The sequence below is a fragment of the Lissotriton helveticus genome, chromosome 3_2 (assembly GCF_964261635.1).
Source record: "Lissotriton helveticus chromosome 3_2, aLisHel1.1, whole genome shotgun sequence".
NCBI classification, from domain to species: domain Eukaryota; kingdom Metazoa; phylum Chordata; class Amphibia; order Caudata; family Salamandridae; genus Lissotriton; species Lissotriton helveticus.
Window position 1 is genome coordinate 202,557,698 of NC_136062.1, and position 144,179 is coordinate 202,701,876.

The window sequence follows — 144,179 nt, forward strand, 5'->3', positions numbered from 1 at the left end:
AGGTTATATCAAAAATAGCCTTTGTATTACTCATAAAACACATTAGAATCATATCACATATATACACTGTGCCACCTGGCACTTGTATGACTTTACAGGGATTATGTAGACTACAGGGCCAATTGGGCCACTATCATAACCATCATATCATAGCTAGTGAAACAACAGTAGCTACTGGTAACATTACACTTAGCATGAACATATTAGGCAAAAAGCAGTAGTGCACATGTGATGACGCCAACTCAGCTCCTCACCTTCGTTTTCCTTGCTTACGATCACGGGGGAGCCCCGCTTCCCCCGGTGGGGAGCAACAACAAGACTCCTGTTGTAATGTTGCAGCGCGTCTGGAATCCTTCAAGATCTCCCAGACCACCGTTATCAGACTCCCAGGCTGAAGACACGGGCACCTCTGCAGTTGCACGGGCCACGCGCTGAACACTACGCCCACAACCAGGCAATAGCCTGACTTCCGGTGACAGCACATCCTGCCCTCAGCATCTCCTTTTGCTGCACGGACCACGCTCACAGTCAGGCTGAGCCTCTGCCTGATGTCCGGCCAGCTGGCAATTATGGAGAGAGGTCTCCATTGGCTGTTGGGTAACGGCACAGCTTCTCGTTCTGCACCTGCCGGGGAATCAGCCCCATGAGCCCCCGTTAGGGCTTCAAACCTCCCAGGGCACAGTCATCCTGGGGTGCTCTCCACACCGCTTCTTCTTCACTGCAGGAGAAAGGGACTGCACTCACAAGTGCTCCCAACTACCCCACGGAGAGCGCTTCAGGCCCAGGTCCAGGGCAATGAGTAAAACATGCAGCGCTCCACATGTCTCCCACTTCCAGACACCAGCAGGGAGCAGGCAGCGCTTTTCTCCAGAAATGGGAAAGGCAGACCTGGCACAGGCAGGCCAGCACACTGGGTCTCCTAGACAGAACAGCAGTCCCTTCAGCTGCCAAGGTAGCAGGTCAGTCCCCAGCGGCGGTTCCTCCTGGCAGACCAGCCGCCAGCTTGCTACAAGTCCCAAGTAAGCACACATCAGCAATACTTTTACCAGTCAGTGTCTTTGTTCTTCCCCCTGGCACAGGTCTAAGCCCAGTCCAAACCAGTTCTGGGGAACACTTACACATCTCTTTTCAGGAGCTTACTCACCCAGCCCCTCTGTAGCCACTGCACCTCACCAGACCCTGTCATCCAGAGCCAGACATGCAATACCCAACAGGCAGGTACAAAGACACGTAGCACACCGAGAGGCCCACCTCTTAAAGTGGCATTTCCAAAATAGTGATAATAAATGTGCGAACACCATTAGGCAGCATTTATTACCACTATGCCAAACTTACCAAACTTGATCCAAACTTCTCTCATGTCAGGAATTACCAATGAAACACATATCAGGGAATCCCCAATGCAATCCTATGAGAGGGCAGCCTCACAGTAGTGAGAAACAAAAATGGTTATTTGTCACTACCAGGACATGCCACACAGTTAAGGCACATGTCCTACCTTTTACCTACAGTGCACCCTGCCCATAGGGCTAACTATGGCCTAACTTAGGGGTGACTGATATGCAGTAAAAGGGGAGTCACATACATGGCACTCACGCGCGCAGGCCCTGAGACAGGTTTGAAAGGCTTCTTTGGTTGGTGGCGCAAACAGCGCTGCAAGCCCACCAGTAGCATTTAATTTACCGTCCTGGGTATATGAGATGCCACTTTACATGGGACTGATAGGTAAATTCAATACGCCAAACAGGTGTAGACCAATCCTACCAAGTTTACCATAGAGAGCACATGCACTTTAACACTGGACAGCAGGGATAAAGTGCCCAGAGTCCTAAAACCACCAACACCGGGTCAGAAGAAATACCAGGAGGAAGACAAAAAGTTCAGGAATGACCCTGCAAAAAGGGCCTATTCCAACACTTGGGGGCACATTGGGATGGCCCCATCCCACCGCAAAAAGGGACCGCCCGCCATAAGAGTTGGGGTCCCGAGGGGACATTAGGATACGCCCGCCACAGTGGGGGGCACATCCAGCATTCCTGTCATTGTGGCCATGCTGTGAACTTCAATACACAACATGGCAGGCTCCGCGCAGTGCCTGCCATGTTGTGCATGAAACTGCTGGGAGGAATCATAGGTACCCTCCATGTGCACCCCCCACTCCCAAAATCCCTGGGAGCCCGCTACGGGCCCCCAATGTTAAAAACCGCATGCCTTTCCGTGGCGGCATTGCAGCCATAGAAAGGCATATCCCCGCCCTCATAGTAATATGGATGGCGGTGTCTACCAGACACCGCCACCATATGAACTGCTTTTCTGCCCGGTAGGCAATCGGGTGGATTGCCTACCCGCGGAAAACCGGCAGACGGTCTTCCCGTCCGCCGGGGTCCCCCTCGCCATGGTAATGTGGCGGGGGGAAATTAGAGGCGGCCGATGGTTTTTGGCGGGCGGATCGCCTCCGCCATACGGGCGGTGGAGATCCGCTCATTATCATAATGGGCCCCCTAATCTCTAACTCGCAGCAGTGTCAACAGCATTCATCATTCATTGCTGAACATTTTATCTGGACTACCTTTTTATTGTACTCAAGTGGGCTCAGCTTATAAAAGTTTGACCATCGTTTTACATGCTTAGGCCCCCATTAGGATGGCGGGCGGACTTTGCCTGCCGGCCGCCCTTGCAGAAAACGGGACCGCCCGCCTTAAAGGCGGGCGTCCCGAGGTTAGCATTAGGATGCGCCCGCCACAGTTGCGGGTGCATCCCTCATTTCTAACATTGTGGCGGGCGGTGCTCACTGCACCTTCGCCAACTGCCTTTTGTTCCGCGATCCTTTACCATCCAAGAAATCTGCCCCCTTGCTTACCTTGCTAGCTTGCACAGGGTTTAAAAACACACAGTCCCCCTTCCAGACCTTGATGGGTTTTTTCATAATTACCCAATCCCCAACGAATATTTCCTTGCCCCCCGGAGAGCCTTTCTTATCAAAATATTCTTTCCTTCACAACTGCTTTTCCTTATTCTTGTCCTTAACCCACCTGCACTAAAACTTTCCTCTTCTTGCTGAGACCTTTTTCCCCCTAGCCATGAAGGAAATAAGGTTGTGTGAGCCTTTCTGCCCCTTAGTAGTTCGAAAGGAGTAGCTTCAGTGGTACTGTGCGGTGATTCCATAATTTCTCTTCTAGGAACTTTTCTACATCTAAGCCAGATGCGATTGCTGACTGAATTTCTTCCTTCAGTACCTTATTTCCCCCCCCACAAGACCATTTGAAGTGGACGAATACAATGCCACCTGGATGTGCTTAATATCCTGCATGTCCAAAAACGTGAAAACAATTTCAGATATAAAATGTGTCCCATTGTCCGTAACAAAACTCTAGGAAACCCTTCCCACAAAAATACCTTTTTGCCAAAATCCTATAGTATTATCAGTATCTCGAGATTCCACAAATGTATAATACATCCAATTAGAATAATAGCTTATAGCCAAAATGAGATACCTCATTCCATTTGGCATCAAATGGAATGAGGTGAGAAGTACAGAAGAACTTGTTCCCAATCTGAGCCAGGAAATTGAGTTGGATGCAATGGTGTGCGCGCTGTTTTCCAGTGTTTGTCCAATAACAAACACTCCTCGCAACTATCCACCACGTTCCTGACTTGGGAGTCTATGTCGGGCCACCAATAGTGTTGCTTTACCCTCATGCTTGTTTTAGTAACTCCCATGTGCCCCTTGTGAGTTACCCTTATTATGGAATCCTGCAAGCCAGCTCGGGGAATTAACTTGTCCCCTCTCATCACTATGTTACCCTTCACTGATAGCTCATCCCCCACCTGAGAAAAAGTTTTCAAGTTCCAAGTCAAACTTCTCACCTCTGGCCGTTTTTGTGCATCCAGCACCTTGGATAAAATAGCACCATTCATGCTAGCATCCTTCCATTCACTTTCTGTAATGACTGAACCCCATTCTTCAATCACATCCACCACAGCCACACACTCCACATCCTCCTCAACCAGATCCTCCTCATGGTCCTTCTCCATCAACATTCTAGATAAACAGTCAGCATGGAAATTTCTTCTACCCGAAATGTGCTCAATTTCAAAATTATACTCCTGAAGTTTTGATACCAGCCTGGTCAATCTGGCAGACATGTTGTTGCCATTAACTTTGCTAAAGATAAAGATTATAGGCTTGTGATATGTGTAAATTTCGAATTTGCGACCCCAAATAATCATTTATTTTTGAGCCGCCCAGACACAGGCCAAAGCTTCTCGCTCGATAGTACTGTAGTGACGTTCAAACTGTTTAAGAGACCTAGAGGCAAATGCTACTGTCTGTTCTCTACCTTCCACCTGCTGGTTGTGCACCGTCCCCAAACCTCTCATACTTGCATCCACCGTTATAACTGAGGTACAATCATCACGAAAAGAATGGAGGGCTTGAGCCGAAACAATCAACTCCTTCACTCTTGCAAATGCCCCATCAATCTCCTCCGACCACATCAACTTTTGACCCTTCTTGAGCAATGCACAGAGAGGCTCTACTGTCGGAGCATATTTGACCATAAATCTGGCATAACACTCCACCAAACCCCAAAAAGAGTGGAGCGTATCTTTATTACAGGGAGCCCTTGCATCCTTTAGTGCTCTGATCCCCACGAACTTTGGTTTGCTTCCTGCTTCTGACAACGTATGCCCCAAGTATTCCAACTCACTCACCCCAAACTTGCATTTATCCTCTCTTACTGTCATGCCACCCTCCTCCAGAATGGACAACATATTTTTCAACAACTTAAAACTTTTCCAAAAATCAAAATATCGTCCAAGTAAGTTTGCACTCCCTTCATGCTCTGGAACAGTGTGTCCAGCCTCTGAAAAACGCTGGCTGCCGACGCCAAACCGATGGGAAGTCTCAGGAACTTGTACTCCCCAAAAGGGGTCACAAAAGTAGTCCGTTCCTGAGACTCCCTAGACAACGGTACCTGCTGATAGGCTGACTTCAGGTCAATCAAGGCCATTTGGCTCCTCCCAAATTCACCAAAAGCTCCTAGATCCTAGGGAGTGGGTGACAGTCCACCATAATATTCTTGTTGAGAGCTCTGAGGTCCGCACACAACCTAATCTCACCAGTTTTTTTCAGAGCTACGACAATGGGTGCGACCCATTGTGATGACTTCTTAGGTTGTATAAAGCCCTGTGTACATAACCCTTCAAGAATAGACCTCAACTCCTCTCTCAAACTCAGAGACACTGGCCGTACCTTATGGACCACCGGCTGAGCCCCAGGTACCAGCCCACTTCTATGTTCCACTCCTTTCACCAGACCCACCTGATCACTGAACACAGATTGGAATTAGGTTAATAACTCCTTATAATCAATCCTAGACTCATTCACATTACACACCAGCATCTCCCTCACCCTTAATGGATTGCCATCCCCAGGCACCAAGTACAGACCCATTCATGCTAGATCTTTCCATCCTACTATGTTCCTTCCCTTGATGGCCAGATATACTTTAGTGCAAGTTTGCTGGCCCATAACCTTCTGGATTTTTGGCCAATGTTTTGTTGTGTAGGTGAGTGTACAAGATGGTCTTTTATATTTTTCGCAAATGTTGGACAAACTTTACAACCCATCAAGACATGCATCAGCCTACATCGAAGCAGAATAAAATGCACAGCAGAAGAACTAAAATGGCAGATAATTGAAATGGCTACACACCTCGGAAGAATGGCTTGATTAAGGAAGTTAGAGCTCCACAAAGTACTGAGAAGGCGGTTGCGTAATCAATACTGGTGTCTGTCTGACAGCCAATCTCCTAGAGGTAAGAGGACATCATCTGATACCTGGATCTCTAACTGGAGAATCTGCACACCCACCATAGTGCTAGGAAGCAGGATTGTTTGCTCAGGAAAGAAATCTGCATGACCCTGCTGACCCTGCAGGAGGAGAGATTATACAGTGTATGTGGGAAGCCTAGCAGAAGCACACTAAACAAGAGAGATCTGGAAAAACGCTGGTGCCTGTGGGCCCCAAGACTCTCCCTTCATTTCCGAGTGGGAATTAGTACCCTGTGACTGCGTGAATGATGAAGGCCAGGCCAGGGATCTAATTATGTGAGCACTAGAGGTAAGTGTGTGGCTGCTTCTGGTAAATTGCCGAGGCACCGTGCTGGGATGCATCTGCTGAATTTCTGAAGGCCATGAGAGACTGCCTGCAGCCAATTGCTAAAGCTCTTAACAGGCTGCATCTGCCTGTGTGCTGGATGCCCATGCAGGGCTACATCTACCAAAGTGCTGAAGGCCTTGTCGGGGGCTACACCTGCTGTCCAGCTCGCCTGAACATCAGTTAAAACTGTTGATTATAGAGGGACCCCCTAGGACTGCACCTATCTATAGTCCAGCCAGGATCACATCTAGAGGACTGCTATACTGATCGTCAGATGACCAACTAAACTGATCCTGCTGCAGCCGCTCTACCCAGATTGCCATGACTGCAAAAGAAAGGCTAGACAGGCTGCCAAACTCAACCGATGCTGAAGAACTCAACCAAAGACTGATAGTGCATCGCAGCGCTCACACGGGCATGAGAACACTTTGATAGTGTAAGGCAGCCCTGAAAAGACCTGTAGAGAATTCATCCATTCCGCTTAGGGGTACGACTTGAGACTCAGCTCACTATAAATTGTGGGTTATTAAACTGCACCTGAGCCTGATTCACACTAATGGTGATAATCCATTGAGAAAGGGGTAGATGCAGAACAAAGAGACAGAGTTTACGAGGAGCACAGGTCCTGGAAATGAACAGAGAACGTGAGGGGAAGTATGGGTGACGCACCTACAAGAGATAGTACCCAGAGATACTGACTTGTATATGAGTATTGTAGTGTGTAGCATAAGTATTGAAGTGTGTAGTATATACTACAACTGAGTGATAAAGTTGCTTATCTTTCTTGCAGAGTTAATGACAGAGGAGGATATGCACTTTACTGGGTTTGTTGGTTGCTTGCTGTGCTCGGAGATCGAGCACCCCCACACTTCCTCCCTGAAACCATGTGATTGCTTATCCTCATTGCCCTAAGTGTCAAGGGTCAAAGGGGTGGTACTTGTCCTTGTTTGTAGAATCATAGTAGGACGCGCCCTAGGACATCAGTGGCAAATTACCCTTTTCCCCATGAAAGGGACCTCTAGCCTTTGCCTTCCCCATGGCCCCAAAACAGAGTCTGACAGCCTTTCATTTTAATGAGGCGGTGCCAACAACACCCATCATGGTTCATATATTTGTATGGATCAATACCAGTACTAGCAAGCAGGAGTGCAATAGCTTTAATGAAACAACACCAGCACTATCTAGCAGGGCGTCTACATGTTTGATGCAATAAAACCAACAGTACCCTGCTAGAGTACTACACTTTTAATGGGACAGTATCAGCACAATTTAGAAGCACCTTTTCCTGCTGCACAATTAAAAAAGAATTGTGAGGCCAATATTAATCTGCGGGAAATACAAAGATCATCTCCAGTAGCTCTCCCCAAACAATCAGTGGCATAACTTTAAGTGGGGAAGCTGGTGGAGTTGCACTGAGGCCCAGAGGCGCTTGGGGACTAGATTGTCTTGCACCAGTGACTGTCTGTAGGTCTTGTCTATCTGACTGCATTGTATGGTTGCGAAAAACCTATTGTGCACTTACAATATTCGTATATCCCGCCATTGGTTGACTTTTGTCACTTTCATTTGCTTACTTCTAATTTGATGGCTTGATTGTGTTGTCCCTTCCCTGGTGCGTTGCCTCTTTGCCATCCATTTGATTGGCTGGCATGTATCCTTCCACAGCTCACTTTTAGAGAACAACTTTTTCCTCTTAGGTTAAGCACTCGATGAGAGTGCAGGCATTTTACATCACAGTGCAGCGTGTGCCTCTCCTTGGCAAATACCCACCCACCAGGCTCTGTGTTGCTGTCTTCCTCATGTGCTCCTTGCCCTCTCTTCCCCAAGAGAGCTTCTCTTGTGCTTCTCCCCCAAACTCTGCTCTGTGTTGGTTTCCATCTTGTGCTCTTCTCCCTTGCCATGTGTTGCTTGCTGCCTCTCAGGTGCGCTTCTCCCTCACCAAACTCCCCACCATGCTCCATTTTGTTGTCTCCATTGTGTGCTTCTGTTTCCACTCCGTGTTGCTCTCTGTCATGTGCTGCTTTTCCCCACCCATTCCACTGTTACCCCTCCAACCCTGCGATCTTTTTAAAAATGGTATTTCACATGTGTTTGCTAAAAAAGCTGCACTGATACAAGTGGTGTCTGTAAACTTGCAACGGTAAATTTAAAACTACAGAATGATGCAACAGGCAGCAATGGTGGCATCATAGCGCCTTTTTTTATTCTTCTTTTGGCCGATGTTCTGCACCATTTTACTTTTTTGATCGCTGCTGCTGCACAGCAACAACAAGCTGCATTAGCAAAAGCCAATAGCTCAAAGGGTGAAACCTATCGGCTTTGACAATGCTCGCTTAATAGGCTGCTAGCCTGCATTTTATATTTATATGCCACCATGGGGCCCAGCGCTCTGCTTGCTCCCGGTAGGGGAGAGGAGATAGAGAGTGAGATAGGCCCAGACAATAGCTGTCTGTACTGATCCAAAGCAGCCATTCACAGGCATTACGATAGTGTGTTGCCATGAGCTCATGTGCTTTGTGATTGGATTACTGTAGTGTAGCAGCAACTAGCCAGTCACAAAGAACGTAAGCAGGCGCGTTGGGAGTCCCCAATTTAGCAGCTTAAGGAGGGGAATGAGTGCCACTGTTTATTACTTCACTTTGATTACACTGGTTTCCAAACTAAAGCTCACAAACACCACTGCAAGAGAACAGCACGGTAGAGGTGTGGAGCTGGGGAAAACAATGCAACAAGAAAGCAAGAAATGAAAGACAGAAAGGAAGGATGGATGGATGGGTGAATGGATGGATGAATGATTCATTAAAGGAGAAAAGCAAGACTGGATGGATGGGTGAATGGATGGATGAATGACTCATTAAAAGGAGAAAAGTAAGAATGGATGGAAAGAAGAATGAAAGGAGTGTAGGCAGGATGAATCAGAGAAGGATGGATTAAGAAAGGAAGGTTGGAGGGAATAATGGATAGATGGAGAAAGGATTGAGACGGGGGCTAGCTAGATTCTCTTCAGAATTCCCTTGCAGAAGCACCCAAATACACGCTGGAGTCACTTCCCTGATGTACTCACTCAGTGATGTTGGCATATGGTTCGAAGTGAGGGGTATAATATTTTTCTGGCTACTCCCTGGCACATAAGCAGGAGGAATCAAGGTAGTGCACTGCTGGTCCATGCCATGACTCCAATCCTGTGAGAGATGGCTCTTGAAAGCACCTCTCACTGACATTTGGCAGGTAGCCTCCTCCATGTGGGGAAGAGGCCTTCGATGTGCAGGATGCAGAGCTCTGGTGCAGTGACGTTGTAATCGGACCGAACCAGTAAATGTGTGTCCAGTGCACCAAGAGTAATTGGGCTCTGTGACCTAGTCCGCTCCTCTGCTTCTTTACTGACATTCTGCCAATCAGCTCTATAAAGTGCGTCTGATAGGCTCACGCTGTGTAAGTTTACGCGAAACCTGTATACGTGTTCCCTACAAGATGTTTTTAGGTTTCGCCCTGGCGATAGCACTGCGCAGCAGTGCTCGCGCAGGGCAAAATCTAATGTTATCTCAGTAGTGGGGACTTGAAACCGCCCCTTCTTCCATTGGCTAGCTCCATAAATGGAGGCTAGCCATTGGAAGACATCAGTGTCAATCACTTTTTCCCGGTCAGAACATGAATCGTGGTACGTTTCTGACTCTTTTTTTAAGTCCCGCCCCTTGTAGCCGTGTGTCCCGGGCCGCGCTGTGATTGGCTGCCGGCCCGGGACACCCCCGTGACGTCATTCCCCGGGCCGCGCTGTGATTGGCTGCCGGCCCGGGACACCCCCGTGACGTCATTTCCCGGGCCGCGCTGTGATTGGCTGCCGGCCCGGGACCTGACTTGTTTGTTTATTCTGCTGCCTGTCTTCTTGCCATCTTGTGGTTTATAGAGTTATTTTGTACACCCACTGTTTATTTTTACCACCGGTGTACTTATAGGTCTCCTGGGGGCCTGTTGTGTTCTGGGCCCTCTCCCACTCATCTCTGCACCGGAGTAGCTCCTCTAGCAGGCCTATCACTCGGTGCCGTCAGGTGTGGTCCGCTCGAGGGCAGCGAGTCTGCTTTCCGCCACGCACTTCTTCGCGTCTGCACCGGTGTTGTAACCAGATGGTGGGTTTGATGGCCCTCACGGTCTATTTCCTCCGGCGCCTGCTGGTGGACTGTTACGGATGAGCACCCTTAGACTTGTTAGCCCTTCGGTGTCTGTGCTCGAGTGGTGCACGTTTTCACCGGAGTTGGTAGTAAGTATCTTACGCCGGTCGCTTACATCCACTGCATCCCGGGTCAGTTCAGCTGACTCAATGGGCCCCAGCAGCACCGGAGCACTACGCACACTGGTGGTCCTTCTTATGTCCCCGACCTCGGGTGCACCGGCCGACTACGGTTTGTCGGTGCACGGTGGTGGCTGCTTAACTTTTCCCCGGTCAGTCGCGCCTACCTCAGTCCTGCATCGGCCCTTCAGAGCCCGGGAGCAGCCTCCACTCGATGTCCCGTTGCCGCGTTGCGTCAGGCCGCTTCACCCCTGATGACCGGTCACAATGTCCTTTTTGACGTGGGGGGCCAGCTTTGGAAGTTGCTGACTCCGGGAGCAGTGGGTGACTTGCGCAACTCTATCGTGCGATCTCCGGCGCCCGGCCGCGCCGGCAGAAAGCTGCAGTTGTGCGGGGCCTCCTCGGGCACCAGTGGTCTCCCCCGCGGCTATAATGCGCCGTCGCCTGTGTCACCTCCGCCGCGGGTGCAGCGATCTATCTCTGCATGGCGGGCCGCGGCCGATCCAGCGCGCCCTCAGTCTCCGGCCTCCACCCTCCCACAGCCTGCACAGCGATTCTAGAGCTAAAAATACCTGTCCTTAATCTGTAAGAGCCCATGTGCACTGCTCTCGCTAACATCTGACACGGAGCCCATATGTTAGCGAGCCCCCGGGGCGGCCCCTGTCACGAGCTCTCAGGATGTCTGCAGAGGCCGGCATTATCAGATCCCGGCGGCTCGTGACTCCGTCTCGTCACAAGTAGAGTATCTATGACTGCTTTATTTGTGCGGGAGCGTCAGATAAAGAGGAAGCCTCTGCACATGTTTACAACTCGGTAAATACACGTTTCGCGTCTCTATCTTTCCCTGCTTAAAAATGTATCCCTGCAATGTATCAAATACAGGCAGACTTTCTTTAACTCTTTTGTTTTTTGCACCTTATCATATTGGTTGAAATAAAATGGCAGAAATAATATAAAATGTTGACTTTAAGATGATAAGTACATTCTGAGCTGAGTAAGTTACGAACAAACAGAGATATGGTTTTTGTACTACGATTGTGTCTGAAATCATTTTTACCAAGCCTGAGCCGAATCTATCTTTCCAGATAGTCTGTTGCTGTGTTGTATTATTCCCAAGATGGTGGGTTAGCGAAAGTAACACCCCACACTCTATGACACCTTGTAACGGTGTCACAGTAAGTGACAGAGCATGATTTTTGGTCTACTTTGAGCTTCTTCCACCAGCTATTGTCATTTTTGAAACCTCTGTTAAAAAAATCCAGGTTGCAGTCAACAGGTAAAAACAACTAGATGATGTCACAATAGGTCACATATGGTGAATTATGTCACAATAGGTCACTTATGGTTTACAATGCCAATAGCTCAAACTTTTGCATAGGCGAAACCGTTGCATTGTAAATGCTTGTTTTAAATGAATCAGTATTCCCAAGTGTTCTTCCAATGGTTGTATCACAGAGGCACTCATGGCTAAACCGTGCATGCCTCTACCATGCAGCCCGTACCACGAATACGTCTTAACCACACATTCCTTTACCACGCATCTCTATACCCTGCAATTTCGTTGTAAAGGCATGAATGGTAAGGGGGTATGCATGGTTAGGATTGCCACTACCCCGACTCCCTTGGCCTAAGCCCCAAAATTCTATCCCCCTACCTCACCACCCATCATTATGCTTAAAACCAGCCCTTCCCTAAAAAAACAACCCATTTCCCCTTCCCCTGCTCTGAGGCCTTAAATCCTTCCCCCTACCAAAAATTACCACGTTCCCTGCCCCCGCCCTGAGCCCTAAAACTTACCCCCACACAATGGATCAAACTACCCCAACCCCTTCTACTACCCTGAGGCCTAAAATCTGCCCCCAACTAAAAGAATTACCCCTATCCCCCCCACCCTGAGCCCTAAAATTGCCCCACTCCTAAAAACTCCCCCAACCAAGCCCTTACAACTACCCCTCCCCTCCTCCCGCCCTAAGCCCTAATAACCTGCCCCTTCCCAAAAGTACCCCGACCCCTCCACCCCCTGCCCCGAGCACTAAAAGTGACCCCACCCCTATAAACTACCCCCTAACCTGACCCCAGCCCCACTTACCTGTCCACTTCCAGGGCTTCTTTTTTCCGATGCTTCCTCTTCTTCTCCCTACCCATACTGAACACTAGACCACTATCTGCCTTAACCACGCATGCGTTGTGTTATTACGGTATGCGTGGCTCTGTCTGCATTGCTCCAAGCATTCCCCTTTCCAGTGCCCTTAAGAGGTACATTGGGAGAGGGAGTTTCAGACAAGCTCCTTGCTCCTTAAGGGCACTGGTGAAGACAATGCTGAGATCCTGGCAGCTGGAATTACCATTCCAGCTGAAATCTGCACATGGAATTCCAGTGGATGATTGAGGGAGAGCCTTTCGTAGGACAGTGGCAGCAACAAAGCACAAGGATCTTTGATCCCCACGTGCTGGATCACTGACAGAATATCGACAGTCAAAATATCGACTGGCCAAAATATCGAGGTAAAAATATAGAATGCCAGAATATCGACTTCCTATCTACAAACAGGTAAGTACAAAAATATCGACTCCAAAATATCGATAGGAAAAAATATAGACAGTCAAAATATCGAATTTTTTAAATATCTTAAAAGTAATTTTAAAGTAATATAATAATAAATATAATTAATTTAAACATACTTAAAATACTTAAATAAACTTAAAATTAATAAATAATTATTGTAACTTTAAAAAAATATACTTTTAATATATATATATATATATATATATATATATATATATATATATATATATATATATATATATATATATATATATATACATATTATAAACAAAACATATACAATATTTTTTCCATAGGATAGCGAGAGGGTTGAATTTACTATTCACACTCCAGAGAGTGCAACAGTAGGGAAAGCGTTGGATAGCGTGGGGATAAAAATTACTATTCCCACACCAGAGAGCGCAACAGTAGGGAAAGCGTTGGATAGCGTAAGGTTAAAAATTACTATTCCCACTCCAGTGAGCGCAACAGTAGGGAAAGCGTTGGACAGCAAATGGGTAAAAATTACTATTCCCACTCCAGTGAGTGCAACAGTAGGGAAAGGGTTGGATAGCCATGGGCGGATTTTGCGGATTGGCAATCCGCGAACTTGCGTATTTACGGATTCGCAATCCGCGAAGATCCGCGAACTCTAGCGGATTTGCGGATTTTTCCGTTTTTTGTGTTGGCACGTGTTCGCGCCGATTTTGGGACAAGTTCGCAATTGCGAACTTACTTTTCGGCTTGCAACGGCCGCGACTATGTTGTTTCTACGTCTGGTTTATCATCACAGGTTCACAGCACCCTCTGTTTCACCACTGCCACCCTCTGGGACACCCATGCCACCCTCTAGTACATCCTCACTTCCTGTACATTTATGGTGCTATTCTATGAGCCTGCTGTTTGGGTCATAGCAGGGTCATAGAATTGTTGCAAACTCTGGAGGGGCCCATCAGGAAGCACTACCTTGAATGTTACTAATGTTAAGTTTGAACTTTTGCACCTGCTCATTGCTTTCATTTTAGCTAAAATCGTTTTTTTTGCAATTTCGCGCGTTATTTGGGGCGCGAATCCGTGCGAGATCGATTTCGGAAGCCGCGAATACGTGCGAATACAAAATTGTTTTTGTTGCGACGTGTATGTTCGCGTGATCTTGCGCGTGTTCGCGAGGCGCTTCTAGCTATTCGTTTGCCAAGTTACCCTATCGGTCGTACACGGGCGCGGCCATCTTGTTGGCGTGACGGAATTCCGTTTCCGCCCGCTATGTGTAATCTCGCAAAGTGTGCTGCTCGCTAGTACAATTTCGCGCGTACTCGCAAGGAAAATCTCGCGCGTTACCCACGCGGTCGTGAACGGGCGCGGCCATCTTGTTTCTCATTCATTGCTATGGTTCTGGGCATGCTTTCTGTATCCTCTCTCAATCTTTGCCATCCTTTGCTTGTTTGAAGTTTTTTTGATCTAATTTTACTTATTATCTAACCCTCTATTTTTCTAGCTCTATATTTTTGTGTTTTCTGCAGCTTTTATTTACTTTTAAACTACTTTTTTAAACTCTTTTCTTTTCTTCTTCACTATTCTATTTCTTCTTTATCATTTAAGTTTATTTCTGCCCAGACCATGGTAAAGGGAGCCGGGAAGCACCCTGAGAAGGGGAAGGGTCCCGCACCCCGTGCCCGGCTCCCGTGCGGGCGTTTAAGGGGGGAGCAAGTGGTCCCGAGGGAGATCTTCAGCGCGGAGGAAGTGGCGGCACTGATCTTCCATGTCCAGCGCCGCCTCCCCAAGACGATCCTGGGAGGCGGCAAGATCGCGACCGGCTATGGCATCCGGGAGCGCCGCCAGCGGTGGGAGAAGGTGTGCCGGGCCATGTACAAGATCTCTGGGGTCCGGCGCACATATAACCAGGCCACCCACCGCTGGACCGATGTCATGGACCGGGAGCGGGACTTGCTGGACGCGCTCGGCGTAGAGGTCCCCGGGCTTGGTGAGTAGTAGTAGTAGTACATTTACTACTCTGTTTTATCCTGCTCTGTTATTTGCAAATCTTTGTTCTTTACCAAGAGCAATAATGCTGCCGATTACATTGAGGTAAATTATATTTCAAAATCTTCCATGCATTTCATTTTCAGGTGCACTGCTCTCCTTCTCAGTAGCCTTGCTTGCTACTATGCTTCTTTGTTTTGTATGTTGTGTTCAGAAGCATTTCATTGGCCTGAGAAATTATGTATGAGTGTACTGTAAAGAAAAGAACTGCGTAATGCTAGACAGTAAGGGTCATATTTTCAATTACCGGCGCATCCCTGCAAAGTAGCAGGGATGCGGCAGTAATTGTGTGCCATGCCACCACCACCCATTGGCCCAAAACGTCACAGAAGCCTTACGCATCTGTGCCGTAAAGGCAGCGCATTGCTGGAGTTGCGTGCCAACGATGGCGCAGCTCCAGCAATGCTCTGGGGTACCCTATCTCCCCAATGCTGCATCAAGCCGTACGTCGGCTTCAAGCGCGCAGGGTTTGAGTCATGCATCATTGTCCTAAAAATGACTGATTGACATCTTGTAGATTTCCCTCAGCCACTTTTAGGATTCGTTCCTGCGCAGGTACGCCCTCCCTTGCGCCGGAACGCCCCCTGATGGCGCAGGGCTTTACAACGTGATGCATCGCCCATATGCCCATATGTGTTTTTTTTTTAATATATACGCCGCACCAACACCATGGCGAGTCTTTTGTTCTGCCGCTGCGTCAGAAAAGGCACGCAACAATGGAGGAAAATCAGCCGCAACTTCCGCAAGGGACTTATAAATCAGCCCCAACAGACTGAAGTCCAGTCCTTCCTTTAGACAGTCACATGGCTATCAGAAGAAATAGTGGCGGTGGTGGCGGGTGGATTGATAGTTTGAGTATTCACTGATCTGAAAGCAGGATGGACTTTGTCTGTCACGTGTTGCGCACTGCTGCCTGCAGTGCCAGGCCTAGGCAAACCTCTTTAGTAGTCTGTTTATTGAGTTACATAGGAACTTTCTAAGTCAACGTTCCGCAAATCAGGCAATACGAATAACGTAGTATACCACATGAGATAGATCCCGTGGAATAGTTGTCTATCTATTTGCTATTTTTCCAAAATATGTTGTTATTGTTCTTTTGAAATGTTTGATTTGGTTGAAAAATCTCATCCATGTTTTCTGGTTTTTCTTTCTTTCATGTTGTACATCAGCTCCCCCCAAGGGCAAGAGGACACAGGAGGAGGGTGCTGAGGATGCAGGCCAGGATCGGGCAGGCGAGGGCTCCTTTGCTGGCCCCAGTAAGTTTACATTTTAATAAACAGTACCTATTTTTTCCTAGCGTTCCTCATTCGATTTTTTCTAAATCGTCTTTGATCTTCTTGTAGACTGGATATAAATTCTTATCCTGCCTCGAATATGACTCCCTGTGGTATTACTAGACTATTCTTATTAGTCTGTCTGTGTAGCTAACTAAGATTGGACATTTGGCAATTCCATTGGACTCCCATTATATTCAGCAATACCTCTATGCACTGTCTCCTTACTGACTAGATAGTGTGGCAGAGTCATTCAGCTCCCGAAGTCACCGATTATAGATCCCCAATGATCTCTAGATTATCGTACGCAGGACAAGAGAGTAGTACGGAGTCACAGCACAGTCAAGAAGTGTCAGAGGCACTCATGCTTGCAAAAATTCCAAAACCTTTAGCTCATCCACTCTAGTCTAGAGGAACAAAAACCACAGAGTCTATTTAAGTGCAAAAGCTTTATTAAAAGTAAACACATTTATTAAAATCTACTTTGTCATAAAACTATTTAACTGTAAACGGAAAAGTGGTTAGTGCTGACGATTAATTGGACACATTTCTTGTGGTCGAGCCGAACTCTCACCTAGTTTGAACTTGATCCTGGTCGTGTTCTTAGGACTCAGGAGTCAAGCTTCTGTCTGTTAGGAGAAAAAATGGTGCGTGTTAAAAATCAAAAGCAAGCATTCATCAGTTGTGCATAAAAGTGCAGCAAGACAACAGCCTTCCCTGGAAAATGGGACATTTTTACTATGGAGTAGACAGTCACAAATTATTACATTGTATTCTGTTTTTTTAACATTTCTCCTAGACCAAATATTATATAGTAGTGAGTGGTGTATTCTAACATTCTTAAATGTACTTTGTAGGTGTAACATCTGCTGACGGGGCCAGCGCGGAGGTGGCTGTGTTGGACTTGGACTCGGAGGCCTCTGGGGAGGAGGCGGCGTTAGAAGAGCTGGTGGCCGTTCCTGTGGGGGATCAAACGGTGGTGGCGGAAACAGGTAAGCTATATATTCCTTACTTATTGAGATTGAAGACTGCATAGTGTGCTTTCTGCACGGGTGTATTACAATTACAAATCAACCAGGTAGTAGCCTCCTCGAAATGTACTTCGACTTAGCTGTGAAGTTTTTGGTGAGAAGAATCCCAATAAGTTCTTAGACGAACGTGATGGATGGGATGAACGAAAAGCAAAAGAAGGGTGTAAGTAAGTGGGACGCGAACTTGTATGATGGCTGGCAAAGAAGAACGATATGTGTTTGCTTGGACCCAGAGGTGGCTGGGAAGGAAAGAATATGGTATGGTGCATGGCTGGGTCAATGATGAAGCAAGGATGGGTGGAAGGACAGCAGCCTGGGTGGATGAAACAGAAACTGTATGTGTGCGTATACTTTGACTGAATGGATGCCTGGAGCATGGTATTCTCTGACTCTTACATAGCACATGTGTATCTAGAGAGAGTAGATGGTCGCCAGGTGAAGTAAGTTTTACCTTGAAGAGCATGTACCACCGCACCCGCACGTCCGTCCCAGTGCAGGGAAGGCAAGGAAAAGAAATTGTAAATGTGTCCAATACTACCATGAATAGTAGCAGTACTTTGTATTGCGTTTGCATTCACAGCATATATCTGGTTATTACGGTGGACACTCCGTACCTCTCTTAATAACTTTAGTTTACTGGTAGTACGTCATTCATGTGTGGGTGTATCACTGTTCACTCAATATTAAGCAAAGCACCTAAAGTCATCTCATCTGTCATTAAATACGTCCCATGTGAAGTGATAGATAATCAAATTAGTTAGCTTCTTCAGTTTCCTTTTCTAGTACTCATTTGCACTGTAGGGTGAAAGGTAAATTAATTAAGCAGTAGCCCTTGTAACAGAGTATTCTCAGTGCCACCCGTAATAGAAAAGTAATAGCTTCACCACCTGCATGTACTGGACCGGTACAGTAACGCAAGTCTGTCTCCATCATCATGGTGTGCAACTTTTTTTCTCGGGTGCAACTTCACTGTGCTGTGTCCATGTCATTCTGCCGGCTTGCATAAGATAACGTACCCATTTCCCTAAACAAGAGAGAAGAAGAAGAATAAGACTGGTGTACTGTCATAGTCGACTGTAATGGAAGTCCATAGTGGTCGTAGAATTAGTTCATTAAACTACCACTACTGTTAGAGCAAGGATGCAGAAGTGGGAGGTTACATAGATACTGTCCTCAATAGTTATGTACTGTGCTTTCAATTTGCTACTTGTACTCTGTGACCCAACTTTCGGCTCAATCACTTTGTGTTATTAATAAGGAGCATTGGTTACAGACTATGTCTTTCTTTCTTCATATAGTTGCTCCTTCCAAATCAACAACAAGGAGGGAGCAGGCTAGATTGGCCCGGCAACGGAGGCTGGAGGCCACAGTCGCCGAGTATCGGCGGCTGGTGGCCCTGGAGGAGGAGGAGGACACGCAGTCGAGCGGGGCAACATCTTCGACTGTGACCACTGCATCCTCCTCCGTGACTAAGCCAGCGGGACCGAGCCGGGCTAAGAAAGCCGACCGCCACCGCCAAGCAACCGAAATACCAGCTGCCCCCCACAGGAGCTGCAAGGAACGCCAACGCCGCCTACGAGTCCGCATGTCCAACCTGGAGCAGGAGGTCCTGAGGTATAAGACCTTGGTTAAGGGCCTCCGCTCCAAGCTTGCCACCCTCCGCAAGGAGTATGATGCCCATGCCGCATCATGCACCAGCACCAGCACCCTCCAGTAGTGGAGTGTCCCTTGCCCTTTTTTTATAGACTTTTGGGGGGTGGGATTTGGGAGTTGGGATCGTTTTGGGACGTTTCAGAGACAATCGTTGGGGTTAGGGTGGGTGAGGGAGATTATTTTGTTAGGGATAAATAAATATATTTTTCAACTTTATCTGACCATACCTGTTTTTTACTGCTTTTCAGTCTGGTGGGTGGGGGGCGGGGGTGTAACAGTAACTTTGTTTTCCTGAACAGTCGTAGGACTTTAGTAGTACAACCGTCAATCTCTTGTCTACTCCGAAATAATACTCCATTATACTACCTCCCACCAAACGCTTATCTTACCTGTAATTTGTGTTAGAAATTAGGGCTAGGCCCAGGGCTGGCTCCAGGTGAAATGGGGATTAACGTTGTCATTCCTGGGCGGGTGACATTTCCTCATTGCGGTGGTACTAGTGGTGTGACACAGTGGCAGTTGCATGCCTATGGAAAAAAAGAAAACGAAACCTTGTTTGTACTCCTTACTGTAGCATTACAACGGTTACGGTACGATCGAGAAAATAGCAGGTGACAGTACACTAGAACAGTGCCATAATGTAGCCTAACAAATGGTAAAGTATTGCAAGTATAACTAGTACTTGCGTTGAATTTATTTGACATTGGCTACTACTACTAGAAGATATAGTACTGAAGCTGAGTAAGTCTAGAAGATATCCTCGTATTCCTTCACCAGCCTGTTGCTGCTATCACCTTATCCTCCCCAGCAAGTGTGTGGAATTATTGATGTCATTTTAGTCAGACATCAAGCAAAACAACACAGCCCGGGGGAAGAGGGTTAGGGTTTGTAAAATGGATGGGAATGGGGGTTTCTTTTTGGGTAGGTTTTGTTGAGAGAAGAAAAAAAAAGCAGAGCATGGACAAACAATAATTGAAGATACAGAGTTTACAGACAATCTTTGGTTACAAACTAAAGGTAAGCACATGCAGTCACACTCATAGAATAAAAGACAACAATGGATACTGTATCTGTATTGCGTATGTTGTTGGAGTTGTCCTGTTGAAATTGGTAAGTAAGTTGCATGCAGCAAACAATTCCTCTTATTGGCGGCACTCCTCCATTCCAGCTGACGCTTCGTCCATCAATGTGGTGGTGACCACTGACAGAAGAGACACCCTGTCCACTGCCTGCCTGGCGGATGTTGACTGAAACCCGGCCTGTAATTATTGAACGGAAAACAGGAAGTGCTATTACAATACCACTGATAAATAAATAAAAGGTATGTACGCTGTGTGGTTCAAAAAGTGACACTTTGATTTCCCTAATAGACAGTACAATATTTTTGAAATTGCGTGCTCTGTCTGAGTCACCTTTTTAAGGATCAATAAGTATGGCCAAAATATTATAGCGGATCTTTCCCCTCAAGGTGGGTGTACTACTGTGTTTTAGAACAAAATTTGACCTTCCCAGCAATGCTCCCACCAAGACCCTTACTAAAGCCAGTCGCAAAAATGTAGAAGAACCCAATCATATCTCCAAAAACGATGCCTAGCAGAAAAATGGTTACAAAACGTACTTTGAAAGTAACAGTAGACCCAAATACAGACCGTGGATTGTATTCAAACCACTTGCCTGCAAGCAAAAGTATCCATAGCCAGCATCGCTCCAACAGTGCTCTACAACAACAGAACCGCGTTGCAATAGAACCCCCCTAAACACATGCAATCCTGCTGCTAGGGCTAACCCTAACGAACCCTAACTTACAAAAAGTGCCAAAACTGGTGTTTCCTTATGGATTTTGTCCAACAAACTTCTAGCCGGTATTAGACCTTCCCAGGAATGCCCCAGCCAAGACCCGCCAACCCACCCGCAAAAAAACACGCGGCAACACCCCCAAACAGCGAAAAAGCTAAATCTCATACTTACAATATCTCTCGGCCTTCGGTCCAAAGTAACGCGCTGTGCAGCTAGGTCATCATCAATCATCATAACTCCTGTTTTCCACCACGGATTTCCTGAAAAGCAAATGCAATCAAGATTAGACTGTCGCAGCAGTGCTTCGACAGAGACCCCGGCCGCAACCCACCCACGAACAGCAGGAAGCCCCCCAAAACGCTACATTGAGCAAGATGTCTGAAGAAATGGCAAAAAAAAGGCTTTTCCTTAAGGATTTTGTCCAAAACACTTCTATCCGGCATTAGACCTTCCCAGGAATGCCCCAGCCAAGACCCGCCAACCCACCCGCAAAAAAACACGCGGCAACACCCCCAAACAGCGAAAAAGCTAAATCTCATACTTACAATATCTCTCGGCCTTCGGTCCAAAGTAACGCGCTGTGCAGCTAGGTCATCATCAATCATCATAACTCCTGTTTTCCACCACGGATTTCCTGAAAAGCAAATGCAATCAAGATTAGACTGTCGCAGCAGTGCTTCGACAGAGACCCCGGCCGCAACCCACCCACGAACAGCAGGAAGCCCCCCAAAACGCTACATTGAGCAAGATGTCTGAAGAAATGGCAAAAAAAAGGCTGTTCCTTATGGATTTTGTCCAAAACACTTGTATCCGGTATTAGACCTTCCCAGGAATGCCCCAGGCAAGACCCGCCAACCCACCCGCAAAAAAAACCCCGACACAACACCCCCAAACAGCGGAAAAGCTAAATCTCATACTTACAATGTCTCTCGGCCTTCGGTCCAAACGCGGCGCTGTGCAGCTAGGTCGTCATCATCATCAATCATCATAACTCCTGTTTTCCACCACGGATTTCCTGAAAAGCAAATGCAATCAAGATTAGACTGTCGCAGCAGTGCTTCGACAGACACCAAAAATTACACACAAACCCCCGGAACCCCGCCAAAGAGCACCTCAAAGGCAAGCAAGTCAGCAAAAACGGCAAGAAATTTCCACCTCATATTTGGTCCAAAACACTTTTGTCCATTATTAGAGCTTCACAGCAATGGGCCCAAAACCGTCAACTCACCCGCAAAGAAGTACAACACCCCCACAAGTGCTGAGTCTTTCTTCATTGTGCGTAATCCAGCACTCTGCTTGGAGGGAAATCGCAGTCTGGAGGAGGAGGATAGAGGAGCATGTTCTTCAGAACTTGTGAACCTGAGGAATGTAGACTGCGGCACCTTCAAATCAATAAGCAAACAAGTGAAGACAGTTCTGATGATGGTCTTGTTTTTGGGATTAGGTGATTAAAGTTTGAATTAAATTAACTGTGCAAAACAAAGAAAGAGAGACACAAAGCACACAGGAATAAAAGTGAATAAGGACGAAAAAGAAAGTTCTTGATTGATTGTCTCATTTTCAGGGCTCGGTGTCAGGGAATAAGAACAAGATTTCGTCATCATACTCTGCGAATTCAGGCTGGATGAGGTCAGTGGCACCGAACAGAGAAAAAATCCCCTCATCTACGTTGCTGTCCTCCTCGTCTTCATGCGGCGTGCTTTCTCGTACTTTGTAATCTGGTGGTATGAGGTGCTGATTCATCTTGATCATTGTCAGCCGCTCCACATTTCTGGGCGAGAGGCGGCTCCGTTTGGGAGTTACAATGCCACCAGCAGCACTGAAAACACGTTCAGAAGACACACTTGCGAGTGGGCAAGACAAATAGTTTATAGCCAGGTTGTAGAGCTGTGGCCACAATTGTTTTTTGCCATGCCAATACTGCAATGGCTCCTCATTAAGAAAGACCACTGTTGAGTCATTCAGATAGTCCTGCACCATCGACTCAAGGTCATCAACTGTTCCTCCACTTTGCTTACTTTTTGCTGTGCTGGCTGTGACATTTTTTCGAGAACCATACCCCATCAAACTTAGCCAATCCTCCTCCCCAGCCACTGTTAGTGTTGTCATTGTGTGTGGTGCAGATGATCCAGTTGCCGGTGTCTTTAACGGCTGAGAGGTCACTTGTGCCCCAGCCACAGGTGCAGAAGTGGATTCTTGTGACTGCGGATGGCCTGCTGATGCTGATGCTGATGTACTGGCTTCTCCTTCAATAACCTGCCGTTCTTTTTCAAACCTCTTGGCTGACCAGGCTAACCAATGTTTGTACTTTTAAACATCTGCATCAGCGAAAGGAAAGAATGCGTTGTCTGCCAGCGCCTTTTTGTAGCGTGGATCCAGAATAGTAGCACAAATGTAATGCTGATCTGAGTTGATGTTTTTAAGACGTTCATCACCACGTAGGCGATGTAATAATTTCTCAGACAAAATGAAATGGGTTTTTTTTTTTTCATCTTTTTGAAACTCAGAAGAAACCGCCATCAGTTGGTGCTCCAGTATGCACAACAATGGGATAGCTTTTCCCAAATTACAGTCCTCCTGGCTGACTGCACGCGTGAAGAACTCAAAAGGACGAAGCATGTCTGTCAGGCTTTTAACTATGGCCCATTGCGCCTTACTCATCCGCAGGTCCTCCTTCTGAGATGTAGCCTCTGTCAAGAAATAGTGATCGAGTACCGTATACTGCTCATGCAGACGCTCAAGCATGTAGAAGGTTGAGTTCCAACGTGTTGCCACCTCCTGGATGAGTGCTTTCACTGGCATTCCACGTTGAAGTAGCAGTCTCCGCAGATGCTTTCGGACCTTAAAAGAATGGCTGAAATGGTTGCACATTTTGCGGCAGGTGGCCATTACCTCGAACGCTGGACTCTCTTTATCACTCAAGAATTTTTGAACTACCAGGTTGATACAGTGCGCCAAACACGGCACTCTAACATGGTCACCAAGGAACATGGCCTTAACTACATTGGCGCCATTATCCGTGGAAACATAACCAATCTTGCGTTTTAGGGGGGATAGCATTGTCAAGACCTTTTTGTCAAACTCTTCCAAAAGGTTTTCTGCTGTGTGACTTTTCTCCAAGCCAAACATGGCTAGTGTTGCATGTTTCCGAGCAGCTTTGAAAACTTGGTCCGGGTCAACACCTGCGTTTAGCTTTGCTATAACACCTGAAAAAGAGACCCAGTGTGCAGTGATGCACATGTAATCATCGCCTGGGCCACTGGTCCACATGTCTGTTGTCAGATGTATTGTGTGAACAGCACTCTTCTGCAAAGCTGCCCCAATCGCCTGCAGCACATCTTCATGTAGTGCTGGAACCGCAACTCTGGCAAAATAGAACCGGCTCGGAACCTTCCATTTAGGGCAGAGCGTTGCAACTAATTCAAGAAAACCTACCGCTTCTACAAAAGAAAAAGGTAGAAGGTCCACAGCTAGCATTTTAGCCAGCTTAGTGTTATACAGACGCGTCAGTGGGTGGTTGCGTTCATATGGCACGTCTGAAGTAAGCATTGTTCTAATGTTGGCCTGGACCAAGCATTTACGGGCTGATAATGACTTCGTTGACCCAATTTTGCTCGCTGGTGAACTTTTGTGCGTTGGTGTCTCACTCGCTCCAACACTCTTAGTGTGCCTCACATTGGGTGTGCTGCTGACAGGGGTACTGGGTGTAAGGGAAGTGTTTGACACGTCTTCTTCCTGCTCGTCAACATCAGATGAAACATCAACGTTTCCTTGATTTTGGCCTTTCTTGATCGCAGCTAGGTGCGCAAACCATTGGACAGCGTGCTTTCTCTCAAGATGACCACTCTGGCCGCCGGTACCATAGTTGGTACCTGACTTACCACGACTAACTGCAAGCTTACAAAGGGTACAAATGGCAAACTTTGGATTTTTGGGACAAACAGTAAAGAAGTCCCAAACTGGGGACTTGAAGTGTCTGTGGGACCTGGAGGAGGCGGCGATACTGGTGGTGGTGGTCATGAAGCTAATGCCAGATGAAGTGGAGGATCTGGATTGCCCAACTTTTGTACGTTTTCCACTTTCACCGCCACTAATTAAGGTCGAGGTTGACGCAGGTCTCTTCTTGCCAGAAAGAAATATGGAAGCGGGACGAGTTGGTGTACTACTTAACTCCAATGATTGTGGTGTTTCCACTGCCTCCTCATCGACAACATCATCATCATCATCATCACGCGCAGCAGCTCTTCGGGCTAGGGTCAAAATGTCTGTTTGCTGCATGCCCGCTGGGGCTGCAGTGACCTTTATGATGACTGGGTCGTCGTTGGCAGAGTCTTCATCAGCAGCAGTATCCGCCACTTCTTGTTGAGCCTCATCACACTCCATAAGTCTGAGACTTTGGACGAGCTTCCTTTTAAGCTTAAGTACCTTTGTTGGATCATGGTGTGCCTCACTCTCAGACGGCTGTGGTGCTGGTTCCCAAGTTTGATCCGTATCATCAGAAGGAGGTGTGCTTGAAGAGGATGTAGACACCACCCTTGATCTCTTCCTTGCTAGGGTTGTGGAAGACAATGAAGGATCAGCAGGAGGAGTGGCTTCCTCAAATGATACCTCGCCTTGATTGTCGATTTCCTGATGTGCCCCTACTTCGGGAGGAACAACTATTGTGGGCACTTGTGACCCTCCATGCACCTCTGCTTGCGCATCTCCTTGCGCTGCCTCTCCTTCCACATGTACTTGGGCTTGTACTTGCACATGTGATTGTTGTTGCGGCTGTGGTTGTTCAACACTCGTCAGATGAGCTACAACAACCTGTGTTGATTGAGGGACATTGCTGCTGCTTTCTTGCGATGAGCCAACATCACTGGTCGATGGTGATTGAACAACTATACTGGCTGCCTCTGCAGCACTCAAGGGCTTGGACTTAAGTTGGCGTGGTGGTGGTGGTGGCACTGAGCCCAATGGAGCGGGGGTGCTGCTGCCAGCTTGGTCCCCAGCAGATCCTGCTGCTGCAGGCATACTTTTTTTTTTACTCCCAAAAAAAGGGGCGGGCGGCACACCAGTCTCCTTGGTAACTTGCTTCTTCTGCTCCTTACTGGCACCTTTCTTGCTAGAGGAGCTACGGGTTACTTTTTTTGGGGCCATCCTCTTCAGAGCAGGTCAGCAGGCAGCAGTTGCACGAGTTGCAGAGGGTTCTGTGTCCAGACGTGACGTCGCGTGACGTTATGCTGCACACACCGCTGCAGGACTTCTTCCTGGCACTGGTGGTTCTCTTGAGTCTTCTTGTGCACCTAAAAGCAATGGAAGACAGAGGAACATCAGTTCAGTTATACACCCCAAAAATTCGACAAAACACAGAAAAATGAGCACAATCCCATGCCATCCTTGATGTTTACATTGAAGACACCCCACAGAAAGACTACGGACATGCAAGTATGCAACACTCACTACCCCTGGGCATAATGGATGAAAAGTAGGCAAAATAAGTGCAGGCCTCAGACACTGCCTCTCCTCAAAATGGCCCCTTACACCCCAGGCACATGTTGCCTGTACCAGGCAGCACTCAAGATGGCCACCACCACCACCACCCACATGGCCAGTCCACATCAACAGTACACCCCCAAAAAACAGAAAAACAGCCAGAAATCACCACAATCCAACGCCATCCATGATGTTTACATTAAAGAGAGTGAGACCACACCACAGGCACACTCAGTCCATGCACCACCCACCACCCCTGGGCAAAGGGCCCCACCAGCAGCCCCCCAAAAACGACAAAAAACAATAAAATAAGCCCAATCCCAGCCCATCCATGGCCTCAATTATGTTTAAATTCAAGAAGACACCCCACAGAAAGACTAGGCCCATGCAACACTCACCACCCCTGGGCAAAGGGCCTCACCAGCAGGCCCAAAAAAATGACAAAAAACAATAAAATCAGCACAATCCCAGCCCATCCATGGCCTCAATGGTGTTTAAATTCAAGAAGACACCCCTCAGAAACACTAGGCCCATGCAACACTCACTACCCCTGGGCATAATGGATGAAAAGTAGGCAAAATAAGTGCAGGCCTCAGACACTGCCTCTCCTCAAAATGGCCCCTTACACCCCAGGCACATGTTGCCTGTACCAGCCAGCACTCAAGATGGCCACCACCACCACCCACATGGCCAGTCCACATCAACAGTACACCCCCAAAAAACATAAAAACAGCCAGAAATCACCACAATCCAACGCCATCCATGATGTTTACATTAAAGAGAGTGAGACCACACCACAGGCACACTCAGTCCATGCACCACCCACCACCCCTGGGCAAAAGGCCACACCAGCAGCCCCCCAAAAACGACAAAAAACAATAAAATAAGCCCAATCCCAGCCCATCCATGGCCTCAATTATGTTTAAATTCAAGAAGACACCCCACAGAAAGAATAGGCCCATGCAACACTCACCACCCCTGGGCAAAGGGCCCCACCAGCAGGCCCAAAAAAACGACAAAAAACAATAAAATCAGCACAATCCCAGCCCATCCATGGCCTCAATGGTGTTTAAATTCAAGAAGACACCCCTCAGAAACACTAGGCCCATGCAACACTCACTACCCCTGGGCATAATGGATGAAAAGTAGGCAAAATAAGTGCAGGCCTCAGACACTGCCTCTCCTCAAAATGGCCCCTTACACCCCAGGCACATGTTGCCTGTACCAGCCAGCACTCAAGATGGCCTCCACCACCACCACCCACATGGCCAGTCCACATCAACAGTACACCCCCAAAAAACAGAAAAACAGCCAGAAATCACCACAATCCAACGCCATCCATGATGTTTACATTAAAGAGAGTGAGACCACACCACAGGCACACTCAGTCCATGCACCACCCACCACCCCTGGGCAAAAGGCCACACCAGCAGCCCCCCAAAAACGACAAAAAACAATAAAATAAGCCCAATCCCAGCCCATCCATGGCCTCAATTATGTTTAAATTCAAGAAGACACCCCACAGAAAGACTAGGCCCATGCAACACTCACCACCCCTGGGCAAAGGGCCCCACCAGCAGGCCCAAAAAAACGACAAAAAACAATAAAATCAGCACAATCCCAGCCCATCCATGGCCTCAATGGTGTTTAAATTCAAGAAGACACCCCTCAGAAACACTAGGCCCATGCAACACTCACTACCCCTGGGCATAATGGATGAAAAGTAGGCAAAATAAGTGCAGGCCTCAGACACTGCCTCTCCTCAAAATGGCCCCTTACACCCCAGGCACATGTTGCCTGTACCAGCCAGCACTCAAGATGGCCACCACCACCACCACCCACATGGCCAGTCCACATCAACAGTACACCCCCAAAAAACATAAAAACAGCCAGAAATCACCACAATCCAACGCCATCCATGATGTTTACATTAAAGAGAGTGAGACCACACCACAGGCACACTCAGTCCATGCACCACCCACCACCCCTGGGCAAAAGGCCACACCAGCAGCCCCCCAAAAACGACAAAAAACAATAAAATAAGCCCAATCCCAGCCCATCCATGGCCTCAATTATGTTTAAATTCAAGAAGACACCCCACAGAAAGACTAGGCCCATGCAACACTCACCACCCCTGGGCAAAGGGCCCCACCAGCAGGCCCAAAAAAACGACAAAAAACAATAAAATCAGCACAATCCCAGCCCATCCATGGCCTCAATGGTGTTTAAATTCAAGAAGACACCCCTCAGAAACACTAGGCCCATGCAACACTCACTACCCCTGGGCATAATGGATGAAAAGTAGGCAAAATAAGTGCAGGCCTCAGACACTGCCTCTCCTCAAAATGGCCCCTTACACCCCAGGCACATGTTGCCTGTACCAGCCAGCACTCAAGATGGCCACCACCACCACCCACATGACCAGTCCACATCAACAGTACACCCCCAAAAAACAGAAAAACAGCCAGAAATCACCACAATCCAACGCCATCCATGATGTTTACATTAAAGAGAGTGAGACCACACCACAGGCACACTCAGTCCATGCACCACCACCCCTGGGCAAAAGGCCACACCAGCAGCCCCCCAAAAAAGACAAAAAACAATAAAATAAGCACAATCCCAGCCCATCCATGGCCTCAATTATGTTTACATTTAAGAAGACACCCCACAGAAAGACTAGGCCCATGCAACACTCACCACCCCTGGGCAAAGGGCCCCACCAGCAGTCCCAAAAAAAAGACAAAAATCAGCACAATCCCAGCCCATCCATGGCCTAAATGGTGTTTAAATTCAACAAAACAGTTGTATCATGCACCCCTAACCAACCCTGGTCCTACTGGATACTGTGGCTACCCACAATATAATTTATTTAATGTTCTGAAAAAGTTCCAAAATTTTACTTGCAGCAACTGTAATGCCCCAAACAAACTTACTTGTGAAAGTTGATTTCTAATCCAAAAGTGATCCAAAGACAGTCAAAAAGGCCTCAAATCCAAATATCCAGCAGCACCCACAAAAAGTAATCCTTCCAGCTCCAGATCCAAATGAAAGTGACCAGGAGATGGACAAAGCACTGGGAGGAGCCTGCTGGACAGGAACAGGAAGTTGGAGACTGTGGGGCACTTCCTTCCTCCCCCCCCCCAAAATGGACTCCTTGCAAAAAAAAAAGGCCATGCAAATGTCAACCTGAGGAGTGATTCTGATAAAAATCATAATTTTCTGAAGGTTTATCCTGTTTGCTGGTGATTTTCTTGTGCGAAATTGCAAAATCTCTATTTCGCAAGTGCGAGATTGTTCCTTTCCGCCGCAACTACGTGTTCGCAATTGCGAACTCTCGCGAGGTGTGCTGTGCAAGGTGGCAAGCCGCGAGTACGTATTCGCGGGCGACAAACTCCCGCGGGAACACGCAGCAAGATCTAAAATGGCGCGTCACTCGCAAAGAAAAACAACTCGGCAAACGCTAATATGACGGAAAGTGAACGCCGTGCACCACGCCGCGCGCCGCAACCAAGCAAAAAATCCGCCGCGAGCGGATTCACGGATTTTCGACAAATTCGCGAGCGTTCGCGGATTGCGGATTTGCCGAAAATCCGAAAAATCCGCGAGCGGAGCGGATTTTACGCCCATGCTTAGTAAAAATTACTATTCCAACTCCAGAGAGTGCAACAGTAGGGCAAGCGTTGGATAGTGAGAGGGTAAAAATTACTATTACCACTCCAGAGAGAGCAACAGTAGGGAAAGCATTGGATAGCGTAGGGGTAAAAATTACTATTCCCACTCCACAGAGCGCAACAGTAGGGAAAGCATTGGATAGCATAGGGGTAAAAATAACTATTCCCACTCCAGAGAGTGCAACAGTAAGGAAAGTGTTGGATAGCGTAGGGGTAAAAATTACTATTCTAACTCCAGAGAGTGCAACAGTAGGGCACGCGTTGCATAGTGAGAGGGTAAAAATTACTATTACCACTCCAGAGAGAGCAACAGTAGGGAAAGCATTGGATAGCGCGGGGGTAAAAATTACTATTCCCACTCCAGAGAGCGCAACAGTAGGGAAATCATTGGATAGCGTAGAGGTAAAAATAACTATTCCCACTCCAGAGAGTGCAACAGTAGGGAAAGTGTTGGATAGCATAGGGGTAAAAAGAACTATTCCCACTCCAGAGAGTGCAACAGTAGGGAAAGTGTTGGATAGCGTAGGAGCAAAAATTACTATTCCCACTCCAGTGAGTGCAACAGTAGGGAAAGCGTTGGATAGCGTAGGGATAAAAATTACTATTCCTATTCCAAAGAGTGCAACAGTAGGGAAAGCGTTGGATAGAGTAGAGATAAAATTAATATTCCCACTCCAGTGAGTGCAACAGTAGGGAAAGCGTTGGATAGCGTAGGGGTAAAAATTACTATTCCAATTCCAGAGAGTGCAACAGTAGGGAAAGCGTTGGATAGCGTAGGGTTAAAAATTACTATTCCCACTCCAGTGAGTGCAGCAGTAGGGAAAGCGTTGGATAGCGTAGGGGTAAACATTACTATTCCTACTCCAGAGAGTGCAACAGTAGGGAAAGCGTTGGATAGCGTAGGGGTAAAAATTACTAGCCCCACTCCAGTGAGTGCAACAGTAGGGAAAGGGTTGGATAGCGTAGGGGTAAAAATTACTATTCCAACTCCAGAGAGTGCAACAGTAGGGATAACGTTGGATAGCGTAGGGGTAAAAATTACTATTCCCACTCCAGTGAGTGCAACAGTAGGGAAAGCGTTGGATAGCGTAGGGGTAAAAATTACTATTCCTACTCCAGAGAGTGCAACAGTAGGGAAAGCGTTGGATAGTGTAGGGGTAAAAATTACTATTCCAACTCCAGTGAGTGCAATAGTAGGGAAAGTAAATACTTCATATATAAATATAAATAACATAAATATTAATACCAATTACAAAATAATTAAAATATTTTAAAATGTTATTAAATATATTAATTAATCAATTAAAATTACAAATATAAATTAACTAATAATAAAAATTACCTACTAATACTAATTATTTATCAATTACCAAGAAATTAATTTACAATAATTAAAAATTAGACACAAAAAATATTTAAAAAATATAATTACTTACAATTAAATTACTTCCCCTATAAACACACAACCCACTACAGAAAATAATGTAATAAAAGTAACATATTTATCAATTAATCAATTACAATAAATTACAAATTATATTTTAATTAATTACCAATTAATAATTAATTAACAATTAATTCTAAATAAATAACAATAAATAAAATTACATATTTAATTAATTATAATTAAATTACTTCCCACCTTATTCCCCTATAAACCCACAACCCGCTACAGAAAATAAATTACTAAAATTAACATATTCACCAATTAATCAATTAAAATTATTTACCAATTATATTTTAATTAATTACCAATTAATAATTATTTAACAATTAATTCTAAATAAATACCAATAAATAAAATAACATATTTAAATAATTATAATTAAATTACTTCCCACCCTATTCCCCTATAAACCCACAACCCGCTACAGAAAAGAAATGACTAAAATTAACATATTTATCAATGAATCAATTAAAATTAATTACCAGATATATTTTAATTAATTACCAATTAATGATTAATTAACAATTAATTTTAAATAAATACCAATAAATAAATAACATATTTAATTAATTATAATTAAATTACTTCCCACCCTATTCCCCTATAAACCCACAACCCGCTACAGAATAATATTACACAAAAAAATAAAAATTAATATTAACTTACCTTAAGTTCGATATTTTTGTTGTCTATATTATGTCTAGTCGATATTATGTCCATTCTATATTTTTGATTCGATATTATGTCCATGCTATTCGATATTAAAATTTTCTAGTCAATATTTTGGTAGTCTATATTATGTCTAGTCGATATTATGTCCATTCTATATTTTTTACTTGATATTATGTCTAGTCGATATTAAAAACTCGATATTTTTACTCTATACCCCACGTGCTATACACATTGGTGTAGCTATCCTTACTACAGAGGTGCAGTAGCAACGGGGCTCAGGGATGTGATTGGCCCATTGCACCCCTTAAACTGATGTCTTTCATTACCCCTTGACAGGATGGAGTGATGAAAGACATTGGTATAAGGGCCTGGATACTCTCAAGGATAACAAGTCACGCTCTACAAATCTACTGATTGATTGATTGATTGATTGATTAACTGAAGGGGTGCAATGGGCTCATCTACCTCTGGGCCCCAGTGCCACCCCATCCGCGGCAGTAATAGTAACTGCACCCCTATGTATACAACAGGAGAAAAGGGCGAGTGAGGGGCCATTTTCTTTCTTGAATTGAGGTCCAATAAAACCTTTGCTACTCCACTGCATACCATGGGTTAATTGTATGCTTTTAAGTTGGTCCTTTATACATTTACTCAGTTGTGGGTGTGTAAAAATATGACTTTCAAAAGGTAGAAACAGTTTTATTTAAAACAAATTGCAGATGCAACACTTTTCACAACAAAGTACCTTGGATGTGTCACATGCACAAATAAAAACTGTTGCAGGGAGGGTTATTTGTTGGTTCCGGCCATGGAAGGTGATGCTTCGGTTCCTTACTTCCGGGAAGGTGATGCTTTTGTGCCTTACTGCCATGCAGGGGCAGTGATGCTTCGGTTCTTTACTGAAGGGGAGTTGATGCGCCGGGTTCTTACTATGCAGAGATGTGATGCGATGGTTTCTTACTGCGGCCCAGGCGTTCTTGCAGGCGTGGCGCCCAATGCAATGCGTGATGACTGGGGATGCGCCTGTTCTTGCAGCTGCGGTCCCACGATGTGTTGGTTCTTGCAGCCGCAAGCCAGGCCTGCGCTGGAATCGGTGCAGTGATCTCGGACTTTGTAGATTGGTGCACTCGATGCGGCTTGCAGCGATTTCTCAAGCCGCAGCCAGGCACTGCATCATTTTCTTCGGCGATGCATTGGAAACAGGTTCAGATGCGGCACGCTTCTCTTAGTTGCGATGGTTTTCCAGCTCCCAACAGCAGGAACAACCTCCAGAGGCCCAGAACTGCAGCAGGCACCTCTTGGCAGGTCAGAACCTGCCAAGGAAGCAAGGAAGTTCAGGGGGGGTGAAGTCTTTGTATCCCTGAGCCTTCAAAACAGTAGGCACGCTCTAATGTAAGCCCTTAGAAATCATCCTCACACAGGGGACACAGCACACAGCAAAGTCCTTGTCCTTTCCGTGGCAGAAACAGCCACTGCAGGTCAACCCCAGGCAACCACAGCAAAAAAGCAGTACTTCTCCTCAGTTTCTCCAGCTTTTCTCCTAGAAAATGTTCCTCTTGAATCCCAGAAGTAATCTAAAGTGCAGGGGTCTGGACCCCACTCTTTATAGCACACACTCCTTGGTTCTCTGGGGGCAGAGAATCTCTTTGCCAATCCAAAACCAGTTATGTCCTCTCTGGTGCAGCTTCCTGGCAGGAGGTGGCGGCAGCATTGTCCCAGGCAGACCAGGCCTATTCAGGTGTGAAGGAAACATCCTCCCACTATTCTAAATGCAGGCCAGGTCTATCCAGCTCAGCACTGACTCATCCAGGAAAGGCAGAACACACATCAACCCCCCCCCACCCCAGTGGTCGTCTAAGAGAATACACATCCCCTTTCCCCTGTCATTCAAAACCCAGACAGTCAATCTACAAACCAGCAGAGGCACACAGGATGGCTAAGCAAGAAAATGCCCACTTTCTAAAAGTGGTATTTTCAAACACAGAATGTAAATATCATCCTCACTAAAAGATGCATCTTTATATTCTGAGTTCAGGCACACCGAACTTTATTTTCCTATCTTGTTCCAATGGGAAGTTATATTTATAAGATGTTATAAATGAATTCTCATTCTATCCTATGGGACAGATAGACTTTCAATTGTGGAAAACGAAATTGGCAGTATTTCACTATCAGGACATGTCACACACATCAGGGCATGTCCTACCTTTCACATGCACTGCACCCTGCCCCCAGTGATACCTTAGGCCTGCCTTAGGGATGACTCATATATAAGAAAAGGGAAGGTCAGGGCCTGGCAAGTGGGTGCTCTTGCCAGGTCAATATGGCAGTACAGACTTTGCACAGACACTGCAGTGGCAGGTCTGAGAACCCTTTGCAAGGCTGCTTGTTTGGGTGGCACAATCAGTGCCGCAGGCCCACTAGCAGCATTTGACTTACAGGCACTGGGCACACAGAGTGAACTGCACTAGGGACTTAGTAGTAAGTCAAATAAGCCAATCATGGAACCATCAATCCATATTCACAATTTACAAAGAGAGCATATGCACTTAAGCACTGATCAGCTGTGGTAAAGTGCACAGAGTCCTAAAACCAACAAAAACAGTGTTACAAACAGGAGGCCCAAAAGCAAAACGTCTGGGGATAAAGCCGCTGAAAAAGCCAGGTCTAACATCAGCTGACACATATTTCACGCAGCCTTTTTCTCGCCTCTGATTTTGTACGTTTCCAGATTTTTACATTTAGAGGCAGATTTACTGAGACTTAGCGCCAGTGCAAGGTGGAGCAATGTCTTGGAAGGTATTTGGCACTGGAAAGGTGCCCTTTTTTTAAAGACAATAGTGCACTACTTTACATCAAGGGATGTTATATGGATGTGAAAATGTTGGATCACCTCAAACACTCATAGTTTTTGATGCAAAATTGAAATACCAATATAGTCAGACCGGACTGTGCCCCAAAAAAATAATGGCCTCTTGAAGCAGACGCCAGTTTGGGGACATTTTTTTATTTCATCAAACAATTCTTATATTGTATCAGTGCTACACTGTACAGCCCTCACAGTAGGCTGTGTCTACGCATAGGAACTAGCATGCTTCCAGTACAAATCCTATGCCTCAAGCACACATACCTCTGCACCATGGTGCAAAGGTTGGGTGTGTCACTTGGAAATCTATTTGTGCACAGGCTCAGGGGATGAGAGCTGCAGCATGCCATTTTTCCTAATACAAAATAGATCTATGTTGCTTTCTATTTCTTGTGTAACACAGTAAAACAACTTCGGATGTTAAACTGTGTTGCACTAAAAATTAACAAATCTGCCCTTTCTTGTCCAAGGCTATTGTCATGTATGAAGTGATCCCCAAAATTAGTCATTAATCAAGTCGTATTTGGTCTCTAGTCACTTTCCGTGTTGCAAGTAGAATTCCCCCCTGATCTCATTGTAAAGCCTGATTGAAACATGTCGACTAAGCTTGTAACTCTTGTAGCGTTCAAATAATAATAAAAGAAACACACAATAAATTGAAGAAGTGGTGGGAATTATCTCCTTGACTACCTCAAAACAAAGAAGAGTATAGAAGCACTCGTCATAGTCCAATGATTTAAATAGTACAACCAAAGAAAACAATTGTGAAGTATTCCAAGACAGGTTGATTGTTTTTATTATTTGCTTTTTTTTCTCATCGCTTGCTTCAAAGACGAAATATCCAATGCACACAGGCAACCGACACGTGTTTCATCATTGCGACTTTTTCAGGGCTGTGAATCAAGAAATATAGTGTCTTACATGGTTTATCGTGTTGACCCCAGGTGGCAGGGTATACGTACCATGGGAGCACTCATCATATTCGTTTGTGCTGTATTACTACTCCTCTAATTATTGTACGGCTTAGAAAACCAACCAGTTTGGCTGTGCCACTATATTTAAATATGCTGTATATCTACATGACTACCTAATGTTAATGTTAAAGCCATTTATAACACGCTCGAATCACCTCGAGGGGTATTTCGGCGCGACCGGGCAGCCAAGCAGCATAGTGCAATCAGCTCAGAACAAAGCTGTTTTCAGTAGTGTCCTGAAGCAAAAATGGTACCTACAGGTCCTAATATAGCGTGGGATCCTATTCAAATATACCGGGGCAAGATAGGAAAAATACCTGCCACCTAAGCGAGTTTTCCTGATATGTGGGATGCTTAACAGTGCTTTTATCACTAGATCTCAACAGTCTGGGCGGAAGGTACTGTTTAAGTTTGGAGGCTAGATAAACAAAGCCACAGCCAATTAAAGCTTTGTTTGTAAGACATCATAATTGTCTTCCAAACTGGGAGGCAGCGAAGAGTTTGAAGGAGGGACGCTGCTAGACCTGGGGGTCGCTATTTGGCTGAGGTAGGTACCTTCAGGCAAATAGGGACCCTTACTTCCACGTCAAGGAAAGGAAGGGCACCTTCTCAGATAGCTCTCGCTCACCCCCTCGATAGCTAGGCACAAGCAGCCAGGCTTATCTTCAAGGCAAGTTTGTAAAGTATTTGCAACCACGCTCTCAGTTACCCAATGATGACACCACAAATGGACTCCACACGAGTTTCATAAAAACAATTATAAATTTATATAAAATGATATACGATGAGACCATATGATATATATCCAACATATGCGTATTTGTAATATTCCTCCTGGACGGTTATTAGGCTAGCCAGCCCTTGTAAGGTATGGCGACATTAATGAGCAATTCTAAATTATCCACTGCAATCCTAATACAATGCTATGCAGTTTGTAATGCAGGAATCAGGTGCTTTGCAATATAAAAATAATGCAGTTTGTTATGCAACAATAAAGCAATTCGTAATGCCAAAATAATGTAATGCATAACGCAACAATCAGATAGTTTGTTATGCAAAAATAGTGCAATGCGTAATGCAAAAATCAGGCAGTTCGTAATGCAGAAATAATGCAATAAGTAATGCAACAATCAGGTACTTCGTCATACAGAAATAATGCAATGCATAATACACTAATCAGGTAGTTCGTAATGCAGAAACAATGCAATGTGTAATACGACAATCAGCTAGTTCGTAATGCAGAAATAATGCACTGCGTAATACACTCCAGCATCGATCACGGTGCCTTAGGTGGTCTCTCCGCCACTCGTACTGACTCGCAGTCAGCTTCCGTCAACAGATGCCCCCACACGGGTATGATGTAAACCAAGGTGCAGCTCCGCACTCCGGCCCCGGTACTGCCATTCCATGGCAAGTACGGGCCGCGATACGAGCCGAAGCAGAGGCTCGCACTGCAGGAATGGGAGAGGCTAAGAGCATCTCTCTCCGAACCCGCACCCCGCCCCAGGCGTAAACACACGTTACTGGCGTACAACCTCGCTCTCATCTCCTCTTCCCGCAACTTGGGCCTCCGATACAACTTTGTGGATTCTGCGCAGTGGAACTCGGGACCTCCCTCACTGGGGTTGGTTCGAGGTCCCGCTCTGGCAACGGCAGGCTCAGGCTGGCGGCTCAGCTCCTTTGGGGCTGCCGGTCCGGGCCGCTGGTGCTACGAAGATCTCAGGCTGCAACAGGGCACTTGCACAAAGTGTCGCTGAGACTCACTTGAGCTTTGGTTGCACACAATCACAGGGCATTCCTCACAAAGGTCTCAGGCTGCACTAAGCACACGCACACAGCATCCCTGAGACTCACTTGGACTCCTGGTGCACGACAACTGGGCAATCCTTACGAAGGTCTCAGGCTGCACAAAGCACACGCAAAAAGAGTTGCTGAGAATCACTTGGACTCCAGGTGTGCACGATAACAGGGCAATCCTCACAAAGGTCTCAGGCTTCACAAAGCACACGCACACAGCGTCGCTGAGACTCACTTGGACTCCGGGTGAACAACAACAGGGAAATCTTTACGAAGATCCCAGGCTGCCCAAAGCACAGGCACAAAGCATCGCTGAGACTCACTTGGACTCCGAGTGTGCACGATAACAGGGCAATCCTCACAAAGGTCTCAGGCTGCACAAGCGCACGCATACAGCTTCACTGATACTCACTTGGACTCCGGTGCACATGATCACAGGACAATCCTCACGAAGGGCTCAGGCAGCAAATAGCACACGCACACAGAGTCGCTGAGACTCGCTTTGACTCCAGGTGTCCACGATCACAGGGCAATTCTTACGAGGATCTCAGGCTGCAAAAAGCACATGCACAGAGCGACGCTGAGACGCTCCTGAGTTACGGGTACACAATGACAGGGCAAGCCATACGAAGGTCTAAGGCTGCACAAAGCACACACACAACATTGCTGAGACTCACTTGGATTCCGGTGCACACGATCACAGGACAATCCTCACGAAGGGCTCAGGCTGCAAAAAGCACGCACACACAGTGTCGCTGAGACTCGCTTTGACTCCAGGTGCCCATGATCACAAGGCAATTCTTCTGAGAGTCTCAGGCTTCAAAAAGCACACGCACAGAGTGTTGCTGATTCTCTCCTGGAAACTTTTGTGTTCCTGAGTTTCTGCAACAGGGAGCCGGCTCACCTCAGGCCCTTGGGGATAAGTTACTTCCGCACACAGCAAAGTCCTTTCAAGCACGAGGACACAGCACACAGCAAAGTCCCTTTAGTCTCTCCTTGGTTAAAGCAGCAAACTGCAGGCCAGGACCAGAACATACAGCAAGGGTCAATCCTTTCAGTCTTGATCATTCCATTTCTCCAAAGTTCAGGGGCTTCAGCTCTCATAGTTATACCCCTAAATGTGAATTGGTTGGATGAGAGGCAACATATAGGCACAGACAAATTAAAAACACAAGAACACATAAAGAAAAGGCATTTGCAGAAGAATATTTTGTTTTTTTATTCTCAGTTGTGCTCCATATGGTTAACACCAGCCAACGTGTTTTGCCCAAACATGGACTTCTACAGGGCAAATGGTGTAGAAATGCTATGTATCCTCAGATGCGTATGTCAAGGAAACTTGAAGCGAATCCTAGGGTGCAACAGTAGGCTCACGGTAGAGCAAAGTCCTTTAGGTATATTTAGAATGGTGTACTTGAAACTGTATTAGTGGCATGAGTACAATGGAGCCGAGTCCGTAGGAAGCGCCCTAGAACCAGGTCGAAGCATAACTGAGAATAAAAAGAACAGAAAATATTCTTCTGTAGGCAGCGGATCATTTGAGATGGGCAATATTGTATACAATTTGTGACTAGTCATGGTGGTGCTGTCATCTATGACCCAGCTGCTCCCAATCCTTATACCCCTAAATGTCTTTGAAGTGTTCAGGGAGGCACTGACCCCTGTTCAAACCAGTTCTGGGTGCCTCCCTGCCAGTGACACCTTCTTCCTTTGATTAGTGGGGGTCTCGATTCTCAATCACTTAAAAGGAGATGGGACCATTGTTTTATGGCAGCAACCCAGGCCTCCTCACCTCTAGGGGCTATTCCTCCCCCCCTACACTCCAGATGCAGGTCAGCCTGTTACTGTCTCACCTCCTCCCCTGGGTCAAGACATTCCCCAGATCCTATCACATTCAAATCCAGACAGTCAGTCCACAACCAGGCCGAGGCACACAGAAATGTTGGAGCACAAAAACCCAGCCACTTGTACAAGAGTGGTTTCTAAACACACAATACAAAAAAACACCTTCATAAAAAGATGTGTTATTACATTGTTATGTTATGTTATGTTAAAAGAATTTATTACGCGCTCAGCTACTCGTGAGTGTCCCGGCGCGGAACCATAGGGAATGGCAGCGGGCTTCACATAAACAGATGCTTCTTCAGTTTTTTCTTGAATACACTAAGGTCCAGGATGGTACACAGGCCCAGAGGAAGGGCATTCCAAGCAACTGCCACTTTGACTGAGAAGGAACAGCCCCCTATCCTCTGACGCTTAAAGCGCAAGACCTGGGCCAGAAGGACGAGGAGCGCCGAAAACGCGTAGGAGCATAAAAAGAAACGCGCTTCTGTAAATAGAGAGGGCCATGCCCGTGAAGTGCACGGTGTGCCATGACCAATGTCTTGAATTTCACCCTGGCTGCCAGGGGCAGCCAATGATACAATCGTAGCTGGAGATGAACACTATCCCTGGATGACAGACCCGATAAAAGTCTGGCTGCGGTATTCTGTACCACCTGAAGCCTTCTCAGCCGGTAGCCAGGAATACCGGCGAAATTCAGGCACACTAAACTTCACCTCTCCATCTTAAGCCTTTGGGAAGATAGGCTGGAAAACATATTACACAGCCCCCCCATTCTGTCCTATGGGCAAGATGGCCTTTCAACAGTGAAAAAGGAAATGGAGAGTGTTTCACTGCCAGGGCATGGTACACACCTCAGTACATGCCCTACCTTTCACATGCACTGCACCCTGCCTTGGAACTACCATAGGGGTGTCTGATGTGCATAGAATGGGAAGGGTAAGGACTGACAAATGGGTGCACCTGTCAGGACAACTTGGCAGTATAACAAACTATGCACAGGCACTGCAGTGGCAGGCCTGAGTTCTCTCTTTAAGGCTATTTGTGTGGGTGGCACAATTAGTGCTGCAGGCCCCTTAGTAGCATTTGCATTACCGGCCCTGGCACACATAGTGCACTTTACTAGGGACTTTACTAGTGAAGCAAACATACCAATCATTGACAACCAATTACCATGACACTTTATACAGGAAGCACTTGCACTTTGATACTGATCAGCAGTGGCAAAGTGCCCAAAGCATCTAAGTTGGCAACACTATGTCAGAAAAAAGGTCTCGGGGGAAAGCAAAAAGTTTTAGGAGCTTTAGCCAAAAAGGGTCCAGACCAACAGGCGCCGAGGTGTTTAAGGCTGGCAGATTACAAATAAGGCGAGCCGCAGTGTTCTGCACCACCTGCAGTTTAGATAGCAGCATTTCATTAGCGGAGGTCAGCAACACGTTGCAGTAGTCAAGGCGACTTATCACCAGTGCCTGGACCACCGTTTTTCGAGCAAAGAATAGGATAAGGGGGAGAGCACTACTCAATAGGTGCATAGTTTGAAAGCAGGAGCCAAAAGTAGACATCACCTGTTGTTTCATTGAAAGGGGTTGATCCAAATGTACTCCCAGATTCTTAACCACCAACTTGGGTGTGGGAGCTGTTCCAAGTTCAGCCGGCCACCAGTCAGCGGACCATATTTGTTGCGCCTTGCCAAATAACATAATCTCTGTTTTTTCTACATTAAGCTGGAGACAGTTTTCTGTCATCCATGAGGCAATTGCCGTAAGACCATCTCGAAAACATTGTTTTGTATCAACAAGGTCTTTCTTGAAGCAGATTGCTAACTGAGTATCGTCAGCATAAGAGTTATTCTCAAACCCGAAGGCTCTTACAATGTTGGCAAGAGGGGCCACATAAATGTTAAAGAGCAGCGGGCTGAGAAAGGAGCCCTGGGGAACTCCTTTTTCTAATTGTATTGTGCACGATTTAAAAGAACTGAGGATGGTGGTTTGCGTTCTGTTGGTCAGAAAATCGACAAGCCAGTTTAGGGCTGTCTCATGGATGCCAATCTACTGTAACCTATGTAAAACTTTATGATGGGACACCTTGTCAAAAGCCACTGAAAAGTTGAGTAATATTAACATAGCTGGAATATTGGCATCTAACAAGCCTCAGAAATGGTCGGTCACCGCAACCAAAGCAGTCTCCATAGTATGCGATGGTCTGAAACCCGATTGTGAGTAGACTAAGATATTATTGGACTTGAGCTACTCTGAGAGTTGAGAATTAATTGGTCCTTCCAAGAGCTTCCCCAATAAAGGGAGCAATGAGATTGGATGATAATTAGAGAGGTTTGATGGTGACAGGTTAGGTTTCTTTAGGATTGGCTTAACCTGGGCCTCCTTACAGTAGGCTGGAATTCTCCCAGAATTGACCGAGAGATTAAATATACAATGTATTGTAGGGGCCAACTGCTGGGTGAGGGTGGCTGTAATATTAGGAGGACAGATGTCCAGGGGAGAGCCGGATTTAGCAATGACAAGAACCTTCTGGATTTCATCCAACGAGAATTTGTTGAACTTTCCCAAGCTGGGAGTGCCTAGAGCAGGGAAAACAAAGGATCCAGTCCCTTCCAGGTAGCACGAAAAAGTCTGATAAATTATGTTTTTTTTCTCCTCAAAATGATTGACCAATGAATTGCAAAGCGTCTGAGATGTTGGGATGGCTGGAGAGCATGCTCGAGGGTTCACAAACTCATTTAAAACTTTACATATTTTTGGGGAAGAGTTTTTTGATAGCATGATTGGCTCTGAGATGTAAATTTACTGCGCAGTCTTTATATTAGGATGGTAACATGTGAGAGCCGTTCTATACAGCTCCCTCTCACAGGTATGTTTTGAACACCGCCACTGTCTTTCCAACTTTTTCCAACACAACTTCTCAGTTCTAAGAGTCGCCGTATACCAAGCGGCTAAAGCGACCCACGTGGAATTGTGGTTTCTTTGGAACTGGATGGGTTGTCAAAAGCCCTGGATAGTGCAGTATGATAATCTGAAAGTGCTAGATCAACTTCTAGGATGCCTGCTGAGGCAGAATGACTGAAAACTTTTATGAAAGACTCTGGTGCAATTTTACGCCAGAGTCTAAGATTTTGTCTACTTTGGGTGAAAACAGTGTTTCTGTAATGATGGGAATCTTAAAGTTGATCGAAAAATTATCAGTCCAGAGTAGAGGTTAAGGCTTTTCACATACCAGAGGCATTACATTTGTAAAAACCAAATCTAATGTGTGTCCTGCTGCAAGAGTGGGCCTGCTCACTCTTTGAAAAAGACTGAGTGGCCAGATCGGTGGTGAACGGGCTCACCTCCTTGTTACTGAGGTCTTCCGCCTGATAATTAAAATCCCCTATTGGAAGAAATTGGTTTGCCAACAGGACATGTGGCACAATGTATTCAATCTGGTGTTGAGTAAAGTTATTTTTCAACCCAGGCGGAGGGTATACTAATTCATCTCTCTAATGCACTGTGGGTGACAGTTCGAGTCTAAATAAACAAATTTCTGCCCAAGTTATTGGGTCAGCGTCAATAACTGACGCTTTATCTTGTCTTTAAAAATAATAGCAATGCCTTCTCCGCGTCCTCAGGAGCCTGTCTTCCCTAAACATAGAGTAATTAGGAGAGAGGGCCAATGTAATGGCAGAAGAAGAGGCTGGTGTCAGCCAGGTTTCTGTAAGAAAGCCTAAATCCGGGAGTGTTGAAAAGAGAAAATCCCAGAGCTGCGTTACATGTTTCGGCAAAGTCCTAACATTAAGGAGGATACCGTCTAAGCCCTGGGAGCCCGGAGGTGGAGTAGAGGGGTAAGGGGTAGGATTGGGGGTACTGGGAGTAGCTACAGTCCTCATACTCTTACTCCTGGCCTTCGGCCCCTTCCCTGAACAATGAAAACAGCACTGTCCACATGCTATCAAACCTTCTAAGGGAATTGGAAAACACTGATCACGTGTAATCTCCTGAAAGGCACGGGCTCTGAGAAAAGAAAAAATACCATGTAATGTTGCTGAGGAGTACATAAGTCTTGCTGAAGGCAGTTGCTCGACTGAAAAAGGGCAGGATTTCTGGCTTCTGGTGACAATCGGGCGTGGACGGGTGGAGACGGGCTTGCCTTTGGCGCTCCTGCGGTGCATCCGCTGCGCGACGCTGCTGGCATCAAATTAAATAGCTCATCAGAAATGAGCAACTAGACCGCTAACCCGTCGCCCGAAGGACGTGAGGCAGAATTAATTAGGGCTTTCATCCCTCAACAGCCGAAACAGTATAGGACCGGAAAGCCGCAATGTAAGAAATAATTGTTCCTCTAAGCGTAGCAAAGCACAAATGCCCACCCAGCTAACAACAAATTTAAAATTAAAACAAGTATAAAAACCGGTAGATTAACACAACAGCTGCCTGTCTGTAGCGAGTGGTTGTGCGACGCTACTGGTGGAAATGAGCGACTAAATGAGCGACTAAACCTCTAGCCGGCTGCCAGCAGTGAGGCAGAATTAATTAGGGCTTTCTCCTCACAACAGCCGAAGCCGTGAGGGACCGGAAAGCCGCAAGGTAAGAAAGAAACGTTCCTCTAAGTGTATCAAAGCAAAAGTACCCACCCAGTTTACAACAAATATAAAATTAAAACAAGTATAAAAACGAATCCATCAATCAATTCATTTGTAAAGCGCACTACATACCCACAAGTGTTTCAAGGCACTGAGGGGTGGGGAGGAAGGGGGTGCTGTTGCTACTGGTCGAACAGCCAGGTCTTGAGTTGTCTCCTGAAGGTTAGAAGGTCTTTGGTTTGTCGTAGGATGAGGGGGAGGGTGTTCCAGGTCTTGGCAGCACGGTGGGAGAAGGTAGATTAACGCAACAGCACCTTGCCTGTAGCTAGTGGGGAGAGCTAGAATCCTGTTCTTTAGAAGAACATCAAGTCAAATCCATTTTCACCTGGCCAGCTGAAAGTTCCAGTGCAAATGACCAAGATGGTCATGAAAAAGTTACCAAACAGATCCAGCAATGCCCAACCATGGTAGCAGCACCACCACTTCTTCTAATACTACTGCTACTAATAATAGCTTATTTCCTATATGTTCCTCAATCTCTGAGGTACTCAGGGACAGTCAAACATCTGGTGTTATTACACAGATCAATGGAACACCAGCTAGGGCTTTCTTCTTGCCAGCTGATTGGCTCAGAGACACCTTTACTGTGAGACCTCCTTGACATCCCTGGCATGTGTACAGTTGAACCCAAGCTGTGCATGCATTCAGTGCTCAAGGCATTGCTCAATAGAGGTTATTTTAGCAACCCTGACCTTCAACAACCAGTGATGTTATTGGGTTCAGCCCTGAAGGCCGGGGAGTACCAGAGGCAGAGTTATCATTAGGTGCTCTGGACCAGGAATGCGATTGGCCGCTGGGCCCCAATATGTTTGTCTTTTACTACTCAACCCCTGCTTTCTGGGCCTCTTTTCCTTCTGGTATTGTTGTACTTTACTTGTGCAAAGCCATCCAAATGAATCCCACTGGCCTCCATTATTCATGCACACCATGCATGTGCTACTCCAAACACACAAACAACACGCTTCACGCTCACTCCGGATGGTGGTGCATGGTATTGGGCAAGTGGACCAAAGCGGCTCTTTACACGGGTGACAGTAGGCTTTCACTCTAGTAACACAGATAAAAAGGTCTGGTCACACTATTGATCCTCAAACATAGTATGCTGCCTCCACCGCCACGTGTAGTAAACCCACAACAGGGACCGTAGTCCTCTGTCACACATTAGGTCATGCTTGATGCACCCCTCCAGGCCACAGAACACGTTCAAAACGTTTCATAGTTATCAACAGGCATAGGCTTCCACGCATGAGCCTAGAATACATTGACACCTGGCCAAAAATAAAAAGTCAGGATATCAGATACATACAGTCACACGTTCAGAGCAGGTAAACATGCTTGTTTACCAAAACCGGGGACATTCCCTTCCCAACAGTGGCCCTTGTCAGATAGCACTGATATTGTCCTATAGGAAGTATAACAACCATGCTTTGCAGTTGTGACTTACCTACAAAATAGCAGCCTTACTAGATAGTGTTGTCACTGTCTCATTAAACACAGATCTCCACTGCTGGCACCGTTCCATTGCACGTATAGGAACCCTGCCTGGGAGTGCTGGTACTGTCTCATTGCACATGTATCTGTTCCGCTGGGTACAGCTGGCACTGTCCAATCACAAGTATAATAGCCCTGCTAGGTAGTGGTGGCACTGTCGTTTTAAATATATATATCTACCCTGCTGGGCAGTGCTGGTGATGTCTTAATGAATGTATATAACTGATGCTAGGTAGTGGTGCACTGTCCCATTACACGTTTAACAGCCCTGCTCGGTAGTGCTGGCACTCTCATTAATGTATATCTCCACTGCCGGGTGGTGCTCCATTTTAAGTGTAGCATCCCTGCCGGGCAGTGCTGATGAAACATGCATCTCCACTGCCCGGCAGTACTGGCGCTGTTTTAGTAAACATATATCTGCACTGCTGGATAGCACTGGCGCTGTGCCCATGACATGTATTCAACCTCGGCTGCGTTGGCTATTCGTATTTCATTAAACATACATCTACACTCCTGGACAGTGCCAGCCATCACTGTTCATTTCCACTGCTGAGCACCGCTTGCGCTGTCGCATCACGAGTACAACAAGACTCCTGTGGAGCGCCGGTGCTGACTCATTAAAGCACATATTTGTCTTCTGGGGGAGGGGAGCTGACACTGTAGAATTAGTCGTACGGCTCCATTTAAATAAGGTCGTCACCCCTGCTGGGCATTGCTGGTACTGTACCACTTAAAGGGTAGCACCCCTTCTCGGTAGTACTGCCACTGTCCTGTGCCAATAGCGTAAGGCATGATGTAAATTAGGATGCAAAATGTGCGAACACGGTGCTGCGCACCCAAGCGTCAGGCTTTTCAGATCGCCCATGAAGGAGCGGACGGTCAGGTGTATAAAAGAGATGCCCCGTCACATCCCAGCCCTTCACCCACATTCTCAATGACACCGTCCGTACCCGAGCATGTCCACGGTGCATCACATTGTGGTACCCAAACAGGGACTTCTGTTGCCATAGGAACGCGGCAGCAGCTGTGAATCTAGAGAGATGTCGGATGAATAAAGAAAAGGAACGGGCGGAGAGGAGAGGAGGGGTTGGGAAAGAAAGACAGGGGGTGAAAGACGGGAGTGGAAAAGAGAGAGAGAGAGCGCGAATGGATGGAGAGAGAGGGGAGAAGGGAGAGAATGGGTCATGAGAGAACGTAAAGGTGCAGAGGAAGAGAGACCAAGAGAAAAGCAGAGAGGGGAGGAGAGGAGAGAAAAAAGAGGGAGCGAGAGGGAGCAAGGGCAGAAAAAGGAAAGGGGAGCTCGGCGTGAGACAGGAAAGGGGAGTGGAGAGAGGGAACGGGGAGAGTGCACGAGGCATGATAATGGCTAGCATGTGAAGAAAGAGGGAGCGAGCTGGAGGAGAATGAGAGGTGGAGAATGAGAAGGAAAAGAGTCAGAGAAAAGTGGCAGCATACAGGGAACAGGGAGAAAGAGCGGAAGACAGCAGAGAGATAAATGGAGCGAGAGAGCTTGAGGAGCGAGAGAGTCGACTATAGAGGCGAGAGAAACAGGGAGGTAGGTATGAGAGCGAGAGGGGGAGGGAGTTAGACAGTTGCTGTGAGAGAGAGATCAGAAGGAGAGGGGCGCTATTGAGTCGAAGAGAGAGACGGGGGAGAGAGAGTGGGGTGGTGGTGGTGGGAGAAGGGCTGCAGAGATAAGGCGAGAGGGCGAGAGAAAGAAGGAACTATGGAATCGCGGTGATAGGGTGGAGAGAGAGAGAAGGCAGCAGGAGAGGGGGAGCGCGAGAGAGGGTGACAGGCGGAGGAAGAGAGAGAGAAAGCTTTGGATGATGGGTGTTGGGAGAAGAAGGAAGGAGGGCAGTAATGTTTGAGAGAGGAGAGCGAGGGAGGGGGGGGGGGTGCACAGGGTGGAGGATGGGCAGGCCTCACTTCACCTGAGGAGCCGCTGCAGACGGGAGGCGCGCTGAATCATGGCCCAGTACAGTATTTATAGTCCCTGGCGTCGGCGCGTGCTGCACAGTGCATTAGATGCCACCAGGGAATCGGGAGCTTTATTAATTGCCGAGACTTCCCTGTGTTGACAGCTCCATTCAGGATTTCTTTTTCCGTCTCTTCTGGAGCGGGGATTATTTTTTGTCAGAAAACTAAAATGATGACTCGACAGCGAAGACGGGAGGGGGGCCCCGGTGTAAACATTACAGCAGCCGCCAGTGGCGTGGTCTTTCGTAGGCCCTGGGCTGGGTGGGTTGACTGTCGTCACGTGCTTAGCCTCTGCGAGCCCGGGGACCTGCACACAAGAGGGTCGGAAGGATATCGTCGTGCGCTTTAGCCCTCATCTTAATGACAGCTCACGAATCCGCATCCTTCCTCCTTCACTGCTGCAGGACCAACCCGCGTCATCACAATATTTACAACAATAGATCCACGTGCTAATATTGCACAGGCATTTAAAATAAATGGTTTTGAAGAACCATTAGCATGCACATATACACCGAACAATATAAAGGAAGGGCGTTCATTGAACCACTGTCATTAGAACGATTGATATTATATTTATTCAATATATTTTTTTTAATACAGTGTATCATTCATTCAATATATCTCATGCTACTACTAACCGCTGCTTAAGAGTTTCTAAAACCAGGCAAGTAGCAATCGATTTATTGCCTGACAATCCTTTGCATTAACCCGATGAATCTGAAAATGTATATCCTCTGCCACGCCTAAGGAGTACTCATTATTCGGCCATTCGGAGGTGGAATCAAAGATTAACGCTTGACGTTGGCTGCGAGCCAGCCACTGGCTCGTGACGTGTGAGAGTTTCTGTGTGGTGTATAGTACACGGCGACCAGGCTCGTAGAAACAAAACCTGGTACATTCCACAAGCATGGAAGTAGCACTACGAGTCTCAGAATAACGCAAGTGACAGCGCTCACCAACACAAACAAAGATACATTAAGGGGGATAAAATGCTCCTATTACACACATTATTCATCTGTGTTAACAACATTGCATTCTACCAGGCGCTGCATAGTGAAGCTGCACTGGAACACGTGACAGCAGGCCTCCATCTGCGTTCAGATGACCCTCTGAAAACCAGGATATTTGCTAAATGTACTGGACTTCGCAAGCATGGATGGCAACAATCCGGAAATACTCGTCATCCTAGGCACATATAAGTAACTTATTTTTGTATGCCATGCCATGAGCCTTCTACATACAGAAAGGCTAGTGCACTATGCTTTTACAAGGTATGATGACTTGGAAATTCCATATGTATAATTGAGTGCATGTGGCCCATACACGTGCTCAAATTGCACCGAAAATGCATGTGCTTTTAGTAAAAATGTGGGGCATCATTTATGAAAAGTGATGCATCGCTGCGAGAAAACAGCGATGCGTCACTTTTCACTGGCGCAGGTATAATGTGGCGCAGGGGTTTACAAAGTGAGGCATCTACCTAGATGCATCACTTTGTAAATATGGTGCAACAAGGCTCATTTTTTATGCCGCTGGTGCGTCACAAATAGTCACGCACCGGTGGCGCAAAAGTGGCGCAAGGGCTCATAAATAAGCCCCTTAGTAGTTAAGACGGTCACGAGCAGCTTTCTAACCTGCACTTGAGAAATAGAAGACGGACAGACCACAGAGGGGGATCGTTCCTACTGATCCTTGAAAGTCCACTTCGCTGGAGCTGGGCACCCTCTTTTCCTTATCTCTTTTCAGTGTCTGTATGTAACAAGTCTGAGCTCGCCTAAGGTTGTACTCCCGCATAATGTGAAGAGCTCTTGAGCCGTTCCCTGGCAAGAACTCAATGACAATCCAAGCTGCTCATAGGGGCTGATGCACTGAACTCGCTTCCCCGGCAAGCCCTCCACTCTAATATAAATTCACAATAGAGGAACCAGGAAGAGGCTTCATGGGTTAGAGACAGTAGTGCTTGGTTGATGTATGCATCTTCCAGTGCCAGCCGTGTATGTCCGTCATTGTTCTAGTTAATTTGCTCCAGGGCAGATGAAGCAAACAGCATTTTGGCTAGAACCAAAGCTGTCACCTATGTCGATCATTGATGTTCTTTAAAGGGATGACTTGTCAGTTCCTTTCTGAACTGCAGGAAGGAAAGAGAAGTTCTGATGCCAATGGAGTTGCTGTATCATGACACAGTTGTGGAAATCATTTGCCTTCTTCCATGCTCTACTGCACAGCTTTCCAAACTTTTCATGTTGGTGACACACCTTTTTGTGAAACAAAATTCAGGGACACGGTAACGCGAGCGAGCGCAGCGAGCGAGCCCGATCCACCTAAGGGGGGTGGTTCACATGGTTAAATTGATGCACCGGTGGCACAAGGGACATGTAAATAGGCCCCTAACTGTGTAACAACCCCCCCACACCCCCCCCACACCCCCCCCACACATACAATCCCCCACACACACAACCCTCCACACACACAACCCCACACACACACAACCCCACACACACAACCCCACACACACACAAACCCAAACACACACACCCACACACCCCCACAAGCCCCCACACACATAACCCCACACACATAACCCCACATACATAACCCCCACACACACACCCCACACACATGCACAACCCCACACACACAACCCCACACACACACACAACTCCACTCACACACAACCCCACCCACACACAACCCCACATTCGATTTTTTTTAAAATATATAGCGCAAACTCGACTCGAAGGTGTCACAGCGCTTTACACGAGCACCAGTTGCGTTACATTAATTTTAGGCACCGGGAGATTAGGCGATTTTGCCCAAAATCACAGAAAGAAAAGTAAAAGAATACAATTTTTAAAGACACTGATGACGGAATTAAACTTATGAATTATGTTTAGATCTCGCACATTTTACAAACACTGATTGATAAAGTACATAGCATACTCTGTCGCCCACTTGAGCTCGGCTACTGGTACTAGACTAGGTTCTGGCGCCACAAGGGAATGTTCACCTTTCTTAATTCTAAGTCAACGTTTTATGAAAAATACGGTGCTATAAGGAGAAGAGAACCACTTTCCCTCTTCTAGTTCGGTAAGCGCCACAAGATTGCTTAATGCTCCTTAGCACACGTGTAGTATTGACGTTTCAACAATATACATGTGTTTCCACCATACATCACTTATACAGTCATAAAGAATTTCAGTTCCTTGTATTCAGTGTTGTTGTTGGTGTAGTTTATTTCTGGAGACGTCACAGCCGACACGGGTTTCGTCGTTGAGGGAATGTAACCCACGACTTTCTCAAGGCTGTTAGATAAAGACATATGATGTTGTGACATACTGTTTGTAGTCATTACATAATGCACGTTACATTCAAATACATATTGTATATTGCTTATGTTAGCGTGTTCAGGTGGTGATTATGGTTATACATCTTATGAATGGTTACATTGACACTCGCCAGGTATCTGTGCATAGTTAGTTGATACTTAACCATTTGGTGTACATAGAGTGGTTCTGAAAGATCAGAAGGTATATGGACCCATTAAGAGAATATGGAGAAACCAGTGGATTCATTTGTCATCGTGCATGAGGTTGTTGACGTGCAAAGTGATTTTAAATTTGGAACTGTGTTACACCAGTCTATTATAATTAGTGATAGCATTCATAGCTGTGAATCATGCAAAAATACCTATTCTCCAAAATGTTGTTCTTTCTGCGAGGAAGAAATACAGAATGAGGCTTTAGTTCTAGTCCCTCCCTTTGTGAGTTATAGTTGTATTAACATTTAATTTAATTGTCATTGTTCACAATTGGTTTACTCACTTTTGTTGAGGTGATAATTCCAACCCTCAATGGGGTTCAGCTTGGGGACTTTATTCGTGGTTAGCATGTACGTAGTAACCGGAGTGTCGGTTATTAGTTCAGGCAGCTGTAAATTAATTTATACGTTCGTTATCTCTCTGTTATCTTTAAATAGTCTAGAGCGTAGATTACATATTTGCTGAGGCAGTTTATAGTGGTGTAGATACGGTGTTTCTTATTGTTCGGTCCCTCAAATGGGCTAACAAAAAGAAAAAAGAATTTGAGGGACCAAACAATAAGAAACACCGTATCTACACCACTATAAACTGCCTCAGCAAATATGTAATCTACGCTCTAGACTGCAAATGCGGTAAAAGATACATAGGAAGCACTAAGAGACCACTGAGGGACAGGATTAACGAGCACACCACTGAGTCTAAACTGGATCACTGCCAGTTGAACAATCAAAGTCAAACAGAGCAGATGCGCAAGAGTAGTGAAGTTGTGTCAGACGAGATTCAACATTGTGATGAACAGGGCAGCAGTGAAATTGAGGACGAGGCAACAAATGAATAAAAAAAACGAACTGCAGAGTTTTTAAGATCTCTAAGTTAAGAAATAAGACGGTGAGGAAAAGGAGAGATAAGTGAGTTAAGGTATGGAGGAAAAAGCCATACTGTATTTCGGAAGTGGTGTTTGCTTAAACGGGCTGAACAATTACTTTAGCATAAAGAAAAAAACCAACATTCAGCATATTCAAGACGTTAGGTGGAAAATGAGAGGTCAGTGGAACCTCACAAGTGCAGTAAATTACTAGCTGTAATGTAAATATTCATCAAGTTTCAGCCACTTTTAAGAAAACAATCTCGGAAGTTTTTGCACGAGCATTTTTGCTGATTGAGGCCACATGCAAAACGCAGCATATAAGATCACAGTTCAATTTGAAGGCTAGTACAGGTTATTGGGCTCACCCGTCGTGTGTGTCAGCCCGGGGAGGAGACAACTTCGCTGGCTGAGGACGTTTAATTGCAGCCGCACCGAGTACTTCACACGTCTGTTAAAGGCCATTTACTTGTAAATGAGGCTTTTATTATGTTTTCACCCCTTTTACTGTTGCCTGCTCCAAAGCGCCTGGACGCCTTCGTGAGCAAGAGAACTGCGCGCACGGTGAGTCTCTTCATGACGCGCGACACACCTACGTATGCAGCGCGACACAGGAACGTGTCGCGCCACACATTTTGGAAAGCTGTGCTCTACTAGATACTACAGCTATGCAAAGGGTTTGTCTTCTCCAATCTTCATTCTTACATTTCTTTGTCTCTAGCCTGGCATTGTCCTGACTCCTGGTGTTGTGATATCTGAAAAAAGAATATATGATGTTACAATGCAAACAATTACAACGCATGCCTTAACAACACGATTTTTACATTGCAACTACCATTACAACGCATTATTTTACAACGCATGCCATTACAACGCATTTTTAGAAACTACCATTACACCACATACCATTACAACACATAATACTTTTGGGGCAACAGTGGGGTAAGTGTTGGATAGTGTAGGGGTAGCACATACTATTCCCACTCCAGTGAGTGCAACAGTGGTAAGTGTTGGATAGTGTAGGGGTAAAAATTACTATTCCCACACCAGTGAGTGCAACAGTAGGGTAAGTGTTGGATGGTGTAGGGGTAAAAAATAGTATCCCCTTGTACCCCAAAACCCATACCCACCCTATCTTTTACTTACCTTATAATGCGTTGTAATGGTATGCATTGTAATGGAATGCATTGTGGTGACATGCGTTGTAATGGCATGCACCGTAATGGCATGAGATGTAAAGGCAGCTGTGTTGTAACAGCGTTGTAATGGTTATTTCCTCTGAAAAAGTCATGCTTGACTGCACAAATGTCTTTATCTGCATTTGACACGTACTGTGCGAAAGGTGCACAATTCATATTAATCTTTACAGGTCCAAAGCTTTCAGTAAGGCAGTCCATTTGCTTCTGACACTTGGTGTACTAGTTCAGACCACAAGACACCTAACATGTCACTCACAGTTGTTTGTTCCCCAAAGTTCTTGCATACTCTTTGAGAGAAGTGCCTTTGCTCTCTGGGATACACAGGATGGCAGCCTTTGGATTGAGGTACAGGGAGTTCGACTTTGAAATATCTTCAGAGCTGCTACCTGGTCCTCTCAGCATATCTTCATTTCCCACGACCCACCTTAGGGTCTATAGGGTGCTTTGGTTCTGCAGGTCTTGTAATACATAATTACAGGTTAGTAGCATGGGTTGCCTCTGAGTGCTTAGGAAAAGCAGGACAAGGAGAAATTGAGATTTTTAGTAGCTAATGCGAGTATTCAGAAGTGGAGTCCCCACCCGCTGCCCACTACCACATTCAAACAAGGCATGCACTCTATGCCACACAAACAGGTTAGTGAGCACTTAGTAGGACATGCCTAAATTAGAATGGAAAATTTCTTGACAAATGGAACCCCCAAATAAGGCCAATATTCCTATGAGAGAAGATATCATGTCAACCTATGTTGGCAGACTCCGTATTTCCCGAAATATCTGCTTTTACAGATCATCGCTTATAGGTGCAATAGTCCAAATTTAATCACCAAGACTGCCACTTCTAGAATGCATTACGTTTCTGTTTCTCTCTATCTGTGGAACCTCATCCCTCTCTCACTCACAGCACACATTGAAACCCAATGCCCATACCTCTCAATCAAACAATGTAACATCTGGAGCATATAACCAGCCGCAGGAGTGGACCGTGCAAGTAAGAGCAGTGGGGCGGTGTGGGATGGGGATTCAACAGATGACAAAGGAAAATTAAATATTTATTTAATTTTCCCTCTTCGTCATCTATCGAATCCCCCCCACCCACCCCACTGCCCTTACCTGCACGGGCCGCTCCTGACCAGCTGAGCATCTCAACATTGCAATATACCCTCTCTATTCCTTTAATCTAATTTCCCTTATTCTATCTCCACCTTCTTACCCATCAAACTATACCTTCCCTCTTATTCCCTCTTTCTGTTTTAGCACTCTCATCGCCCTCCCTTAATTAAAGCTAAACACAACACGTCAGAAACCCTAAAGTCCAACTAGTGTTTAAAGCAAAATAGCAAGCAGCACAGCTAAAGATCAAAGACAATTGTCATTTCAACTGATCAAGGCTCTTGCTAGAAAACGGTCTGTTGCAGTGTAAGGGCAGCGTAAAATTCATAGAAAATTAGACCAATATATATGTATACTAGCAGCCCGTCCCGACGTTGTCCGGGTATGAAATAGAATGTGTGTAATGTGTGTATTTGGCAAAGGCAATTTATTTTAAAATCTCGCTGTAGACAAATAATTTTGTTTAATTAGAATAGGGACGGAGAAGGGCCAGCTGCAGCCCTGGTTGATGTTAGCAGGCACGTATAATTGGTGTAGTGATCCGCCGCCTGAGCCCGGCTACAGCCCTGGTTAATGTTAGAAGGCGCGTGTAATGTCGTTGAATGAGAGAGTTATCAGCCACGGGTAAATCCGTTTAATGAGAGAGTTCAGTGACAGCGAGTAGGAGAGGCTGCAGTAATTGTCCCCGCAGACATGCTCATTTGCGCGTTCCCCCGCTTGAGGCCCAGATGCAGGCCTGTTTGATGTTAGCAGGCGCATGTTCCCCCGCTTGAGGCCCAGCTGCAGCCCTGGTTGATGTTATCAGGTGCGTGTAATTAGTGTACTGATCCGCCGCCTGAGCCCGGCTAGAGCCCTGGTTGATGGTAGCAGGCGCGTCTAATTTCGTTGAATGAGAGAGTTCAGTAACAGCGCGCAGGAGAGGCTGCAGCAATGTTACTTACCAGGCCTCCAGCTGAATGCATTTGTCATGCCCCCAGCACACGACCACAGCAGACGATCTTCTGATTAATGTACGGCCCACATGGCATGAAGGGCAGAACGTAGCACATGCCCCCAGCGTTTCTCACGCCCCCAGCATGCCCCTTGATGCGGCGCAATTGCGTTCACATGGCATGAAAGCCGGACATATGCCCCCAGCGTTTCTCACGCCCCCAGCGTGCCCCGTCATGCTGTGCAGCAACGTAATTGGCGCTTGTATGTACGACTCACATGGCATGAAGGGTGGACACACGCCCCCAGCGTTTGTCACGCCCGAGCGTTTGTCACGCCCCCAGCACACGCCCACAGCCCACGATGTGATGGCCGTAGCACACGCCCCCAGCATTAGTCACGCCCCCAGCCCACGCCCACAGCACAACGCAGACACGCCCACAAGGGACTACTTTGCTGGCACGGTTCCTTTACCTTTTAAATGTATATGGTGTCCTACGGTACAATTGTATGAATGAGAGAGTTCAGTAACAGCATGCAGGAGAGGCTGCAGTAATGTTACTTACCAGGCCTCCAGCTGAACGTGTTTGTCATGCCCCCAGCACACGGCCACAGCAGATTCTTCTGATTAATATACGACCCACATGGTATGAAGGGCGGAACGTAGCACACGCCCCCAGCATTTCTCACGCCCCCAGCGTGCCCCTTGATGTGGCGCAATTGCGTTCACATGGCATGAAGGCCGGACACACGCCCCCAGCGTTTCTCACGCCCCCAGGGTGCCCCTTGATGCTGCGCAGCAACGTGATTGACGCTTGTATGTATGACTCACATGGCATGAAAGGCGGACACACGCCCCCTGCACACGCCCACAGCCCACGATGTGATGACCGTACCACACGCCCCCAGTGTTAGTCACGCCCCCAGACCACGCCCACAGCACAACGCAGACACGCCCACAAGGGACTACTTTGCTGCCTCGGTTCTTTTACCTTTTAAATGTATATGGAGTCCTACGGTACAATTGTATGCCTTGCACTGTATGATTGTGATGAACACCACTGTTTCTTGAAAAGTTAATAAAAACAATAAAAAAAATGTATATAGTGGCTATCTGCATAGCCTATGTCCTTCTGCTGCAACTGCCCTTTCCAACGCTGTATTGGGTGTTGTGATTGGTGCTGTGGTTACTGAGATTACCCGCCTCAAATGTTTGGGCTCTCTCTTTATAATATTAGCATGGATCAATATGTATATCAATATACATATATACCTATTATATAAGATATATATCTTAATACAAGTCACTGGAGCTCATTAATGTGGCAGAAACTTGTTACTCACAAAGAAAATGTATCTAAAGAGCAGGTGGCATGATTTTCTACCAGAGGAAGTGCTGGAAGTTTTTGAGGAGAATTTATAATTTTTAAGTACAAAACTGGTCTTGTTATTCCCCCAAAATCCTGCTTACTCTTGCTGGATTTCGAAAGCGAGGTTGCGCTACTAGGTAATGTGCAAAGGTACAACTCTGAAACGTGTGGCTTTTGTGCCTATTAGAGCCATTACAATTAGCAAGCATACTCAGTGCTCCAGTAAGCTTCAAACTATCTTGAAACAACATTCATATTTTATTAAAATAGTTGATACATTCATGGTTCTTCATGTAATTGTTTAGCTTAAAAGTATATGAACATGGTATAGGTAAGATTTTAGTTTTCACACATCTCTAATTATCATATTCCCATCCCCTCATTTCAGCACTGAAACACATCCTTTCTCATTTAGTGGCTTCCAACTTCCTCTTCGTCTTAATCTCTATTTTACGGCCATCTCTCTCCCTCTCCATCTCTGATACTAAACAATGTATCGCCTGAGGCCTGTCATGCTTCACAATATTGTAACATACTCTTGCTAACTCTCGTTTTTGCATACCGATCACTAACATCTTTGTTCAGTGCTTAATTTGAGCCGGTGCTTGCAGGTGGAGCCGGCCAGTACTAATTTTGGGGCCCAGCACTTGTTTTTCTTCATTAGACTTTGACACAGAGTAAGAGACAGAAAAACATAAAAAGGAAAACAATAAAGACGAGAATGACAGAAAAACAGTGACAAAGAAAGTAAGCAAGGACGAAAGAGAACCGTAGAGAGTGAGACAAGGGGACAAGGAGTGTCTGGTGATGGATGAAAGAGACACAAGGTGGAATAAAGACTACAGGCCTTGGTATTCCGCATCCCCAGCATTCAATAGAATCTGACTTGGGCTTCTGAGCAAAATGTTTGGCACCAGCACTTATACCTTTACAAATTAAACACTGCCTTATCATTCCCTTCAATATACCCTGCACACACTCAGCAATACAATACATTGTATGCGAAGCAATCAATAACAATGTTTCAATACTGACCTTTCTAGCAACCAATACACCACACCCCTCTAAGGAAAACAAACAGCAAAACTCATTTATGGCTCTCTCCAGCATACACACATGCAACCCTCACATACATCCATACACCAACACATTGTACAACACCCATGACCTACACGTCCTAAGCCAACATTTCTGGCATAGAATGTATATAGAATCCAAAGTGTAGCAAACAGTTTAGCCAGTATTTATGGGTCCCCTGCAGAAAGAATTGAGGATTGTCATAAACTGGAAACTGGGAAACACCGTTACTGATGACAAGGGTTACGACCCAACCATAATATGGTAACACCAGGCACTCATTACATCAAGGTACAGCTGAGCCTACATTTATGTTATGTTATGTTATAGGTTCTTGCGCATGGCTGCCCCAGCAATGGGGCGTCCCAGCGCTGAGACTGACAGGAGCATGCAGGGAGGATGTCCCCTAGAGGTTAGAGAAAAGCCAGGTTTCGATTATTTTTCGGAAAGCCCAATGATCTTGTGTATCCCGAGCAGCAAGAGGAATAGAGTTCCATAGGGCAGGTGCCATAGCACTGAAAGAGCGTCCCCCGCTCTTGCCCTGTGGACCCGGGGAACACAGGCTAGGTGCAGATCCGCAGAGCGCAGGGTTCGAGCCGGCACATACAGCGAGCACAGCCTGTTAACCACTTCCATGCTGATGACGAGCTCAGCTCGTCATCAGCGTTACCTGCCGTGTGCTGATGACGAGCTGAGCTCGTCATATAACGCTGTAATTTTTAAAATGCCGCATACAGCGGGAAAAGCGGTTAAAAGATACCAGTGGATATGACTAGATGCTACTCCATTACCAGGACCATTACTTCTTGGACTAGAATAGCTAGTTAAGCCCCCACAGTTGACTTTCTTGCTTCAGTGACACAAAACCATTAGAAGAATACAACACCCACTAGCTGCAAGTAGCCCATACAAACCTGGCTCGTATCTATTGAAGGTTATCTGACACACGCTAGGCACAGAGTCGCAAACCTGGAACCCCTCCGCAAGAACCACCAGGCAGAGACAAGCGTCTGCACACATGGGCTAGGTCTGGAGGCCAAAAATGAAAAGTGTCTTATGGAAGAGCTACATCAGCATAACACACACCTTCCAAGCTACCCAGACACACCAAGTGTGGCTTGGGAAAGAATTTCCCTTAGTAGGAAGGCTTCACTGGAGGAATCACAAAGACCGAAGAATGTAAACAGAACCAAGAGACCACTTAGATGGCATATGCTGAACTATTTACCTAGATCTAATACAGCAAATGAATGCGATGAGGAGCGATTTAGCAACCATTGTCACTTCTGAGGAGGGAGGTGATAACTGTATAAAAGCGACGACCAGGTGCGGATTAATCCTGTTATTATGCACCTCAGGGTGTATGTCTGTATTGTAATAGCACATGCTGGGGTATATGTTTATGCTGCAATAACACACAGCAGGGGTGCCATAATTAGGCTGTAAAACTCCGCAGCGGGCGGGTTTAAAACCTCTTGGAGCGACCGTTGGGAGGTGGGGGAGGAGTGTTCATACTGTGACAAAACGTGCTGAGAGGGCTTCCTGTTGTACACAGGCAGGGAGGGGTAGTGGAAGGGAGAGGGCAGGTGCCTCCTTCCACCGCTTTGGCTGCTGCCATTTTGGAAACCCTCTAAAGGTCTTTTCATCTTTTTAATGATAACATGTACCATATTCTACCACACGTTTGATGTTGCTAGGCTGTAAATGACAATACTATCAGAGGCGTTTTAAGGCAGTGGAAAAGTGGGCCCTAGCCCAGGGACCCAGCCTTTCAGGGCCCCCTAGATACATCTAACCCTGGCCTGCAGAGTCTTACTCTAATCACCTTAAATAATTCTTACGCAGATTGCTATAAATACCTTTTTCCTATCATTTATTTTTAATGTGGGTGATGTATGGGAGTCTATTACAGGCATTTTACAGAGAAATTGTCGTTTTTTAACAACATGCAACAGCCATAAAAATAGTTTATTTGAGACGAAATGAATACGTGAAATGGGAAGGCATCACAAAGATTATTTGGAATAATATTAGTGAGCTGCTGCAGAATTATAATATTGAAAAGACAAATCACTACCCCTGAATATTAGATACAAATACATTTAGAATTTGGACCAGCGTGCCTGTGCACTGTCAGTGACCTGGCCAAACGGGGCATGAATTCAGAGCTGTTCAGAACAGGGTCCAACAAATTATTTATGGCCCAGTGCTCCTGAAATCCTCAACAATATCCCTGAATACTATGATACTGAATGTATGTATTGTGGAAGCATGGAAGGCTGGGTCATTACTTACAGACCCAAGTTCACCTGACACAGTTCACTCATACTTTATCCCAGAAAGAAACATTTGAATGCAGTGTGTGACTTTAGCATGACATTGAAAATGAAAGGATTACACAAGAAATTCAAAGTAGTAATCATGTTAGACAGTTATGTTACTGCTTTTTTGAAGTGTGATAACATTCAAGAGCATAGCTGTCATTAGTGCACCAGGTGCAGTGGCAAGGGTGGGGGCAATACAATTGTGAAGGGCCCACTGTTCTACAGTTACCGCTATCTTATGCTACTCGACCAGGGTCCTTCAGGCAGTGGGGGACCTCCCAGTCTTGCTGTGCCACTGGACTAGTGGAATGCAACTTACCTGTGATCAAGGCAGCAGTGGCGAAAAGCGTCACAGTTGTACATTATTGCGTGCAGCCTTTGTAATTTTTGACTAAATGCTGTGTGTACCAGAGGCAGGCTATGGTGCCTTTCTTCTTCATTGAATATATACATATATATATATGTATATATATATATATATATATGCAGCTCCAATTTCTCAGCTCCTCAGTGAGAAAACAGCACTCGGAAATCGGACTGGTGCTTGTACTTCGTTTTATTTATGAAAACAGAGTGAAACAGACGCGTTTCGGCTACGAGCCTTCCTCGGTGTCAATCGAGCCCCGCAGGTGAGCCATACATATTCAGTGAGGTGCCTTGTAAACATAAAAGACGGACCACAATCATAGCGCATCTATGGGGGCCATCTTGGAGATGAGTTTTTGTGTTAGTATTGCCGTGGATCGGCATGTCACCCTTCAAAAGAGATGCTGTTGAGGGTTTTAATGGTCACATAATACAAATCATAATTTGAAATTTCCTAAACAATCTAGGTTTTTCAACGTCAGATGGACTAAATATAGTGCCGTGGATCGGCTGGGTCCCCTCGTTCAAAGACTCTAACGAGGGCCATGTCTATGTAGACCATATACAGTATCATAATAACTCCTTAGTACCTCCTCATTTAAATACCATTTTGTATAACCTTATGCAATGTTTACAAAACATCAATATTACAAGTGCTGTACATTTGTGGGTGCTTCATCTGTTTAGGAATTAGTGTGAAAGTAAAAGTAAAAATTACAGTCCTTCCAAATAATAACGTTTTCATTTGTCTTATCACAATACTGGATTGGCCCCATAGAGAAAGAACGAAGAGTTCATGAGCTCATCAACTAACCAATTTGCTTGTAATCTAATCAAGATTATAAACATAAGTAGACAAGAGAACAAGAAGAAAAAGAAGAAAGGGAAAAAGTGAAAAAATAATAATAAATAATAATGAAACGAGAGAAAGGGGAGGTTTATAGGAAAAGGAGGGAGGTTTTAGTGAAGATAAAAAAAGTAGGGAGGGAAAAACTAGGGGAGTAAAAACATGAAACAGGAAAAGAGACGTGATTGGAGAATAAGTTGTATATATATACACATATGCGTTCCGATTCATGAAGTAAGGTAGATCCATATGATTCACAATCATGCTCAATTTTACATTCTGATTCCTAGTCATTACCTTACATTTGATGTACCTTATTCACAGTGTTCCTTATGATCTCAGAATTCTCATGTTTGGCAGTTTCCAAACTTTTTACATATTCTGCACGTTTAGCAATCATATCCTTTTAGCATTATTAGCAACTATAGCATTTTAAACAATTCGAGTAGATGGTATAGCGAAATTCAGATCTCTATTCTAGCCAAAGTATTGTCTACTTGCCCAGGTGAACAGCCAGTTCTTCTCCGCTGTTCAACCCTCGAGGTGCCTTAGTCATCAGATCGATTATGTATCTAGATTCTAGACGTCTGAGTTGTTTTAGTCTGTCACCTCCCCGGATGCTTGCTGGAATACAATCGAGCCCGAAGTATTGGAGCTTGCTCCTATCCCTATTGTGTGCCTCATTGAAGTGTCTTGCGACTGGGTATGATGTGTCAACCTTCTCAATCGCCCTTTGGTGTTCCAGGACCCTCATCTTTAATGGATTGATGGTGCTACCCACGTATCTTAGGCCGCAAGGGCAGACAAGACAATAGACTGCAAATAGTGTGCTGCATGTCATGAATTTCTTTATAGGTTTCATGATATCTGCCCCCGGTACATGATAGGATAGTATCCGTCTGCTCCCGGCACAGGCTTTACATTTACCACAAGGGTAAAAGCCCTTCATTTCAGTTAGTGTCTGTTGTTTGGGTTTCCTCTGTTCAAAGTGGCTACGCACAAGCGTATCTTTAAGAGATCTTGCTTTGCGAAATGTGATCTGCGGTTTCGCGGGAATGTCCTCTTTGATGGTCTGATCTGTCAAGAGGATATGCCAGTTTTTGGCCATTATCCCTTTGAATATATGTGATTCTGAGCTATAAGTTGTTATCATGCGGAACTTGCCGCCTGTGTCTTTCTTTTTTGATTCAGTCATGGTTTGGAGTAAACTTGCCCTTGGATTTTCCTGACCTTTGCCAATGTTCTTTCTAAAGAGTATACATCATATCCTCTTTTGGTAAATCTTTCGATACTCCCCTCTGCTGCTAATTCAAAGTCTTCATCTCTGCTGCTGTTCCTCTTTAGCCTTAACAGCTCTCCATAGGGAATGCTCTGTATGAGTTTAGTTGGGTGATTGCTGTCTGCCCTTAAGATTGAATTGCCTGCCGTGGGTTTACGGTATAGTGAGGTATGCAGTCTTTCCTGGTCAACAAACACTCTTAGGTCAAGAAAATCCACTGCCACTGGATCCACCTTTCCCGAGAAGTGTAGATTGTAATTGTTGGCATTCAAGACCTCGATATATCTCAGAGCCATCTCCATCGTCCCTTGCCACACAATGAAGAAGTCGTCGATATATCAGTGCCACCTCACTACCCTGCCTGATTCTAGTCCATCCGTACAGAGTACCATGGGCACCCGCTCCTCCCACCAGCCAACGAACAGGTTCGCGTAGCTGGTAGCGAAGCAGGTACCCATGGCCGTCCCAGATACCTGTATATAATATTGATCATCAAACAGGAAGATGTTACTTGTCAGGCAAAATTCGACAAATTCCAACAACATACAGTTATGTAAGGCAAATCTTGCTGGTCTCTTATTAAGATAATATTCGACCGCTGTAATGCCAAGTTGTGTGTCTTATATTCGTGTAGAGACTTGATATATCCAGAACCATCAGCAGGTATGTAGGTTCCCATGTGAGGTCCTCAATTTTCATCAGGAAATCTTTAGTATCCCTGATGTGAGATTTCAATTCTCTAACCAATGGGAATAGGTAATTATCGATGAACTTAGACATGTTCTCCGTTAAGCCATTGATCGATGAGACTATTGGTCTCCCTGGTGGTTCAGTGGCATTTTTGTGAAGTTTCGGCAGGTGGTAGAATGTTGGTACCGTTGGATTATTGCTTCGTAGGAAGAGGTTTTCTTCGCTGCCCAGCATAGATCTTTTGTACCATTTGTTTATCAGTTCGTCGTATTGCTTTATGCTCTCATGATATCTCTCCCCAGTTGTTTTCTGGTAGTAGTTAATATCCGCTAATTGTTTTAGGGCTTCTTCATGATAGTAGTCTCTGGAGAGGATCACAACATTTCTCCCCTTATCCGAGGGTTTTATGATGATTTCTTCATCTTGTTGCACATTTTTGAGAGCATTTCTTTGCTCGACTGTGATGTTATCCGCCCATTTTGATGTTTTTTGCTTGCCTCTCATTTCTACTAAGTCTTTCAAGACTGTCTCTGAGAATGCATCAATGGCGTCCCAGGGCATGATTGGGCAGAAAGTAGATGCTGGTTTGAATGAACTTTCATCCCTGTCCTGTTCAATTGCATTTTTTTGTGCTCTTTCCACCATTGAGGCTTCTTGTGAGTTCTGCGTATCGACATTGAGTCTCAGTCTCTCGAGATTGTCCACACTTCTTAGGTCATTGCATGACAGGAGGTCAGTGGCCGTCATTCTTTTCGATATTATTTTCGTGGTTTTTGTTGCTGCTCTGATCTTGTGATATATATGCAGTTTAAGTTTTCTTACAAAACCGTGTAGATCGATTCTGGTTTGTGTATATTCAGACCTACTGTTAGGACTAAAAGTTAACCCCAAGTGCAGTAGATTTTCTTCTGCTTCCGTTAACGATTTAGTTGTGAGGTTGACAACAGTTAGGTCTTCAGATGTTCCTAAAATCTGTTCGGATTCTTTCGGTTTCTCCTTGGCCGGCTTTGTCCTCCTCCTGCCGCCGCCTGCCCTGCGTGTCCTGCGTTTTGGCTTTCCGGTGGTTTCACCTTTCCCCCACGTAGCCATGCCTGGCGTATGACCTTGAACTCGTCCTGAAAATGGGGAGTTGGGGCTGCCTCTTCGCCTTTAGATTTCTCAGTTGTGGTTTTCTTGCGGCGTTCCTCCACTGATTCGTTGTCCGTTACATCCGATTCAGATGTTACTTCTGGTGAGACTATGCCCAATGCTTTTCTTCGGTATCCCTCCTTTCTAGGGGCGTCGTATTTTTTTGCGAAGGTAAGTACTCTACCTTGTAGATAATCGTTTTCGTCTCTAGTATATTTTTCTTGTTTTCTTGTCTTTATCTTTTCTTCATATTTGGTTAGTCTCGTTTTCATCTGATCCTTTAATGTTGAAATTTTGTCAGCTGCTTCCTCCTTCACCAGATCTGCTTCTAGTGTCGCGATCTCCGCTACAGCTTTGTCACGGTCGCTCCAAGCATACTATCAAGAAAAAAGATTGTCATGCAAGGAGACGCCACACAGGTAATGAACAGTACCTCCATTTAATGGGGGCAGCAGACACGTAGCACTGCACCCCACCATCAGCATCGCCAAACATATTTCGGGCATTGCGCCCTTGCTCACTGGCTGCACCACAAAGTCTTGTCAGCTGTGTGGACTTTACACCATATGCTCCTCCCAAGTGGGACTTTTTTCATGCCAAATGGCCTCCTGGGGTATATAGTCCTACTACCAAATTAGGTGCTGTACAAACTTTGTCAGTGTATGCAAATAATCTCAAATGAGTTGAAAGGTGAGGGAGCACATCCATGTCTGCTAAATAAAGCACCCCACAGAAATCGGCATTCATCATCTCCTCAAGGCGCCCCAATGTCAGGCACCTCGGGTCCACAGGTTACGTGGCAGGGCATCTCCGCGGCGTGGCACGCCGCAATTCTCAACCAAGAAAAAAGTTTGCCATGCGAGGCAGCATCCTAAACCTAAACATATCCTGAAGAGGTCACAGTTAAACCTGTGTACGTTTTCTGTGGTAAGCTGGATTGAATTCTAAGCCAAGTCTGCTTTAGTCTTCACCACCCCCAGGTTCTACCCATCCCTCAGCTCTAAAAAAATCCCTCACTGCCCTTAAACAGCACTCACCCACAATCCTAAAAAACCCATACCACCCCTACACCCTACCCTTCCCTGAACTCTAAATCGCTTTCTACGTCTAAATTCTACCTAGCCATGAATCCTTGCAACCCCTTACCTACCTAAACTCCACCGAATCCTGAATGCTAAAAGCTCATCACCTCTGTACTCTACCCATCACTGAACTTTAAAAACCTTCAGCATCCCTAGATTCCACCCCTTCCTAAACCCTAAATTCCTTTTCTATGCCTGAACTCCACCCATTCCTGACCACAACAAATCATCCCCTAATGATTAGCCATCCTTGAACCCCAAAACAAGCCACTTCTCCTAAACTCAACACAAGTTTAATGTAATTTGGGATTTTTGTTTAAAATTATTGTTCTTTCAAAATGTTTTCTTTACTTTTCGATGTATTTGTTTTTCCTTAAAATTGGTTTTCCCAGATTTGGTTTCCTAGAATGTGGTTTCACTTTGGCGGTTTTCGTTTTACCATAATTCACATATATCACTCAAGATCATCTTAGAGCTCCTGTTCCCAAACTTTTACGAACCACAACCCACTTTTTAGAACAGCAAAGGTTTGCAACCCATGTACCCAAAATGGCCATGAGGTGGGGCAAATTTTTTTTATGCAACTAAAGCATCACGTGGGAGTGCATAGTCATTTACAGGCAGACCTCTCATTTTCCATTGGAATGGCCACAAAATTTGCACAGGCACACCGTTTTACGGATAAAACTATATAGCACACAAATCATATTATGTGGAAATCCGATTTCTGTTAATATTTTTCATTTGTGCATCACTAAGTGAGTGTATTGATTTGTTTTGATCATATTAAAATCTTTGCTTCCAGGACATTTCCGAATATTTATAAGCTTCATTTTTGCTTTCTTAACTGCTGGATGCATATTATTCATTTGCCGTTATTTAAATTGTGTTGTGTAATGCAAAAATGAACATCCTACATTGTCAATTAACTTAAAAAATAAACTCCTTTCACTTTGCAGTTAGTGAAAGAAAAGTAAAGAATCACCAGCAAATGTGACCAGTTGAACACAGAATTTAAAGGAATCTTTATTTATTCTGACTTTCCTGACCTACCAAAAATGAGATCACGACTTAATAGAGTCCAGCGGAAAAGTTATCTTGGGATCATCCTTGAGTAATGCAGTCTCATTCTGAAGTAATAAGATTTTTCTGTAATTCAGCTTCAACCTGAAATACTCACAGAATCGTCCTTGAGTAATAACCGCCTAATCCTGAAATCATCATGGTACCATCCTGCTGTAGTCAATGATCATCACATGTTTTCCACTGAACTAATCAGGAACCCATCCTGCTGTAATCCAACCTAATCCTGACGCCATCACCTGATCATGCTGCAGTATGACAGGATCATCACATCTTTTCCACTGAAGTAATCGGGAACTAATCCTGGAGTAGTTTCACTGATGACTTGAGGAGTCATCTCATTTAAATATTCTGCCCTGTTGGCATACTTCAGGATGGCTTTGTATAACTTCCCCAGTTAATTGCAGAAATAGCCTGGCTGAAGTCATTGGATGGCTTCAGAATTACTCCAGGATGATCTTCCTTTTTGACTTGGGGCTCTGAGCTCCACACCGGCCCACCAATTATAAGCCCAAAATTTCGGGGGCGGGGACCTGGGTGAGCACAGAAACGAGCCCTGAAGATCCAGAAAGGCAGGGGGCTTGTCCCGGTAGGTTTGCCGCTTCCCGGCTGACTGGAGGGGGTGCAGGGCTCCGAGAGGCGGACGGCCGGGGCCGAGAGCCCTCAAGATGGCGGATCAAGAGCCGGCAGCCGGCAATGAGTGACAAACGTCCCGGAGGCAGCCGAGGCCTGAGCCTGGACCGAGTGCCCCCGGCCACTGGGTCAGGTAGTGGGCGTGAGCCGGTAATCTGCCTGGGTGCAGCAGCTGCGACGGAGCTCCCGCAAAGGAAACGGGCACGCAGCTATAACATCGCGGGGGTAAGGAGCTGGGCATAGCACATGATCGGGGCCCAAATCGGGGCCCGGGACAGATAGCGCCGACTCTGCTGCCGGAGGGAGCAACGCGGACACCCTACAAAGACCTTGCTGCGCACAAAAGGGAGCAGATCCGGCATTGGACCTTGTTTGAGTCCTATTGGGGCCAGGGGCAGATTGGCAGTGGTGACAAGGCCCCAAGACAGAGCCTGAAGAACTTGAAGGGCCTGCCGCCTGGAAAGAGGCCCAAGTGCAAGGGCTATCTGGTGGTCCTTCTTGGACCCAATCCTGTGGCCTGGTATCGATAGACGCCTGGGGCCTATGCGCAATCCGTGCATTTCAGCAGTGGAGGCACGGGGTGAAGTGTCAAGACCCCAGAGGCGAGGGAGATCGAGGGCAGCCTCCAGTGAGGAGTAGAAAGTGGGTGACATACACAATACCACCAGCAGTAGGCAGGAGGAAGGCCCAGAACCGGGAAAGGCCCAAGCTGTGCAGGAGCCAGAGCAGCAATTGATTGGCACAGCCTCAGACAGGGTGTCCGACCTATGCACCCGTGGTAGGAACGACAACCCCGTACATGGTGCGAGGGCCGTATATCAGTGCGCAAGGGGTTGGGACTGGCCCCGGGGTAACCAATCTGGGTGCAAAACGAGAGACATCACACAGTACCGGGGAGTGGCACTGTAGTTAAGAACTCCCCCCGAGTGGCACACCGAATATACAGACTCCCCGGCATAATGGGTAAGCCCAGAGGACGACAGACGGGGCCATACATGATCAGGATGATAGTGCCCAGGAGCAGTCTCGGACAGCCCCTGAGGACCCGGTGCAGCAGCAGCTGAGTAAGATACTGGAGGCCATACCTGACACAAAAGCCACCCTACACCAAGACATCGGCATGGTAGCAGTGGGGCTAGGCCTATTACGAGAGGAGCACTAGAAGCTGTCCGAGAGGGAGAAGGAAACAGAGACTTTCCAGACTCTACGATGGAAGTACAGAGAAAACAGGGTTTGTTTTTGGAGGTTAAGAGGGCATTGAGAGGTGAGGGCCTCCAGTACTCTCTGATGTTTCCGGCCCGGCTGCACATTATTCTAGATGGGAACACACACTATTTCGATAGGCTGAAAGAAGCTTGGGAGTGGATAGAAGCTCACAAGGCGGGGGCCCTGCAGCCAATGTGTTCTAAGTCTGAATCGAGAAAAAGCTTGGATCTAGGGAAACGCTCCAGAATGCGATTCCGCAGGGGAGCCACCAAGAAACCAACCTCATCGCAAACAGAAAGGGAGGGGTGGAGGTGCTTCAGGCTGTGCCGGCACCAATGTTGGGAAAGAGAGCTTCCCCAGAGGTTGAGGCTCGCTCCTCGCGGGAAACTGAGGAGAATGAATCAGACGCCTCCCGCGGTGACAATGTAAAATTGGCAGTGGTGACGCCGAAGACGGCGGGCAAGATTATTTGAGGCAGTCGGAACTCTGGGGTGACTGTGGATCTTAGAAGCGATTATGAACTGCTTGCAGCCGACCCAGGTCTTGGGTTGGCTTACATAGCATGGGGCCAGCGCACTCAGGACAGTTTGTGCGCCCTGAACTATGTCTTTACTTGGTCACACCCCACTAAGAACCTTACTAGGTATGGGTCTCATCTGGTTCGTAATGTTTCACATACTGTTTGGGCGGCCGACCGTCGTTGAACTGCCCTGGGGTTGGGGAGTTGACCAACATGGGGGTCCATATAAAGTTATAAAGTTTGCAGAAGAATATGATTGTGCATGAACGAGGGAGTGGAGTGAGGGTTTCCCACAGGGAGGCTGCTTGGTGATGCCCAACAGCAATGGCGAATACACACAACAATTTATGGTTCCTAACGTGGAACATCTGAGACATGGGGTCCATGGCCAAGCTCCACAACATTTACTCGTAAATGAGGCGTAGGGACATACATGTAGCTTACCTCCAGGAAACTAACTTGAGCAAAGAGGAAGCGGGGAAATTGAAGAGACGATGGAAAGGGCAGGTTTTTGCGACCACCTCCTCGGCCTTTGCCAGGTGGGTTGTTGATTTGGATCAAACCTGTGGTCCCCTTTTCTCCTGAACATACGTGCCTCGATGCAGAGGGATGGTATGCTTTGATCACAGGGAGACTGGCAGGACAGGAAGTGACATTAGGTAATATCTATGCGCCTAACCAAGATCAGATCGGTTTCCTCGAGTCCTTTTCCGCCACAGTGGCTAACCACTTAAACAGACGTATAATACTGGAGGGTAATTTTAACTGTGTTGCGGATACTGCAAATGATCACTCACACCCTCCCTTACCGGGAGCGCAGCTGCATCATCAAGGCAGGACTGGCAATGCCGGGCACCGAGCAATCCCCCAGTAGGCTGGATGGGGTGGGGGCCGTTTTTTTGGCAGGGGGACGGTTTTGGTGCTGGGGCCGATTTCTGGTCCGGCTGGCGGTTTTCTGATTTCTTTTCCTGACTAACAACACTGCAAGAATCTCTCCTGCTCCGCGCTCCATCCGGGAAAAAAAAGCAGGCACAACTTTATCTCTGACTGATTCATTCAATCTGCATAAATAATGGCATGCATTTGCATTGGAACACTGAGAGGGTGAGTCGTGCGCAGCGCACAAATGTCTCTGGCCGCGTCTACGCGGCGCGTGCGGTCTCTTCAGTTCACCCACCTGAGGGTGGGGCGGCCAGTGGTGATCATGCGCATTAAAAAGTGCACGTGACCGGTGGTGAGGCCAGGCCGAGGTCTCGAGGAGCATTCCTGAAGTAAGCCAGCAGAGACTGAGACGAAGTTGACACCTGGTGAGAGAGCTGCCCGTAATTTAATTATTTCTAGCCCCTGCCTCTGCCTGTTCCACTCCCTGCTGCCGAATGCAGTGCCGCCCGCCGGTGAGTCACTCACTAGTGCCTTTTTTGTCTGTCCGTGTAATAACCGTGTCTGGCGTCCAGTCGTTTGTGGGCCGGGACGGGAGATTAAACAAAGGTAGAGGCCCTACGACCCCTGCCCCCTTGTAAGGTGCTGAAGGAATAATCTGCAGATTACATACCTTCAGCTGAGAGCACTGGCATAATGGAAAGTGAGGGGGCCTCCCGGGCTGAGAGGTGTTCCCATTCCCACACTGCCCTTCCTGACGCTGCTCTGGTTAGTGTTATGTAGATTTGTAATTTGTAGCATCAATGATTGTCGAGCCAGCTGAGAGCTGAAGGCAGCACCTCGGAGTTCTAGCCACGGTCATCGCAGCACTTGCTGTTGACTGGGTTTGGAAATAAAACACAATAAAACAATCCTTGCAAACACTTCTTACCGTGCCACCGGTGCCACCGCACCGGGTGCTGTCTTTGCATGGGGACGCCTGTTTGCTATACTATATTGTTTTTAAAAGCACCCATAGCAGTGTTCCTGACCTCCAGTAATTTTTAGCCAATAATAAAAATGTCAAGCCTACTCTGGTGATTGATTTGATGTTCTTCCTGGAGAGAGAAAGAAGTTTTGTCTAGTTGGAGTTTTGACTGGGGGATGTTTTGATTCATCATAAGTTAGCGCAGAGGGTCAATATGCCTGCTCAAAGAATGTGCATCATGCAAATCCCAAAGTGAACATAACGTAAATAGGTCAGGGGGTTACTGCTTTGTCAGAGACTTTGGGGTCCATTAGGATCCGCCCGTCATCATAGCGGGGATTGGGACCGCCCGACATAAGGGCGGGGGTCCCGTGGGGGGTATTAGGATTTGCCCGCCACACTGGCGGGCGCAACCTGTATTTTTAGTATTGTGGCGGGCGGTGCTTTCAGCACCACCCGCCACAATGGTAAAAATGCATTTCAGCGGTGCCTGCCGCTTTGTTTATGCAAATGAAGGGGGGTACCACAGATACCCCCATGTGCACCCCCCACCCCTCCTTCACTCTTGGGGCCCGCAGGGGGCCCCCAGAGTGAAGACCGCATGCCTTTCCGTGGCGGCATTGACGCCACAGAAAGGCATGTCTGGAAGCCCATGCTAATATGGCTGGCGGTGTCTATGAGACACCGCCACCATATTAAACATTTTCCACCCCGGGGCGGAAAAGCGGCGGACGGTCTTTCTGTCCGCCGCGGTCCCCCCGCCATACTAATATGGCGGGGGGTAATTCGGGAAACGATGTCGGGCGAATTGCCTCCGCCAGGCCGGTGGTGGCTGTAGTTTATTAGTTAAAATACTAATAAAAATCAGTGAGCTATTAACGGTCGTCAAAGAACTGAAATGCCGACTTCAAGTATAGTTTAGAGGGTATTAATTTTTTCCCCAGACTTTCAATATTCTAATGTTGTACAAAGCGTTGATTTGGGTCGAAATCACTTCCAATTAATAAAGATAATCTCCAATCATGGTCTGACATTTTAAATTCTGAGTTTGTGCTTCTCCAGATCAAGCCCCCCTAAACTTTACTGCCTACCAGAATGGATGACATATAAATCCTACCACTATGTCTTATGTAACGTTTCCTATACATTGATTTACACACATATGATTGAGTAATGTGTGTGCAATGTAAAGTGCTCCGACACCCTTCACTTTCATGAGTGACACTATAAAACAAATTAAATGCATCTGTGTGAGAGTTGTTATGGCGACTGTTACGGGGTGGTGGTAGTGCGGGAATTCGTTGCGCAGGTGGTCATGGGGGGGTGCCAAAAACATTGTCGCACTGGGCGCCACCAGTGCGAAAGCCGGCCCTGTCCCCGTCCCAGGGGCCAGGGCCTTGGCCTATACCTTTGTTTAAGCAGCGCACTAGCACCTGTCCCAGTAGCCCTTGGGGCCCGAGTGTGGATTTAAAATTGTGACACTGTGAGCAGGGCAGGCCTGCTGTTGGTGAGCAGGGGCCAGGGCGGACGGGTAGACCCGGCGGAGGCCAATCCGGCTGCTGGAGCAATGTGGTGGGTGCTGGTGCTGCCTGCCTGGCTTGAGTTAAGTTGCGCTCCGTCTCGGTTCCAGCCTCGCTGCGGGCCTGGCCAGCCCTACCCCCCGAGCTGAGCCCGAGACAGACACACACACTGGGGCGAGTGACTCCTGAGCTGGTGGCCGAACTGGCATCATCCAACTTGAGCAAAGGCATTTTTTTATTCTGAGATGGCTCTAAATGCAGATGTCCCTAGTCGGCCATTCCCTGCCTGCGTCAGAGTTTCTGAACCATGATGCTATTGCATCACTTAGAATGATGCAAAGGTTGTGACTGTCACTTGCCCGGTCACCCTTGTGCATGGAATGATGGAAAGTACTCTATGATCACTTGATGACAGGTGCAGGAAAGCAGGTCTGGGAGGACTCAAGCCTATTCAGCCGGTGGCCCGGGATCATCCCCATGAGTAGACATGCGGTTTCACTGTGTGCGAATGCATAGAATTTACACCATATTCTCCTTCTGACACTATTGCAAATAATTTGTAATAACATTTGATATATGCCATTATTATATTTGCATAAGAAATTCCAAGGTATTGAAAAAAAACATGGCACGCTGCTTTCTTAAAAGTACTGCCCGTTTTAACCCCACTTTTTAAGTTATCAGATTAGTTATAATTGATTCGTTTGAGTGGGAGGGAGTTTGGGACCCATCTGGGCACAACTCACATGTTTGTTCAATGACTTGCTCTGCAACCTGGCTATCAGCGAGGTCAGGTCTTACTGACAGGCCTCTAGCTAAGCAGATTTCATAGGTTTTAGCTAGTACAGCTGTGCCCTTGGGTGCACGTAGGACATGATTTACAGGTTCACGAGGACATTAACCAGGAGATCTACGCCTCGCCACAGCAGGCCCTGCAGTCCCAGTCCTGGCGCGGCACCAGCAGAGCTGTGACTTCGCCGTCAGAGTCATGAGCCTGGCCTAGGAAGTTGTTGTAAGCTGCTAACTGACCAATATTTACAAATGTGTTTCTTAATAATGTAAAAAGGAGGTATATCTGTGCTTTCATGTTGGTTAAACACAACTGCAGGAAAAGAAATGCAAGAACACCAAACATCTCTAAAAATACACTGTGCACTTTTTTATTTTGTTTACTCTATTAAACTACAGTTTTTACTTGTAACTAGCAAGTACTCTGTGTGCTTACATATACATTAAAAGATCCTACTTGGCCAACCTGTTTCTTACCCTTAAATGTAAGATACGTCTATTTCCTTGAAATGTGAGCTGTAAGGCAGTTATTTTACTTTCGGTAACGTCACTCCGCTGGACGTCATGGCGCACTTCCTATTAGTCCTCCACTATTTCTTTTAGGACTTGAGTTGCGCCTTGGCCTGAATTTTGTCCCGAGGACTGCAGGACTGCAGATCATAGCTGTTGTCGATGGCAGGACTCACTGTACCAATAAATATGTTGGCAGCACAGACAGAAGTGCGTTTTTAGCATATGTGCACTTTAGAAATCAGTAGAGTCTCCAGTCCTGCAGCGGCCAGCAGTGTATTGTTTGGACACAAGCTAGTAACGCCTAATAAAAGGATGAAGTTTCGAGAAATCTCTTAATGTTCTACACTGAATCTTTCACGACTTATTTAGTAGCTGGTACTCAATGACTGGTGTTGGTGTGTTGGCGTGATTACTTTATATCAAAGTTGTCCTTCTGGTGGTGGCTCAGATTCTATAAAGAAGGACCGAGTGCCATATGAGGCCTTTTAACAATGATAGAGTTCTGGGAGTGGGACCCGGTGATGCTGCTCTGTTTGTACACATATTAACGCAGTTGTTTGTTTGCACAGAGATCTGGTACTGGGCAGAGTGCAGGCCTGGCAAAGTGGGACAGGGCGGCTTGTTCCAGTTTGACGGTATTTTGTTGAGCAGTCTTCAAATGGGCCTCTTTCACTAAGTACTGTATTTTGCAGTGTTCTGAGCAGCACACTCAGGACGCGTTGAACCCAGTGTCTCCTTATATTATGACGTTTGTGTGAAACCGAAGGAGTACATTCAGTTTAGAACATAGCAATTAATGGTATTCTGTTTGGCATGCTTTCTAAGTAACATATGAATAATTAATTATGTGGCGAACATAAAAAAATGTTTTGTTGACGACTGGACAGGGAACCCTCCAAAAGGGAGGCTAGAGACGCCCTTCCTTGCACGTATCAACATTCTCTATGCCGTTCATATTTTATTGTGGTGTGGTATCTTCAAAAATGACCCCGCCCCCTCACATTTGTTTTAACACTTGCCGCCCTCGTGTGTTTCTGTTAAATTCCTGAAAGGCTTAGGACGGAACTCCTGCCTGTCCAAGATTGGGACCAGATTTACCATACCACAGTAAATGCCCTTATGCCTATCACTGCGACCCTTACTATGCTTTAAAAGTTAATACAATCTAATATGTAATGAAAAATGTATTGAAAAATGCTTTGTTTTGGCCTTTCTGTCTCCAAAATTTTCTTGGGGGGACAACCCCTCCAAACTCCCCGTAGTAGCCGTTGCTCACTGCGCTTGCTCGCTACACACCATGTGGGGGCTGGTCTCACTTTTACTTTGTTCTCTCTGATTCACTACTTTTGTCTATTTTTGGTGCTCTCTGAAAGAATGTCTATGGGTACATATGACTGGGTGGGTAAGCTATTTACTGTGCTTTGAAAGTTAATACAACTGAATATGTAATGAAAAACGTGCTGTAAAATTCACCATTTTGGTCTGTCTTTTTCCAAAATGTTCTTGTGGGGTGAACTCCCCCAAACCGCCCTAGTAGCAGTCGGGCTCGCTCTCTACGCTCGCTCGCTACGCGCCAGACGTGGGCTGCTGTGGCAAAAGTTGCCAGGGCTGCTCTCAGTTCCCAGTCCGGCACTGCGCATCGTACGAGTGAAACATGGCAAGGACAGGGAGTACTCCTTTTCGCCGGTCCACCTGGGTCACACTAAAATCGACATATTTCTCTGCACCCCGACCTTTATTAACTCTATCACACACACCGAGTACTTAGGGTGTACATTGTCCGATCATAGCCAACTGATAATGACACACCAACTCTCCGGGAGGCGACCCCCGATTCCCACATGGAAGCTGAACCCATCGACATTGGAGACGCTCACTTTCGAGCTTCGCTGCACACACTTATTGAAACATACTTCCCCATCAATGTTAACACAGCATTCTCCACCCAAATAGAGTGGGAGGCGTTAAGACTAGTTGTTAGAGGCCTCTGTATGGGACAACTGCTTGGGGCACACAGGGAGCTCAGTCAGGAAGCTCTAGACCTAGAGGGGTACATACGCAGGTCAGATAACGCCCAGGAAACTGACGATGCTGCCAGTTTGACACTGCAGGAAACACACGCGAGATATATCGACGCACTAAGCAGACTTAGATGCTACAGCTACAAGGAATACCTGGACAGGGTGCAGAAGGAAGAAGGGAAAGCTGGTCGACTATTAGCAAGGTTAATCAAACCAGAGCTGGGGGGAGCACCAATCACATAGTTTAGGTCAGATGTGGGAGATATAGTGCATGTTCCAGATGCAATCAATGACTCCTTCCTAGCATATTATGAGAGACTGTACACAGTTCCTGCTGCGGCCCCCCTGCCCGACATTAGAGGTTTTCTGGGTGCTCTGCTGCTCTGTACTGTTGATGCCGAAGTGCGGGAAGAGTTGGAAGACCCGATAAATCTGCAAGAAATCAAAGCAGCCATCTCAGCATTGGCGCCGAGCAAAATGCCGGGGCCAGACGGCTTACCTACGGAATTCTACCAACGGAATTCTACCAATGTTATGCCGACACACTAGCGCCACAACTAGTCAGGTTGTATGTGGAGGCGTATGAGCACAGGGAATTGCCCAGTTCCACCCAAACTGCACTAGTGATCCCTGTCCCAAAGACCAAGAAACCAGATGCTGGAGTGATGGATTACAGACTTCTCTCCATGCTTAATTTTAATTTTAACATTTTGAGTAAGGTGCTGGCGGGTAGGCTACTTTCGCACATGAGATCCCTATTTCACCCCGATCAGAATGGGTTCATCCTCTCTCGCAGTACCTCCTATAACCTCTGCAGACTCTACTCTATCTTCTACCATGTGGAAGCTCCAACCAAACAACAGAAAACGGTTCTGTTAATCGACTGAGAAAAGCTTTTGATCCGGTTAGTTGGGAGTACCTGTTTGAGGTCATGCTACACATGGGCATGGGGGAGGACTGGGTGCGGTGGGTGAGGCTCCTCTATGCTTCACCCACGGCAAAGGGTTAAAAAGGGCAGAACAATCTCCCGGTAATAAAAGATCTCCAAAGGGACCCAACAGGTGTGCCCCCTCTCTCCCCTCCTGTTTGATCTAGTGATAGAGCCACTCACATAGAGGATCCGTCTGGGAGGCAATGGGATAGCATTATCAATAGGGGGGTGACAATATATATGCAGACGACTTGCTGATCTATCTGGCAAAGGCATTCATGGGTACCTACATGGCTATGCAAATCCTGGGGTGCACAGTCTAAATATCGACTTTTTTATATCGACCTACAAAAATATCGAGTTGGAAATATCGAAGGTATAGAATATCGAGGTCAAGAATATCGTTGGACAGAATATCGACCCTAAGGTAAGTAATATCGATTTTTTTTATATCGATGTACGTAATATCGAAGTTAATAATATCGATATTTGTATTATTGTTATGTATTTTATTATGTGTGGAATATGTTTTTGTTAAGTTTTTAATTTTTTTTTAAATTACGTGTACTATTTTTATATAGTGATGATTTTATTTTTAAGTACATTTTATGTTTTAGTACCGGAGCGGGTTGTGGGTTTGTAGGGGAATAGGGTGGGAAGTAATTTAAATATGCTAAATTAATTATGAATTCTTAGGAATTATAATTAATTTTAAATCATTTTTGCTTTTATTTCTGTAGCGGGTTGTGGGTTTATAGGGGAATTGGGTGGGAAGTAATTTAATTGTAATTAATTAATTATTTATATTTATATATTGGTATGGTTAATTATTTTATTTATAATTAATTATTAATTGGCAATTAATTATTTTAATTGGTAATAATTTTTTTAATTGGTAAATAATGTTTTTAATTGTTAATTAATTTTTTTAGTTGGTAATTAATGTTTTTAATTGATAATAGCATTTTTATAATTGGAAACTAATTATTTATTTGGTAAATAATTTTGTTAATTGGCAATTAATATTTTAATTGGTAATTAATATTTAATATCTAGAAAATATTATATTTTTAATTCATTGGTAATCAATGTTTCATAAAAAGCATTATTTGGTATGAAAAATAATTTTATGGTTTAATAATTTTTAATTGTGAATTAAGTTTAAATAATTATTTTTTTGTAATGAAAAATATTTTACTGTTTAATATTTAATATTTGGTGAGTAATATTTACTAATTAATATTTATTGGTATTTATTTTCAATTTATTGTTAGTTAATTTTAAATTGTAATTGCTTTTAATAGTTATTAATTGTTCGTAAATGATGTAGATTTGTTTAAAATGTAATTATTCATTATTTTAAATACAACAATTATTTATAAGTATGTTATATTTAAATTCTATGCTATCTAACGTTTTCCTTACTGTTTCACTCCCTGGAGTTGGAATAGTAATGTTTACCCCTACGCTATCCAATGCTTTCCCTACTGTTCCACCCTCTGGAGTTGGAATAGTAATTTTTAAACCTACGCTATCCAATGCTTTCCCTACTGTTACACTCTCTGGAGCTGGAATAGTAATTTTTACCCCTACTCTATCCTACGCTTTCCCTACTGATGCCCCCTTTGGAGTTGGAATAGTAATTTTTACCTCTACGCTATCCAACGCTTTCCCTACTGTTACACCCTCTGGAGTTGAAATAATAATTTTTACCCCTATGCTATCCAACGCTTTCCCTATTGTTCCACCCCCTGGAGTTGGAATAGTAATTATTACCCCTACACTATCCAACGCTTTCCCTACTGTTACACTCTCTGGAGTTGGAATAGTCATTTTTACCCCTACCCTATCCAATGCTTTCCCTACTGTTGCCCCCTCTGGAGTTGGAATAGTAATTTTTACCTCTACGCTATCCAACGCATTCCCTACAGTTACACCCTCTGGAGTTGGAATCATAATTTTTACCCCTACGCTATCCAACGCTCTCTCTACTGTTACACCCTCTGGAGTTGGAATAGTAATTTTTACCCCAATGCTATCCAACGTTTTCCCTACTGTTGCTGCCTCTGGAGTTGGAATAGTAATTTTTACTTCTACGCTATCCAACGCTTTCCCTACTCTAGCACCCTCAGGAGTTGGAATAGTAATTTTTACCCCTACGCTATCCAACGTTTTCCCTACTGTTGCCCCCTCTAGAGTTGGAATAGTAATTTTTACCTCTACGCTATTCAACGCTTTCCTTACTGTAGCACCCAATGTTATCATTATTGTCGTTTGTTTGAATAGTATTTTTTTTTATTTAGCTATTTAATATTTTTATTATTTTTTTCATAATGTTGTATAATAATAATTGTAAAAATATAGAAATTATATATATTTTTTAATGTATTAAATATAATTATTTACTTTTTGTTTATGTTATTGTTTTATTTTTAGATGTATTTGTAATTTATAATTGTTTTGATCATTTTTGAGTTATTAAAATAATTATTAAAACTTATTATTAAGTAAGTATATATTATATATTTTATGTATATGTTTAATTAATGTTATATTATTGTATATGTATTATTTATTAATTTTAAACATTATTAAATATTTTTAACTTTGTTTATTTGGTTTATCAGTATTATTTACCTTATTTTACCATTTTTATAATTACAAAAAAAACCAATGTTTTTAATTACGATATTTTTAACATTGATATTTTTTTCCGATATTTTTGTACTTACCATGTTGTAGATAGGATGTCGAAATTTTTGCCTTCGATATTCCAGCGTCGATTTTTCTGTAGGTCGATATTTTGTCCGTCGATATTCTGTCAGTGATTCAAATCCTGGACGGCTTTGCGCTGTTCTCGGGCCTTTGGGTCAACAAAGCCAAGAAATATCTGTTTCTGGTGGCAGGCCCATTGTACAGACCTGAAGCCTTGATGGCTGACATACTCTGGACTCAGAGTACATGTATACATGTCTTTCACTCCTTATGATTTGAAGGAAGGGAACCTAGGCAGGGCGCTGCACCCGCTAAGTTCCTGTGTGCACTTTTGGCGCACACTATAACTGCCCATCATGGCCAGGATTAACCAATCCAAAATGGCCATGTTGCCCCCGCTGCTGTATTTTTTGGGAAACCTCCCGGTCCTGATGCCGAGCAGCTGGTTTCACCCACTGAATACCCTTTTACAAGATCTGCTGTGGGAGGATGGGCACCCAATGGTGTCCCTGAGGACTCTACAACGCCCTAAGTCGGAGGGAGGTCTGGTGTACCAACCTTTACATTTTATATGCTGGCTGCTCAATTACAGTGGTTGGCCAATGTGTAGAGGGAGTGAATGAGAAAGGTGCATGTCTAGCGGACCTGGATTCTCGTCCCAGCCTTGTTATGGCAAAACTGCTTATATCAACAACGCCTACTCCATACTGTTCATTATTACAACAAATGGCCTTACAGGCCTGGAAAAGGTGCCAGAGTGAAGTGCAGCAATCCCCTTAATACACACCCATGTTACCGCTGGTGGGGTTACCGCATGGCGACCCTCAGACTGTATTCACAAGCGTACAATTAGGCGCTGGTCCGAAGCAGGGCTGGATAATGTTGGGGATTGCTACCTAGATAAGGAACTGATCTCATTTGAAGAGTTAATAGACAGTTGCAGGCTTCCACCAGGTCAGTTTTTGCAGTACTAGGCCCTGGCACGCACATTTGCACAACTGTGGAACAGAGGGAGGGAAGAACCAGTGATGCTACATGCCTTATTCACCCTCGGCACAGCGGGACACCTAGTGAAATGGCTCTATGACACGCTACTAACAGCATCCCTCGGTCCCTTGAGTGGGCTATGGGTAAAGTGGGAAAAAGTCGTGGGCAGGGAACTCACTGACGCAGAGTGCGTAAGACCTTGCAGTATCCTAAAAAGATCTCTTGGAACACGCGCTAAAAGTGCATTCAGTTTAACTATATACACATGTCCTACATGACGCCACATCGACTTAACCTCTTCCATGCTCATGTCCAGCACTGCGGCGGAATTTGCACCGCAGTGAAGAGGCTAGTGTGACCTATGGGGGGGAAGTCCAACAATGCCCCAGATGTGCACACCCAGACGCAAACTTTGGAGACATGATCTGGGACTGTCAGTACTTGCACTCATTTTGGGAGGCTGTGTTATGTAAGATTAAAAGCGCATTAGGTAGGTTGTTGTCCCCATGGCACAGGCTTGCTTACTGGGCCTTTTTACCTAGGCCGCCGAAATGTAAAGTAGGGAACAGATTGATAAATCGCACTGGGACTCGCCAAGAGCAGAATAGCGATGGAATGGAAGTCAGCGAGGGGGCTCCAGTTTGAAACCTGGAACAAAGATGTCATTGGATGGGCTGGGACAGAAGGCAGAGTGCTAAGCTGGGAAGAGGCCAAGGGAACGATGAAGCGTCCAATAGCCGAACAATGGAGGGAGGCGATGGTGACATGGGAGAAAACAGTGGGCTCAAGCAGCTAGTGAGGAGGAAGTGCCGGGACAAGGGACCCAATACGGAAGCGCGGAACATAACAACTCCCTGCACCCACCAGGGAACCCAGGGGACAGATAAGAGTTGGGGCTCGCAAACAGGTGGTTGAATGTAAGAGAACTGATAACTAGTAGAATGAGTAATGGCGGCAGTGGTGGGCTCCTCTATGGCCCACTTGCGGGCTATCTGCATTGGGACCCTCTTAAGGTGATACTAGTTAGGATTGTTTACACCACTCTTCTGCACACGTTTTTTCTTTGTTTTGTGTTAAGTAGTTAGAAGTGTATTTGTCTAACAATGAGTGGGATGCTTGTATATAGGACCGATGTTGAAAGGCTACCCACCTAAACGATGTAGTAAAAATGTAAATGTGGAACAAGTACTAGATAGCACAGTCACGCAATAGGGATGTTTTATTTATTTTAAAAGTTTTATATAGTGCTAGCTTAACCTGTAAGTATCAGAGCGCTTTACATACTCACAGTAAACAGCAGAATGACATTACATTACATAGTAGGTCGGCAGTAAGGAAGCAAACCATAGAAACAAAAAAATACAGCCTGGCCAAAAAATATGCAGTGCAGCGGACGCGGAGAGAGCAATAAAAGAAAAGGCGAGAGTGACATAATCCGGTCACCCACTATCCATGAAAGTCCAGAGAGAGAGGAGACAACTCGGATGAAGAAGACTAGGTTAGTTGAAGTTGGTCATAAAAGTATTTGTTTAGGAGATGGACTATCAGGTCCCTTTTGAAACAGGAGAAGGAGGGATTGCATCTGAGGACTCCAGGGAGTGCATTCCATATCCTGGGAGCGTTGCCAGAGAACGATCGGTATTGGGCGGTTTTCTTTTTCATTTTCGGAGGAATGAGCAGGAGTGAGTTGGAGCTTCTTAGTGTTCTGGATTGACCTGCTCTACTCAGTTTATTATTTAAGTAGTTGGGGTCAGGAAAGTGAAGGGTTTTGTGTGTGATGCAGGCCAATGTATAGATACATCTCCCTTCCATGGGAAGCCAATTGTGGCAGTTTAGAGCTGGAGTGATGTGTTCAAATCTTTTAACTCCTGATACGAGTCGAGCGGACATGTTCAGCACTGCTCTTAGAGGGGCTAGGTGCGCTTTCGGAGTCCCTGTAAGGATGGCGTTCCCATAGTCAATTTTAGAGAAAACTAGGGATTGGACTACTGTCTTGAGGTCTTCGTGAGGTAGAAAAGGTTTCCGTTTCTTGAGGTGTTTTAGAGAGAAGAGAGCACTATTTGCAGAGTTTTTGATGTGAGCCTCAATTGATAAGTTCTTGTCAAGGGTGATGCCTAGAGACCTAACTGAGTCTGATAGGGCAAGGGGGCAGTTTAGGGCTACCAGATTCTTGAGCCACTCTTGGATTGGCCAATGGTTACTTTTTAGAGAGAATAGGATTAGTTCAGTTTTGTCTGGGTTGAGCCTTAAGTGGTTAGCGTAGAACCAAGTTTGGATCCCGGTTAGGGTGGTATTGAGGAGATGGATGTCACTGGGAGACTTGATCCTGAAATAGATTTGGGTGTCGTCCGCGTAAAGGTGGTAGTTCACTCCAGCTTTTTTTCAATATGATTGTGAGGGGCTCCATGAAGAGATTGAAGAGGGACGGGGAAAGGATCAAGCCTTGTGGGACCCCAAGTGTGACTTTAGTTGGCTTTGAGAGACAGGAGTTAATTTTAATTAGTTGCGAGCGGTGTTGAAGGAAGGAGGTGAACCATTTTACTACTGTGCCATTAATGCCGGACCGTTTCGACAGGGTCTCCAAAAGGGCTGGATGGTTTACTGTGTCGAATGCCGCAGATAGGTCAATAAGGATGAGTAGGCAGGCATTACCTTCTTCTAGGGCCTTGTGAATGTCGTCGGCGCCGTTGAGCATAGCTGTTTCCGTGCTACAGCCTTTTCTGAAACCAGATTGAAAGGCATCAAGGAGGTTGAACTCATCAATGTGCTTATTGAGTTGGAGGAGAACACATTTCTCCAATGTTTTTGCAAGGAATGGGAAGTTAGAGATAGGTCTGAGGTTGTTAAGATCATTAGGGTCAGCCCCAGGTTTCTTGAGAATGGGTGTGATTTGTCCTAGTTGAAGGGAGTCTGGGACACAGCCTGAGGTGAGAGAGGCGTTGATGATTGTTGTCCAGAAAGGGGAAATGGTGTGGTTGAGTTCTTTTATGATTATGGAAGGGAGGGGGTCCATGGTGTGGGAGGAAGGTTTTGGTTTGGAAATGATATTGAAGACTTCATTTACCGACATTAGCTCAGAGTCGGACCAATACGCATTGTTTTTTAGCTGGAGGTAGGTCTGATTGTCCTTCTTAAGAGCTCTTTCCGAGTGGTCCAGTGAGGTTGAAGGGGGGGGCAGGTTAAGGGGGGTTAGCAGTTTGCAAGAAGGATTGATCAATTTTAGAGCATTTATTGGTGAAGAAGGTGGCAATTTATTCACATCGCTCATTGGTGGCTTCGATTTCTTGAGAGGGAGTGCAGTTAGTTTGGCTTTTGTCCATCCAGTTACACCAAATTCAAGTTCCTCAGCCTAAATTGTCGTTCTTTGGTGAGTCACTACGCAGAAGTATTTGATCTTCTAATGGCTGTGAGAGTGCTCTCTTTAAAATAAAGCTTAGTTGCAACCTGACTATGTCCGGCCTTTTAATTTACAGACCCCCTGGGCCTTCCGGGAATTTTCACGAGGATCTAGTGAGTAAAATCGGACGGTTGGCTAGTAAAGCGGCTAATTTTACCATCTTGGGGATCTTAATCTGCACCTCGAGAAGGAGGGAAAGGCTGAGATCACCAACTTCCTAGCGGATCTAGAAGCTTTTCAGCTGCCGCAGCTGGTCTTGGTGGGCACACATGTGGCTGGGCATCTGCTTGATCCCATGTTTTCCAATCTTGGCTGCTTAAAAATTCTTTCTCCGGTTCCGCTGACTTGGACCGACTATTCAGTAATTCCATTCTCTCTACTGTGGCGGGGTAGAGTTGATGTGGTTCGACCTGTCGTTGTGGCAAAACGGCCCTGGCATAAGCTAGATCAGGGGATGTTCGCCACTCGGTTAGCAGAGCACAGACCCCAGCTTCCTTCAGATATCAAGGAGGCACATGTGTGCTTTCATGATTGGCTTGTAGCTGATGTGGATAGCTGCATTCCAGCTAAGCGTGGAGGTAAGGGATGCGGGCCATCGAATCCATGGTTTACAGATCTACTAACGCAGGCAAAGAAGGGGTGTAAGCAGCTGGAACATGCCTGGTGCCGCTCTTAGGAGCCGTCTGCCAAAGCAGTATATCGAGAGGCAGTAAAGGATTATCACAAGCTCATCCGCAAAACACGGGCAGAGTTTGTCGCTAATAAAATCTTGACTAGCTCCAATCTTACCAAGACCATCTTCACGATGCTTAAAAATATGAATAGTGCAGGTACGACCAGTTTTTCCCCTGTAGCGTCAAATCATCATTGTGAGGCTTTAGCACTCCACTTTGTGAAGAAAGTGGAGTTGATTTACCAGGGCCTCTCTACTTGGAGCACCCTCATTGAGAATGCTGTGCTGGCAGGGACAGACATTAGGGTGAATAATGGCTTGTTATCTTTTACATTGTTGTCGCCTCAGGAGTTCGTGATCCTAAGTGCTAAAATCAAGTCGGATTCACCAGCGGACCCAGTGGCGGCGATTCATTTCCGCCAGCTCCAACCACTTATCTCCCCTGTGGCCCTTGAACTGCTCAACCTATCACTGAAATCAGCCTCCGTCTCAAAGGTGTGGAAGCATGCAAAAATCATTCCACTGTTAAAAAAGCCATCACTTGACCCGGATGACCCTGGCAACTACCGCCCCATATCTCAGCTTCCTTTCATGGCGAAAGTGGTGGAGGCACACGTAAATTCCATCTTGTCTAAATACATTGTCGAGCATAACATCTTTGACCCTTCTTAACATGGGTTTCGCCCCCGCCTTAGCACTGAATCAGCTCTTCTTGCTGTCACGGAATCCATCCGAAGTCGGCTGGATGTAGGTGACTCTGCGGCCTTGGTCCTATTGGATCTAAGCACCGCTTTTGATACGGTGTACCATGCGATTCTTCTTCAACGTCTTTGGACGGTTGGAATCAGGGATGATGTCCTGGAGTGGATCCGCTCCATCCTGGCTGGGCGGTCGTTCCAAGTGTCTGTGCCGCCTTTCCATTCTCAGGAATATGCCCTGTGCCGGGGGGTACCTCAAGGTTCCATCCTGAGCCCACTTTTATTCAATCTGTATGTGGGACCTTTGGCAGGGGTGGCCAGAGGTAGGGGGTTGTCCTTGGTGTCATACGCAGACGACACCCAGCTGGTGATCGCTTTTTCTAAAAAATGCCGTGTCAACCTGGAGAATTTCAAGGAGGATCTGTCGATCATCTCGGACTGGATGAAGGCTAATTGCCTCCAATTAAAGGCCAGTAAATACGAGATTCTACTGTATGGGAAGGTCCAGGAGCTTTGGTCAGAGCAGTGGTGGCCTGATGATTTGAAACCCGCTCCGTCACCGAAGGAGACGATAAAGAACTTGGGTGTCTGGTTCGAAACCGGTCTAACATTTGAGAAGCAGACAAGAGCTGGTGCCGCTGTTTGCTTTGGGCTCCTGAGAGGACTGAGGCCCTTGCTTGGTTTCTTTCCTCCCAGAGTACGCCAAACCATCTTGCAGGCCTCCATACTTGCGAGGCTTGATTATGGCAACACCTTATATCTAGGTGCCAATAAAGCGAGCATAAAACGCCTGCAGAGGGTACAGAACGCATCAGCATGTATGCTAGTGGCACTCCCAAGATCTCAATCAGTGGCCCGGGTGCTCTTGAAGTTGCACTGGCTGCCTATTGAAGCCCGCATTCAGTTCAAGGTGCTGTGCATCGCGCACAAAATTCTGAAGCATCAAGCCCCTATGGGGCTATCGGATTTACTGAAGCCTTATTTGCCCAGGCGCGCTCTGCGTTCTGCTAACCATGGTCTGGTTTGTGTCCCTCGAGTAAGGAAAGCGAGGGCAGGGGGTCGCTCGTTTGGCTTTTTGGCAGCCAAACTTTGGAATTCCCTCCCAGCAAGCATCCGAGTCATCCCTAATGTTTGACGTTTTGGAAGTCCCTAAAAACATGGCTGTTCCCCACTATCTGATATTTGACGCTTTCCCTGTCTCCCTTCTGGTTTCTGGTTGCGCTGGGACGCCTTGTTGCTGAGGCAGCCATGCGCATTACAAATCTTTAAATAAATAAATAAATACATTTTAACAATGTTGAAGAGTTCTCGTGGTCTAGTTTTCGCTAGATCTACTTGGCTGCAGAAAAAAAAGCCTTTTTACTGAAGATGTATTTTTTTTATGACCGTCGAGCAGATCTAAGATGTGTTAGGTGCAGGGACGAGGGGTTTTGTCTCCAGGACCTTTCCGTTTGTCTGAGTTGGCGCCATTCATCATTCAGCTCCACGTTAAACCAGGGTTTTGATTCGGTTCTCCTCAGTTGTTTGAGTTTGAGAGGAGCTACTTGGTCTAAGAACTCTGTCATTCTTGAGTTGAAGTGAGGTCATCAGCCGTCCATGATGAGGGATGGAGTTGAAGATGGGGATGAATCTTGGCTTCAAGTTCGGATAAAGGTATTTCTTTGATGTTTCTGGTTAAGATTTTAGGTTTGACAACACAAATAGGTTGGAGGCTGGCAAGTGTGTCAATCTTGAACATAATGAGGTGGTGGTCGGACCAGTCAATGGGAGTAATCTCTCTCAAGGAGATCAGATCGTTGTTTGTTATGATCGCATCAAGTGTAGCACCTTTGATGTGAGTTGGTTTATTGCAGAGTTGCTTGAGGTTATAAATTTCCAGAATGTTGGAAAGGTTCAGGACAGTGGAGTCTTCTGGGTCGTTCCAGTGGATATCGAGGTCACCCTAGAACACGTCTTTGGTGTCTGTCAAGGAGAATCGTGTTATTAGGTCTGTTAGTTCTTTGGGGAAAAGGGTACGCTCTCCAGGAGGATGGTAGATGTTGTGGAATTTGATGGGTGGGGTGCCCTTGGTGGTGAGTTTGACGCCTAGGTATTCAAACGATAGGTATTCTGCAGGTTTCAGTTTGATAATCTGTATTACATCTCTATGAATGATGGCTAGTTCCCCCCTCCCCCAGTTTTGATCGGCCTGTCTTGTCTGATGAGGTTGTACCCTGGAGGGGTGAGAATGTCAAGAATGGGGGTGGAGTGGGTATTGAGCCAGGATTCTGTGAGGAAGGCGATATCGATTTCTTCAGCGAGCAGAGTTTCAGCATGTTGTATGTCACGAATGGAATCCCGAGCGTGCCGCTGTCCGCACAATGCGTGGCAGTCAGCACGGAATCTGAAACGAACTACACTTCCCAGAGGGGCCAGCGGGGAGACGACGCAGCAAGCCAGCCCCGCCCTTACAGGAAATAAATCAACGCGTCGGCTGCAGTCGGTGCCGATAATTCGTACCGTTGGGAGAGAGGAGTTTGGGTGTGAACGTGAGGTCTACGCAACTGTGAGTAAGGACTTTCAGAGAGGACTTTGTTCAGCGTTACCCGGACGGGTAACAAGCTGTTTTGGTTTCCTTGCTCGTTCTGGTTCTTTGGTGCACTAAGGAGCCAGCGTATACCTGTACCCGTTTTGAGGAGAAGTGCGGCTGCATTCTCCTGTGGGGAAAGAAAACAGTGATTACCGATAAGGAGGTGTGACTCGTACAGGAATCGAGTTAGCGTTTTGGCAGAGCTGGTGGTTATAGAAACGTGCTCTCCTGTAAGGAGCAGTTTGGGCTCAAACTGCATTCTATGTACAGTTGTGACTTATGAAGGGGATGCAAAGACTCTGCATTTATTGGGAATATAACAATCCTCAATGCGTGAACAGTATCTGAAACAAGGGTGAAGTAACCTTTGTGTTTGTCATATCATTTGTTTGTGCACAAGGTATTGTTTGTTATTTATTTCCTCAGTGCAGGAGAGAATCTACAGGGGAGTATCTAATCAAGGGGATTTAAGCAACGCAAGGCAGAAAACTGAATTGAAGTGGTAGGTAAGGTATTGAACAAATGTGTATACCTTATGTTGTGAAAGAAGCACCATCTTATTCTGTTCATTGTTCTTTTTCCAGTGGGTTGCAGTCCCGGATAGTACCCTTGCCTCTCTCTCCTGTATATACTTAAAAGACCCTCTATTTTTCTTTTTCAGGTAGGGGCATACAATGATAGAGGTCTGGTATTATGAAACGTGTTGGAGATAAGAAGCCATTGTATGATAGATAGGGAGGGGTGTTCTTCTAATCCCTTGTCTTTGTCATTCCAGATCTCCCTCCCTGCTGTCCCCTTCCTTTCCCGCGCTCACGGGACCTTTCTGTTTCTCTGTGATATACATTCAGGCAGCAGGATTGTTGCGTGGGTGTTGGTATAGGGCTTTCAACACAGCCCCGAGTAGTATTGAGACAGAGCCTGACATTGTACTGCTGATCTGCAGTTTAGAAGCATACAAGAGAGAGGACGGGGAGCCTCAATAATAGGGGGAGTAAGGTGGACAGAGGTGTATTGAGCAGGGGGTCTAGGTGAGTGGAAAGTATTCGCGATTCTGTTAGTGCTGATAATAACAGGGAGGTGGACAGGGGCTGACTTCTGGTCCAATGCGAGGTGAGGGCAATAGTGTTCAATAGGTTTCGGTACCGAAAAGGGTTGGCTATCCCTGTTGGGACTGGGGTCCTGGCTTGATGATGGGCTTGAGGCTCGAGGAGTGCTCTGTGGCGCTATGTGGGATGTATTGAGTGAAGTAGGAGCACAACACCTCGGGGGGAGGGAGCAAGGAGGCTTGGCCCTGTTGAGAAGGTCTTGTTGTAAGTGAAGGAAATCAGCAGCAAGGGAGTTAATTTTCTGCTCCATTCTGTTCAGCTTCTGTGCTATAGAGCTGAGGACGTTTAAGGTTTTAGGCACGGGTCGAGGATGACTGGGGTCTATGGAGGGAGGTTGAGCAGAGGTGCGGGGTTGGATGGGATTAGGAGAGGGGGAGGTTGTATGCGGAGAGTCGGTATTGTAATGTTCCTATTCGAGGAGTTCGGTGTAGGAGAGGTGGTCCAAGTGAGGAGGGAGAGAAATTCTGGGACGGACGTCATGGGTCCGGGCATTGTCAGCGCGATTGGCGGTGGAGGCAGGTTGTGAATGTGGGAGTGTGACATTGGAGGGGGGCAGAATGCAGTGGTAGGAGGGGGGAGAGAGACCACAGGATTGGAAATGACGTTTGACAGGGGGGAAGTAAGGTTCGGGGGAACAGGAACAGTGTAGGTGGTAGGGGAAGATTTTGAGGGAGGGTTCCAATTATCAGGGGAGAGAGGGGAGGGTCCGTGAGGTCCTTGGGATTAGGAGAGGGGAGAGGTTGGACGCAGGGTGTCGGATTAGTAATGTTCACAATTGAGGAGTTCAGAGGAGGAGAGGTGGGACTAGAGTCCAGGTGAGGAGGAGGAGACATTATAGAAAGGCTATCGGAGTTCCGGGCCGTGTCCGAGAGGATATAGGTGGCTAAGTGTATGTGGGGGTGTGATAGCGGAGGGGGATGATGCAGTTGTAGAAGGGAGGGTAGAGACTACTGGATTGGAAATGCTTAAGACCAGGGGAAAGTAAGGGTATTGGGAACAGGGTCTGTGGAGGTGGTAGGGGAAGGTAGAGGGGGAGGGTTCAAAGTCTCAGGGGTGGAGAGGGTAGTGTCTGTGGGGATAACAGTCGTAGGCGGGCTGAGGTTAGAGACCAAGCTGTTAAGATTGGCCTTGGGGGGATTGTAAGCTGTGAGTTCATTGCTCCTGGAGGGATCAGGAGATGTGAGAATGGTGGATGTTTGGCGACGGAGAGTGAGAATAGGGGTAGTGTGATTGTAGTGAGTGATGGTGGAAGTCCAAGAGTTGAGGAGAGGGTCGTCAGGGTAGGGAGATTGCATCAGATCCACAAAATTTGTGAGGGTGGTGGGGGATAGGGGAGAAAGGGTTTGATAGCTCAGTTGAGTTAGCGAGGAGAGTAGTGTGGGGAAGTGGCGGTCGAAAGTGGTGAGTTGAGGGTCGGTGGCTTGCATGAGAATGGTTCCAGTTCTGTAAATGGAAATGGTGAGATCCCCTTTCAAGGTCGGGGAGATGGTAGTGGAGATTTTTTCCCCATAGGGAATTGTTACTGACTTGGCGACTTGGAGGTGAAGAGAGAAGCTATTTTTCCATTGAGCCGGGCGATTAGTGTAGAAAATGAAGTCTGTTTTCGTGCTGCCGTTGGTCGCTGAGTGATAGTTATCTGCAATGAGTGTTTCAGGGTGTTGTTTTAGAATGCTGTGCTTGAAGTTCTTTTTTGCATTACTGGTCATTTTGTTGGGGTAATTAATGTACCAGGAGTTGGGTCCGTAGCGCATGAAATTTGATTTCCGGGTGGGGTTAGATGGGCGCATGATTGAATGGTAAGAATGTTGAGAATTAGATAGCAATTAAGCAGTAGGCTGGACGCACTCTTGAGGAGCTGCAAAGCTAGGGTGGAGGAGGGTACACTAGAGATTATAACATTTACACAGACTAGAGAGTAACATCATGCAAAGTAGAGGGTCAACTAAAAGCACCAAGTTATGTTAGGCAAGCAAATGCACATCATCAATAGCAAAAACAAATTATACAAAAAAAAAAATAAGAATAAAATAAAAATAGAGATAAAAACTATAAAATATACAGACACTAAGTGTCGTTTAAGTTTCAGATAGTGTTAGGGAAAGTCTGCTTGTACATTATCCTCAGTGGGAGGACCAAAAAAAAAAAAGCATAACATCAATTGCAAAGTCAATTTTAAAATATAATACAATAAAATAAAATAAACAAAGAGACACACTGGGGCTGATTCCGATTCGGGAAAAAAGCGTCCGGAGCCCTCCCTGTACGAATCGTACACGTCCATCTGAATTGCGTAGTACGATCCGTATCTCGTCAATCCGACCGAATCGTCGCGAAGTATACGAATTGCAAGGCTGAAACCGTATGACACGGACCCTCACACTGAACCGTACGATTCGCAAACATGCCGTACAACCCGGCGAGTACGATCAGGACAGGGGTGTGAGGACGGGATTCGTACAGTCCATGTCAGGTAAGGGCGATTCGAACGGACAACCACACAATCACATACACACCGTACGGTGTGTACACCCCAGGATCGCTGGGGTACGTTGCGTACCCCTGCGATCAAGGGGTGTATGCACTATACCCCATGATCGCAGGGTATACGCACCATACACCCTGCGATCATCGGGTACGGTACGTACACCCCATGATCGTGGGGTACGGTGCGTACACCCCATGATCGGGGTGGTACGCACAGTACCCCTGCAATCATGGGGTATACGCACCGTACCCAGGGGGGGCCTTTCCGTACCTGTTTCGTGGCGTACTCTGCTTCTCCGGACGTTTTGAGCTCCCGTAAAAAAAGCGTTGTACGGTGCTTACCTTACACGAATCGTACTTGCTGGGTTGGGAAAACCTGCTTCGAACCGTATGGATAGAGCGGGTTTCGAGGGAGGATCGTGCAGGGATTAGAGTGGTATGGTCTTTGTACGATTCATACGGAGTCCTGCTCCTGGTAATCGCACTTCATCGTACGTACAGGGAGGTTGCAGGGTACTATTCGCACGGGAAAAACGCTCCGTACGGCTATTCGGAGTGTTTTTTCCCGAATCGGAATCGGCCCCACTGTGTCTAAAAGTTTCAGAAAGAGTTTAAGAATGACTGCTTGTCACTAGTCAAAGCACATCCTCACTCAAACACTGCAGTGAAATTGTCTCGAACAGGCTATTAAGGCTATTAAGATAGCCACTGTAAAGGTCTTCTTTCTGTTATTGAATATAAGATACTAGCTAGATTAAAAACTCAAAAGATTTGCTGGACTACTGCTTCTGCCTGCTATGTACTGAGATGGATATTAGACATGTATAAAGTTTTCTGCAAGAAAGCATCAGTAAGGATAATTACTAGTAGTACCTGCCGAAAAAAGACAGAAACCAATAATTGTAGAATTGAAAATTACCATTGTAATGTTTATTATGTTATTTATACAGAAAACGCCAATAAAAATAATTTAAAAAAAATAATAGTGAGGTTTTCTTCTTTTTTATTTGAAAAAAGATATAACAATCCTCAAATGATATAGTCATAGATTCTTCTTCCTCTCAATACATAGGAAACGTATTGGATGGTTGGTATTTTATTTGATTAATTTTGTATATATTTGGGGCCAGATGGCAATGCTGTATACCATCAGGAACAGAGCTATGTGGCATTATACTAACCATGCATATTTAAGTGTCCCATTCAGGGCATTATGAATATAATTAATTATGCAACTGTGATTTTCAGCATCAGATATGGGAGATAGCAAATATGGCCCATTCAGGGCGAAATCATGTGAATAAATGAAATTCTTTACAAAATTAATTAATTGTAAAGATTTAATGTACATTATATGAAACTATAGGAGCTTGAAATTAGTGCTACAAGATTGAATTTCAAGGCACAGTATGTATAAGTGAATGTCAAACAACAACATGACAAAATGGCCGCCACATTAATCTGGCTCCGTGAGGCAGTTTTATTTGTAGTCCATCATTAATTTGTATGTAAAGTTGGCTGTCCAATCAATGGTGCTTTTTTAAATGATATAATGTAACTAATAGATAAGTGAATCGACATTGAGAAAGACCAGGAAGCTGAAACGCATTTGTCGTTCTTTTTTTGTGTAAGCCTTAATAAATTGATTAATATGGAGCTTTTGAGTGTGCGACAATTTTGTGGATCTTAAGTGTCAAACAAGACGGTCCTCCTCAGTCGCGGCACCCACCATGTGAAAGCGGTGGCCATGGAGGAAATGTGAAACAAATATATATATATATGCGAAAAAGAAGGAGAGAACTCTGGGTAGTTCCCAGGTTTAGGTGGAAGGCAGCTCCTGTATAGAACACCCTCAACACCAGCGACACTCTAGATTTGCTCACCTCAAATGTCTGCTTTTCTATCAAAGTTTTTAAGCATTGGATTAGCACAGTGCTATCCACGCCAAGATGGAAATGGACAAAGTCTTTTGCCATTTGTACAGCAAAGTCTTTAAGCATAGGATTAGCACACTGCTATCCACGCCGAGCTGTAAAATGACAAAAGCCATTTATCACTCCAGGCACAATATTACAGCTTTGGATAGGTAAAATACCATCCAAGCCAACCTGAAATGAGTAAAAGCAACCCCTGACACGTGTTTCGCTGTCATTACAGCTCTTCAGAGAGGTTTAGCTTTGTCCAGAAACAAGGGAGCACCCAGTATAAGTCAAAATAATACCCTTGCAGGCATAGAGTGATGCATAAATTATGCAAAAAAGAAGAGAACTCTGGGTAGTTCCCAAGTTTAGGTGGGAGGCAGCACCTGTATAGAACACCCTCAACACCAGGGACACTCTAGATTTGCTCACCTCAAATGTCTGCTTTCTATCAAAGTTTTTAATCATTGGATTAGCACAGTGCTATCCACGCCGAGCTGTAAAATGACAAAATCAATTTATCACTCCAGGCACAATATTACAGCTTTGGATAGGTAAAATACCATCCAAGCCAACCTGAAATGAATAAAAGCAACCCCTGACACGTGTTTCGCTGCCATTACAGCTCTTCAGAGAGGTTTAGCTTTGTCCAGAAACAAGGGAGCACCCAGTATAAGTCAAAATAATACCCTTGCAGGCATAGAGTATATATGTTGCAGATTTACATGTCGTGAGCACAGCCCAAGGGCACCAGTGGCGGCTGGCAGGGAACAGGGGTGGTAGGCAGACAAAAAATAAATAAACAAAAAAAAACCTTTAACGGCCACCTTTCTTCAGCTTTGGTCCCTTCTCACGCCGCCTTCTCCTCAGCTTCGGCGGAAGCAGGAAGCACACAGACTCCCCCCCATAGCCAATCACAATGCAACAATGCAGTGTTTTGGTTGGTCTCAGTGCCGTGGTTCAGCACTCAGACGGGGAATAGGAGCCTGGGCATTTTCCTCCCCAGGCTGTGTATGCAGCCTGGTGGGGAACATGCAAAGTGTGCATGACTAGTTGGCCGGCCCAAGAATGCCGGACAGACAGTCATGCACACTTAGAGTGTGCCACCACTCCTCCCCCTGTAACAACAGCACTGCTTCGCCCTAATCTGGCCCATAGTGAAAATGTACATGTGAATAACGGGGTTATTATAATTTTATTTTTCCTTGCTCCTGCTCTGAGAGCAGTGGGGCGATGCTCCTCCACCTTAGCGGAGGAGTAATCAACACCACACCAGATTACAAGGTCAGTTTCATTTTTACAATAAGCACAGGAGATTAAGGGCTTGATTCATAGTTTGGCAGAAGGGTTACTCTGTCGCAAATGTGACGGATGTCCCGTCTGCTGTATTACAAGTGCTATTAGATATAATGCACTTGGATGGTGGATGGGATATCTGTTAAATTTGTGACAGAGTGTCTCATCCGCCGAACTCTAAATCAGGTCCTAAGCGATTTGCCCAAAATCAAAGGATGTTAAGCTAATGCCGGGGCATGAGTCTGGTTCTCCAGCGTCAAAGTCAGCAGCTCTAGCTATTAAGACACATCCATATTTCTCAATTTATATGTGACAGTCATACACAAGTGGGATGATTGTGTATGATGATCACATATAGTAAGCACAGTCTCTGTTGAAATGGCTTTGTGAAGTAAGAAAACAGCAGCAAAAAGCAGCTAAAAGCATCTGCGAATGAGAGAAAGTGTACCTGAAAGGAACAGGTTGGGGAAATGAAAGGAGGATGGTAGAAGTGAGAAAAGATGCCATATAGATCTTTCAAAAACGATAGGCTGTTATGTTATGTTACATAGTTTGATTATTTCAGCTGCCTATGAAACCCACTACTTTAAAAAAAAATGTTTTAATCAAAGTTAGTCTAAAGAAAATTCAGTCTCCACCCCCTCAATTTTATCATGTTTTCTGAGATGTCATCCCACTAAAATCCATGAGGAGGATCATACATGTGTGTCACACCCTGGAAGTAAAGAGATGCTTCAGAACTGCCTACACAAACACAACCAGCATACACTATTTACAATTTAATCTTAAATACAATAATACTGAGTAGGAGTTCGAAACGCGTAGACCATTTGTTCAGCCATAAGATGTTCAAATTTCTAACACAGTTGCAAATTGATGTTATTTGACAAAATTACTGTCTATGGCTTGTGTATATTATTGAATTTAGGATTCAATTGTAAATAGTGTTTGATGGTTGTGTCTGAGAGTGTGAATTGGTGGAATGTTTGATATGATGAGTGACTGTGAGTATTGAATGATTATGAATATGTATAGTTGAATGTTTTATCAAAAGTGAAAATTGTTTTGTTTGTCTTTTGTAGATGTCTAAAATGTAAATGTGGTCAAATGTAACCAAAGTATGTATTCATTAAAAAATAAATACATTGATTAATTCAGACTGAACTGTAAGTGTGGCACCCACGTTGTGTTTCAATCCAATGTGCCGCCGTTAATAGAGCAGGATTGATTTGAACAGTACTGGCAATTGTTTAGTTTTCTATATTGGTCAGTGGCTTGGCCTTACGGTTGGGAGCCCAAACCCAGTGGTGTTAGTCAGCAGCATGCATTAAGCATGTTCGTTCTGCTTAACTATTAATGCACAAGTTAAAATAAAGTAATGGGGTTAGAGTAGAGATAAGTGGTATGCAGTGCATTCATTTATTTTTGTATTCTAATATGTTTCGTTTTGACTTTGCTACTAGCTTGTACTTTGGGCCTGATCACTGACACATCCTCCATCTTGAGTGATGCCGCGCACGTGACCCCTGACTCTGAAATTGCTGAAGCATTGGCATTGAACCTCGGCCAAGAAGCATCTTGCCCACATTGTGCATGAGAACCTCAACCCATGACCTCCGAAAAGGAAGAAGACTTACCAAATGTGTTAACATTGTATGCGAAAAATAAAATAATGTTGATGGGCGGATTAAAGTAAATTATGGGTGGGAATTCAATCAATATGAATCGAATTGAAATGACATCATCTTAGTATGGTGTGATGACCTCTCCTCGTCTCTCCCACCAATCACTGAAGGGGAACACATAGATTTGCAACATTTAAAGGTGGTACATTGCCCTCGAAATGGTATAACTAAGATAGGTTTAGATAGAGAAATTGTTCGAATTGTCTGAATAGCTGACCTGTCACTGACCCAACGCACCCCTAGCCCTGGTCTTTTTGCCCCAGCCCGTGACCAGAATTGGTCATTGCATCATTCTAGGTAAATATAATCCATGTAGTGTGTCCATGTGCTATTTCCCTTTCTCATCCTTCCCAGGTACGGATGTTTAAAGGTGTTACTGTGATTTCTTACAAACTTTATGTCCTATTGGTTATATTCTTGCTTGTAAAATTTATGGTCACGAGATTGTGGTCTTTTTCAATTCGACTCAGAAAATCTCTCATTGATAAAACTTTCCCAGAGTCTGTGGTTATTATACGAAAGTAAATATGTTTAAATACTCCCTGTTTATTCTAACTCTCTGACTCACAGGACTTATAGTAAGGTGACAAGAATTGGTAAGTCATGGTTTACAGGTATTAGTCCTAAATCGGACCTCTGGGCAACTGATAGGGTGACTAAAATTAGTAAATAGTTAGGCAGGACTACTAGTTCAAAGTGTGAATGTTATATGGGCCCACGGTGAGTATGGTAAATTGAGCTAGTTGGTCCCTACGCGCTCTATCAATATACTTTTCTTGGTAGTAGTAGTATAGTTAGGGATTAGTTAAAAATAGGTAGTTAGTTGTATATTGACTATTGATTATTGATTGTTTATTGATTTTATGTGCTAACCAAAACTGTTTTCGTGTTGTTAAATGTTGTCTGGAATATCCCGGGATAAAGAAAACAGTTGGTAAATAGAAGCCATACTGTTGAGAGCTTACTTGCCTTGAAGAATAGGTGCATAAAGTTAGGTAAAACTTGAAGCACATGTTAGGGTTTATTTTTTCTTGAGTATAAATGTGATGGTGATTGATAGCAAAGAAGTTCGCTGGTGAAACTTTGATCTTATATCACTTAGCTAGGGTAATTCTGAAAGAGTAACAGGTTCTTTTTGCTTAAGTGAAGAGTAAACGGAAGGTTGTTTTACTTGCAGTGTATGAAAGTAGATGGAATTAGGTTTACTCGTTGCGAAAGAAATTATCTTTCCTTTTTAGTCAATCAGGCACAGTAGCGAATGTTTCATGTTGTCAATTAATGAAATGTATAATTGAATTTTGAAAGAAATTGAATTGTCGTATTACCTTGCAAAGGAGGGAGTCAGTCACGGGTGCTGCACTGACGTCATAGAGAGCCGAGCTGGGATTGGTAGAAACAGCGGGTGTGTAGCTGTGAGAAAATTATAAAGGAGGGGTGAGTGCAGAGAGTGAGATTCATGTCATAGAAAAGCAGCGCAATTATTGGTTAATGCTACTTGTAAGTCTAAACCTCATTTGGCATTTGAAATAAGAGACGCGCTGGTATTGGAGAAATATTTCCGCAAAGTAAACAAACTGAGTTAATTGAATTCATTGACTTTCGTACAAAATTAAATAGCGGTATATGTGGAATTTAGATCAAGCAGTTATAGGAAACCGTCCTGATAGAAAATATTTAGGATTTGTGAGAGAATAACAAATTAGGAGAGAATAACAAATTAGGGGAATACCTTATACCATGTACGGAGAAAAAAGAAAGATGTCGCTTTGAGAGAATAAAGAATTATTTAAAAAGATAGTTATTAAAACTAGATAAGGGAATATTATTCCACCACCAAATACCCCCGCATCATACATGATGGTAGAAAGGGGCTATCACACGTGTCTGGTTAGAAAACTGGCTAGAGTACACTAAGGAAGACGGTATTTTGGCATTTCCGGAATATGGTACCTTTAATGGTAGAATTTTGTACAACTTGAGAAATCGTATGAATAAGTTAGATCCCAGACCAAGATTAACACAACATGAAGCTCTAGAAGAGTGGGAGACAGAGGCGTTTGAGCGAGATTGGTCCCGAAGTGACAGAAATTGGAGTAAGTTTTATCCCAGATTCCCAAAAAAAACAAGAAATGAAAAAGTGGAGACAGTCCATGCTAGTGGAAGGATTATATCCTGTTTTTACCACAGGAGAACCTTCAGGAAACAAAGATACAGGGAAAAAATGTATGACTAGTGGTGATTCAGATGACGATTTATTAGATGACTTGTTAATGAAAAATCCACCACCATATCAAGAAGAAACACAGAGAGTTGCTCCTAGTGCTCCGCTTTTACAACCACCTTTAGTTCCGCAGGTTATAACTGAAACTTCATTAGAAAAGGTACTTCAAGAGAGAGAAAAGGAAGCGTTAAATAAACAACGAAGTGAATTAATTCAGAACATTTCTCAATTAAATACAAGTCCTGAAGCTCTGACAATACCCCATAACAATAGGTCCTGTAGTTCCTTTGTATAGAGATAGGCAAGCAAATTCTAAAACTCCCGTTCTAACTACACCCATAGTTCAGCCTAGAAAAGAAAGCCTAATAGTTGATGATCAAGCAAGTGAATGCGAGTCGGTAATTTCCTTAATGAATTTACCTATATGAGAACTAGTAAGTGACTCGATCAAGAAAATTACAACCCCATGTTCAAAAGAGGTACAGATTGAAACATGCTCAGAAACGAGGCATGCAAGAAGAATTAGACAGATGTATAAAAAAGCCTAAATCACAGTCAAAGGTATTGGACATATTCAAATTGAGGATGTAATTAGAAGAAATGGTAGCAGGAAATGTGGGATTGGACAGACTGAACTCATTTGATGAAGATGAATTATTGCTTATATGCAGAAGTATTACTTGCAATACAAAAATATATCATGAAAAATTAATGGATTTAGCTTCGGAAATGGGAATTGACATTGGCAAATCAAAAGTAAAGTATTGCAGAAACCATATAGAGCTGAATTTTCTGACAAAGATTTGGAAAACATGAATGTGTCAGGTCATAAATTGCAGATAAAAGAATTGTTGACGTTGTTACAAAAATGGGGAGATCTAAACAACTCTAGGCAGTAAATGTTCCATTGTACATAATTGAATTGTGTCAATATCACATCACCATTTACCCTATCCCTCACTGATCCAACCACTCCCATTTCCTTTCAAACCTCCTCCTTCTTCTCTGCACCGAGAGGACTGTATTATATTGTAAATAATGAGACTATGCAGAAAATCACACTGTATATAATGAAATTATGCAGAAATCATAAAAATGTACATGAATATTCTGAAGTATAAGAGCATGTACTGATGACTTCATTGAATGAATTAAATAAATGGTTTTGAGGCAAACAATGTATTTCACTTCATGGTCTACTGTTTAAATAAGCTTTAACACTAATTCACTATACCGACTATCTTGCTATTGTACCTAGAAGATTTACCAGGCGAACTAAAGACTTTTGTAAATCCTGATGTGTGGGATTTTACTGGGAACGAGGTAGGCCTAATGGCAGATGTCAATCCCATAAAATTAACAGTGAAAGAAGGTGCAGTTTACCCAAACATTCGACAGTACAAAATGAGTCCCGAAATAAAAGCAGGAGTTGCACAAGAAATATGGCGTTTGGTTGAACAAGGTATTCTGGAAGAAATAATGAGCAGTCCATGTAATTCACCTATAATTGGCATAAAGAAACCAAACGGAAAATACAGGGTGGTCCAAAACCTCCGTAAAATTAATAAAATTGTTGTCCCATGTTGTCCAGTAGTAGCAAATTCAGCTCTGATTCTGTATCAAATACCATGGGGAGCTGGATAGTTCATGTGATTGATTTATGCCATGCTTTCTTTTCGTTCCCGCTGCATCTAGATTGCAAATTTTTATTTTCGTTCAAATTTGACGACCATGTTTACGTTTGGAATCGTGTCCCTCAGGGGTACACAGAAAGTCCATCCATCTTTTAATCAGATTTTGAAAAGGTGCCTTGAATCATTGGTGCTGCCGGGAAAATCTGTCCTGGCGCAGTATATCGATGACCTATTATTGGCATCGAGAATAAGAAATGACTCTGTAATTGATTCCATTGCATTGCTGAACCATTTAGCAAAAGGCGGACATAAAGTGTCCCCAGAGAAATTGTAATACTGCACAACCTCAGTGTAGTATCTGGGCCACCAGATAGAAAGAGGGGTCAGGAGAGTGACATCTGGAAGAATCAGAATAATTAAAAACATGAAATTACCCCAAACTCAGAAAGAAATCAGAATGTTTCTTGGAGTTGTAGGTTACTGCAGGCAGTGGATTGTTGGATTTGCAGTACTTGCAAAGCCATTGATTCAAATGACAAAGAAAAAAGCAAAAGACCCAGTTGAATGGGATGATGAAAGTATGACTGCTTTCTTAAAACTGCGTAGCAGTTTATGTGAAGCTCCAGCATTAAGAATGCCAGATTATTCAAAAGAATTTGCACTATTTTGTGACACAAGAGGCAATTGTGCACTTTCTGTCCTAACCCAGACCCATGGGTTAATGCGACGACCTGTTACATATTTTTCTGCAATATTGAACCCAGTGGCATCTGCACTGCCAGGTTGTCTGAAAGCAGTAGCTTCCACTTGCATGAGTCTTGAGCAAAGTGAATCTATTGTCATGGGACATCCTGTAACAGTGTATGTTCCACATTCAGTCGTGATCCTGTTAACCAGGACACATACTCGGCACCTAACACCTAGTCGGATGACTAAGTATGAAATAATTATCCTTGGATCAGAGAATGTGACAATAGTGAGATGCACTGTTTTGAATCCAGCAACCTTGTTGCCCAATTCTTACTTTGAAGAAGTCAGAGAGGAAGTTGAACATGATTGTATTGACTTAACTGAATTCAGTACTAAACCTCATGCAGACATAAAGGAAGTACCTTTAAAAGACCCAGACCATGAGTTATTTGTAGACGGCTTGTGTATGCGCCATGAGGAAGGAGGACTAAGCGCTGCTTTTGCTATATGCACTGTCAAACATAGTTGAAGCATCCTATTTATCAGGAGTCAAGTCTGCAAAAGTAGCCGAATTGATTGCTTCAATAAAAGCATGTAAAATTGGGAAAAATTGGAGAGTAACCATTTACACTGATAGCCGGTATAGTTACGGGGTTGTGCACGACTTTGGCCAGCTTTTGGAGGCAAAGGAAGTTCATGACTTCTTCAGGAACTCCTATCAAAAATGGACAATATGTAAAGGAGTTACTTGAAGCAATTAAATTACCGAAAGAATAGGCCGTGGTTAAATGTGCTGCTCACCAATCTGGAATTGACAGAGTGACAGCCGGTAATCATTATGCTGACCAAGTGGCTCAACATTGTGCCAAATATAAAATGGCAATAAACAAGAAAATTGAAGCATGTGGAAACAGCTGCCAACTTATGCTTTTGTGTGGTGTGTATGCATGGAGGAAGTGAGAGATTTACAAGGTGAAGCAGAGCCCAAAGAAAAAGTAGACTGGTAGAAAATAGGTGTCAAGTGAGACCTGAAGATGGCATAATAGGCTCGCTAGATGGGAGACGAGTGTTACCTGATTGTATGCTTGCACCAATGGCTAAAATGTACCATGGGGATACACACATAGGGAGATATGCTATGGTGAGACTGTTTAGATGGGACTGGTTCAATGCGAAGTTCAGGAACATAGCAGAGTCTTTGCCAGAGATGCCTTACATGTCAACGATAAAAGACTGGTAAGAAAACTGTAGTGTGCCTTGGGAAAATTAGGGAAAGCAGAAAGCACCTTTTATTAGACTACAAATTGATTTCATTCAGTTACCTGCTTGTCGAGGATTAAAATATGTCCTGGTTATTGGCTGCTTATTTTCAAAATGGGTGGAAGCATACCCTACTCGCAGGAACGATAGCATAACTGTAGCCAAACTTTTCTTAAGGGAACTCATCCCAAGGTTTGGTTTTCCAGTAACGATTGAATCAGACCGAGGAAGGCACTTTAATAATGAAATAAGAAGTCTAATCTGTGAAGCATTCAAAAATGAGCAAAAACTGCACTGTGCATATCGCCAAGAGGCTTCTGGAGTGATAGAACAATTGAATGGCGCGATTAAAGCAAGATTGGGAAAGATGTGTGAACCTACCCAATTGGAATGACCTGATGCTTTACCTCTTGTCCTGGTGAGACTCAGAAGCATTCCAGACAAGAAAACAGGCTTGAGTCCCCCTGAGATACTCATGGGAAGGGCAATGAGGCAAGCATGTGTGCCAGGACATCAGCTGTTAACTATATCTGATGATTTAGTGTTGGAGTACTGCAAAGAGTTGGCTGACCAAGTGCGTTCTATCTCTCACCAGGTTGGAGAAGACGCAGAAGCAAGACATTCAATTCCAGCACATGACTTGAATCCTGGAGATTGGGTTGTGATAAAGAATCACACTTTGGAATCTTGCCTAGCACCAAGGTGGGGAGAGCCACAGCAAGGGATATTGGTTACCACCACAGCTGTAAAGTGCAAGGGAATCCCAAATTGGATCCATGCCAGCCATACCAAATGGATACCAGAACCTGACGAAGTTGAGGCTGAAGGTTGTGCAGCTGAAGGGTCTCAAGAAGTTGATCCTGAAGTAGTTGACGAAGAGCAACCGAGCACCAGTCAGGATGAATGGATCCCAGTGGTTGACATACCTGAAATCAGAGTGAGAACAAGAAGCCAAACATATGTAGATAGTCAGACTGATAGTGAGGATGAGATAGGTATAGAAGAACATACTCAGATTACAGAAATCCAAGCCATTGGTAATCGTGAGGAGGACCAGAAAAGGAAAGAGCAATATACTCAAACCAACGACACACCTACCAGAACTCCATCGTATGAGGAGGGACAGATAGGTACTAGTCAAAGCGCACAGGCGGAAGATGATCAAGAATCTGCAAGACCTGTGCAGGACCAGACAGGATTAATCAAAAGGATTCAGGACGAAGAAAACTTTCCAGGCCCAAGACAGTCATATCCTGAATCATGTCAGATTAGGATAGAAAGATCAATACAGGCAGAAGGGTCAACTGTATTAAGTCCTGGGGTAAGTAAGTTAGAGAAGAAACCTAAAGTTGACAAAAATCAAGTTGTGCCACAACTTAAAGAAAACAAAAGAAACACTTGAAGAATCAGAAAGCACAGTGCCAGCCAAAAGACTCAGAAAAGGTGATAAATTGCCTGGTTTTGTTAAAAGACTGAAATATGGCCTAGTGACGATAGTTGAAGAACCTGGACAGGTGAACGAAGTAACTAGTCAAACTGAACCATCTACAAGCAATCAAAGAAGGAGTAGTCCACACCTGAAAAGGTGAACAATAAATTCAAAGGCCCTGAATGGACATACATTATCCTTGAAGATTTTGCGAATCTGGAAATCAGTGATGACAGCGATGAAGAATTGATTGCTGATCAAGATATTGAAGAAGTGAGGCCAACTTGAGATGAATCACAGGTGTATTCTGTGTAAAATTCTCAAAGAGGGGTTAAGCCTCCTTAGTCCAAAATGGCTGATAAAAGAGTTACTGGAAACTCGAAAATAAGTTGCATAAAGACATGCTGTGGGATATGCATATGTAGTGTATTGATAGTACTTATAGTATGGCTAGGACTGACAATAGCAATACCGTACTTGATGGTTGCTAAGCAAAATTACACTAGTATACATGGAAAGATAGAGCACAACAAATGAGTAGACTTGGCAGCACCAGATGAGATAGAATTACATCACATTAGAAATAGAAGCGAAACTGAAATTAATGTGTTTGCTAGTCTATTAGCATATTATGTAGAGACTATGCAAATTAGTGATTGTTATGTCTGTATGAAATTACCTATTTCTCTAGCTGTAGGTGTTCTCTACCATCATTTACCCCTGACCTATGGCATTTCCTGTAGCATATTAACTAGTTTGTTTTATAAAACTGGAAGGTTGCAGTATTATTATTCTAACATAGAAGTGTTGAAATTGGAAGGTATGTAAGGAACATTACTCATTTAGAAGAAGAACTGAAACCACTGGAATTTGATAGTGCATGGAAGAGACTTACTGATGGTGTCTCCTCTATTGGTTCTTGGATATCTAATGTAGGTAGAAGTATTGTAGGTAAAGTACTGATGCCAATAATGGGAATATCACTAATAATATTGGTGATAATGATTTGGTGTAACTGCTGCAGAAATAGAAAAAGGTACACTATTAATGAGAAAATGAAGAAAAGGAAATTTGACGAGATTCAAATGGAAGAGTTAAGGGGGGACATATATAAGAGAATGAAAGTTTATCAGAATAATGGTAAAAAGAAAACTCACCAAGTAATTGAAAAAATTGAATTGGTAGAGTGTTGAAGTTGGCATCTGGTTCCTTAATTTGTGATGATATAAAATATCATGAAAGAGGGGATTGATGGAGCAAGGTTTCACATATACCGAAACTTGCTTGTGCTCAACCCTCTCTAAATAACCTGTAATATAGTAACCAACATGTTTTGTTTAACTAATAGTTACATTTCACGACATTTCTAGTATCTAGGGGAAGCTTGACAATGTGCTTTTACTAATAATAATTCGAATGTCCTAAAATGGCCGCCCCGACGCGGGAATTTCACTGCGCATGCGTCTGCCACTCTCAAGTGGTGTGACGTCTTTTCTGCTTGGTGGGAAATCTTTGCTTCTGCGCACTAGTGCCAGAAATGGCTGCATAAAATCTCACATGCTAATGCTTATGCTGCAGCTTGTATTAAACTTGTTTGTTCTGCTTAACTATTAATGCACAAGTAAAAATAAAGTAATGGGGTTCGAGTAGAGATAAGTGGTCTACAGTGCATTCATTTATTTTTATATTCTAATATGTTTTTTTTTTACTTTGCTACTAGCTCGTACTTTGGGCCTGATCACGGACCAATCCTCCATCTTGAATGATGCCGCGCACACTGACTCTGAAATTGCTGAAGCATTGGCATTGAACCTCGACCAAGAAGCATCTTGCCCATGATGTGCCTGAGAACCTCACCCCATGACCTGGGAAAAGTAAGAAGACTAACCAAATGTGTTAACAATGTATGCGAAAAATAAAATAATGTTGACGGGCGGAATAAAGTCATGAAAAAGTAAATTGTGGGTGGGAATTCACTCAAAATGAATCGAATTGAAATTACATCATCTTAGTATGGTGTGATGAACTCTCCTCGTCTTTACAACATATCACTGAAGGGGAACACATAGATTTGCAACATTTAGGGGTGGTACATTGCCCTCGAAATGGTATAACTGAGGTAGGTTTAGATAAATTGTCCGAATAGCTGACCTGTCACTGACCACTGATCGAGAACAGAGGTGCTGGCGGAGCACTCTGTCAGAAGAATCGATTACCCAATCGGGGTACCCCCTTGGCTTTCCTAGAGAGAGGGGTGTGACGCTGGCGTTGCAATTAGCTGAGGTCACCTGTCCTGATCTACACCTGTCTTGTCCCGTGGGCACCTGATTAGTCGGGAGCCTAGCCCGGGTCTTTTTGCCCCAGCCTGTGACCAGGATTGGTCATTGCATCATTCTAGGTAAATATAATCCATGTGGTATGTCCATGTGCTATTTCCCTTTCTCACCCTTCCCAGGTACCGATGTTTAAAGGTGTTACTGTGATTTCTTACAAACGTTATGTCCCATTGGTTATATTCTTGCTTGTAAAATTGATGGTCAAGAGATTGTGGCCCTTTTCAATTTGACTCAGAAAATCTCTCATAAATAAAGGTTTTAAAACTTTCCCCGAGTCCGTGGTTATTATACGAAAGTAAATATGTTGAAATACTACCTTTTTATTCTAACTCTCTGATTCACAGGACTTATAGTAAGATGACAAGGATTGGTAAGTCATGGTTTACTGGTATAAGTCCTAAATCGGACCTCTGGGCAACTGATAGGGTGACTAAAATTAGTAAATGGTTAGACAGGACTACTAGTTTAAAGTGTGAATGTTATATGGGCCCAAGGTGAGTTGAGCTAGTTGGTCCCGGTGTGCTCTATCAACAGGAAGGACCCCACTGATAGGGATCCAAGACTAAGAAGACCAAACATTAGTCCTCGTCTGTTTTGGGCACATTCCTTTAGAATCTTTGTGCTACAAGCGCATCTTCACCTGGCACAGAGGTGCAGAAGATGGAGAAGAGTAGCTCTACCTTGACCTGCAGTTGCTTGCTGGACAGTAAGTGGACAATGCACACAGAGTCAACGTCTATGGGCCAACATCAAGTTACTAGGTCCTGGTAGAAACACACACTCCAGCTAGGGGGTTCCTTCCCACAAACGTTAGCCCATAGGTTAGCACCTAGACACCTCTGGGCCATGTCGCGCTTTAGAAATTCTTCATTTCATTTCATAGTATTGCTCCACATGTTCATACTTCCCAGCCAGGGATCATTGACATAGCCTACCATTTAGGGGGACAGAGACGGATATTAGGGGTACCTGTTCACACATCTGCTTGCAAGGAAATTTTTGTTTCATGTTTGCTGTACGCTTTCCCTGATTAATTCTCTAATGTAATACACCTTTGACATACATCTTCTGCTATATTTCTGAATTTGAGCTAAAATTTTGAAAAGTAATTGACAACATTATCTGTCCCTATATGTGTCTGTCAATAAACGAACGTGGCCAGACCCTGCAGCATTGAATCTGGAAGAACATATTGATGAACTGGAGATACCCTAGATCATTATAATCTCCCTTACAAACAGCTGATTCTCACCTTTTCTTTTCATCTTCTGGTACCTCCTCTTGCAGCTCTCTAAGTTCACTTAGAGTTGCCTGTATTAGATTCAACAAAAACATTCATGTTATTTGCATCAAACAATTTGGGCATTAGCTTCACATTTTTTCCGATTCTTGTTCTTCTTGTTGCTCATTCGATTCGAAAGTTTCGGTTTCAAGAGCACACTATTTTGCAACTTCATCTGCATAGTGATTGCTCATGGCGACCATGTCATCACCAGACTTACCAGCAATGCACTTTACAACCGATATCTCTCCAGGCTGTTGTATAGCTTCCAACAGATGTAGAATGTATGTCCCATTACCTATTGTTGTACCAGAGGATGTCATGTAACCCCTTTTGGTTCATAGGAAGATGGTGACGCCAACCCAACTCCAATCTCAACTATACCCACGTTTCATCACGTCACCCTTCCCCAGGACTGCTGTGTACAACCTTCAAGTCCCAACAGATCATCTTGGTAGAATGGTCTCAGACTGGGAAGCGGCAAAGCCTTGATAGCGCCCCCATTCCGTAGCACAAGGGAAGCAAAGCTATGCAATTAACGTTAATATGCTTTATACAATATGGCCGACCACCATTTTCATTAGGCAAATCCTTGCGTGATAAAGGTGCAGATGTCTTCCCCTTCTCAATGGGAACTGCATGCTTTCTGCATTGCTAAACAGTTTCTGGACGAGCCAGTCAAGTAGCGGGATTCCTTCCAGCTCTGGGGCTGAGCACCGTGCCCATACGTCGTGGGCGCCTTGGCGCCCAGACTCTGCTGCCTGCCAAGGCCGTGCTTGCTACCAGACGACTGTCATCGCGTGCCGCCGAGGCGCTGGAGAGTTCTGCTTCTGGTAGCGGCCCAATATCTCCACATGCCCAGGGCTGGCCTGTTTCCCGGCCTGCGCTGCGCGGGGACGAATCTGTAAACAGCAGGCTGGCGGAGATTTTTCAAAGAAGCGAAGGCAGTCACTAAATCAGCCTGCGCGTACTGGCTCTATTAGGACAAGCGAGGTAATGATTGTGGGGGCCTAGCCAAGAGAAGAGTCACCCTTTCACGCGCCAGCGGACAGACCCAGACCGAATGCAAAGCGAGGGGCGCGAGAGGTTCTCCATCATAACAAGGGACCATTTGTATTAGCTTGAACCTGTTCATCAGGAGACGGATGGTTCCGGTACTTCGGCGACCTCTTCCTGGAACTAAAACAAGGTCTTGTGAACATGGACTGTAGCTGATTTCTCATGTGAAAAAATCTATGACTTTGGGGATGTGGAAGGTATTAGTTTATCGTCATTAGTAGAGAGGGAGAGATCTGTGATGAGAGCCATCTGCTGGGAGGACACCAGAACTTCATCCAGGATAGAACAGTGCCCACAAAGGTGCCCTAGCTACCTCTCCTCCCTCCCCTTCCCCTGGTAGCACCTAAGTTAGAGGTCTGCTAACACTATTCACTTAGACATATGTTGATTGGTCTAGAAATACGGAAACGTAACTACAAAACTAAGAATGCAGAGAGCATCAGTGGCATTTCCTAAGAGAGCTTAATCCTTAACCTGACAAGATGGCTCAGTGAGTTAGCGCGCTCTCTGCTGACATCTATTGTCGCCTGTAGAATATACGCTTGTACCCTGGCAAGGCCTACTGAGTTCATGTAGGGCGTACCATTAAATTGGTTATTGTAAAACATTGGATAGAATGATGGATGAAGGAATGAATGGATGACAGAATGTAAATGTGAAATAGTAGATATCAGTGGGTGGGTGGAAGGACGACAGGATGAATTTATATCTGCTTTGATGATAGAGGCAAAGCAGCTCTTCTAGTAAGGGTCAGACTCGCTTCCTTCACTTGCTTGATGCCATCAGAGATTTGGTTCAAAATGAGGGGTCTTTTAATTTTCTGGCTACTCCTTTTCTTGGTGCCAATGGTTTGACATTATATCCTTTAACTCCAGCATCCTTTGTTGGTGACAATGTTTTGGCTGTACTTCCTTTAATCCCAAACTTCTTGTAATCCTAGCATCCTCCCTTGGTGCACAGGGTACATCCAGGGTTCTTTTAGCTTCGGTAACCTCTCCTAGTGCCACGGTACGGTTACACTACCTTTAACTCCATTGCACGCTCTTGGTGTCTAAGGCACAGTCATGTTTCTTTTAACACCAGTGCCCTCTCTTGGTGTGTATGGTATGACTACGCTTCCTTTAAACTTAGCACCGTCTCTTGGTGCCCAGGGCACGGCTATAATTCCTGGAACCCTAGCATTAACTTTTGGTGCCTAGGAAATTAATATCCTTACTTTAACCCCAACAACGTTTCTTGGTGAATTGGACACAATGTGCTTCCTAGCACCCTCTTTTGATGTATAGGGTACTGTTACACATTCCCTTAACCGTAGTGCCCTTTCTGGGTGCCTATGGTATGCCTACACTTGCTTTAACTCAGCTATGTGCCATAGTGGCTAAGGTGCTGATTAGGACGCCAGGGAACTGTGTTCTATTTGTGGCTTTCTCTACCAAATTGTGAGACCTTTACCAAACTAGGGCTAAGGTATGATTTATGAAGAAAACAAACAAAAAAAAAAAATATATATATATATATATGTATATATTGCCACCACTCCCGTCTTAATGAAAAACGGGTCTGACACATGCATGAGCTTTACTCGGGTAATTTATTGCCACCATACAAGCACTGTGAACATAAACGAAGTCCTGTCCCCCATCTCGTGGCAAACTTCTGGCAGACGCGTTTCAGCATTGTGCTTTCCTCAGTGCCGGTTGCACGTTTGAAGGGAGAAAATCTGCAAAGACTTTCGCAGGCAGTTCAAATAGCCAGGTGAGTGACCCCATTGGACGGCAGATGTACTCACAGAGAGAGGACAGGGAAAGTTCCACACAGCACAAGTACTTTTCCCCTCTCTGGTGCCGAGGTTTCTCCAGTGCATACATCGTGCTTAAAAGGAAAATGTTCGCTAAGGACTCGTGAGTTTAGATGCAGTGATCTCCTCAAACATTCAGTGATGCCCCGACATCGTCAGCCATCCAAGCGTTCTGTTTCCTTTACGTGAAGCACAATTTATATATATATAGGTATGTGGGATTTCTATAGCGTTAGGCAGCTGAATGTCAGTGGAGCACTGTACATGACCATAGACAAGCATAAAGTCAACAAGTATACGGAGACTAACCTGAGTTTAGGATGGTTAATGCATTAATGACATAATCTCCTTATTGGATCAATTGTCTTTATTTTCCTTTCAAAAATAATAAATATAACCATAACTTGTGTATTTGTAGAGCCCCATTCACCCAAGGGCATCTTGGTGCTAAATAACACATGTTTATTGTTACCTAACTCCAAGGTACTCATTATTCAACCTCAGAAGGATGAAAGTCTGAGTGGACCCACCGGCATTTGAACCTGTGACTATGAGGTCATACACATGCCCCTAAAGTGGACACATTAATCCACTAAGCCACCAGACACAGCTAATATAGTGCTGTAGTACCTACAACCCAAACAGAAAACATGAAAATCGCAGTGCTTAAAGAAAATGTCTTGGACAAGAACAGTCATTTATGTTCCACTTGCACGCCCCTGTCTGTGTGCTATATTAAGATGTGAATCTTCAACATTTTCCTAAACTAGCACAACATTGGTGTGGTCCTGATGAGTACGGGGTTATTGTTCCAGATCCTCTGTGCATGGTTGTATGACGTTACAACGCATTCCGTTGCAACGCTTGCCTTTTCCATGCATGCGTTACAACACGAATGCCATGTCCACGCACATGCTTTACCACGAAAACTCCTTTACCACGCATACCTTTACAACGATGCATGATAATGGTATATTCATGGTAAATGCTTTCTCCGATCCCTGCCTCAATTACTTACATGTTCCCTTGCTCCCTCCTTTTGTATAATACCCTTTCTCTGTACCCCTGTGCGACCCTCTGCTCCCCAGCCCCCAATCCTACTACATCCTTACCGACTGCAGGGCTGCATATTTAGATTATAACTGTAAATATATTTTTAATTATGCCTAACATTAAAAATTCGTATAATAAAAAAAACATACTCACAGTTTTTCTTAGCCTTCTTTGGACAGACTTCTCCTTCTTCTAGCTCTGTGTTAAGTGGTCCTTTTTCCTATTTTTTTGAAAATGCAGTACATAGACGCATGTACGTAATTACGTTGTTAGGGAGGCTCATCGCCCGAATGACAAGAAGCATAGAAGATCGTTTTTAGATAAGAGTTTTCCTTTATTTTTTAAACCCACTCGTTTTTTTTAGTGGGGGTGAGACCCCTGTCAATTACCCGCCCCCCGCCCCGACCCCCTTTTTTAATTCTACCTTCAACTCACATTCCTTTACTACATATCTCGTAGTAAAGGAATGCGTGGTAAAGGCTATACATGGTAACCACGCATGCGTTGTAAAGCATGCGTGGTTAAGTGTATGCATGGTAACGGCTGTGTTGTAGTGGCTGTTTCCCTCTGTGTATAGACGTAAAAGGCCTGCTATCTTGTTTTTTCATTTTACATTTCTTAGTCTGCAATATAAGTAGGGTGTTGATCGTCTGAATGAAGCAGCTGGTTTTGTAGGGGGTGCAGGCTGGTAAGGGGAGTTTATGGAGTTCCATCAACATTGGGATGATGTTATCATAGTTCTTCGGGCCCTAGATGGGATGTCATGCAGCACGTACGATGCCCCAAAGGAGTGGGAGGCCAAGGAGTAGGGCATTACCACCATTCAGATATAAGAACATGAGGGCTTATCAGCATTTCTGCAGTTGCTTTCTGGAAGAAATGGTTTAACTTTCTTTAGAAGAGAGAGCTGGTACCAGGCAATCTTTTTTGTTAAAGTGCTCCTTGAGGGTGAGGTTGGTAAACAGGGTGAACCCAGGTAACATGGCATGCAGTGAAAGTTGGGGTTCGGAGTCGTCAAGGTTTATGAATTTGAGCCAGGTTTGTACCGTATCTAGTTTATTATTCTTGGCAAATAACAAGAATTCTATCTTAATTGTGTTAAGCGTCAGATAGGCACCGGACATCCAGGCCTGGATGATGTGAAAGCTGTCTTTGATGCATTGAATATCTGTAGAGTCTTTCAAGTAAAGTCTGATTTACTCATTGGAAATTTCAAGTGACTGGACCTAATTCAGAAACAGTGTTCCATGGAGTAACATAACCCAACACCGAACATTTTGCTACACTACAGGACCTCACAATATCGAAATACCTACTTAACAGGCTTTTTATGTCTACAAAACTAGGCCAAATCATCATCGGGCCCCACCAAAGAGGCCGAGTCCCCAGGTTAGGGTGGGTGATTAGAGAGCCCATACCGCCGGGGTTTAGTCCTGACGAATGCCTTGGTAAATAAAACCACCCATATGGCAGAAACATGTTGACTGAGATTAATATTAGTATTTTCTGAATTTAACCAACCCTTATACCTTGGCAGCTAAATTCAGACACATAAATACTCCTTGTTCTGTGCCTTAGGGATCACTTATTAAAATTTATTATTTTTTGATACCCTTCTAAGGCACTATTAAATCTTCACCCTATTTTTAGCACGCCCTCCCCACACAAACCAGCTCCGCAGTCTTTCTGGCGTCGCAGCACACCAAAGAGGCACTCGGCCTCTTTGGTGGGGCCCGATGATGAAGCATGACACTGACTAGGTCGGTGTGTGAGGGCTTTCTTTACCACCCAAAGTGGGTGTGTGAACCTTGTTTTGACTCCATCTCTTGTGGTTTCCAGAGATTGATCTGACCTCTCTTTTCTTGTTTATTTGTATTTAACTGGGGATTGAGAGAGTGTCTCTGTCTTTCCCTACCTCTCCCATTGTTGTCGAGTATCATAGCAGCGCATAGCTGTGAGAGCCTTGTTTTACTACAGGCAAGATATTCTCTCTTTTGCCTGTTTTTAATTCATACTCCTTTTTCCTCACTTTAATTACTTCACCATGGCGAACATGGGCCTGACATATTCCGAATCAGAAATTGAGGAACTGATGTCGGATCCTGCAATATTTGCAGATCCACAAATATCACAAGCAATAGCCAACACCACCGAATGGGAAAATCTTACAGAGAAAAAAAGAGAGCACATTCGTGGGAAACATCATTTTCAACGAAGGCTTTTCTACGCGTGACGTTTACTACGAGGCACTTACCTCGCAAACGTCTTTTCCACGCGTATGCCTTCAACGACAGTCTTTACCACGCATATACGTTCTGGCTAGGGGGAGGCGTGGAATTCCTTCCAGTCGTTCAGCGTGGGATTGGGGGGTTGGCGGGGGTCGGCTGGGGGAGGGGCTGGGGGGGCCTGGGGGGGTCTCCCCCCCAAAAATAAACAAAGGAGCGGGTTAATTAAATTTAAAAAAAACGCACTTCAGTACCACCGAGGTAAAAGGAAAGTGCCTCCCCCAAAGACGTGCCGTTACGTCAAAATAGTAGTCCTTTTTTAATTTTGGCAGACGTGTTTTGACGCTTGTTTCGATGGTGGATGGAAGTACGGGCTGCTCGTGAAAGACGGGAAGGTGTCAGGTAAGAAAATATTCTTTATTATTTGTGTTTAAACGAAGGTTAAAATGCGTGGTATAATCCTTCGTTGCAAATTCCAGCGTGGTAAAGCCACTTGCGAACTAAAATTCGCGTGGTATTGCCATGCGTGGAACTTGTATTCGTGGTAACATCATATATTCCACATTCGTACCATACTCCACGGTACTATCCTGAAACAATACCTCGTGTCTAACTCAGCACCAAAAGGGTTGCTGGTCACAAATGCCCCTCGCATCTTCCTCAACGATGCGACCTTCAGAAAAGACTGGGCCATGATCGCGTGGCACTGCACGCGCGACTGGTTAGTCCTAATAATAAAAACAGCGCTCAGACTTTCTGAGGCACTAATGGTGGAAATAAGGGAAACCGAATCCAACTTTAAGGCTACAATTACCGGTTTCAAAAAACGGTTGGATGAACTCAACAAAGAACTCAATGAGTATAAAGACAACTTGATGCAGTCAAAAGCAACTCAACTGCAAAAAGACCAAAAGAAATTTGATTTTGAAAAGGTCTATCCCTATTCTGCTCCTACTTTCACCCCACCGACTCGGAATGCCAATAAATCTGATCACTCTGACGATGATTCGTCCAATAGTAGTGGATCAAGCAATAGCTCATTTAAACAAACGAAGGGAAGAGGCAACCGTGGGTATAGGAATAACAGGGGCAGGCAAGGGAACCAGGGCCAACACCAACAATGGCAACCACCACAAATGATGATGGGCCATCACCCCTATGCCTTCCAACAGCCACAATTTCCTTTTTTGGGCTGGAATCCAGGTTTCATGCCTCCAGCCAATTTCCAAAACCAATACAGACAGCCTTTTTTAGAGAGCGGCAGGAGGGGCAGAGGAAGAAGGAGAGGCAACAACAGAGTATCCTGGGAAGAGGAAGACCCTGTAGCGAATCACACTCGCAGCAACCAACAACCAGGAACGAGCGGGATGTGAGTCTAGTGACCAACCTATCTGCAAAAGAATTAACACCTACTGAAACTCAGGTACTTGAGAAAGGTTTAGGATTTGTTCCTAAAGCAAGACCTGATAAGTTCAAGCTACACTGTGAACTCGCTGGCTTTTTTCGGAAACTAAAATTGAAAGCATTTTTCGAAGGGAAGAACGATCCAAATGAGGCAATGAGGAATGGTGATACAGGACTGAGACCAAGCTCAACCTTCACCCCTCCCCCACACACTGTACCTGCGGCTATCATAGCCTTTGAGCAGGCTGTATTCAAAGATCTGGAGTCTTGCCAAAACCCTACAGTATTTGGTAACTTCAGCACCGCTGAATATCAAGCATTACAACAACTGCAAAGCGACAGTACGATAACTATAAAGCCGGCCGACAAAGGTGGAGGCATTGTCATCCAAGACACTATTGACTATGAGAGAACCTGTAACCAACTACTTGGGGATACACGCAATTATAGCCCACTGACAACAGACCCTACTGCAGCTCTCACCAGTAAAATCACGACCCTTGTCCAACAGGCTGAGGACCAAGGACACCTGTCCAAAAACGAAGCAGCATTTTTGAAGAACACTAACAGTGTTATACCATATTTTTATACTTTACCAAAGATGCACAAAAACAGATTGCCACCCCCTGGGCGTCCTATCGTCTCAGGCATTGGATCTCTCCTGGAGCCCTTGTCACAATTTTGTGACTATTTCCTCAAACCTTTGGTTCAATCCACTCCTACCTACCTCAAAGACACGAAAAGTCTTTTATGACTATTATCGGATGTGACCTTCCCTGAAAACTCAGTCACCCTAGTGACTTTGGACGTAGAAAGACTCTACACAAGTATCCCACAGGACGACACGATCAGGGTCCTGACAGAATCCTTAGACTCGATCGAATGGGATTACCAGACACCCAAAGCCTTCATCATTGAGTGTTCCACCATAGCCCTGAAAGAAAACTTTTTTTCTTTTAAAGACAGGCTATTTCTTCAGTGTTCAGGGACATCCATGGGCAGTATTTTCGCTCCTAGCGTGGCTGGGTTGTATGTAGCTGATTTTGAGGCAAAATACATCCTACCACCTACCCTAGCTTTTTCGTCATCAATGCTCCTATGGAAGCGCTACATAGATGACATTCTACTCCTATGGACAGGGAGTGACACGACCTGGAATCCTTCCTACTATGGATTAATACTCTAGACCACAATTTGCGGTTTACAAATACCAAAAGCAGATCGGAGATAGTCTTCCTTGACGTTGTACTCTCTGTGAATGGAGCTGGCCTTACAACCAAGACCCACCATAAGCCCACTGCCAAAAACAACCTTCTGGAGTTCAGTAGTTTCCATCCTCGCCCACTTAAGGAGAACCTTCCCTATGGGCAATACCTCAGACTGAGACGAAACTGTAGTTCACTTTCGGATTTCAAAGAACAGTCCTCAAGTCTCACGGAAAAACTGAAAGACAGAGGCTACCCAGCACCAATCCTAACTAAAGGTTTCAAAAGAGCAAGGAACCAACCTAGAGAGGCTCTTTTAGAAGAAAAGATCACCAACTCTGATTCTATACCACTCACGTGTGTTACCACATACAGTAGTCTCTCTAATTTGATGAAGAAATCAATCAACAAGCATTGGAACATATTGACTTCCTACAAAGAAATCTGGGAGAAACCCCTCTTTTCTTTCAAGAAAGGACGGAGCCTGAGAGATGCCTTGGTGCACACTCGCCCCAGGGAAAAGCCACCCCAGTCTACACCCACAGTCACCGCTGCTTGGGGTATGCCTAGAGTCATAGGTCATTACCCTTGCTCTGACTGTAGTGTCTGCCACCTAACTGAAGTTACCAAAACTCTGTCGCTTGAAGCAGGAAAAGTATGGACACAAAGAGAACATACAAATTGCAACACTATGAACGTTGTTTACTTGATCACTTGCCCCTGCCAGCTACGCTACGTTGGCATGACCACGCGCAAGATAAAACAACGCATCTGCGAACATCGGAGCAATGTCAGATGCAAAAAAGTGACTACCAAATTGAGTCGTCATTTTTTGGACAGTAATCACACTCCCAATGACATGAGGTGGACGGTAATTGAAGTTGTGAGTGGCACAACTAACGTAACCAGTAGACTCTTTGAAAAGGAGAAACGCTGGGTCTATCGCTTGGGCACGAATGTAATTGGGCTGAACGATGACATCCCATGGAACACAGTACTACCATGAGACTAATCTCCTGTGTCTCATACGGATATCACAACCATCTGAGAAACCTACTAATGATTAATGATTCTATTGGCATTTACCCTGTGATATGCCCATTACCCCATATGACTCTGTATATTCCCCACAGTGGCTAACTTACCAGAAATAGTGCTTTCTTTGATCTCTGTTTCACCTGTTCGCTCTTTCACTACAATGTCCGCTACAATTGCAGTACCCTTTCTAATAAGTCTGAATGAGCCATCAAGTTTAATTCATACTGACATTTACAAATATGTGCTTTTGCAATTGATACTTTAAATGGATCTAGGCACCCTCGCTGTACACAATTAACTTGATTTCCGAGATGCGCATCCATAGTATCATTGCCCATATTATTACTGAACATCGCGCTATTTGCTTACACTTGGACCCGATAGGAGACGGCAGCCAAGCCTCCCTTTGAATCTTGACCGCGCCTCCCGGGGAGGGCGGGCGTGTTCCCAGCCTCGATTTGGCCGGACACGCCCACCCGGAAGAGCGGCATACACGGCAATCGAAACCTTTAAACACAGTGCTACCGGCCCCGTCTTACCATCCTCGGGGTCCGGTCTTGAGGCCACAGGTAGGTTGACGGCGGGTTGTGAGCGCTGAGGGCGTGAGTTGATACTCCTGTCGAGATCGCCGAAATCCTGCAAAATAAGCTAAGTGTTCACTCGTGCACTTGTTTTCAATTATACCTCTTTTCCTTCTAGGATGTGCCAGGTTCGCTCCAACCCCCCTCCCGAGACCCAGGGTGCTAGTAGCGCCCTATTTTAAAGTGAGATATCAACTTGAAATACCATCTTGAGGGGCACTGACCTTTTAGGTCCATTGATCCCTTCATAAGGAGTACACATATTGTGTTTTTAACCCCCTTTTATAATATTCCTTGTAAATAGACACCTTTAGCACTTCACTTCCCAGAGTTATCCGCTATTATACTCTAGGGGCTATTCGGATGGTGTTTAAAATCAGTGTTACCTTGGGAACACTATATATGCCACATATTATGGAGCACTATGATTATACAGTAAGGCTTATATTAACAATATGTATGTCTTCTGTTTGTCTATGTCTTTCACGTTACAGGTGCTGTAACACTCTAAACATTTTGGAGTATTTTTGGAATGAGCATCACGCTCTTCCCCTTTTTTAAGCACTTTTTCACCTTTTTAATTTTCACTTTCACGTCCCCAGGTTAGGGTGGGTGATTAGAGAGCCCATACCGCCGGGGTTTAGTCCTGACGAATGCCTTGGTAAATAAAACCACCCATATGGCAGAAACATGTTGACTGAGATTAATATTAGTATTTTCTGAATTTAACCAACCCTTATACCTGGGCAGCTAAATTCAGACACATAAATACTCCTTGTTCTGTGCCTTAGGGATCACTTATTAAAATTTATTATTTTTTGATACCCTTCTAAGGCACTATTAAATCTTCACCCTATTTTTAGCACGCCCTCCCGACACAAACCAGCTCCGCAGTCTTTCTGGCGTCGCAGCACACCAAAGAGGCACTCGGCCTCTTTGGTGGGGCCCGATGATGAAGCATGACACTGACTAGGTCGGTGTGTGAGGGCTTTCTTTACCACCCAAAGTGGGTGTGTGAACCTTGTTTTGACTCCATCTCTTGTGGTTTCCAGAGATTGATCTGACCTCTCTTTTCTTGTTTATTTGTATTTAACTGGGGATTGAGAGAGTGTCTCCGTCTTTCCCTACCTCTCCCATTGTTGTCGAGTACAAAACTAGGCCACCATGCTGTGCCTTAAATTAAGCAAACAAGATGGAAGCAAGGATCAATTTCAGGGTCCTGCATTGTACACAAAGTTGCATATAAACAACAAAACCATGCTACATGCCAACCTATAACCTCACAAACCAATGTACTTTCTAACAGTTGAAACATAGAAGTAGATTCTTAGTGGTCCAAGATCCTAAAATTTGAAGTGCTTTGAACCTTAACTTTGAAGCAAAACTACACTACATGCACTTCAGAGAACTACTCAAAACGGGTCTCTTCAAATTTGCTTACAAGTAACTGCAGATACAAAGGCGGTTACAACAAGATATAAGACAAGGTCCTACCCTCCTATTAGACTCTAACATCTCTTTTCCCATGAGCCCATTTTTGTATCTATGATCGTGAGAGCTTTGAAGTAACCACACAGAGACATTAATACAAAACCTATAGGTAAATAAACAAACAAATAAGAGAACACTAATAATGAATATCATAACAATAATAAAACTGATACATGTTGATCTGAAAGGAGACAAGGAGCAAGCCCATGGTGAGAAATGTGACAAGCCACAGTGCATTACAACAAACAGGGGCAGCCCTACTCCCCAGAATGTGGGGGCAATAAACAATATTGTGGCACAGTGGTTCAGGGAGTAATTTTAAACAAAAAATACTCAAAGCACAACTTATAGATATAACAATAAATTGAAAAAAGGTTAGAATCAATTAACTAAAGTACCCACCATAGTTATATGAAAAAACATTAATAGTCAAAACATAGTCGGTGGCAGCCCACCCGCCATTGTATTCAGAGTCAGTATTTATTTTAACTTTTATTTTATTTTTATTTTTATTTAGAAAGTTTTTAGCTCTGTCAAGTGAAGAAACGAAAATCTTCATTCTCAGGGAATACTTACTAATAAAAAATAACTTGGCACTGAACCTGAAAATATGAAAAGACATCTTTATTAAATTTAATAAGTGAGGCCACGTCACACAGAAGCCGTAGCAACTGAATGAGGTAGTCTGAGGAATACAGAGGACAGAGGCCTTTTATATGTTTTAGGGTTACATGACTCAGCACAAAAGTAAGGGGCAGTCCTAGCTTTTGCAAGCATGCAAAAAACCCAACATTCCTTCTTACACAATCCGGACAAACCCATAATAAAAGGACCACAACCCATATCATAAACAGACCATAAAAGAAGGAACAGAAACAGATGAGAAGCAAGATAGAAGGGTGTGTGCATGTACCATAAACTCAGCAATGTCCTGCTCTTTGATCTCTATCTTGATCAGCTAAAGGGCAAAAACTGGTTTGGCAAGGTCAGCTTCAGGCAACAGGGTCAGTTCACTCAGGTCATCTAAGAGTCAGCTAAAGTCATCAGCCTATGTGAGGGCAACTACAAAATGGCTGCCATGCACAAAATGGAACCCAGGGATTCAGAACGAAATCTTCAAATACACAGTGAATCCATTGGTGTAACATAATGAAAACACTCATACTTGCTGAGCTCACTGTTTACGGTTCGCTGTTACCAAAATCGTAACAGAACCACGACCTTTATGACCCAGGTTCAGAATTCACGGAACCTCACAAGACCCGGAGGTAACAGAGCGCTTTACAGAGAAAGACAGAGATCTGCATAAACATGACATATGAAAGGTATTAGCATACAAGGAGTAACGTAGTAAGCAGAACATGGTTGTGCTGCCGAACTTCTTTGGTTACAAGATTAGTTGTAGTCACAATAGTACAGGGGTTGCTTATCCACAACCGAGGGAGCGGATAAGGAACAAGGATTTGAGTTGCCTTTTGAATTCCACAAAAGATGGAATAGTTCTGATGTGCTGGGGGATGGAATTCCAGATTTTGGGGGCGTTTCCAGTGAACGAGCAGTCCGCTGTTTTTTCTTTCTAGTTTTAGGTAGGATGAGCAGGAAGGAGTTGGAGCTTCTCAGATTCCTGGCTTGGCCTGCTTTTTTGAGTTTTTTTGCCACGTATTCGGGTTTGCCGGTATGGAGGGCTTTGTGGGTTAGGCAGGCCATTCTGAAGTTGCTTCGCATTTCCACTGGGAGCCATTTGAGTTCCTTGAGTGCTGGGGAGATGTGATCTGATTTTTTGATGTCGGTGATCATTCTGGCTGCCGCATGTAATGTTGTTTTGATCGGAGCCAATCTCGATTTAGGGAGATTTAGGATTGCGTTCCCATAGTCCAGTCTTGCCAGTACCAGCGTTCTTGATGTGTTTTGTCATGTTTATTTTGGGGTCTATGATGATGCCAAGAGATTTGACAGAGTCGGCTAGAGTAAGATTTCCTTTGAGGGCATCAATTGCTTTTAGCCATTCGGTGATTTGAGGGTTGTCATCCTTGTTCGAGATGGGGAGTGTCTCAGTTTTGCCTGGATTCAGTTTCAGGTGATTGTTTGTCAGCCATTGTTGAACATCTTTCAGGACATTGTTTAGTCTGTGAATGTCAGTGAGAGAAGACGTTTCCAGATAGATTCGTGTATCGTCCGCGTAGAGGTGGAAGCGGATGTTGGCTTTCCTGAGTAATTTGGAGAGTGGTTCCATATAGATATTGAAAAGCTGAGGCGAGAGCACCGATCCTTGGGGGACGCCCTTATTGACCTGCTGGGTTTCGGAGGTGAAGTTCTTGATTTTTATGATTTGTGTTCGATTGTGAATGAATGAGGAAAACCATTTGAGAACTACTTCGCCGAAGCCAGCTCTCTCTTGAAGAGTCTTGGTGAGGAGTTTGTGGTCCACCGTATCGAATGCTGCGGAGAGGTCAAGGAGAATGAGGAGGCAGCATTTGTCTGAATCAAGAGATCCGTGGATATCATCGATGATGTTCAGCATCGCTGTTTCTGTGCTGCATCCTTGTCTGAAGCCAGATTGGAGGGGGTCTAGGAGATTGATGTTGTCCAGATGTTGAGTCAGTTGCAGAAGTATGCAGCGTTCCAGTATTTTGGAGAGTAAAGGGAGGTTAGATATTGGTCTGAAATTGTTCAGGTCTGTTGAGTCAAGGCCTGGTTTTTTCAGCAGGGGTTAACTTGCCCCATTTTTAGGCAGTCAGGGACCACTCCACTTTTTAGGGAGCTGTTAATGATTTTGCCCCATATAGGTGCAAAAGTGTGCTTCATTTTCTTGATTAGTGAGGGAGGAATGGGGTCAGAGATATGTGATGATGGTTTGGAGGACGCGATCAGTGAGATTATCTCTGCATCTGGAACGGGGCGAAAGCTAAGCCAGGGGGTGCTCAATGCGCCGGGAGAGATGGCCTGAGGGGCGGCCGAGCTGGTCTTCTTGGGGTGTGAATTGTTGAAGTCGAGTGAAAGTTCGATTCTTGTGATCTTGTCGTCGAAGAAGTGGGCGAAATTGTCGCATAGTTCTTTGGACGCCTGTACAGAAGAGGACAGTGGTTTGGAGGTTTGTTGTCTGATGATGCTGTAAATCTCCTTCGGTCTGTTTTTGGCTTTGTCCAGTGCCTCGCGGAAGAAGCTGGATTTTTTGTTTTTGATGTGGTTGTTGTATTTCCTGCGGGTTGCTTTCAGTTGATCACGGAGGATGGCCGTTGGGTTATTTCTCCATTTTCTCTCCTTGGCTCTTAGGGTTCTCCTTTTTGCGTTGAGGTCAGCGTTGAACCAAGTTCTGGAAGGGATAGCTCTACTTCTTTTGAGCTTTAGTGGCGCTAGTTTGTCGAGTATGGACACTAGCTCGGAATTGTAGCAGTCGGTGAGCTCATTAGTGGAAAGGTGCGCTTTGTTGGCCGGAAGAAGAGAGCTTAACTGACCATCCAGGATATCCAGGGGTATTTGTGAGAGGTTTCTAGTCCATTTGGGGGGGGTCCAGGGGAGGTTTGTGTGAGGTAATGGGGTGATTAATATGAAAGAGGATCAAGTGGTGGTCTGACCAGTCGACGGGGAGGATGTGATTGACCGTGATTGAATTCTTTTTTGAGATGATAGCATCCAATGTGGCTCCTTTGTAATGAGTCTCCTCGGTGCAGTGTTGTTTAAGGTTGTTATCATGGAGGAGGCTGGATAGCTATTGGATTAGGGGATTGTGGGTCTCGTTCCAGCGAAGATTCAGATCGCCAAGAATTAGGTTGTTGGAGTCGCCGAGTGCGTCTTGTGCAATCAGGTCGGAAAGTTGTTCTCCAAAAGAGTTGTTTTTACCTGGGGGGGGTGGTAGAGCAGGTGACATAGTAGAGAATCCTTATCTTTGGTCTTGATGATGGTGGATAAGCATTCAAATGAGTCGTAATCAAAAGAGGTGGTTTCCGAAATGTCCAGGCTGTCCTTGTGGATGATAGCTACCCCTCCTCCCCGCTGCTTTAACCTGTCTTTGGTAATGAGGGAGAAGCCGGGTGGTACCAGCAAGTCAAGGCAGGGAGGGGAAATCTTATTTAGCCAGGTCTCTGTGAGGAATGCAATGTCAATATCGTGGGTGAGGATGGCTTCAGCTAGTTCAGTTGCGTGCATTGAGGCCGATCCACAGTTGATTAGTAAGCAGTTGGAGAATTGCTCCTGATTACTGTCCGAATTATCTATAGTCTCCCTTGGTATGGCGGTGAGGACCGAGTGTCTCTGAGGTTTGGTGCTGGGTGGGTCTTTCCGGTGACCTGTGATTACTTGGATTTTAGATTTGGGAGAATCAGAGGCGGGGATGTTGTATGCGGTGGCTAGCAGGGTTGCTTCACTGGCTGATATGGGTGCTACTGTCCTTAAAGGCCTTGAGGTCAAGAGTTTTGTGTCTGATAAGGGCTTAGGAGGATTATGAGAGAGAGTATGGGTCTTGGACCTAGGGGAGGGGACTCCGGTTTTAGCAGTCTGCTGTGGACAGGGTTCCAAGATCTTGTGGGGGGAATTGTGACGCTGGGTACTAGGCATTTCTGAGGGCCTAGGAGAGCTATTAGCGTTGACGGAGTTGGCCGTCGGCGGAGGGCATTTGGAGGGTCTGCGGGCTATACCTAGGTTGGAGAGGATCTCCAATAGGCCCTGGGAGATTGTGGCAATCTGGTTCACGAGAGCCGAGAGGCGTTGTGACACGGAGTTGAGGGAGGGGTTGGGGGTATCTAGGGTATCGGCAAGTGTGTTGTGGTTCAGGATGAGGGCATGAGGGATCAGGGGAGGGGACGGGGGAAGGGGAGGGGAAGGGACCAGGGAGGGCTTTGAGTGACTGTGGGCTGGGATCAGACTCGAGGGGAGGGAGGTTCCTGTAGACGGGCGAGGGGGAGGTGAAGGGACAGGGAAACGCTTTGGGTGACTGTGAGCCAGGATGGGACTCGAGGGGAGGGAGGTTCCTGAGGACGGGGGAAGGGGAGAGGAAGGGACCAGGGAGGGCTTTGAGTGACTGTGGGCTGGGATGAGACTCGAGGGGAGGGAGGTTCCTGAAGACGGGGGAGGGGGAGGTGAAGGGGCAGGGGAAGACTGTGAATGGCTGTGAGCTGGGATGAGACTCGAGGGGAGGGAGGATCCTAAGGACAGAGGAAGGGGAGGTGAAGGGACAGGGGAAGGCTTTGATTGACGGTGAGCTGGGGTGAGACTCAAAGGGAGGGAGGTCCCTGAAGACGGAGGAAGGGGATGGGAAGGGACAGGGGAAGGCTTAGAAAGACTGTGGGGTGGGATGAGGCTCATGTGGTGGGGGTTCCTGCAGGCGAGCTAGTATTTTCGGTATGGGGATGAGGGAGGCGGTAGCTGGGGGAGGAGTGGCGGTAGAGAGGAGGAATTGAAGAAGGGGTTGGGATTTTCTGTCGTGGCTGGTTGACAGAAAATGTCCGTTGTGAAATGGCGGTGCGGGGAGGGGCGTAGTAGGCAGGGGAGATATCGCGGAGGAAAGGATCATAGTCTTCTCTGTTAGCAGTGTGGGTGGTCGAGGAGGTGGTTGTGGCGTGGTGAGGTAAGGTTGGGGAGGTTGATCTTAGTGTGGGGAAAAGGGAGTCGAAGGCTTCAAGCTTCTCATTATTCGCCTGAATAAGGACCGTGCCATTGGAGTAGATGGTGAAGGTAGTGTAGCCTCTACCGGCCGATCTGAAAGGGAGTTTAGTGGTAAATTTGCAACTATGGGAAGTGGATGTGGTTTTGGCGATAAATAGTTGCGTTCTGATCAAGGAGATCCAGTATTCAGGTCTCTCAGAGTGGAATATAAGGTCCATCTTGATCGGACCATTGACAGACGAGTGGTAGATGTCTGTGATTAGGGTTTCCTTGTGTTGACGGATAAGTTTCTGTTTGAAAGAGCGTCTCAGTTTTGTAGAGAGGAGGGGGGAAATGATGCTGAAAGAGTTTCGGCTATGGGGTTTCAGGTGGGTAGATAGTACTTGAGGAGAAGGGGAAGGCCGGTCTCGAGCCATCCTGGAGGTAGTGTAAGCAAGAGTGGACCTAGTTTATTTACGGTGTTGCGCTTGGGGACGCGGCTCAACAAAGCCTGTGTCCCGGAGTCTTGTAGGGCATTGTGACGTTATAACTGGTGTCACAAGCCGGAGAGGCCTTGAAGACAGCCAGATTGCAGACAATCCAGCAACAGCTACGGGATTGCGGGGAGGTCAATGTTGGCAGTTGAGGGTGACTCGGTACCTGTATGTTTCGCTCTGGAGGTGTCCTGGGGTCACGGGAAGGCAGGGGAGCGGCGATCGCGTTAACATGTGATCGGGCGGACAGTCCCTGCTAACCGATAGCGTGAGTCAGGCTGCACTTCCTTGCTTAGTAAGGGGCTAGAAGGTATGGAGCTGGGGCACCAGCTTTGTTGGAGGGCAGAGTTTGAGCGTTTAAGACTGTGATACGCTTGGCTGACGCAGCTAATCAAAGCCTGAGTTCCGGAGTCTTGTAGGGCATTATGTCGTTGTAACTGGTGTCCACGAGCCGGAGAGTTCTTGAAGATAGCCAAATTGCAGACAGTCCAGCATCAGCTAAAGGATAGCGGGGAGGTCAATGTTGGTGGCTGAAGGAACCTGTATGATTCGCTCTGGAGGTGTCTTGGGGTCACGGGAAGGCGGGGGAGCGACGATCACGATAACGTGTGATCGGGCGGACAGTCCCTGCTTTCCGGAGCGTGAGTCAGGCTGCACCTCCTTGCTTAGTTGGGGGCTAGAAGGTATGGAGCTAGGGCGCCAGCTTTGTTGGAGGGCAGAGTGCGTTGCAGATAGGGGGGCGGGTATCTGGGAGGCCAGGCATACTAGGGGTGGACCGATCAGTGTACTCACTGTTGCAGGAGCGGCTGGAGCGCAAAGGGGAAATAAAAAGTTGCGGCCCCTAGCCCGATGTGGGATCTGGGAGGCCAGGCATACTAGGGATGGACCGATCAGTGTACTCACTGTTGCAGGAGCAGCTGGAGCGCAAAGGGGAAATAAAACGTTGCGGGCCCCTAGCCCAGTGTGGGATCCTCAGGAGAGTTCCGATTTCTTCAGGGTTTAGGCGAGGCTTTGAGCTCGCTCTCCTCACCCCGGAAAGTGTTTGTGCTGTGCCCTGGGTAGGAGTTCTGCTGAGTGGAGCCTTTGTCAGGTCGTGGGGTCTGCCCCTTGTGCGTCGTCCGCGCACGCTGCGGTGGTAGAGGCCTATAGTCTTGGACAGTGACTTTAACATAGCGTGGTGAATGGGCGTTCTGGCGTCGGATCTAACCACCCCTGCAGGCTGCAGCCCTATTTGCTACCCTGCACAAGCAAGCAGGTGAATGCTGGAATTATTCAGTCGTAGTTGTTGGCGTTAAGAGCGATCTGCCCTGTTGCAATCCCGGCAGGCAAGCTTTTTGCTCAAGTTGTAGGGTGTGATCATATTTAATATTATGTAGGCTTTCCCGTTTAGCGTACGTTAGGGAATCAGCCAATGTGAGAAAGTTCGGTTGCTTATCGTCAGGTTCACAAATTCGCCATCCCACCTTCAGTGCATGTGTAATTGGTAGCATGTAGTGTAGCGCGTCAATGTGTGCACATATGGTGAGGCTGCCAGAGCGCGTCGCATTACGTATCAAAGAGCTCGTGTTGACCATGATTATTGTCCATAGGCATTGTGCGCTTGGATCAGGGGCGAGGAGAGGTGTCTATGTTGATTATTGAGTGCAGTTCTCGCCATCATACAATATGTGGTTCACCGGAGCCGCCATGGTGAATGCTAAACAGCGCTCCGTGGAACGCCCGTCTAGAATTACTCACTGTTCTCGTGTAGATTGCTGGAGGCCAGTCGCTCACTCCCGCAGCAGTTCCGATCTCTAGAGAGCCTTTGAGGAGCTTATGCGGGGCTTTTTCAGAGACCTTGGAGGCTTTCCATTGCTCCGATTACGACTCACAGTCTGCGGTTCACCGGAGCTTCCATTTTACAAGCAGTCGGCGCTCCGTGGAACGCACATCCAGATTAATTCGCTGATGCCCGTGCAGACTGTTAGAAGCCAGTCTCTCACTCCCGCGGCAGTCCCGAACACTGTAAAGCTCTCAGGGAGTTTATGCAGGGATATTTCAAGACCTTAGAGGCAGTTCGCTCGCTCAGACAGTTTGCGGTTCACCGGAGCTTCCATTTTACAGGCTGTCAGCGCTCCGTGGAACGCACATCCAGATTAATTCGCTGTAGCCTGAGCAGACTACTTGAAGCCAGTTGCTCACTCCTGCGGCAATTCCGAACCCTGTAAAGCCCTCAGGGAGCTTATGGGGGGGGGGGGGGGTGTTTCAGGACCTTAGAGGCAGTTTGCTCGCTCAGACAGTTTGCGGTCCACCGGAGCCTCCATTTACATGTTATCGGCGCTTCGTGAAACGCACATCCAGGTTTATTCGCTGGTATCCGTGCAGACTGTTAGAAGCCAGTCACTCACTCCCGCGGCAAATCCGATCTCAGTAAAGCCCTCGGGGAGCTTATGCGGGGATTATTCAAGTCCATCGAGGATTTCCATTGTTCCATTTACCATTCGCGGGCGCCGCCATTTTGGAACTCCGGTTCCGATTTTCGCTTTTCTGCTTATAATTATTGTTGGAGGCTGGTTTGAGCACTAAAATCAGTCGTCGGTCAAGCTTCAAGTGTTCCGACGTCCCAATCCGTCATTTTCGTGTGATTTACCTCCAGCAGCATAATGGCATTCCAGCAGCAGTCTCCAGTCAGGAGGAGCTGCTTCAGAGACGTCCCAGCAGCTCTCTTCCCTTGTCTTTAGATTGACTTCTCATTTCTGAGGGGATAAGACCGTATAGAAGACTCCCCCACACCACTAGTTCTCAGCCAATTTCCCTCCACCAAATGGAGAGAGCTTTTCATCAACCTATCATTGTGTCTGCTTACATATTTGTTTATTCGAAACTGAAAATATCGCCCTACAGAAATATAGATGGCAAGATAATTATCATCGTATCTTTATAATGTAAATTACAAAAATATAGGTTTGAAAATATCGTCACTAATATCGTACAAAATATAATAAAAAAATATATATAAAAATTCAATATATTAATAAGTATTTTTTTTAATATTTATTTTTATTAAACAGTTTCGACAAAAACACTTCAATTGTTTACAAGCAGGCTACTTCATCATTCCTCAGCAGCATCGTAAACACTTCAGGTCAGGTTACAGTTATTATATTGATTAAATCAAGGGGTTTCAAGAGTTTCAGTGTTAATCTGACGACAAGGAGGGTGACAGATGTCACCTCTGTATTGATTTCATGCTCCCCACACCCTACTACATTTCCCAGGGCACCCTCTGGCCACGTAGACTGACTTCTCCCTATACATGCACCAGTCTAGGTCCTCTTTCCACCTCCTCAATTGGGGCGGCTGACTTGCGCCCCACTGCTGTGCGATGTTCCTTTTTGCCATCAAGTATGCTAATGTTGTCCATTGTGTAGTGTATGTATTGAGATCTGTAGGCTCCCAGACATTTAGTATACATCTCCGAGCCTCTGGCTGAATGGCAACCTCCAGTACTGCCTGCAATGTGCGGTGGATGTCTCTCCAATACAATTGTATCTGCTGACAGTTCCACAGTGTGTGGATGAATCTCCCAACCTCCCCACAGCCTCGCCTACACTGTCCGTTTTCTGCCTTTCCCATCCGAACCAGGCAAGGCCCTGTTACATAAATCCTATGCAATATTTTAAGCTGTACTAATCTCAGCCTGTCCGGAATTGCAACTACCCACAGGGAGGAGATTGCCTCGTCATCGAGCTCTAAGCCATCACTATTCCATTTTCCCTTTATGGCCTGCAGTGGGTCTACCATGTTGTTAATCAGTTTCCTATAGATGAGGGAAATGGCCTTTTCAGAGAGATGTCCATCTATCACTCTATCCTCCAGGGGGAGGTCTCTGAGAGTGTCGTGTTTCTTGGTATCTGAGTGATTAATGCATGTCGGAGTTGGAGGTAATGCTAATATTCAGTGTCTGTCAAGCTGTACTGCTCTTTAAGTGAAATAAATGGGAGAATCGTTCCCTCCCCCAGACGTCCTTGATTCGAGAGATCCCAATAAGGTCCCATTTATCAAATCCCTTGGATTTCCAGAGGCTCGCCAGTTTCTCAGAGCTCCACAGTGGAGTGGACAGAATCAGTTTATTGTCCCATTTCAGGTGTTTATTGACCGCATGCCATTCCTGGATGGCATGCGCTGTGGTTCCAGTTAGTGGAAAACTACAGGGGCTGGTGTATAATGCTCTATTATAGTCTCCCCCTGGAAGTAGCCATCTATCCATAGCATATCCCGGATCATCTGGGTGGCCACATATTCCTTGATTGATGGCCACAAATTGGGATGCCCAATAGTATTTCTTTAGGACTGGAAGACTAATGCCTCTGTCATACCAGTTAACAGTTAACTTGGAGAATGCTTTGCGGTGCCTGCCATCCCAGAGAAGTGTCCTCTGGAGACTCTCTATGTCTTTAAAGTAGGATGCTGGGCTAGGATCCATTGTGTTTTGGAGAGAAAACAAAAAACGAGGCAGGGCAATCATTTGAAAAAAGGACCGCCCTGCCTAAAATGGAAAGAGGAAGGGATCTCCAATGTGCGACATTGTGTTTAAGTTCTGCATGGGCAGATCCAGATTACGGGCAAAGCGGAGCTTCGAGTCCAGCGTCACATAGATGCCAAGGTACCGGAAGCCTTCAGGTGCAATCTGAATCCGACAGTGGCGCGATAATATAGGCGGGTCCCCCTGAAGGATGTAGACTACTGACTTGGACCAGTTTACGGTAATTCCGGCATATTTCCCGAATATCGCCAGAACATCGAGGATGCAAATCAATGACGCTCTTGGAGTAGTCAAGTAGGGGAGAATGTCATCCGCGTATAAGGATATTTTGTCCTCCCAATCCGGGGACCACCGCAGTCCGCGGATGGATTTGTCTTGCCTTATCCAGGCAGTCAGTGGTTCCAGTGCTAACGCAAAGAGGAGCGGGGAAAGGGGCAGCCTTGGTGAGTACCCCAGCTCAGCTGGAAATCTGGGGACTTGCGATTATTGACAACCATTGGTGCCATCGGGCCGGAGTATGAGAGACAAACCCACCCGTAAACTCCGGGCCAAACCCCAATTTGTCTAAGAACACAAATAAATAGGGCCACTCAACCATGTAAAGCGCCATGGTAGCATCTAATGATACTAGGGCTGCAGGTTCCATTATGGTGGGTGTTCTATTTAGCACTCCATGCAGTCGGCGAAGGATAAGGGTCGTGTTATGATGAGGCATAAATCCCGACTTGTCAGGGTGGACCAGGGTATTGATGACTTTGATCAAATGCATTGCCAACAATTTCGCAAGGACTTTGGGCTCAACATTTAGAAGCGATATTGGCCTATAGGATGCACAGCTGGTCCTGGGTTTGCCCTCTTTATATATGACTACAATGTTGGCCACACGTTGTTCATATGGGAGCATTCCCTTATCTCTACTTTCCGTCAACATAGAGCGGATGTATGGGGCAAGCTTGTTAGGTCACAATTTATATAGTTCAATGGGGATACCATTGGGCCCTGTTGCCTTTCCAGAGTTTACTCCCCTAATTGCCTGTGCCACTTCATCATCAGTCGAACTAACAGAACAGGGGTGCCAGTACTGATAAGAATAATTTTAATCAACCAATGTGCATCCAAAACAAGAAAAGGAATTCAAGAAAGGGTATTTGCTACTCAATAGCTTTTTATTAGAAACATTTTCTGATATATTTCAAGGTTCAATACATAGTACAAAATGTGATTTTTTCAATAAACAAATAGGACATAAAAATATTCAACATACATTCAATCATTCATTCAAAAAGACAGGCATATCACAAACGACCAAATAAGATTCATACACTCAAAAAAAAGAAAGAAATTTTGTGAACATATCCAATAACAAAACAAACGGAAAAACGGCCACAGTCTACATATGATTTCCAATGGCAGTGAAATGGACTATTTTATAAGTACATTCCTATATATCAAACAAGCTAGTTCGAATTCATTATAAATTAATACTGAAAGGTAATGTACAAAAAAGAGAGCTCCGGGTTGAACTGATTGAATACCCCATCTGGGTATTCAATCACAAAATTTCTTTCTTTTTTTGAGTGTATGAATCTTATTTGGTCGTTTGTGATATGCCTGTCTTTTTGAATGAATGATTGAATGTATGTTGAATATTTTTATGTCCCATTTGTTTATTGAAAAAAATCACATTTTGTACTATGTATTGAACCTTGAAATATATCAGAAAATGTTTCTAATAAAAAGCTATTGAGTAGCAAATACCCTTTCTTGAATTCCTTTTCTTGTTTTGGATGCACATTGGTTGATTAAAATTATTCTTATCAGTACTGGCACCCCTGTTCTGTTAGTTCATTTTCCGGCTCAGCCCTACTGATTAGAGCCAGCCCCTAGTAGTTTCTCACTTCATCATCAGTCAGCGGGGATTCCAGATAGTCTCTATTGTCGTCTGAGAGTGTGGGTAACCTGATATCTCTAAGCAATTCACTATTTTCATCTTCCGAGAACCTACCGGTCGTTTTAAACACAGTGCGGTAGTAGTCTGCGAACGTGTCTCCAATGGCCTGCGGGTCTGTAATAGGACTGGAATCGCCTCCCTGTCTCTCGGGCACCAGTCGCGACGCCCACTCTCTCCTGTCCAGCCATGCTATCAACTTTCCTATCTATCTCCTATGTCTGACCAGGTGGCCTGTATTGTGAAAGGGAATGAGTTCTTGATTAGAATGCCCACCCCTCGTGACCCAGATATGAAGCCCGCGTGTGCCACCAGCTTATACCCTACCCTATGCAAGGCCATACATTTGTTACCGATTAGGTGTGTTTCCTGTAATAGGATTACCTCCAGGGAGTGTCTCCTAATAAATTGGCTGACCATACTCCACTTAATCTTATCTCCCAGTCCATATATGTTCCAACTGAGTACTCTAACCCCTGACTCTTGTTTACTGCTCGCCATTATTCCTCTTTAGAAGTCGCTCTTGCACTGCTTTTTTCTTTGATGATGTCGAAGAAGTCAATTCGGTAAACAATTCAAAATGAAGGTACATTACACACCCCTCCCAACTCCCCCCCTCCCTGCACCCCTGCTCGCTGGGTCCGCCCATCACAAACTGACATAGTCCCTGTCGCCCTACACACTAATACTAATAGATAACTAAAGGTAGTAAAGAGGAGGAAGGCCAGCGCCCCATCCCTCCATCCCCCAACCCACTTCTGCACAAACAAATTGTCCCCATAAGATGTTATGTTATGTTATGTTATTTATTTTTGTACAGCGCACAGCTGCCCCAGCGAAGGGGCGTCCTGGCGCTCTGAGAAGGTAAACACAACACAACATCAATAAAAGAAAAGAAGCAATCGGGAGTTAAACAAACAGAAAAGTTTTAATTGCCCGCCTAAACTGAAGTAGATCATCTATTGCCCGGATCTCAGTAGGAAGGGAGTTCCACCACTTCGCGGCCAGCACTCGAAAGGAGCGGCCGCCAGTTCTACTCAATCTGAAGCGTGGAACCACCGTCAGGTTCTGGCCCAAGGATCTCAAGGATCGCGAAGAGACATAAGGAGTTAGGAGGTTCGCCAGAATTTGTGGAGACGTACCTTTGAGGATTTTAAATGCCAAGCAGAGCCCCTTAAATTTAATCCTCTGGCTTACAGGAAGCCAATGAAGCGAGTGCAGTGTTTTAGAAACCGGGCATCGCCTGGGCAAACTTACCACCACTCTGGCTGCAGCATTTTGCACTCGCTGCAGTCGACAGAGTTCGGCCTGATTGATCCCCGCCAAAAGCGAACTGGCATAATCCAGCCGGGATAGCACTGATGCCTGAACCACCAGCTGTCTGGTGGGAGCATCAAAAAAATTAAGTATTGGCCTAAGACCTCTGATTATGCCATAGCAAGAAGCTGCCACCCTCTTGGTATGCCGGGTCAAGCCAGACCCCAAGGTTTTTTATCTCCATTACAGGAGAAGGGGTCAGCCCCAGTTCCGAAGGCCACCAATTGTCATTCCACAGCCCCACCTGCTTTCCCACCACCATGACCTCTGTCTTCTTAGTATTCAATTGGAGACAGTTCAAATTCATCCAATTAGCCACAGCCCGTACACCGTCGCGAAACCTGAGGGCCTCCACATCAGAGTCCCCACTCAACGTGACCGCCAGCTGCGTGTCATTCGCATACGAGACCATTGTCAGGCCCCAGCACTTGACGACCGCAGCCAGCGGTCTTACGTACAGATTAAATAAAGTGGGACTCAGTGATGACCCCTGTGGGACCCCCAGTGTCAACGGGTATGATTTAGATTTGCCGGGTGGAATAGCAACCTGGAACGATCTATCCGTGAGGAAAGACCGAAACCAGCACAGAGCAGACCCCCTGTCTCCCACTTCCTCGAGTCGCTGAAGTAAAATCCCGTGCGAAACCGTGTCGAACGCGGCACTCAGAGCTAATAGCAGGAGTGACGCAGTCCGACCAGTGTCCAGCACGGAGCGCAGGTGTTCGACCATGGAAAGTAGGGCAGTCTCCGTCCTGTGGCCTGCGCGAAACCCATTTTGGGTGGGGTCTAAGATGTTAGCTCTGGCGAGATGGTCTGCCAGGATACCATTCACATGGGCCTCAGCAACTTTAGTGGCCCAAGGCAACAGAGAAATGGGGCGGTAGTTCTCAGGTTTAAGAGGATCCAGGTTAGCCTTCTTTAATATGGGTGTGACTACAGCCTGTTTCCACCTAATGGGCACAATACCTGAGGACAGAGACAGGTTGATAAGAGATAGCACTGGGGTACGACACAGCGGCAGCATATTCCTAAGCTGAACAGGTTTAAGTGGGTCCGCAGGGGAACCCGACTTAATTTTATGGCTCAGCAAATCAAATGCCTCCATAGACAGGGGAGGCAGAGTGTCTAGGCCCACACTTCCATCCATAGAACAGCTGACTGGTTCTAGATTCAGCGGGTCGGTCGGGAAAGTGCGATAAATCGCTTGCACTTTTTCGATGAAAAAAGATGCCAAACTTTCACAATGGAGGTCCGAGCATATTTCTGCTGCAGTACCCCTTTTGGCCATAAGATCTTTTAATACCTTGAATATCAGTTTAGAGGGATTGGGGCTGTTCAGAAACTCTTGAGCATAATAAGCTGCACGAGCTCTGCATACCACTCTATGATATAGTTTCGTTTTGACAAAGTAGCAGGCTTTAAGCGCGGGATCAAAAGATTTTCACCATCGCCTTTCAGCCTGCCTACAAGCTCTCTTAAGGGAAGCTAAAGTGCTATCATACCAAGGACTATGGTCTTTAGACCGACGTTTAGACCAGACCAGAGGAATCAAAGAGTCGAGGGCGCGGGAGATCCACTCGCAGAAAGAGTCATAGCCACCGTCAACATTAGTGAAAGGGCCCAGGGGTGCTTTCTCCAATAGAAGATAAAAATCCTCTAATTTTAATTTGTTCCAGTGTCGTGTAAGGGTAGTTTTATTCTGGGATATAAAAAGGGGTTTAGACATAGGGACAGTCATTTTCACCAGCATGTGGTCAGTCCAGATCAGCTGGGTAGGGCAACATATTTTAATACCCTCTAAATTAGTAAAGAGCGGGTCGAGTGTATGCCCATCTCGATGAGTAGGGAAAGTCACCAGCTGTAAGAGCTGTAAGGCTTCTAAATCAGCCAAAAAGGTCCGGATAGCGGGCAAAGAAGAACAGTCAAAATGCAGGTTGAGGTCGCCAAGGACATTAAAATTCGCACATCCTAGTGCCTCCGTGCTAATAAAATCCGGGAGAGCGGCGCTAAAGGCAGCATCGCAGCCCGGAGGACGATATATATTAAAAGGCCCGAGAAGGTAAAATGGTGGTTAAAAGTGATTTTAAAACGGGCACATTCACACCCTGAGAGCTTTAGATCCTTCCATTCACAAGGGTAGCACAGCTTAACCGCCATCGCAATTCCATCAAGAATGCATTGTGGAATTGCGATAGTATGGCGAAAGTTATGTCCAACCCTGGGCCTGACAACGTTCATGCAGTTCGCAAGTATATTCGCCGGTTTTCATTCATTTTCCTGTGATGCCTGATTGTCGCCTCGGTCAGGTCCCCCATGGCCACTGGTGGGACGGCTGTCCAGCCAGTCAGAGGCCACTTCAGGATTGTTGAAGAACCACTCTCTCCCCTCAACCTCCACCCGCAGACGTACCGGGAACATCATGGTGTATTTAAATCCTTTGTCCCTGAGTTTCTTCTTGACGGCGAGGAAGTTCCTGCGTTGTCTCTGCACCAACTGCGTGCAGTCAGGAAAGAAAGAGAGGGTGGCATTCTCATAGCGCAGGGGGGCCCCACTGGGTCAGATTGCAGGATAGCGTCTCTGTCTCTGAAGTTTAGGACCCGTACAATCAACGTGCGCGGGGGGCGCCCCGGTTGCGGGTCGCCCGCCCTGGACCCTGTGCGCGCGTTCTATGGTGAAGAATTTCCCCAGACCCTTGGGCTTGAGATATGATTAGATAAGTTCTTCCACGAACAGGTCAGGCGCTGGTCCTTCCAATTTTTCAGGCACTCCCAGGATGCGAATGTTAATGCATCTCGATCTCCCTTCGTAGTCGTCTAGCTTACGTTCGGCCGTCGGCCAGAAAGATTTGAGGTCACGTGCTTCCTGCTGAAGCTGTGACACATCGTCCGTCAGACTGGCCATCTTAATGTCTAGGAATTTAACTTTTTCATTCACCTTGGTAAGATCCACTCGAATAAGATTCACCTCTATGGATACAGTGTCCAGTTTATGTTGCAGAGATTCAATTTTTTGTGCTCTAAGGATGATTTGACCCCGTCTATGGCAGCCATGACATCATGCAGGGTCAGTTCCGAATTGAGGCTCGTGGAATCTCCCCCCACTTTAAGGGTGTGGCGCTAATCCGCTGTGAGCCTTTGGGCAGGGTATAACGGTCCAATTGGTTAGTTTGGACCTGCCTCATTCCCTTGGACATCCTGGGCTGGCTCTTATCAGTTTCTGATTTGCTCGCCATTTGTCCGCCGGGTCACAGGGTACTCTGGTGGTGCCTGGACAAGAGCCCTTGCTACTAGTGACCGAAGAACCAGCGAATACAGGAGGGCCCTCAGCGGGATGGTCAATTCAATGGGAGCGGACAGTCTGACAGAGCATGGGGGTACAAGCGGCTTGCCAACGGTTAGTCACTGCGCATGATGGGGGTATTCTGGACCCCCCGGGCCTTCTAAGAGAGCGCTGAGTCCCAACAGCCGTTGACACCACATTTGCTCCTGAAGTATGGCTCATGCGTCACAATGATACAGAGGGAGGGTGGTGGGGTAACCCCCGTACTGGGCTGGCTCCCACCGGCAGAAAGATCAGGGTCCCCACTCGGACCCGAAGCCGCTACCCCCGCACGTGTGATGCCCGGGACTCCCCCTGCGTCTGTAGACAGGCCCGAAGGGTCCCGGTCGAATTCAGGTACTGTTACTTGTGTTAATGCGGTACACATGGCCAACTTAAAGCAGGCAGGACGCTCGTGAAAGGAGGACCCCAATCCCGGCCTCAGCCGCACTTTGCCACCGCTTCACTCGAGGGAGGGGGGGAACAAAAGTCACTCACCCCCACTCCACAGACGGGTTTTCAAAGCTCCGGTCCCGCTAGGTTGCCACGGTGATCACAGGTGATTCGGTGTCACTGAGGTCTCTCCTACAACCTGCCCAGTCGGAGAGTAAACTCAAGGGGAGGACTGGGGGATGCCTTCCTCCACTCTGGACACCGTCCATGCACCGCCACAGGATGCTAGATTATGTGAAGCGCTGTGGTTCTGCTCTGACCGGCGACTTCCGGTCCGGTCTGCCGAGCTCGTCCCACACTGTGGCCGCGATACAATCACTCCAGTCCCCGGCTCGAGCTTCGCGGACAGGCCCAAATGGGCGGGGTCCGTATCTCCGGTTCCCGGTGGTATCGGGAAGCTGGAGTTCCAGTAAATGGAACCGCTTACTCCCCACTCGCGGTCACAGAGCTTCAGGGGCAGGATAGATGAAGGATGTTGGGTTTTGGGGGACGATAGTGGCGGAGCCGAGTTCTCAAGCAGCCATCACATTCCCATTAATAAGTAATTTAAAAATAAATATAACAATGATACTTATTTACAAAATAAAAACACACATACATAAAAAAATATATCTATATAATTAAATATATGATTACACTAATAATTTCAATTAATATTGTAATTTATTAATTTATTTTAAATGTAAAAAACACCCAACAACAAAACAATTAAAAAACATACCCATTTAATTACAAATGAAAAAGAAGGCAACATAAAAAGATACAATTTACTAAAAATGCATTACAAATTAAAAACATCAATAATTATAATTATTATTATTTTAAATACACAAAAACTGAATAATATACATTTAAACTGTGGAAACTAAACTATAAAATTCCAAAAATATGTCATATACTTTTCCCTCTTTAATTTATAAAGCAATAATGAAAAGCAAGGGTAAAGTTCATTATTCCCACTCCAATAAATGCAACAGTAGAGAATGTGTTGGATTGCGTAGGAGTAAAATTCCCACTCTAGTCACTGCTACAGTAGGGTAAGTTTTAGCTTGCAGAGGGGTGCAATTTACAAATTCCACCCCAGTCATTTCAACAGTAAGGAAAGTGTTGCATTGCAGAGGGGTAAAATTTAGCATCTCCACTACAAGCAGTGTAACAGAAGGGAAAGTGTTGGATTGTGGAGATGTAAAATGTACTATTCCCACTCCAGTCTGACCCCTCCAGGATTTTGAGGCTTTAGGTGGCAAATTTTGCTGCCAAAAATAGCAATATTTGTGGCCCAAAACCTCAAAATTTGCAGTATTCTTGCTGTGGGCAACAAATGTGCCCGCCACAAAAACACCGAAGGCTTGTGCTCTGCTACTGCTGAAGACTGTGCTGTATTACAGTCTGTAATGTTGCAGATTCTGCAGCAGCGCAGCTCCTGTAACTGGAGGGTGTCTGATGCCAAAGAGAGTAGATTACAATATGTTACCTACTATTTTGGAAGAGTGCAGTGGAGGTTGGGGGGCCGGAGAGCCTTTCAATGGCTTGGAGGGGGCACAAAAACATGTGAGGCAGGCGGCAGCCTAATTGCTCAGGAGGGGCTAGGTGTATTTCAAAGGCAGGCGACAGAGGAATTTAACAGCTCCGCTGCCTGCTGGCTTGTTGCTCACCCTCCCTTTACTGGCTTAGTGGCAGCACAGAACCAGTAAAAAGGGGTTGAATGTCAGTTAAAAAAACATATTGGCAGGCACTTCTTTAAAAATTGCGGGATTTTTACAAATTTCCCGAAATCTTGAAATCCCTGGGGGGTCTGTCCAGTCAGTGCAATGGAATCAAGTTTTAGATTACAGGGGGTGGGAGGGTTTACAATGTACTATTCCCACTCCAGCCAGTGTAGCAGTAGGGAAAGTATTGGTTTGTGGAAGGGTAACATTTACTACTCCAACTGCACACCATACAACATTAGAAACAGACTAATTCACTTCAAGAAAATAAAATAATGTTAAAACTATATTAAATATGAAAAAAGATTTACATTTAAAATATCTATATATATTTTGAATAAACAAAGATATCTTTATTACAATCTTTAATACATATTATACATTATTAAAATATTATTTTAATTAAAACACCTAACTCTAGCCCTTATGATGTCAGGCAGACCGCCACCGACAGGCCGCATGTGTCGGTTCGCCCGACATACTGGGCATTGGTCCTACCGATGCATTACAATGCAGCTGGTCTATCAGCAGAGGACCGGGGGAGGACCACTGCCTATGACAGGACCCAAGATCCCGTTGAGGCAGCAGTCAGGATCCTAACCCTGCAATGGAGGCGGTGCCTGCGCAGGCACCGCCGTAGGAATTAGGATGACCCTATCCAATTGCCTTTTAATGGTGGTCTCTCTGCCATGAAAAGACAGATGGACAGGGACTCTGGGGGCCACAAGCAGGGCCCCGTCCCTTGTAGGCTATTGTTCAGTGTCCCTGGGGACACATGCAGTGCCCCAATGCAAATTAATGCACGGTAGGCAAGGCACCATATAGTGCCTGGCACAAGGTGCATGAATATTTACAAAGTGCTCTAGAACACTTCGACTTGTGCTGCAGGCCTTTTTTCAGGGCCGCAGCACAAACCGCAGTGTTATAGAAAACCTTTGCTCCCGGCGGCACATCATAATTGGGCGGTTGCATTGCCACCTGCATGTCAGTCAGTTCCCAGACTGCAGGGGTGGCGGGCGGCGGTCCGACCATCAGCATCATAATGATGCCCTGCATTCTCAAAATAATAACAATGAATACATACAATGATATTTACAAATAAAAAGCATAACACAATTAACACAATAATACACTATATAATTTAAAATATAATTTACTATTTTTAAATTTGTTATTACTTAAACAACTTCCTACCCAAGTTCAAGTTCAAGTTCAGAATCTTTATTCGATTGTAGGTTTTACAATCATAAAAGTACAATTTATAAGCACACAATAGATAAAAAACATTACAAACAATTAAATTCAAATGGCAGATAATGACACAGTTACAGTACAATATATCAAACAGTATGAGCATGGGCAATATATAATTAAAAATATAAATAACTGTAATCTTAAAAATCACCTAAAATTTTTGCAGCGTGGTTAGCCAACCATGCTTTTCCTAAAGCAGATGGCTTTTTTAAGAAAGTTACATACAAATAAAGTGCAATCGCTATTCAGTAGTTGTAAGTAATAAAGTGCAGGTTTAATTTGTGTGAAACTCAACTTTTTAAGGCACGGTTTAAGGTATAATTTCCGTGGGGTGGAGTAATAGGGGCAGATAAAAAGGAAGTGTGCCAGATCTTGAGGAGACTTTCCGTCGCAGCCACAAGCTGGCAACACTTCGCCCCGTTGAACCCCACTTGGGACTGCCAGTAGAAGATGGTAGAGGTCGAAGCGGAACCTTGTTAACAGAAATCGTTCATAGCTTGACATAGGCCATGTCAGGTAAGGTTCCATTTGCAAGCAAGTTTTTAATAATAGGTGTTTCCTAACACTGACCTTCTGTATCTCAGCCTCTTCTCTGTCAGTACCTCTTAACAGTAGTATAGCATTCTTAACCGAACTCACATCAGATTTTGTAATTAAGTTTGGGGCATAGAACAGATCCTGTCGATCGATTGCCGTTAGGCTGTCCTTTATGTACTTCACCCACGGTACTTTAAACCTCCCATCTAGCTGTAAGGCTTCTTTCAGTAGAGCATGTGTTAATGGAATGTCGTTGTTCAGCCAGCAATTCAACCAACATATAACAGGGCTTACTGCTATTCTGTCACCTAAGTAGGGGATCCCCAGCTCCTCGTGTACCGAGTAGTTCCCAATGCCCCTGGGGAGTCTCAGAATCTTTTTTAGGAAGTTATTTTCTGTGATCTCTAGGTCTTTAATCTTACGATAGCCCCAGAGCTCACTCCCATAGCAGGCAACGGCCACGCTTTTTGCCTGGTACAATTTAAGCGATGCGACCATCGGGCAATTGCCGATTTTTTTTGCAAAGCCAAGAATGGCCGCATTGACCCTTATTGTTTCTCCCTTCTTCTTGGAGACTGCTGGGCCCCATGATAATTTGTGATCTAGCAGGACCCCGAGGTAAGAGAAGGAGTTGGTTGATGGAATTTTCTCCACATTTATACTGAAATGATCAGTTTTCAAAACACCCTTACCTGCTTTCATAGCGTAAGACTTGGTATTATTTATGCTTAAGCCACGTGACTCCATGAATTTGTGGAAGGAGTTTAATAGTTTCTGGAGACCGATTGCTGTTCTAGAAATAAGAACAGCATCGTCTGCGTAGAGTAATACGGGTACCCCTTTGCGCTCAACTAAGGGGTAATCTGCTTCTACGTTAAGAAGAAATTCCTCAAGTTCATTAATATACAGGTTAAATAAAAATGGGGCCAAGATGCAGCCTTGTCGGACACCCCGATTTATTTTGAATTCGTCCGTTACATTAAGGTCTTGGGAGTAACGGACGTTCGCTCTGGTATCTGTATGCAGATCAGCGAGGAAGTTGACAAGGTTCCTCTCTACACCCATTCTCAACAAAGCAGCCCATAATAGGCTTCTGTCTACACAGTCAAATGCGGACGACAGGTCCATAAATGCCATGTAGACAGTGCTTTGTCTCGCCAGTGTATACTTGCTTAGGATAAGGTATAGGTTCAGGCACTGCGTAATGGTCGAGTGGCCTGGTCTGAACCCGTATTGTATGGGTGAAAGGATGTTATTATCTTTAGCCCAGGTAGATAACCTGTTAAGAATTACAACCCCCACCACTTTAACTACTGAATTTATTAAAGAGATTGGCCTGTAACATAACGGGCTGCTGCGATCGCCCTTCTTAAAAATGGGGACTATAGTCGAGAGACCCCAAATACTTGGGCATCCAGTTGTCACTGCTGCGTTTATTACAGCCGTGAGAACCGGAGCCCAGAAAGGGATGCTGGACTTAAACAGGTCCGGCGGCAAACCATCCGGACCTGGGGCCTTGTTGATGGTTAGACCCTGTATTCCCCTAGCAGTCTCTTGTACTGTGAAACACAGTGGAGTCACAGTTAAAGATAAAACATCGTGGTCTACCCGGTGCTCATTACTCTTAAAAATTGTGCTGAAATGGGACACCCACTTCCCCTCTGGGATGTTTGTTCCAAGGGCTGTGTCGTTTGGGTTGTCAAACAAAGGTTTGTTAATTATTTGCCAAAACTTGCTGCTGTTCCCCAACACTGAAGGGTCTAAAAGGGATTCAATAACGTCAGCCTTAATTTCCTTTTTTCTGATAGCTATGGCTTTCCTATAGGCCATACGGAGATTTTTTATCAAGTCGCAATCTCTGGGTTTGGTTTTTAGTGCGTGTTTCAAAACCCTACTTGCCTTTGAGCAGTTATAATCAAACCATTTGGAATTATTCTCACTATGTCCCTTTGTAGGCGCTGTGAGCATGGAGCCAATTTTGGTGACCAGCCCCTCGAACCTGGACAAAATGTTCGCGGGGGTTGATACAGACGATAAGCAAACAGACAGCTCCTCTTCACATGCGCTGGTTATTTTAGTATACAGGGTATCTTGATTTATCATTGATCATCTAATGCGACGCCTGCCATTTACGCACCTTAGCGTACCATGGTCGGTGCGTGGCTGTCGTTTAGCTAATAATGGTCCACCCAAGTTTAAGAGAAGGGGGTTATGATCACTGTATACACTAGTGAGGATAGTAAAGTGCGAGACCCAATAAACAACATCTGGGGATATTAATATATGATCAATGAAGGATCCCTGCCCATGTCCTTTAAAGGTTGGGGTGTCAAAGATTTTTGTATCGGGGACCAACGACATGGCTACAGTCAGGTTGTATTCATTCACTAAGTCGTTTAAATTCTTACCGCCCCTACTATGGGAGAAGTGAAAACCTTCCTCAATATTACACCCTAAGGACCCCATTGGCGTACTAGCTGGGTTACCACATGGTTGGACATTAAAGTCGCCTGCTATCAACAAATACCGTGATACAGTGTGAACATTTTTGCTCAATATATCAATTAGGGAGGCAATGTTACAAACTTCATTACTACTATTAGCGTTATAAAAGTTAACCAGTGTCAGCACATTCTTACCATTTTTTATGTCAATCTTCTGTATATTCAAATTAACATTGTGGCAGTTGCTTATATTGCAGCGCAGGCCTAGATTAATGAAAATGGCCAAACCACCCTTGGCTCTGCCCCTAGTCGAGGCAACCGCTGGGTTGATAAAGCTTAGAAAACCCTCGATATGGACATTTTTATTCTCTATCCAAGTTTCTTGAAGGCACACTATGCTAAATTTTCTGATGAATGTTAGCCATACTGGGTCTCGTAACTTATTTGCCAAGCCTGCGATATTCCATGAGATTAAATTTACACAGTCTTCGGGTGCAGGGCAAATGACAGGCTCTCTAGTAAATGGGGTAGATGTTGGGATAGGCAACACTACGCCTGCTGCCGCCAAACCCGTGGTGCTCATTGCAATTGACTCCCTGTGCTCAGATATAGGGACAGATGCCCCATGCTGGATATGAGAGTTCTCGATTTTGGATGGGGTAACAGTAGTGTACTGGGGTGGTTTTCGTAGTTACCTGCTGTGCTTTCTGTCTTGTCGGCGCCACTTTCGGTGTCACCATTTACTGGCCTTGTATCTTGTAGTAGTATTGAAGGCACCTCAGTTTCCCCAGAGAACACTGTAAAAGGTACTTTAGGGGAACTACTATTTTTATTAACAGTTTTTAAAGCAGTGTATGCATCTTTTTCACTGCGATGACGCCCCAGCTTCACAGGTAACCTTGTGGGACATGAAGCACTTTCCCCACCCCCCATAGCTTCTGCACTCCTTAAACATCAGTCACAATCCTCCAGGCCGCTAAAGGCCTCAAACCTGTTAGAGAGTTCTAAGGGCGTAAATGGTAACAAATTTGACATATTCCCATTTAGGCCTGTTTTATGATGAAAAGGTATAGTGTTCCACCCATGTATGACTGATGATGGGGCCGGTTGGTACATGTATGCAGGATTCAAAGCAGACTCAACGTTAAGGAGTTGGGAAGTGGTGAAGATATTGTTATTAAGGTGTTGTGGGGGGAAGACAGTGGATCTGGGGTAAAAGTACGTCAGGGGGCGTGGTACTATACAATTCTTTTCATTGCCGTATGGCCAGTTCAAGATATGATATACAGCTTTTCTGTCTCTAAAGTTTATAACCACGACATCGCCGCCGATGTCCTTCGCTCTACCCCCCAACCAAGACAGGCGCCGGACATGGACTACCTCTCCATTTATCACAATGGGTTTAGGTCTATAGAGAGAGAGCCAATGCGTTATTTTATTTTTTAATTGTGAGTATCCCTCTCGTTTACCATTAGGCAGTTCCGGGACCCCGGTAAGTATAACCACATACGGTAATGCTTCTGGAGGGAGTTCTGTAGGTGGTATCCTAAGCTGGCCCCCTCTACCCCAATTATTCTCCTTCCCTTCAGGTCTAGGGAGTCTATCCAGGAGAGTACTAGGTTCCCTGGAGGGAATAGTGATTGTGTTACTGGGTGGTATTAAAGTAGTAGGTCTACCCCGAGCAGCAGTTGGGGCTGTTGATAAAGAATTATTACAGGTATTGCCACCATGTGCTTTCGGGGCCACATTTAGGGGGTTAGAGGCAGCTGGGGTTGCTACAGCTGCCTGGCTATTGCTTGTACTGGGTTTAGAAAGTGTAAGACCCACAGTATTTTTTAGGAGGGATTGAGTTGTTG